Below are 144179 nucleotides of genomic sequence, written 5' to 3'. Positions count from 1 at the left end.
TCCTTTGGCAAACCAGAAGTGGCAGAAAGAAAAGAGCTTGCTGGCAGTATAAATGCAATCTTCATTTATAGAAGAACAATTTGGAACATTTGCCACATGTAAAAGGCAACACTTAAAGGCAAATCAATGATGAGTTGAATCATGTTCCTCATTGGACTGATTAAAACCAGCAGAATTTCTGTTTGCTGTAATGAAGCTACTCCCTCTTCACACCAGTGTGGCTGACTGCTGCAGTGGGTACAGATGTGCAGATGTAGTGGGTGCAAAGTGTAGATAAAGTAGCAGTCAGTAGTCTCTGCATTAGCACAACTTTTCTCTTTGGGATAGGGCATATGGAAACAGAGGGGAAAAAAGAAAAAAAGAGTAATCATGCAAAAGTAAAGAGTAATTACTCACGACTTTTTAGTTTCTAGTGCAAGGCTTAGCTTCTGCAGCTTTCTCTTAAGCAGCCCTCTCTATTGTCAGAAAACCTTAATAAGCAACTGAGAGCAGCAGATTTTATCAGTTTCTACCATTTTGCTAAGGATATGTTAAAAACCCAAATATACAATTAAAATGCCTCCAGAGGATCTATTCATCCAAATGTTAATCTTAACTGGTTATAGTCAAGAAACTGCTGAAATCTAGATAAATAATGAAAGGACAGATAATTCCAGTACAGTAACTGTTCTGATTCAAGAAGAATTTTGCTTGTATTTTCTTTTGCCAGAAAAGTCTCCATTTGAAAATTTATAACCTTCTTTCTCTCTTCCTTTCACTGCATTCACTGCATGTGGCCAATCCCTTATTCATAAGAAAATCCAACAGACTGCTAGAGTGCCAACACTTGGCCAGTACTTACAGAGAGGTGAAAATATGATCAGCTAGTGTGACAACAATCGTAGACACAAAATTTTTAAAAAAGGAAGAATCTTGTAAAACACAATGAAAAGGATCTCAGGCTTTCTATTCCCCTGCCTTGAGGCAAGATGAACAATTTCGCAGCAAGGCTACTTAGTCAAGTACCAGCTTTCATGCACAAGGCTTAGTGCATCAAAAGTGTGCAAAGGTCTGGGGTTTTGCTGAAATTTTTCAAGTTTAAGGCTAGGAAACCAAGTGGGCAATTTTGAAAAGGTGTTTGGTGGCAGTACAATCCCAAGAGACCCAAAGGACAGGAACTGAATCAACACTGTGGTCAGAACTGCAAAGAGGCAGTTCGGTTAGAAATCACAGGAAAAGGTTAAAGGATAAAAGAACTGATTGTGAGAGATAAGAAACATTCAATAAATTCGTCTTGCAGAAGGAAAATTGCCAAATGCCTTGTTTGTAGCAGGTATAGAATCCTGTATGAAGAGAACATATGAAGCAGAAGAATACAGAGTAGGAGAGAAGGCAATGACAGACAAACAATGTCTGATGACTGAGGTCAGCCAAGTGCAATTGAGAAAGAAGCTGCAGCAGCTCTGGGTTTAGCAACTGGAACAAAGCACCAAGGAATTCTAAACTCTTCTTGCTTTCAGCTTCAAACTTTCTGTCTTTATCAAAGCTGCTTTCACCAAACATTAGACTCAGCTCAAGGCCAGCAGAAAGCAATACAATCAAATTGGATACACTCTGATTTTCTGCTCAAGACCTAACTGCTCGATTTCCCTTGAATGCTGTGACTCTCAAACATGATATAAGGAATGGATAGTGTTTAGATTGAGTGTCTGCAAAGGAAACTAGATGCCATAGACAATATTGCTGGTAATGCTTTCTGGTGCTAAAACAACTCCTTCTGCACAGCCTGCTCTCCTGGGATGTGCTATCCCTAAGAATGGAATTTTATAAAATAGAACTTTGATCTGTGTTGTATCTGACATTATTCCAATTACCTTGCCAAGTTCCAAGTGTGGGTAAACACAGTGTTGACCTTTACCCTCACAGCTTCTGCTGGAATAAATTTCTTTACTTCTTGACATATGAAGTATTTTATGAGGAAATGCACATGTAAAACAGTAGAAATTATAAGTTTTATATAGCATATATTTATCCAGAGCAGGAGAGATATAATTCTGACCCTAAAGTATTTTTTAAATACAAATATGCCCTCTAAATAGATAGTCAGATATTAAATTAAAAACAGTGTAAAGATTTCCACTAACTTTCCTGAGCACAGGATCAAACTTAAATACTGTCCATGTAGCAAATAACATGTTGAACATGCTATGTACTCACTACTTAAGATTTAATTGGATTTTAGTTTTCTATTCAACTATTATCTGGAGATTTCCTCCACAACTGAGTCATACTGATAAAAAGCTGCCTACTGGATTTAAGGGCAGTCATCCATTGCTGTTTATGCACAGTGCTTTAATTTTATGTGGATGTTTTATGGATTACAGAAACACAAATAACACTTGATTAAACAAATTCAAATAATATGGAGGGTCAATGGATAAAGACAGAGTTGAAATCATATGCAACCTCAGCTGAGTAACGACATGACAGTGAGAGCCAGAAACAGTTACTGTAATGTGTATAAGGTAAGGATCAACTTTGAGACCACTTGGATATAGGCTTGTTTTCCACTTCACATCAGTGAAATATTTCCTGGGAGGAGGGAGTGAGAGAGGAGTGGAGGGAGAAGCTAATATGTCAGCATTTCAATTCACTCACTTTCAAACAATACCACCACTGCCACACCTATGCTGCAGTCCAAAATCAGAGTGAATTTTGCTGCTCTGTACTGGTAAACCACTGAGAGAAATGGGAACCCAGAGGGTGCTGTGAAATTTGTCACATCTCCCAGGTCTCACACAGCAGCGTGCTAATATTGTCCTTGATTGCTACTAACCCCCTCTACAAACTTTCAGCTCCCTCATCCTATCCTACTTCCAGTATCAATATGAACACATTAAGGAAGCTGCATGGATGTAGGAAAAGGTTAAAGCTGGAGGAACAGATGAGTGAGAGTAGTCAGTGCCTTTGGGAAAAGAAGTGGAATTGGTGTAACTTCTGGTCACTTAAAAATTAAAGCACTGTAATGCTAAGTGCAGGATAGCTCTGGTGTCCCCAGCATAAGAAGGGCATGGAACTGTTGGAGCAGCTCCAGAGGAGGCCATGAAGTTGATAAGAGGGCTGAAGCACCTCCCCTACACAGACAGGCTGAGTAAGTTGGGTCTGTACAGCCTGGAGAAGGGAAGGTTGTGTGGAGACCTCACTGCAGCCCTCCTGTACCTGATGGGAGATAGAGGGAAGTTGGAGAGACTCTTCATCACAAACTAGAGGGACAAGGAGTATGGGTATAAGCTGAGTGAGGGGAAATTTAGGCACCAGAACAGAATGCCAAGGGAAGCTGAGGATGCCCCAACCCTGGCAATGCTGAAGGTGAGGCTGGGTGAGAACTTGAGCAACCTGGTCTAGTGGGAGGTGTCCCTGCCTGTCACAGGAGGGGTTGGGACTAAGTGATCTTTATGGTCCATTCCAGCCCCTCAGCATTCTCTGATTCTGTAACAAGATGTGGTGATTCCCTACTCACCTACAGTTGTAACACATGAGAAACATTTTTCTCCACACTGACACTAAGAGCTGTGCTGGCCGTGAGGCTCCAGAGGCAGGAGTAACTCTGATCACTGATGTAGTTATAGCCAGGTGCCACAGACATGCCCCCAGCAAGATACTTACTTGGGTTTGAATGTTTGGGATTCTTTCTTGCTAATATACATACAGTCTCCTACCCTGAGCCTCATCCCAGAGAGGAAATAATTGACATTCTCTTGCCAATGGTAGCCGATTTTCAAAAGCATGAGAGAGAGAGAGGGGGTGTTTTGAAGCTGTCTTCAATTGTGGTGCTTGATCCAGTTGCTTCTGTTCAAAGAACTATAAAAAGAATAACATAAGATGTTCCAGAATTTTTCCAGGCTAGACATTGCAATAAAAGGCAATTTCACAGGTAATAGAAATATCAGCCCGGGGATTTCAGAGCTGTAGTACCCATATTTCCCTTCCCTCTCTGTTTAGCTGCATAGAGTAAACCTTTCTTCTCTTGAAACTCAAGGATAAAGTACGAAAATATTCATAACCACTGGTAGCAATGGTTTACAGAGCTGCTTACATTAAAAAAAATAAATAAAGGAGCAAATTATTCATCAAACCCTTCGGGACAGCCTTGAATATTACCTTCTTCAGATTTTAGGGCTGGTTGAACTTAAGAGCTGTTCTTTCCTTCAAACAGTGCTAGTGAAAATCTTTGCCTAAGGGTGGGGAAAAAGTTTTCACTTATTTTTACAATAGGGATTTGGAGGTGTTCCTGATGTGATGAAACTGCCAATTTTAGACAGAAGTGCCCTTAATCTGTCAAGAATTGTGCAAAATGTCTCTGCATGTAGCAGAAACCTAACACCTCTCTCCTGACCTCTTCAACCCCCCTCTGACCCTGTTCCCGAGGCGTTCCTGAGGAGACAGCCAGCCATGATGTATTATGTGCCTTTGCAAAGGACCAGATTGATGTGACCACCAAAGGAATGTTTCCTCTGCTGGAAGAACTGTGTTTCACAGGAGATTTTGTGTTCTTTTTCTAGTCATTTTTCAGGCATTATTATCATCATTAGCATTTAATGAGTGTTCTACATGTTCAAATATGCACCATATTTATTACTTTCTGGCTGAGGTTATTTTGAATTCTTTGAAAATTTCCTGTAATATTTCATGTACTCATTATAAAAAGGCAGATGCAGGTTTCTTATGTATAGTACGTACAGGAAAATCCTAAAGTTATTCCCCCAGAGCAAAAGATTCTTCATTCATGGGATAAAACACAGGTAGAAAAGTAAGTAAGTGTTTGTGCAGTCTGTCAAAAACTTGTAAAATATGCTCACTGGAAACTGTATTATTCTTACATTAAGATATATGCCCCTGCCATTACTCTGGAGAAATCAACCCATGAGACTCACTCTGTTCCATTCCTCCATATAAACATCTAAAAATTTAAGTAACTAAAATGTTTCAAATTAATTTTTAAGCAAAAGTTTTCAGGGTTTCTTTGTACAAAACAAAGTACCAAAAAAAAAATAGAGCACAAACTCAATTTTCATCTGTGTGTACATTAAGGATTAGCACACGTCATACTCCACCCTTATCTGGCTCACACACGAGTGCTTAGATTCTCAGTTTACATTAGATATAGCTAGAATTGAAGGTGGGGCTGCAAATCTGGCCCCAGGAGCACAGATTTTCCTTTACTTTTACATACATGCAGTTTTGTGCTTAAAGGAACAAAAGAAACTTGTGCAATCAAGGTGTGTTTGAGGGGAACTTGATACTTTTCATCAGCACTAAAGGTCTGGCTCATAAATATAATGGCAAAGATGGCATCCTTCAGCCAATTTGTAAGTCACTGCAGCTGGTTTGATTTAGAGTCCTCCAGAGGAAGACTCTAAAGACTTACAAGGAGATTCTGGCTCCTTGTAAGAGGGCATGTGAACAAACTGAAGGAACTGGAACACACTGACCTCCACAAATATCCATTCCTATTCAAGAACAACAAAAAAAGGAATTATGACAACCATTCTCTGAAGCTAGCAACTGAGCATTAAGAAGAATTAAATCTTGACTTTATTTTTTGACAAAGAATCTGTAAATCTCAAAGAGGAAAGGAAACCCATAAGTATGAAACAAAGGTGTCACCAGAGAAACCCTCCCATAACTGCCCTGTTGCTGGAGGAAAAAAAAATGCAAACTTAGAAATTAAGTTAGGAAAAAAAAAGAGTCTTAAGTGAATACTGTGAACCTGGGTTTTTATCCACTTGTTTATAACATTTTAAAAATGTTTTCAAATGTTATTCTCTGTGTCTACAGTGTGGTCTGTCAGCTGGAATATATGCACATTAGCATTATATTTTTGTGCACTCCGTAAGATTTCTAGGTGCCATATAGAAAAAGAACAGGCACAAAGCCTTTCAATTTCCTCTCTTGCAGCTTTTTCCCCCAACTCCACCAGATAAATGACCAGCACCATAAGTAGAAATGGTCATAAATTGGAAGTGATGGCATATGAATATTTCAGGGAAAGCTGATTGGAAAAGGACGTTTTCCTTCTAAAAATGCTCATACCTTTGGGTCGTTTGGAACGACACTTTTTTTTGGCATACCACATAAGACATTTTGGTTTTCATTATATTTTTCACTGAAACTAGAACCAGCTGCTGTCTGATGTCAGCTGGTATATGTGGTAGTAGTGTGGGTGGAGAAAGAGATTTCTTTTTCCTCACAAGAAAGACACAACTATGGAAAGTATGAGGTTATGGAAAAGTGTTAGCAGGTGATATAAAACGTTTACATAGGGAACATAGATCCAAATTGCCTCTGAATGATTGCAGTTGTCACATCTTTAAAGTACAAGGGTTAGATAACCACAACAGTGATAAGTAGAGCAAAAGAATCTATTTTCTTTGAAATTATAATCCCCAGGGAAGGATGCTTGGCAAACATTCTTTTGGGCTGTGACAACCAACACTTGCCCCTCTGATACATTCCTAAGCCACTGTGTGGAATAGGAGAATAAAAGCAGCAAGAGCCTAGCTGTCCATTACTCCCTTGTAATTACACCTTTGGCTTTTTCATTTCTCTTCTCAAACCAGGAATATTTTTAGAAGTGCCACTTAGTTATTTTGAAGTATTTCTGAGCACAGCACCCCAACACAAGACTTCTTTGAGTTAGTTAATCCTATATAATATTTCTTCCAAGGCTTCCTGAAATTCATAAGTGGAAGTTCACAGATCCAAGCAGAAGCAGGCAATGATGCCTTCCGAACTCCTCAGTTCCTATGTCCACATGTGCAAGTTCACTGCTCACTCTTGCTCCCACTACAAGAACTCTAAGTGACAGTGCAGTAAAACCAAAGAAAGGCTGGCATTTTTTCACACAATGTTTAATTATTCTGTGGAATTGCTGCAAAGGTTATATGAGTTCAAAGTTGACCTGATGTCAACTGAGTTCAAACTGATGAAAGAAGAAACTGAAATCCAAAGGCTCCATCTACAAGGAGAAAGTTTGCAAGCCATAAGCTGTTAGGTCCTGTAAGAAGGACTTAGGGAATATAAAGGAAAGGTGTGACTATATTTATTTTTATACTCTTCACTGCTCATTCCTCTTTATGGTCTTATGTTATTGAACATAGACACAGGTTCTGAAATGGTCTGTGTAGATCAGCACAGGAACAGGCAACTGGGACAGCTGCTCTAACAAGGTCTAACAACTCAATTTTTTGACCACACTTTTTAAAGAAGGGTGTATGTTTGAGATGAGAGAGCTGTTGGATACTCTTTCTTTCTTTCTTTCTTTCTTTGCCTTTGGAAGGATAGGCTGCCTTTTCACTTCTCCATGGGCCTTGGCAGGCAGACCTCGGTCCTTTTTTGCAAGGCAGCTTTGCAGGACAGACTAGTCTGTGGCTTTTTTAATGCTAATTGGAATCAAATGTTACATGGATGGAGACACAGGAAATATACAGATCTTCTATGAAAGTGTCAGCATAGTTTTCTTGACGTTGTCTGTTCTTTTGCTGAGTCTGTCCAAGGAGTGAAGCAGACTGGCTCTAACTCCCAGTCTCAGAGCACCTGGTTTCAGAGCATTAAAAGTTGGTCAAAAGAGGTTTCCTTCAGTGACTCCTGGATACTTTACAAGACACAAAAGTGCTGCTCTCTGAATTGGATATGAGGACGTGTTCCTGTCATGAGAACGTGAAGAAAACAAGTTGCTATTTCTCTGTTTTGAACAGCAGCAGAAGTCCAACTCCTGGGACCGGAGTTGTGCATTGCAGCTGTTACAATCCCTATGTGATCATTAATTCCTCTAAAGTGCTTAGCCCTTAGGTACCTGCACCATGGTCCCACACATATCCACAAGAGCCTTGACATGAAATGGCATTATACCCCATGGGGGTAGCTGAGTCCAACCAGGATCACCCCAGGCTTGTGGCCTCTCTCTGAGAGAGAGATTTGTTGTTTCAGTGCCAGGAGACAATGTAAGGAGAGCAGGGACACAGGGCTCTGTCCCAGCCTGCAGACAGGCATGCACCACAAGGTGGGCTGTGAAAAACATGTTGTAGCCCAAACTGGCCCTGGGGAAACAGCATGAAGGACTGCAGAAACCCAGCCCCTGGGCAACCTTCCCTCCTGCCTTTTGCCAAGAGCTGTGAAAATCATAAAGCAGGACATTCACTTTGTGTAGAGCTACCAACATGGCGATGAGGTCTGTGGGAAGCAAGCAAATGGCATCTCCATGTGCCCTTTAGAAAATCTGGGTGATTGTACAACCTCAGTTCAACAGCTGTATATCTCACAAATGTTTGTGTATTTATTCTAGTTCGCTTTCCATTAAGGAAAAGCAGCCTTCCTTTAATCTGTAGCCTATAATTTCTCTTGGTGAGCCCTCCTGAAGTTAACATACAACTGCATGCCAGTGACTAAAGACTAAGTAGAAACTAATTTCAGGGTTTGGCTCATGATGATTTAAAGAAGTCACACCTGGAGTGGGACTTTGGGTGCCAAAATTTTATCCTAGAGAAAATTTTTACAGCCAAGAATGAAACCCCTGAAAATGAGAAGAGAGGGGAATGTTATAATGGAAATGCTGGCATAACTTCAACTACTGTGGAGCAGCCCAAGAAGCTGATGAGGCCGAGAGTTAAAAGAAAATCTGCCAACTTTCACTCTGCTCAAATAAGGTAAGTCATGCTAAAACGTTTGACTGCTTCAAAAAAAGAAAAAAAGAAGTTGCCTTTACCTCTTCAGAAAACTGCCAGCTATAAAAAAACAATCAAAAATAATGCAAATACACTTTCAATTAAACTCTGCTTTGTTTTCTCTGCACCACATGATTTTTTCTGCTTGGTAAAACGGGATGTGGGAAACTACCTTAAAAATGAATTTGACTAATCCTGGCTTGAAATTTGGGCTCTACCTATCCAGAAAAAGGCAGCACAGTCTGGACCATTCCCCAACAATAGAGTGGCGACAGGCTAAATATAACCACACTTGGAGCCCCAGAACTGGCATCTAACACCAGGGGCTTACAATAACACTGAAGCTGCTGCTGCTCCAGCAACAGCCGAGGCAAGGGCAGGGAAAGCTCTGTTTGTTTTTCAGCCGGGACTTCATTCTTCACTCAGCTGTTTGCTATTAGGATTGGAGCAGTAGCAGTGAGAAATTCATTGCTGCTTGCTCTCTGAATCCCGACACAGTAACAGCACAGATCCAACTAGCCAAATCCACAAAGGATCAAGGGAAGGGGAAAAAGAGAGCAACAAACTGCTGCGTGCTTGTCGTCGCGCTTTTACAGCACCTTTCATCCCCAAGGAACCCATTTATTGAGGGCCAGACTCTGCCCCATTCCTGCAGAGATGGGTATTAGCAAGTGCTGGAAGCAGGACAAGGAATTTCCTCTCACTCTTCTCCTCCACCCTGCTGGTGGAATCGATGTGACAGAGAGGTATTCTCACCAGCACGAGAGCTGCTTTGTCCCTGCAGCTGTTACTTGTGCTCTGCCTCTTGCTGGATTCTCTCCCCTGCCTGTCTGGGGTTAAATGGTAGTGTGTTCCTGGCATGGTGTTGCGCCTCTCTGCTCCTTAGAAGGGCACAAAATCAAGCACTAACTTGATTAAACTTATCCTGATGCTCTGGGCTCTATCAGACAAATTTCTGCTGTACTGAGAGAGGTGTAAACTGAGGTAGATATCACTGTAGACATTTTTGATATCTTGTTTTGGAGGAATAAAAGAAGAATTGGGTTCATCTTACCAGCACATCTCTATATTTATCAGTGCAGTGATTAACACTGCTCCCCACTGCTGTGGTTGGAGGCTCTGCTGTGCTGGTATTTAGTGGAGAGCACAGACTCCAAAAGGGTTACACAGGTTGGGTGAAAAACAGAGACTCCTTTCCAACACAACTGCTCCAAAGTGTTTGCTGCTTGGGAAAGCTGCAATTGCTGTCTGGGACTCTGCTTTGGGGCAGTAGGTGAGAGCTACCAAAGTGAATTGCTGTTTTTCAGAGCTGGCTGTTTGGCAGCTGCGGAGAACAGAGCTCTCAGCTTTCCACAGAGAGTTCTGGAGGAGGAGCCTTGACTTGGGGTCCCTGGGTACAAAGGGTGATTTCTGCTAGTCCTGCTGGAAAGCACTGCAGCTGAATGACGGCTGCTGGCTGCAGACAGCGCGGGTGAGAGTTCATGCCCAGCAGCTGGTCACAGCAGTGGAGCTGATTGCTTTCATTCTTCTGCAGTCTATTTATGTTTGAAAATAAAAATGGTATGTAAGAACGCAGGCTCTTTTCTGCCAGTATAGCTGCTTCCTCTTCTGGGGACTCCATGAGGTCTGTCTCATGAGCTAAGTGATAAGATTCCAAGGACTGGGAATTTTGTTTTGCATTTCATTACCTCCTTCTCCTGTTGATAATGATCTCATGTGCAACAACAAATCACTCCCTGACCTCTGCATAAAAACCTGAATGCTGAACTTGAGACATGGGTTCTGAGACTGTCTGCCTGCTTTCTCCGGCTGCCCTGAAGTAAAAGGGTGTTTCCTGTGCAGCCTGCAAACTCCAGTATCTATTGCCAATTGTCACCTGTGAGCCCATCCCTCCCAAACATGCTTTCTGATTAGAGGGTGAGAGTCAAGCATGTCCCCATAGACTGACAAACTAGATACGAAGGAATTCTTGAGTACCTTAAAAAAAGAAGCCACAAAAACCCAAACAGGCAGTAAATGACTGCTTCTATAAAGAGAAAGTCTGTATTGCTCACTAAGAAACAAAGTCATCACTAGATCTGTGTCAGTATACACAACCAGGGCTCACTGTAAAGAGCACACATGCAGTTTAAGCAGTATTAACAGAATATTGATATTGATATTCAACACACATGGGAGAGAACTCCATGTGCTCTGCCACATTTCCTTAAGACAGGTCTTATGCTTGCACTGGAATCTGAACTCCCTACGAAATCAAACTGTGCATGCTATGTGTTGGCTTGCATCCTAGCCCAGCTCTGGATGGATCTAGACGTCTTAGCTGGTGAGGAGAATCAGGTGGGGACCAGCTTCAGCTTGAGCCTTTCCCTAAGAGGCAGGAGAGATTTTTCATTGATACAAAAGAGGCAGGGGAAAAAAAAAAAAGATTCACAGCTGTGAAAACATGAGTCAGACACCTCTCAGGAGGTGGGGTGTTCCTCTTTGTTTCTAACCTTTGGAACACCATGTTTACTTCTTCTTCTTCTTCCTCTCCTTCCTTGTATCTGCCAACCATGTAGCTGTTCAGGGCTGGCTGTTCTCAGAAGCACACCCGGTACATACAGGAAAACTACTAGACCCCACTAGACTAATTGAAACCATTTGCAAGGAGTATCTGGAAAGTAATTAAGAAATGCATGGCTGTTCACAGGCTGACACTACATTGCATTGGCAGACAGGGACTCTACTTGCACCAGAAAACTCCAGTTGCACATGTGCTGAAGAGCCAGGGCTGCACTCCTGACCTGCAGACAAACAAGCCCTGAGCAGGGTCTGAGCCCTGAAGCTCCTTGGTGGAAAGGACTCGTGTCAGCCTGGGTTGTGACACCCTTATTCCCTGCAAAGAAAAAAACAACCTGAGCAGTGAGGAAGGGGAGCAGAAGAGAGCCCACACCCGGTGTCACACTCCATATGTAGCATTACTACAATAACACAGTGAACAGGAGCCTGAAGTAATTGGTTTTTCCATCACTATCAGAAGCAGTTCCATTTTAATTTCTGCTGACAAGCCCACTGTGCATCTGCAGCTTTGTGGAGCTCAGATCATCCGACACTCTTTTAATGCTAACACCTGCCCCAAGACCTGTGTGAATTTTTGGCAAGTATGCAAACTCACAACAATGGATGATGGCCAGATGACCCAGAACTTTCTTCATGTGGAGTCACCTTTTTTTTGCCCCGAACACCTGAATTTCTCAATACTGAATTAGCCTTTCAGTAGACTTTTATTCTCCTTTATTCCAAAAGTATCCATTTCACCCCTGAGAAATAACTGGAGGTTACTGTGCTAAGAAGGCACAGCTGGTATGATCCTCATTAATCTTGAGGCAGTGTGGAATATGCCTAGCATAACTTTGGCACTGTGAAAGAAGGAAATAAAATCCTTTCTTCAGAAGCTGTGAGCACCTGGTGTTCTCCACAGGTTGCTATGGAAGCACAGCCCACCTTTGCTGTACAGTTACGGACAGAGCATCATGTAAGCCATCTTGACTTTCTGCAGGGAATAAAATGAAAATATTGATTGATTTGCTGGCTGATATGTCTTCCCTCGTCCTCAGTTGGTTCTGTATGGCACCTAAAAGTCTTCCATGAAGGATCTGCCTAGCTTAAAAATTATTTACCCCATGAAATGAGCGTAAACATTGAAGACAGAGCTGTGCTTTGGCAATCAGCTAATAGAGTTCTTGTTCAATCCCCCAAACTAGGGAGGTTTATTTGCTTACTCTTCCACTGTGCCTCTTCAAGAGCAGGAGCACACAATGCAAATAATGCTACTTATAGCAGTCAAAATGCTGCTAGACTGGTTTAGCCCTCAAGGTGAAATCCAGCAGCAACCCCCCAAAGTTTTCTACTATGTTGTACAGACATTACCTCAAACAATGTTAGAAAATGTATGGCCCATGGGGAGATAAAAAGTAAAGCAAATAAATTAGTGTATATTTTGAACTAAGGTAATGAATTTCAACAAAACAAAAAGGAAAAACTCCAGAGCAGCCTTATCTGCATCACTCTGAGACTCTTTCAATTGTTCCAGGCCTCAGGCACATGCTCCTTGGCCACACTACAAAGGGTCAGCAATGTTTTGGCTCCCAAAACAAATCAGCTGATGTATCTGTAGCATAGAATGATGTCTTAGCATCAGAAAATCTGCACAGCTTTGGGTATGCTTAGTTTGAGCTTGCTGGGCACCAGGATCCTTGCTTCTGAATGAAAATAGCCACATGTTATTCTTGCTGTGACAGCTCTACCAGATTTCAGCCTTTTATTCTGAATTAAGGAACTTTCCTTTTATGTCACAAATGTTGGTGCTTCTTTCAAGCCTTACAGACAGAGGGTGTAAATTGATTTTTTTCCACAAAGTTTCTCATCCTAATAGTTGCAGAGAAAAGCTGAAGAATTTGATGCAGTTAAAACTTAAATTTCAAAAGACAAAAGGGCAGTAAAGCAAACCCAAGGGAGTTTATTTGAAGTTTAAGGTTTTTAGGCCAGTGATGTCATTTTGGGGGAGCTTCACGTGAGCCAGGGAAAGGCAGGACATGTGAATGTCTGGGAGTGGAGGTCATGAAGCAGCAATCCTCAGCAGAGCATCCCACTCTAGATGCCCTTCCCTCCTGCCTGGGACTCCCTTGGCAGCACACCAACCATATACAGCCCAGGCAAGGCTTGTCAGGGCCAGCAAAGAGCCCAAGAGCTGGGCTCCCGTCTGCCTCCTGCTGCTGAGCAGAGACAGAGGAGCGAGAAGGAGCCACCTCCCACTGCCACCTCCCGCTGAAGGACGCAGTCACAATGCCTACACAGATGTGAGCAGGGTTTGGGGAATGAGAGTGCTCACTCCCCAAGCCAGGTACACTTCCAGGAAAAGCTGCATCTGGAAAAGTCTTGACAAGCACAGCGTGTTTGTTCACAGCGTTATTAAGACTGAAGGCCAGATGAAGTCTCTAGTTCTGGGGGCATTAGCTTGAATTCAGTTAAGGGAAAAAAATCTTTCCATTCTGAAAAGAAGCTGATGCTAGCTTTACTGTCGCATTAGGGGAAGTTAATTTGTGTTCTTCCCTGCTGGAAGAACACTGCCAGCAAGAGAGGGCATCTTAGAGGGCCCCTAAGGAAAGCTACTACATGAGGAATCCCAAGCAGCAGAAGAAAAACAGGCCACAGATAGTGCTTTATTCCAGGGCAGCACCCACCTGGTTCATGCTGCTGGTGAAGCCACCTGGTGCACCTGAAACCAGCCCAGCTCACAGGCTGTGTTGAATGCAGGTCACTTCAACTATTGCTAGGGCATGATATCAGCTCCCCCACACTGCCACTAAAAATGGGTCCCTTCATGTAGTGCTCTGTGTGTTTGGACTGAGAATGGCAGTGGATTCACAGCCATAGAGCTAAAATATGAGCCTGACGGTGGAAGAAGAATAAATGCAGTTTTTTGTAGCAGCTTTGCAGCACGCTGCTAGATGAGCAAGATGATCAGGCCAACAAGGAGGGAGCTGATGCTTATTCCTGGGTTTCCAACAAAGGATCAATAAGAAAAAAAATTACCTCTCTCCATTGTCTCCTTTGTTCCCCTACCTGGATCCTGTGGAGACTCACAGGTTTTCTCACCTGCTAAGGGCTTAAGCAGATGCTGCAAACCCAGCGCCTTGAGTTCTATGTTTGGGGTGTTTGGAGGTGGAAATACTTCACGCTCCCTTTGAGTCCTTGGGGACAGATGTGTCCTATTTGATGGTTCCATTTTAGTCTACACATATGTAGTTGCTCCAGCTCTCTCTCTTCTAAGTTGAATTCATTCTCAGTTCCACAATGAAAATCTGGGAGAAGTCCTTGGCTCACTGACCTCTCAACAGGAGAATGTGGAATTAGAAGACGTAATAAGTGCTTGTAAGAGCCCATAATGAATTATTTCCTGCAGCCAGAACGTGAAGATTATATCAGGGTTCTCAGTACCTTTCTTGGCCACAAACACCCTCAGATGCTTGTTTGTCCTCTTTTAGGGTTGTCAGATCTTAAATTTGGAAAACCTTTTGGAAATTTCTCTTTCAAATTTCAGTCTGGGATGATAGAAACCTACTCCCTTCTCCCAGACACCTCCGTCCATGCAGAGAAAACGTGTAACCTGCTCAGACTCCGGCCAGGCCCTTTTGTGGATTCAGCTGTGTGCTGCCCCACCACAGGCAAAGCCTTCCTGGAGCCTCTCTCTACCAAAGCCCCCAGGAGCCGCTGCCAGGCAATTCTGCAGTGCCATCTAGTGAGGCAGGCACAGCTCCCCGCTGAGCCCAGGCACCCCAATCATCCCTACACTTTTAATTTTTCACTGAGGATTCTCTTTAGTCCTTGATACAAGCTGAGGTTGCAAAGAGGATGGGTCTGAGGAGCAAGAGGACTGGAGGCACGGCGGAAAAGGACATGGAAACGCAGCTGAGAACGGCGTGAGGACCGTGTTATGGGTCTGTGCTCTGGGAGGGAGGAGGAAGAGAAAGGAATTAAATTAGCAGAAGAGCTGAATGAAGGAAAGTAAAACGGAAAAGGTCGGTGATAGATGATACAGTGAGGCAATAGGAGATAAAACCAGTGGAAACATATCCGCTGTGCTGCCCTGGGAAGTTATGATGGGAACATGGGAATGACCGGGCCTGAACAGCAGCACTGAGAAGCTGGGAGAAGCCAGTATCAGACTGGGACAGGTGGAGATTGGTGGAGGTTTACTGAGGATGGAGCCTGTGGCAAGTGACAAAGGTAAGTGGCAAATGATGACTATGCACATGTGTCCATGTTCTGGTTTTCAATGTGATTATTTAAAGATTTAAGAAACTGAATGTATAAGTGCAAAGTGCAATCCTGCACAAACCTTACATTACTTTATTAATCCATGATCTAAACCCTATCTTATACTGTAGATTTAGCTCCAAGCTGTCCAAAATTGGTAGCAGTTGGAGAGGGTTACCTTTGCCTCCTCACTCCCAACACGCCTTTAAATGAAGATATTCTCCTTTGAGAGAAGGGAAGAGGGTGCAGTAGGGGAATTGTCTGTAGGGGTCCGTGCCTGCCTTTTTTTGTAGTCAGGAGACAGTGAGCTCATGGCTAAGGCAGATGAATGATGCCACAGAGCCAGACTCATCTCTTCCTTTCCCCACTGTGCCTGGGGGACACATCCAGACTTTTTATCCAGACTTTTCTCAGGTGGAGCTCAATGTGTGATCTCTGCTTTGGGGTTCCAGACTGGAGGTCTATGGATGTGGTTTGCAGGAAGGCAGAGACATAAAGCTATAAATAACGTCATGAAGAATTCCCACGCCGAATCACTGCTCAAGGCTACACCATAAAACCATCCTGTCTGGAGGGCACCTGTATGCCAAGAAAACCATCAGCTTGCACAATGGCAGTTTCTGCCTTTCTTATGTGTTGCCAAACAATTTCCACATACCCAAGCACAGCTCTACTTTTTCAGAAGGTAGATGTGCCTGTGGTCTGACTGCCATGGTTTTTCGTGTAGTTTTATGGGGCTAGGAGTCAAAGTACTAATAAATGTAGCAGCATGTAAACTGATCTTTTAATAAAACTGCAGTTATTGGGAGGAAAAAAAATCTTTTTCAGATTTCGGAGTAGTCTGTGTTGCATTTTCCATTTTCCTTGGACAGAAATTTGAGGTGGTGGCTGCACTGAGAAAGAAGAAAACAGGCCCTTGCAGCCCTTAACTATATCTCCAAACACCTGAAAGAATACCACAGTCACTCTCTGTTTTCAGTTCAGTCAGGAAAGGAACTTCATGTACTTCTAAGTAGCAAAAGGAAAAACAAATATGAAAGGGAGAAAAGCCACAATAAACTCATGGGGTACTTTCCATCCTGTGGGGCTGGCTTTTCAGTATTTGCATTACATAATATACAGCTACTAGAATTACTGCGTCCTAATCCAGAGAAGCTTCCGGAAACCAAATTATTTAGTGGCTAGGCATGCATTCTGACCCTATCATTTGAAACACAAGGTAATAATATAGAAGTTTATTCTACCCAAGGGTATGTGCATCCATCCTACTTGAAATTTATTCTTCTGTGTGATAGATTTCATCTTGATGGGCATGTTTGGAGAGGCTTTCTTCCTAGGATAATTGGACAATTTTGGTTTGGGGGAATAGAGACATTTGAAAAGAATCCTAACATAGTATAAAAAAACTCCAGAGATCTGGCTACAAAAAGTTGAGGCCTGAGGAAATGAGCAAAACTCAGAAAGAAGAGATGAAATCATCAGTCTGCAGCGAGCAAGAGCCCAGCTTGTGTAGGCTGTGGCTGTCGCAGAGAGCCGCGGTCGGTGTAGCTGCCCCTCGCTGCCTAAAGCATTCAAGGCTCAAGAGCACTGGACATTTGTAATGCTCGAGCTCACCACGCTTCCCTCCCATTTTCCCAAGGAGCTCTTCCCATGGAGCAGTAAAGACCTTCCCATGAAACCTCTAGGGCTTGCCATGCCTTTGCAGCTGACACAGCATCCAGCACAGCATGGAACCCATGGCCAGTGGATTTTGCTGTTGCAGCTTAGCATTTAACTCCTCAGCCTCGGAACCTCGCTCCCCACCCACGCCTGAGGCCAGGCTGGGACAGCTAGGGCAGCGAGGTTTACACAGCAGTGGAGATTCCCTGCTGCCTGCACATTCCTCTCTCCTGACTGCCTGGAATGACGGTCCAAAGCAATATATTTACCGCTTCCCAAATATCAAGCCCATTTGTCCACAATTTATAGCAATGAAAAGATGCATTCATTTACCCTATTTGGCCATACAAATGTACATTTTTTTCCTCAGAAATATTCTGAGGGCTTCTTCTCACAAACTACTAGTAAGCTGTTACGTACTACTGGCCAAACCCCAAGGCATTATGTGGAGCAATTTTACCAGAAATTCAGGGGTCGGGTTGGACTGCATCACAAAGCTGCTACTTTGTTGTAAAAACTAATTTTTAAATGTCCATTTTAAGCCCATTTTCAGAAGAGGAGAGGAGTCCCAGATTGCAAGAGTTTCCTTTTATGCTTAGTCTGATTCAGACTGACTCTTCATGGCAGTACAGGGAATGTCAGAGTGCTTGTTCACATACATCTCTTGCTGATCCATGAAGGATCAAGTCCCCAGATGGCAGTGATCAGAGCCAAGTCACAAGGAAAAAAGCATCATTACAATGGGGGAAGACAGAGAGGTGGCCTGCATGGAGGGTCAGTTCCTCCTTGGTTTGTAGAAACAATGCAAGAAGGAAGCTGGAGAGGGATATTAGAGCTCTTTCTGTGCCAAAGTGACAAGCTTCCTCACCCTGGTATAAGGGTCTGTAATAACAGTGCTTCCCAGGTATTGATGTGTTGTGGCTTTGGGGATCTGAAACTAAAAAACAATTTTTTCTTGGTGTAAAAACTATCAGTGGCTCTCTGCTTTTTCCTGAAAAGTTCAAAGAAAAATCCCTGTTTGCAAGATTTAAAATCAATGGTCTTTACCCAGACATCTGTTTCTACTTATGACAAAATGACATCAGGGGAAAGGATACTTTCTTTGCACATTCTTTAAATCTTACCCCCATTCCTCCTACCCCAAAGCCCACTTGGGCTGGTTTCAGCCTTGCAAAGAGATTTCCTGACTGTCTCAGGAGCAGACAGCTACTACAGAGCAACTAATAAAGTGTGTAACCAGTCAGGGTCAAGTTTGGGAATTTCATGTTTGTGGTGCCAGCAGCCCAAAACACCCCTAGACTAGGAGGTCACCTAGTCTCTGTGTATCCAAGTAATGTCCTTCTTGAGGGCTTTGTCTGTTTATCAGGAAGAAATGTGACCTGGCCACTGATTTATCTTTCCAGAGCATCGAAGTACAGTTCAGAAGCCAGCAGAACTGCAAGAGGATGGTATTCAGACCTTTATTCACCACAAACTGCCCACAAACAAAGTTAGAAACCATCAAGCGTTAAAATCTACAGCTGAAGAGTAACTTAGCTCTCTTAGGTGAGTAACTTAGTTGGATTCAAAGATTCCCAGAACCAGTTAAGCACCAAGAATAAAAATAGCAGTTTAAAATTAAATAAAAAAGAAAATCTGATCACAAAGTTGATTTTATCAAGCGAATCTCATATCAGTAAAAAGCTTTTTGCTATGATCACCTGTCACACAAGGAGTCAAATCCCTCAAAGTCTGAGAACATTGTCTGACCAAAGCAGTATCAGTGCTAGAATTTTATCAACTACATTGAAAAGAAAATTTGAGACAGACAGTAGTTTTATTACAGGATGATTTTTATCTTAGCATCACATTACTATTTTCTGGATGATTTATAGTGTCCCAGGAAAACTCTGGTGTGCAAAGTGTTCAATCAAAAGACACGAGTTCAGTCATCTCTCTGAGCCTGGCATAAACAAAGGTGTTCTATGCCAAATGGACATAACCAGGCAAGATCTTTGACATTCCTACTGCAACAAGTAATTATTATTCCAGCTTTAGATATGACAATAGCTGTCTTGTCTCCTTACACAAGAAAGAGCCATCATTTTCTTTGTTGGGTAAGGAAGGGAGCACTTTGTCCTTCAGAGAAGAACAACTTATTAGCACACATGCCTCAGAGTTTGGTCAGCACAACAGTATGTTCATGTTTAAAACCCCATGATGAGAATGCATCCTCAATGCAAAAAATTTGTTTTAAAGCAAAAATTACTACCTACTGAAGCCTCACCTTGGGTTCCTACTATCAAGGAAGTAAGGGGGAATTCATCCTAACATCCTTGGAGCAGGAATGCTCTCTTTCTGTCCAAGAACCACCATATGGTGATGGAAAAAGTTACCACAGTTTTTATTTTGCCTGATCAACAATCAAACATTAATCTGAAGAATTAATTCAAGTTACTCGGACAGATAAAAGGCAAAAATTAAAATGTGGTTTAGGTCTTAGCCAGCTTTTAACTGCTGGCTATGACACTTGTCTTCCCCAAAGCTATTTATGCCCTCTCTGGAGAACTTGGTGCTGCCCATGAGCTGAAAATATGTGGAGGGTCAATGGATTTGGGATGTAGTTCAATTAGGCAACTTTCACATTTCATTAGAAATGTCATTGGTTTGTTTGGTATTTGTTAATCAAAGAAAGGAGATTGCTCTCCAAAAGAAATCCTGCAATCTCCATTTTCTTATACCCATTTTTAACATTCCCCAGTTTGGAAAGCAGAACATCACAATACAGCTGCTATTAAAAGAAAAAACATCAGCTCACCAAGTTATCTAATAATCAGAGGCACTGATAACTTCTTCACTGAGACACTGTATGTCTGACTAACTGGTGCTCTGATCCCAGCTTCCAAAGGCATCCACTGACAGCAGCAGATCCTTAACCCATCCCATCTCTATGCAATGCAGAAGTTTGACCCTCAGCAAAGTAAAAACAACTAGTCCAGCAAAAATTCCTCTTGCAATATGAAAAATAGAAAACAATTCTTGGGAATAAAATGTTTCCTTTCAACAGATATGGGCAAAACTATCCAGGCACGTTATACTGGAAAGATAGAGTTTGCATCAGCACAATGGCATGGTAATCTGCAATTCGCCAAACAAAAGACGTTTCATCAGAAACAAACCATTTTCACCCTCCACATGCCAGGTATTACACACATCTTGCAAACTCACACTTCTCTTTTTTCCTTTCAGGGGAAAAAAAAAAAAAGCAAGCACCGAAGCCCAGACCCAACAAGAAAATAGGGCTGAAAGCAGCAGCCATGTGTATGATGAAGAAGATCACCCCCTTCAAAGATGTGTGGGCAAGCGTTGCTGTGGCTGCTTTGACAGCTCACCTGCAGGGCTCATCCGTGTTCCTCTTCCCTCCCAGCTGCCAGTGCATGGCCTGGACCCAGGACCTGCCCTGGGAAGGAGAGATGAGGAGCAGTGCAGAAGGGGAGGAGGCTGTTCCTTTGCTGAGAGCAGAGGGGTCTGGCAGCGCTGCTGCCCAGCAGGCTCAGTGGTCCTGCAGGAAGCTCCCACAAGTAGCCCGTGGTCTTGCATGCCCAGGGAGGGGCAGGACAGCCTGTGTCCTCCTGCCATGCAGAGAAGCAACAACCTCATTTTATGAATGCCACCACTGCTATGAAGACAGGGTCTGCTTCTGAAGCGCAGATTTACTCCTGCCTGTAAAGTTGCGTGGCATAATTACAATTTCTAGACTAGTTGTGAATTTAAATATTTTCCTATTGCCATAGTAAAACTATCCCTCTGGAGAATCTTCTTCACTTTTTCTCACAGGTGTGATCACTTGTCACAAATGTGAATGTCAATGTGTCAGAGGGACTTGAGCATGGAGAGGAAATTCAAAGCCAGAATAGTTTGAGTTCACACACATCTTCCTCCAGGAAAATACAAATCCTGGTGAATGCGCAGCTCCAAGTCCCTTATGCTTAGTCCTGCACTGTTACACCCAAAAAAACCCCACAGCTCAGTGGGTGCTCTGCAAATGTCACCTGGGAAGGGAACACCACAAGTCAGACTGCAGAAGGAAGGCTTTTTGCAGGCTTTTTGCTACTTACCTCTTACAACTCACTTTTCTGCCAGTCTGCCCGAGATTTAGACCCAGGCATCTGCTGTGTGTTTCCCTGGTAAGGACTGAGTTTGATCTCCCTGGTGCAGAGATGTGGTGCACAAAGGAGCCACTGCCTCGTTGCTTGGTGATAATTATAACACAGCATTGTGTGTGTGATGTGTCTGTGTGAGTGTGTGAGTGTGAGTGTGTGTGTGAGTGTGTGTGTGTGTGTGTCTCTCTTTCTATTTGAATCCTTTCAACTGGTGTATCTTACATCACCCCCTTGGGATGACAGGGAACATTCTTCTCACATGACTGGTGCCTTGCACTTTCTGCAGCTCTCTGGTGCCCTATTTTTTTTAGGACTTTAGCCCTTCCCCATTCTTTTCCATCCCATTACAAAGGAGAGTAAAGGTTCACTGGCTGGATTTCCAAAAGGGCGGACAAATTTATTACCACTAATAATATTTTCAGCTACAAAATTAAATCAGCTGAGCAGCCAAAGCTTCTGACTGAGGTAGGAGGATCCCACATTTGGGACTGTGCTTTTGCTCTGTGTAACACATCAGCAGTCCCCAGTCAGAACTCAGCCTCCTCTGGCCCAGAACTCGGGAGGAGGAGCATGCAGGCTGGCTCCTCGCAGGCATTTAGGGCTCCCCTGACACCTGAGAGCCTAGAAGGACAAAGAGGGCAAGGCAAGAGGGAAAGAACAGTGTGGGAGAAACAAATCTCAGTTCCCTGGACGCAATGAGCAACGAGGATGGGGGAAAGTTGGACCATCTGAAGGAACGACCAGCTGTGTTGGCTCAGGGTGCGAACAGGCTGACACTTGTGGCAGGAATGGTTTCCAGAGTGACACGTGGCTGTGGTGTCACAGCATGCTGCTGCCCTGGTTTGTTCATCACGTCTTTCTTTGCTTCCCCTGCAGCACTGAGTACTGGCAGCTGCTGACAGATGAGGAAGGTTTCCTGCAATGGCAAAAATGTCTCATGTTCCTCTCCCACTCTCCCTCATCCATCACACCCACTTTTCCTGCACCTGAGGGTGCAGCTCACCAACACTCAGGTTTCCCTGGTCTCCATCTGCTCCCAAAAAAGTTTCTTTTTTTGGGAGCAGGTCAGTGGTCACTACCAGATGGACATCCCGCAGACAGCTCCAGCTGTGAAGTTGAGGCACAGGAGCGATGGGGTAGGGCCAAGGGATCATCTTATGTTGTCTCTATATCAGAGGAAAATTTAACACATGACAACACCTGAGGTGCGGATTTGTGGCAAAGCATGCCTTGTCTTGCCACACCACTGACTCTGGCAGGATTTTAACCTTATGGAAAATGTTCTAATAAATGTCATTCATTGCATTTTTTAAAAAATATATTCCTTTTTTTTAATTATGGTTATTCTTTGGGCATATAAAAGTTTTAATTAAAATGTTTGCAATGTTAGGCAGCACCTCACTGGTCCCTTACAGAATGTAGGGTATTGTTGCTATCTAATGAAATGTACCCGGCCACGGTTCATCTCTTAGGTGAAAAAGAAGATTTAAGCCAAAGCACATTCACTGTGAGATTCAGGATTATTTTAACTTCTTTCTTGCCAGATTTTGAAAGTATTTCAAACCAGCAGTAGATCAAATTTTTTAATGGCAGCACTATAGTTTCATAAATGCTCTTGGAAGAAAACAGGAGTTATGCTAAATCCAGAGTATCTGTACCAATTTTGAATTAATTACAACTTCTGCACATCTTGAGAGTCTATCTATTTAGAAATGAGTAACATTCATAGTTTAATTGTAGACATTTGCTATTAATATTAGTCTGTTTCTGCTTATGACTCAGGGTACTTTGCTGCCAGAACACGGTGAAGAACCCCAAAAGGCAGCGACAATGAGTGCATTTATTACATTGAGAAGGTAAGGGAGAGGAGGGAAATGGTAAACTCATTTTGTGAAGTTATGGCTATTTATTATGAGTCATTTTATTGTTTGCCTCACTGCTGGAATCTCTGCTGAGCTCCATGTGAGAGATAGCCCATGACCCTGGAGCCTTCCCACCCCGGTCAGGCACAGAGTGTCTCTGGGGGAGACAGGCAAGCCCTGGGAAGGACTGCTCCTGTGGGGCTCAGCCAGGACTGCAGGGTCTAGGCAGGAGCCCCAGCTCGCTCCGAGAGCACACAGACACTGCTCACAGTGGTGAGTCTGTGTGATCTCCCACAGGCTGCTGCCAAGGGGAAAGTGGCCCGGGAGGAAGAGGAGCTCCTCCCACCCAGGCTGATACGTCTCAGAAGCAAAAGAAGGGAAAAATAATGCAGCCTCCTACTCCTGCTATAAGCCTAATCACCCTTCCTAAAAGACTATTTTCTCATTTACTCGTTAGGGACAATTCCAGATCTGTGTCTGCTGTTAAGCATGAATGAAAAATGAAAATAAAACTGTTGGACATCAACAAGTAATGTCTTCTTTTCTGGCCACACTCATTTTGAGGAGTAGGATCTCTCTAGCAGGCTGCAAAACATTACAGACATCAGGAGGAGCAAAGGAAACTCATTTCTACCTTTTAGCATCAGTGTGGATTGCCTGACACTGTTCCCTATTCTTCTGAGGCAGGATTTGTTTTATTCACCCCAAGGGCAAGGGCACAGCACGGCCACATGCAGCAAGAGAGCTTTGGATGTGGAGCTCTAGCAGGATTTCTGCAGTGTCTACAGTCTGCTTTCCCCAGCACAGACAGTGATTTCCTCCTTCATGTCCTGAAATAAAAAATCTGTCCCCAAACCTACACAACAAAAGCTGCCTTCTGTGCCTTCTTCCTCATTTGCTTTCCACACTGTCCTTTACAGACTTGGAACCTTGATCTCCTTCAAGTCTTATGGAATGCCAGGTAGGGACTCAGAGGAATTTCTTCAGCTCAAGTAATTCTAATCTTAGTATGCACATATATATGTAAGAAAGAGAAACAAATAGGTTCAAAGAAATGCCAAAATATAGCACAGAATCATTCCAATATTACTGAAATATAAGTAAATAAAGCAAGTAAATGTGTCCAGTTGACTGGAATGACTTGTGGGTTACACAACCTCCAAAGGACTGGGCTGAGGATTTCCATGTGTTTGTTTCACTGAGTCATGAGTGTGTCAGGCTCCCTGGGAAAGGCCAGCCAAAGGAGATCGCTTCTGTCTTCCCTTCTTCTTCATTCCATCCATCATAAACAATTCCCAAACATGTTCTTAAATGGTACAAAACAACAGGAATTGGGTCAGGTTCACAGGGAGAGCACCAAGATCCCATAATTCTCGCTGCTGTCTTTCCTGTCAAGTTCATTATCTCAGCATTGCTATTCTGTTGTCTTCTGATTCTATTTATATGACTTTTTTTTTGCCTAAATCACTCCTTGCATTGATCCAGAGATTTGGTAAGTGTAAATTAGAGGCCTCAGAGACAGAAAGAAGCACAAAATATATTTTTTTATTTTATTTTTTTTCTGCAGAATATTAAAAAACAACAACAAAAAACCCCAAACAAACACAAAACGAAACATAATTTAAAAATCCTCCTCTTCAAAAGAGTTCTAAATTTACAAATACATCCTGTCCACATCTTTTACATGACTGATCTGGGTTCTCAGAGTGTACCAGGAAAGGCAAGGCTGGGTGCTGTAACACTGTCATCCTTGAATTTAGGCTTTGCACATGTCAGACCCTCATGGTTGCTGGGACAGAGGGCACCTTGCACCCAAACTGCAGCTCATGGATCAATATGCCTTCACCAAAATCTTGCTGAAAATTATTTGATCTCAGAGATCATGTGAACATCTCTTTCCTTCCAACTTCTAGATCTCACTGAGAGAAACAGAATTATTTATTAAACGCCTACGTTATATTGATTATCTATAACACCTGTTTGTTGAAGTTTTAATTTAAAAAAAAAAAATCCAAAACCAAAACCTTCACGTTGCAATCTGCCTGCAGTTCAAAATTTAGGCCTGCAAGTGTGTGCTCGAAACTTGTGAGCATGAGAACACAATGTTTGGGCACATTTATAGGTAAAGAACTAAAGGCTGACAGATGAACAGAAATAAGCAGTTAAGAACATCCTCTGCACACGTTTTTAAATAGATAAGACAACAGTTCCTAGGCTGTAAATTACTTTATATTACAAAATGCACATGCACTGGATTTATTTGCTTTATGATCAGCGTTGTTTTTAATTGGAAATTTACAGTACAAAGTTAGAGTGACTAAAAAGATATCAGAGCAATTTTTGTGAAAGACTGTCTTTCCTGATCAAAAACCTTTTCTACTGAAACTTCATTAACTGGTCTCAGCCTTTGACCCAACTTAGTCTTAACTCTCTGTCTGGCGTGTCTTAAACTTTGGAAGAGGCTGCAAAGAAGCCAGTATAGCTGCTTTCTCATTTCTATTCTGGAAGAAAATAAAATAGCATGTAAGGTGTTTACCCTGTGTGATGCCAACAAAGGCTGCACTCGTCAGCTCCTCTCAGAAGAGCACAGCCAGCCTCATTTGGTGCCAGGGCTGTCAGCAGCAGCAGCAGCACGGGGTGTCTGGCTGTGCCTGTGCTCCCACAAGGCTCACGGCAAGGCTCGCCTGCTGTCTCCACCCTCTCGCAGGCTGGAACTCCCATCTGGACAGTGGTTCTCCTGCAGAAAATGAAATATGGGCTTCCCAAACCTCCTGTTACAACGTCAGCCAGGGCAAGATTGAGCACTCAGTCCAGCCTTGGGAATGCAAGACCTTTTGTTTTCAGTCCCAGTGGCAAGGTAAGGTAGAGGTGACGTGCCTGTCTATATCCCCCATTCTAAAACAGATGACACCTGCCACTTTTGGAGGTGAGGCTGGAATTTTGAGGACAATTGAATCTGTTGCACACCATCATTGCAGGCATTGCATGGCTGAGGTGTTTGTGCCTCTTGTGATTCAGTGGGAGAGTTTCTTCAGACCCTGCTGAGAGTGGAGATTGTTCACTGTGTCTCTGCACAGCAAACAATGTAGGTTATCCAAAGTAACAGCACTACAGCGTCCTACAGCGTCCTACAGATTTCTCTACACTACTTTGTTTCAACTCTCCTTGAGCTGCAGCAGCTGCATTTGCCTCATTACAACATACTTTTTCACTTCATGAGATGAATCCTAAAACCTGCAGGGTCAAGGTACACACCATAAGACATACACATCCATCTGCCCTGCATAAGTAATTCCCAGTTCAGATGCAACTCCTAACTCGAGGAGTTCGGCTCTATTTCCACTTCCACAGAGCATTTCCTGGTGGAAAAAAAGCACTCACCCCAGACCCACTGGATTTATTTTTATCACAGCTTATACAGAGCCACAGATCTGTCAGGTTTCCCTTTTCTGGAGAGAATAGAGATGGCACAAGCCCATGGTTTTTCAGCAACAAACCCTAAGCCCACAAAATCAGGACTAGAAAGAAATCTTGCTTTCTAGCAAGAGTTCCAGAGACAGGCATGCAAGCTGAATGATCAGTTTTCACTTATTATCTCTACAGCAAAAAGAAAAGTAGAAATCTTCCTTGCACACATGCATGCAATGCAAGCAGAGGTCAGCTCTGGCACTGGATATTTTTCAGAACTGCAGAAGCAGTCCCTCAGGACCTCTTCTACTTGGCAGGCAATATCTTTTTCCTGCATGAAATAAAACCAGATACAAACGTGGGACTTGTGGTTATTGCAAAGGAGAAACCATGTACCACATAGTTCATTATTTGGGGTTGATCAAGACCCACTCACCTGGGGTTCTGACCAACCTTCAAATGGGTTTTCCCCATCTTGACTGGGAAAATGAAATGTTATAAATCATTCCTGAAATAGCCTTCTCACAAGCTTTCCGACCCATTCCTGCAAACTCCAGAAATTTGGATGGCTCAACTAAAGCTGTGCACCCAATTTTGTACTTTCCAGTCATGGAATTTTGCCCCTCCAGCACTGACCACTGTATGTTCACATTGAATTAACACCACTACAGTGGTGGTATTTGCAAGCTGAGCAGTAAAAATGAGGTTTTAAGTGGGAAACAATGGGAAATATCCCTCCAACAATATGCACATAAAACCTGATTATTTTGTACAAACTCTCTTGAAGGTTTTACAAGTGCTTTTCCACTTCTGAATTCTTCTACTCCTAATAAAGAAATTATTTTAATAATTTTTATTTTATTTTAATAATTATTTTATTTTAATAATTGTTCAGTAAACTCTGGATTCAAAGACATTAGAATGGAATTAGGCCATATGAAAGAAATCTGTACTGTGCTCATTTCAGAAATGTAAAATGATAAAGAGTAAAAAATGGGAATATTTTTAATGTGGAGCATTTGGACAATTAGCAAAAGGAAGCACTACACTACTGCATTTGACAGAAGGCACTAAACTTCTGTGCAACTTCTAGGTCTTCAAATGCTTTCTTTAGTTGCAGAACAGCCTCCAAATATAGATTTAAAATGTTCATCCCAAATTAACTAAGAAGGCAAATATGAGCAACATATATTCCTCCTGAGACTGCCCTAACCTACTCAGCAATTTGCAGCACAGAAAGAACCTCATGCTGGTCTCTGAGCAGCCTTTGGCACACTCCCTACAGAGAGCCTCTGCACCAGCTACACTCACATTGCCCAAGGCAGGAGAGTTTCAAGGGGCAGGAACTTCCAGCTTTGCTATTTTCCTGGAAAACACAAACTGCTATTTGTACTTTTACCAAAGATGAACAAACAAAAGTTGCATCCCACATTGAACTAAAACCAACCCATGGTTTCTTCCTGAATTTCTTCAGCTGAGTCTGATTTGTGTCCTGATAATATTAAGAAGTCTTTTTGGTTTTAGATGTCCAGGATTCCTTTCATCCCAGAACCTGTGGCTGTGTGCTGAGAAGGATCAGCCAACAGCAATAGCCATAATGCCTCACTCTTCAGGGAACAGCACAAACATACCCAACCCCCCTCCCCCCAAATTCTCCTTGCAGAAGATGCAGCTGGACATTCCTGGTGCATATGATTCATCAGAAAGATAGAGGTATCTAGAAAAATAAGCCAAAGCTTGGATATTTCACAAATATTTCAGAAAAATATCTCTTTTGACATTATTTTGACAGATTTCACTATGTTTTGCAAATGGGAGATTTAAGGATGCAGGAAACGTAAAATTTGCCTTTTGTTCTTCCAGCTCTTACAAAACCAAAGCAAACAAATATAGGAAGGGCTCTGTGACCCAGGAAGGGTTAGGATGTAAACATCCCCAGGTTCTGTACTGTGAAGTGTATTCTAGCTTGTTCATGGCCTGGAAAATAAACACACTTGACCACAGTAGTGCTCAGCAGCTGGTTGTTGGATTAAAGCTGCACAGCTGAAAGCCTACAGTTTAAAAAGTGTTATCTATAACACAGTGGTAAACAGAAGGACTTGCTATAAATTTCTGAGCAGCTGAAAGGTCAAGGAGGAAATACAGGAACAATGGGAGACAATAAAAATGTTAACTTGGTTATTTACTTTGTTAAGTCAGCTAGGAAAGTCTGAACTAGACATGTTGGTAATTTCTCGCGATGAGGCACATCTGAATGTGTTAAGGAGTTCTCAGCTTTAAAAGCACAATATGTATGAGAAAAAATGCTTTCTTAGATTTTCTAGAGAGAATTCCTCCTGAGGAACCCTCTAGGACTGGTGACCACGTCCAGTGCATTTGTGTCTGCTTAGGGTTGGGCTCACCTCAAAACCATGGACATCCAAGCTAGGTCATTTAGTTATCAACACAACTCCCACAGGCAATGGAGACTGCTAGACATCTTCCCACAATAATTAATTTCACTGGTTTTAGCCATCTATCTCTGCCAAAAAAAGCTCACAAGATGATTTTGAGAGCCATCAATATAATCAGGTGCTCAACATCTGCTTCAGGGAACAGAACTGTTAAATATTCTCTAGTCCCAGCCTGGATGCCTTGCACACTCCCTTTGAGCAGGGTGGAGGGAAATAGCAGAAGGCTTGGTGCAGAGTGAACATGAAGTCTAAGAAAACTAATATGACAGACTAATATAGCTTAAATAGCATTTCTTATAAAAAGCAATCTCGTTGCAATCTACACAAACTGATCATGTTGTTTGTGTTGTCCCCACAAGAGAGCCAAAAACACTAACCACCTCTCTCTAACAGAAAAAAACCCCAAACAAACAGAAAAAGCATTGGATTTTATTATTATTATTATTATTATTATTATTATTATTATTATTATTATTATTATTTATTATTATCTGATTTGCTGATTTGTTTGGCTATTTCAAATTAAAAGATCATGAAAATACACTACAAGAAAACTGTACAAGAAATAACACATCAACATCATGGAAACATGTTAAAGTGAATGCACACTGTGTACCTGCAGACTTTTACAGATTCTCTGTATTTGTAAAGCTCACTAAGAGGTATTTCAGTAGGTGAAATGTAGAGGTATCCAGTACACTATATTCTTAATTCACTTATGGAAAAATCCTTTGGAATGTAATGAGTGAAGCCCAAAAAGTGCAATAGAAATATTATCCAACATCCCTCCTATACAATTATACAAATTGACTTTTGAATTCTGTAGGAGGACTATCACTCTATTAAAATCTATCATATTTTTTTCCATAAGGACCATGTGCCAAAGTCCTTATAGCTATTCCTGCCTTCTCATCCAGAAAAAAATAAACCCTCTCCAGCAAAACCTGCGACCCTCTATATATCCACTTTCTAATAATTGATTGATACTAGAAAAGAGAGAGCTTTCCTTTTCTTTGGACTTAGGGGTGTTTGGAAAGAGACCCCCTGCAATCCATCCAGCAGGGCTCAGTGGTGTGAGGAAGGAGACCACTAACACACCAGTGCTCTGTAACCTTGGAAGGGAGACCCCCTTTTGCACTGAATTAACGCCTGGAAAATCTGCTCCCCTTATGCTTTTTCCATGTGGTTTGCTGGAGCTCATTCTTGCTCCATTGCTGTGAAGGCCAGGACATATCCCCTGGCAGTTTTTAAAACTTTTATAAACTGGAAAGTATTTTGCTGGCTTGAACTTAGCTTGACTAGAATCTGTGAAAGATGCTGCTGTTATTGTTGGGGTTTAAGTTGAGTTTGGTCATGTTATTCATTCCTGTGAAATGGGCTGATTGGGTTTCTCTTAAAGCTTTGTTGTTTACCTCAGGATGTCAATTAATTAATTTCCCAATTGCTTTCTTTTACTTCACGCCTTTGCTTCATTCCTGTGTGTGCAGAAACTTTCTGTGGGGAAAAGGGGAAAAATTTATTGTTCCAGCTTGGTTTCCAATTTGTTATTTTAGTCGAGGTGAGAAGGCAAATCTATAGTGTTTCAAATGCCTGCAAGGTGAGAGGGAGATGGGTGTTCTGGTGCCAAGAGAGCAAGACTTTTTTGCTGAGGAGAGTCTAGTGTGTCTTAACTACAGCTGCATTTTCAGCATCCTTGAAATCTGAGGAAGCCAGCTGGGGATCCTCAATGTTTCAGGTGGAAAAAAAAAAACCTGTCAGTTTGTGATTAGAATTTGCATGTTTTAAATATTAGCCCAGTAGCACATGAAATTGTTTTTTCCTAACATGAAAAGCTGTGCTTCCCTGAAGTTTCATTGAAACCTTGACTTGAAATCCTGGAAATGACTTTGTGTGTATGTGTCTGTACAGAGAGCACAGGTGAAGATGAGACATTCTAAACAATCCTTCCATTTTGCATAAAAATCATGTAAAGTTCTAAAAATGGGAAAAAAATTGAGATCATTTACCATTCAGTGCAGTCAAAAGTTTGCTAGCAATTCATTCACTTACTTACTTGGCTCCTTGCCTACAAAATTCACTGTGGAATGACTTAACAAAGAATTTCAAGGAAATAGGAGACCAAGTCAAGACTATATTCCCGTGCTGCTGAGGAAATATATCTTGAGTGAAGTGAACATAATATTTAGTGTGCCTGGAATGGAGTTTTAAGCTATAGTTTTAAACTGGTGATTTGTGCACTTTGAACTATACACTGGAAATAATACCAACTGCTGGCTTGGGTGAGATCAAATCTTGGGATGGCTTTTGTCTCAACCATTTGTTCTCATAATAAAGGGAAAATTATCAAGTCTAAAGGCAATAATAGTGGAAAACCATTTGGGGATCATAAGTAAGTCTCCTTAAACCAAATCCAAAGTTTACTGAAAGCCATAAAAGATTGGAAAACCTCTGCTTGGGTATTTGTATTTATCTGCCTGCTTATATTGTTACCATAAATGCACCAATTCACTGTAGATACTCAGAATGTGTTGTGAAATATCATGGCTAGACCCTATCATCATCATTAATAAAGATTTGATTGCATGAATAAGGTGAACAAACATGTAACACACAATATGTAAATATTATCAGTGCTGAATTATTTTTAGATCAGCTAAGGAAGGGTCACTGGGACCTCAGGAGGTCATCACACAGCAGAGCAAACAGAGGGGTGCAGTCCTCATCCCAGGGCACCCTTGGTCCCTGTCGGAGTGGAAATACCAATCTGCTCACGAGCAGCCCCAATCTGACTGTCAGCCACCCCTGGTCTGCTGCTGGCCCTTCAGAGCATCCAGGCAGGGTTCCAAGGCTCCATGCTCATGATCAAGTGCTCTCCCACTGTCTCCCATCACCTGCTGTCCAGCACAAGGGTGCAATATGCACATGGTATCAGCAAAGGACCTCGGGAATGATGCATTTAGGGAGAAGTTTTGGGAAGGTCATTTTAGTCTGTGCCAAAAAGTAGAAGGTTTGAAAGAGCCACGGCTCGGACAAAAAGAGATTGCAGCCATTCTCTTCCAATGTGACATTTCAAACAATCCTGGACCCGAGTTCCATGATTCTGATCTCTGGTCTCATAAAAACATAGAAAAGGTAATGTGAATCATGGTGAATTATTTTCAGGCCTGGCCTGAAATAGCCCATATGACTCCAGTGTAGCTGGAATGCATCTCAACAGGGTTTTTTTCCTCCTCAAATAAGCATATGTGCTCAGCTCTGTCTACAGCACACAGATGGCAAACCCACAGGGCATGGTCAGATAGGCAGGAATACTGGGGTGTCTGTGAGGAGAGAAGGGGCTCATTGTATCAGCTGAATTTCTGTATGTGTAAACAGACCTTGCCAAGCAACATAAAGTAACTAATGAGCCATAGTTCAGCGAGAATCTATGGCAAAATGGCATTACCTCTGGCTGCAGTTTTTGTTATGAAATTATAAAAAGTAAATGAATTTGTGTACTTCAGTTTCAGTACCTTTGCTCTGGGCAGAAATTAACTCCTCCTCTGCTGCATGGACTTTGCTCCCCTTTGATAGTGCAATTCTCACTCACTTTTCATCTTGCCTATAACTGATATTAACTAACACAGTGCTCCTGACAACTGTCTCACCACACTGAAAAGAGAGCAGAAATTCAGGTGGAGATGGAGAGCAGAGCTCAGTATTGACACCAAAATAGTTGCAGAGTTGGTGCAGTAGTTGTTTACGGTTGGGTTTTGGCACAGAGTGCAGGAGAGAGGGTCAGTCTTCACCTGTTCTTTCATCAGGAATCACCCTGTGAATTGTAGGTACAGCACACTGCCTTAAAATGGTCTGTGCATCTTATTGGCAATAAAATAATCTGTGCTTCACAGTAAGTGTATTTATTTATTGCGTGGAAAAGTGCAGCCATGTGCAGCATTCCCTGATGCTGGCGCACGGGCTCTGGCTGACTACTCACGTTCTCTCTGTGCTATGTCATCCACAGGACCAAAGAGAAGCCCTGCTGAGATCTGAGGTTATTGATAGACATCTCAGAGATCATTTTGTGGAGAGTGACCAGATTCTCAGCCAGAAAAAGGGTGAATCATGTCTTCACTAACACAAGTCTGAGTAACAGAACAAATTCCTCAAGGACGAGCTTCATTTTTCACAGAAACAGCTAAAACCAGCAGCATGTACCTGGTATTTAACAGTTTCTTAAAATAACCCTGCCATCAGGAGGTGGCAAATACAGTCTGGTTCTCAGTGTTTATCCCCAGTTCAGACCGAAAATGCCTCTATAGGCAAGCTGCACAGAGACCAACAGCCATGAAGAGCCTGTAAATTGTTATAACTGGGGGGAAAGCAGCAGCTAACACTAAGATTCTATTTTTAATAACAGCACTTCAAGAAAATATGTTTAAAGTGGCTTTTAAAACTCTGATCCTTTTCCATTGTCAAGAAAGATGTAAAAGTAAAATTTACTTTTCAGGCACCCCAAATAAAAGAATAAAGCAGATGGCATTAGTGAGTCACGGGTGCTAGAAAAGAAAAAGGAGCAGACTCCATGAACAGAGTAACCCAGCTAAATCCCAGCATGAGAACTATTCAAAAACTTACCATCCTCCTATGGTGGCTCTGCTCTAAAGAGGACCACAAAGCACATATGCATCTCACCATAAAATGTTCCCATGACATCATAGATTGCAACACCAAATTTAAGTTTGCATTTCCTCAACACCAGAGGGATATGTTGCACAGCAACTCCAAAACACACACTTGAATATTAAAAGATGCTTTGCACCAAGACAAAACTACCCCAGACCCAGGGCTGCACAGCCAGTCTCCAGGCTCCCAGGCTCTCAGCATGCTCACCTTCAAATCTGTGCACAACCTCCTCTAAAGGGCTTGAAACATTCCAAACACACATCTTTTCTAGCTTCCTCTGGGTTCTGAATCCCTCTCTTATGAAATCACCCCTCCATGTGACCATGACCTTAGTGATGAGAATGGACTTCTGTTACCATTCATCTCCCAAATCCAATTAACTTTGCCTGTCCAGGTGAAAACCCCAGACCTACAATTTCCCCGTAAGTCTAAATTGGCTGTCAGACACAACTTTGACAACTGCTTCTCTGTTTAAAAGAAAATAATGGCATTTATTCATCAGTTACACAACACTCAATAAATACTCTATTGCTTGATTTCTTTTTAAGAATAAAATGAGGGGAGTTATGAGGCAATTGACTGCCAGCTGCAAAATACCCATCCCAAGGGCACCTCCTGAGTTTGAAACACCAGCTAGCACTCAATTCAAGCAAAATTTTGCTATGTTTCTGAGCTCCTAACTCATTCCCACAACTCAGTCACTTTAAGAAATAATCACCTCTGCACCTAAATCAACATTTTTAGACACACCAGTCAAGATGGCAATGTTGAAGGGGAGGAAGGAAAGGACCATCTAGAGCTTTTTCTGGTCTCATGCAGAGTTGCAGAAGATGCTGTTGGCCCTGTAACTCCTTCCAGATGACAAAAAGATTAGAGGCAGATAGCTCACAGTTCCATTAGCTGTCTTATCCACTGTGCTGGATTACTCTGCAGACATGGAGTTAAGTGTTGGTGATGGAGGCCACCAGCACCTAGATCCTTGTCTTCTCAAATATAAGCATTTTCCTAATGAAAACCAACAGCTAGAGAGCCAAGGATGGGGGAACAGATTAAAGGTTTCTTGCTTGAAACTTTGTTACTAATCTACCACTTTTACTATAATTTACAGAAAAATTAAGGACAACTTTGAGATCATTGTTTAAGGTTTTTCCAGGGTTCACTAACTGCCTCCTAGAAAGGATCTGAGTGAAGCAATATGGCCAAGCACCTTTCCTGTCAACACAGGGTTAGGTTGGATTTAAAGGCATTCAGGCCCCATGGCTGTGTTCTGGAGAAGCTCCTTTTTCTCCATTCTTGCCATTTCATTCATTCTCAAAGGCACCCTGTGACTGCATGAGATGAAGAACTCACCACTTCCCTTGGTAGTTTTCCTTGAGCACTGATAAAAACATATGACTACAGAGTCTTGTTACCTTTTCTTGTATGGATTAAATACAAAGGCAATATTTGCTTTGCCCCAGACATGAAGGTATTCCAATTATGCAACCAAGACCCATCTTTTTGATAATCTAAACAGCTGAAGTAGTTTAAATGATGCTATATAAATAATTTCTCTATCTCTTCAATTGTTTCTGGTATTCTTTCTTACCTGCGATCTCTCATTTTTTCATCTTTTTCTGGTTGACAGCAGCGTTGAACTTCAGTATCCGACAAGTTCAAAGTAAAATCGCTGTGCTACACTTCTAGGTCTCCCCAGCTGTGTTCCAGTTTCATGTTGCAAGTTAATCATTAGCTGTAAGCCTGCTGTGTGTTCTCCAAATGCCATGTTCTCATTTTTGCACAAGACCACCAGTTTTGATCCACTGGCAGATTTTATCCATTTTATATTTTCTCCTGCATGTTATGGATACACTGAAGATTGCCAGCCAGTGGCAATGGCAGTGGCAAACAATGGCTCAGTGCAGAGTGCCTTCTTAAATTATTAATTCGATAATAATTCTCCAGGGGTGATTACTTTTTCAATGAGTCTTATGAGATTCATCTCACACACAGTCTTGAATCTATTTAAAATACATTCATTCTTGCACTGCTAACTTCAAATACCTTGCCAGACTCAGCAAATTACTTTACAAAATCTAAATACACTCCATCATGAAAATCTTTTTCTTTGGTCATTAGAAACTGTATCAAAGATGTATGTAACTTCTGTTTAACAATAACATTCCATGCATTCAGAATCATGCTATCAGAATTTATAGCTTTGTATTTTTAACCATCATTTGATACCTGTATCAATTTCACTATTATTTTATCCAAGACCTAATTTAGATCAAGTATTTTGTTTGTCTGAACACAGTGTAGCACTTTTCTGAAATATTGGCAGAACATCAGCACACTTCAGTTTTCTGAAATGTTCTCAGTTTTCAAAGATTTATTTAAAATTAGTATCAGAAGGACAAAGATATTCTCAGCTTTAGAATTTCAGGACAGAAGTCAGCTGTGTCTGGTGGTATAGGAATGCAATGAAAATATCTTGAATTCTTTCTATTTTCTCCTCTTACAATTCCCCTTGATCATATTTTTCATCTTTAATTGATTCTGTAAGTTTGCTACCATGGGTTTAAACCAGAGACATCCTTTCTTTTCTGACTGGGTGAGTAAGCCATGTAGTCAACACAAATCTCTTCAGGGACAACATTTCATTTCTAAAAGTACCCTCCTGCTCAGCAACATTGAGTTCATCCCCCAGGGGGACTGTGTACGGGAGAATGTTCCATTGTTTTCATGGTGCTAAGGGTTCAAAGTTAAGGGCTTCAGGATGGAAAAGTTGCATTTTTACTTCTTGCTCTGTTAACATTGAAGCTCTCTGTACATAACTGTTCATACAAGTCTTCATCATGGTCCAGATGAGATACATGTTTAACATGAGTTGTTCACCCACTGCAGCCCTTGTATTTCCCTGGCTGACCTGTTTCTGTTGGGGGCTTTGTAGAAAGGAGGATTTCTTTCAAGCTCTGAAGTTCTTAGTCTAATATTGATAGGAAAGAACGGCTCTGTGAATCAGAATCCCACTCTACTTATTTTATTTATGTTTTCCTTTATTCTTTTTGAATGCAACATAAGATTTTAAGTGACATCAGTCTGGCTTCCAAACCTTATTTTAAGCCTAAATTGTTGGTTTATATAGTATGGCTCATCCAAGAGCATCCATTAAATAGACCTTGGTTCATAACTCAGACCCCTAAAAATCATCATTTTTATCAGTATTGTTTTGTTAAGTTAAAGGTGCTGCTCCACACAGGGCTTGCCTTGTGAGATCTGCATATGCCTTCAGTCACTAAGGCAAAACAACAAAACCCAACCTCCTCCTGAAAACAAACATGCATTTTCAACTGTCTGCATAGGGAGAAAGAGGAAAGATGTTTCAGAATGGAAAGAAAATTTCCAAAGAGGAGGGAATCCTCTCAGATGTCTGTTATGGAGAAATCCACTAACCAGCACCAACTGTGTGCCTGTAAGGAAACAGCCAGCTGCTCCAAGGGAAAACAACAATATGTGAGCCGAGGGTGCTGGGCAGCCAGCTTCTCTGGAAGCACTTGAAAAAATGCAGGGAGGAAACCAACAGAGACAAAATAATAATCATGATGAAAAAGTGATAAAAGATGGGGGTAAATTATTCACACTGTAAACTGCTGTAATTCAAAACAGCATTTGCAAAGCCAAATGGTGAGGGTGGTGATTACCACAGCAAAGGACCTGTCTTGTACTAACTGGAACCCTGCTGCCCTTTCCCTTGAGTGTCTCCATTTGGCCCTGGAATGGTCCCACTCAGCTATGAAGAAAACTGATGCCATCTCCTTTTAGCCCCAAAACAAGTTGTCCCTAATGCAAATGCATATCCCTACAGGAAACTTGGGTGTTACCAATGACCTGCAAAATTCAGCCTTTGGATTAAGTAGCCAGTCAGTGCAGGTCGGCCTAATTTAATACAGTGGCCAAACAAGCCCAAAGCATGCCTTCACAGATCTCATTTAGCTCTCCTGGAAGTCATATGGCCTCACAAACCCTCTTCCACCTACAGCTGCCTGTCCTATGCTCTGAAAAAGACCAACATTTCTCTGCCTCCCTTGGCCCTTTTTCTCCTCTTTGGGTCCCCCTGGATTTCTGTTCTCAATTCCCACTCCTGTTCTTGCACGTCCCAAGCAGAATTGGCCTTTCTTCTAAGAAAGCAGCACCTGGAGACTAGTAGGGATGACACCTTCACCCCCTCCATCACCTCTGGTACCACTGTTTGCCAGTGACTCCTTCCCTTCTCTTAGCCCTGGCTCTGAGCCTGTGCCAGGAGTGTGGCTCTGGGAAGGATCTGGTGGGCACAGAGAGCAGCTTGACAGGGCAAAGTCAGTCACCTCTAGCTTTTGGCTGTAGATGCTCTGCATGAGCAAAAGACAGAGTTTCTTTGTTTCAGGAGCTAAGGACTTGGCAGACAAGATAAAACGTCTCAGATAAAGAACTTATGTCAGTCCCCATTTGGCTGTTTATGATACTTCTGAAGGTTTTGGCAAACACAGCCCTCTCCTCAGGACCTGGAAAGCAGCTCCTTTACTTTGTAGTACAACCTGCTTTGTTTCCACAGGTTGCCAGTGACCTAATCAGGGTGCAGGCTAGTATAAATCTCTGACCTGGCCAGCACATCACTGCAGCCTGCCAGTTAGATGTCTTCACTTCATATGCAGTTTTCTGTCTCAGCAGCAGAACATTTTACCCTGAAATGAGATTTTACCCAGTGAGCTGGAAAGTTCTGGGCAAATTGATCTGCTGCTTCACCTGCAGCCTTGCTTTTAGTGTCAGAGCCAAAACTCTGAGCTGGATTTCTGTCTATGTGATAGCTCTTAATTCAGATGATAGCCCAGAAGACATATTGCAATGCACTGGTGGGTCAGCATGATTGATTTCAACTGAGAACAAAGCATACCTTTCCGTACTTTCTAGACGTTCAAATGTTTACATTTACTCAGTTTGATTAACAGCTGCAGCCATGCTCAGCCAAGCTCAGCTTAGAAAAATTACACAACGTGTCCTGTTTACAGCTCTAGCTGAACGGAGGCAGGAAAGATAAAAGATTTCATTTATGAACTACTGATACGTTCCCTAAATCTGGCTCAGGAAGCAAAATATCAGCAGCTGTGGAGCATGGGATTTTTAATTCCTGGACAAACCATCATAGTTGTTTTCCCAGTGACACGGCCAGCTCACAGCCCTGCAGCTGAGAGAGCTCTGAAGTGAGGCAGCCCTGACTCGTGAGTCGGCTGGAGGGAGAATAATGAACCCAAGTTTCTCCCCCAGTCTCTCCTTCAGGTGTGTTATGTAAATGAAACAGCTCTGCACCTCCACTTGCACCTCTGTGGAGGAAATTGACTGCTTCAGTGAGGAAAAGTAAGCACTTCATTAATTCTCCAGAGCATTCTGAAGGCAGGTAACTTAAAGCATCAGATTAACAGGAACATACTTAGAGCATAAGAGCAAGATTTGAACAAAATAAGGCCTTAATCAGAAACTGTTGAGCATGAAAATATTGTTTTTGTAAACTCTGACATTTTTAACACTGATGTTTCTTCCTGTACAGTTAGCAACAGACTAACATGGAAGCAGGTCTTCATCTGGTACTTATTGATTCCTGCTAAAATCCATATGTAAATCAGACAGGAAGACCTCTATGACAGAACAATTATCTGCTAAAAGAGTTAAATTTACTGAAATTTAATTTTTCAACCAGTCTAAGGACTAGGTTGTATGAAATAGCTGCAGGTGGCTAAATTTATAAGCATCTGTACCATTCACATATTCAAACATACTGTTTATTTACACACTCAAGTAGAGCAAGAAATAAAAACCCCTATTACAATTCTTATATTTAGATAGAAACAGAATGAGCAATTAACAAAACAGAGACAAGTCTTGTGTACAAATTATTGTGCAAATCCTGCTAATCCAACTTTGATTTGAAAAAATGCAGCGCTGTTTTCACACTGTGCTTCAGGTGTTAAATATGCCTGGAGAGATGACAGTCTGCAGTGGGAAGGAGAAAGGTGACTCCAGGTATTGGGTACAGTGTCCTGCAGCCAGGACTCTGGTACAGCCATCCAGGCAGTGATTTCTGCCCAAAGGAGGAGCTTGGCACACTTCTCTTGGTAGGAGATTTCAGTACCTCTGTGCTCTAATGGCATGTTTTTCAGACCCTGGCTGCCATCACTCCCATCCAGGAGGGATATTGCTCCTTCTCTGCCCCCAAGGACCTCAGAGGACCTGCCTGGACTCCTGTACCAACCATATCACTCCTCCCTCTGTGCACCTCCACTCTGGTGGAAAACAGCAGAGCCCACACATCTGCACCAGGGGCCAGACCCCTAAAGAGCTGCCAAAGGAAGAGGAAGCACGGAAGGAGAACTGTGGGGACCATCAGCAGCCTTCGTAGCTGAGCAAACCAAAGGTTTCCAGGTTGCCAAGCAGGTCTAACAGGAATTATAAAAAAGATGTCATGACATACAACAAAGGTAGTGAGAAGAGAGGAGAATCCAAAAAGAGTAAAATAAAAAAGTCCTTGAGAAGAAGCCAAAACAGTAAGAGGATGGAGGTTCAAAAAGTCTGTGTCTAACACCAATAGTATTTCTGAGGATTTGTACAAATCAAGGCAAGCTATCATTGCCCCATCTTTTATTTATTATCTTATGAAGGAATTAAATATCAGAAGAAAAGCATCATGCAAAACAGGATGAAAAAAATTTCATTTTCAATATTGCTGCAATATGTCATTATTTCATCCTTCTATCTGGCTTCTTAGATCATCAATGCAACCCGGAGTTCAAAGTTACCAATATGTGTAATTTTGCTAATAAAAATCCTAAACACAGCTGGCAGTAATGCCTTAAGATGAAGGGGAAAAAAATCCCATTAGAGTCCTCATATTTATGTATGTGTCTCTGTTCTTGAAGAGATGTTGCCAGAGAACGCAACCGGGGCATCGTGAGTCAATAATCTTTTATATTCACATGATGTCCTTTGGGACTGTGTACGTTCTAGCACAAAGCCATATGTTATGTGATCCTGGAGAATGAGCATTTAATCATTAGTATTATATATGGCCATGATTTTGTTTTGATAGATCAACTGAGCATTGTTTGCATAGCAAGCACCATGGAGTCTACATTTCAAGCCAAGTGGCTAAACAGAGCAGGACTGTTTCCCATATGTTACGTGAACTTCATTATCACCCTCCACATTTGGAACTGGAAGTTACATTCTTTTTTTTTTTTTTTTTTTGCATGCATTGCTTTTCTGGCATTTCATATTTAAATCTTCACAACGAACGTCATGGTTAAAAAATTTAGGAGGGTGTCTTCTCTTCAGCCTTTGAGGACAGAGTCTTGAGAAACAAGATATTCTCCCAAGCAGAGCCCCACTGTTCCAACAAGGAACGAGACAAGAATTTCCAGACTGCAACACCGATCCATTGTGCTTTGCCTGTACTTTAGGGCAAATCTCACATGACTTATCAGGACTTGGGACATCCAACAGACATCCCACAAACCTGTCACAGCCTTATCCCAACTAACATTGCAGGCAGAGACCCTGCAGGCCACTGGGCCAAAGTGTCTGTGCTGCGGCTGGCTTGTCCCTAAGATTTTGGCTCTCTGTTGCATGGAGCACAGCAATGGGCTGAGCAAGCCCTGTGAATCCCCTGTGGTCTGTGATCTCTGGGGAGAAAACAGGGAGAGGACTCTGGAATAACATAAAAAACAGGTTTTGAATTGCAAGCAATTGACTTTAAAACTGCAGTTGGGTTCAGGGAAAGCCTCTCCTGCTTCCTACTTTGTTCAGCGAAACCAAGTCAATTTGAAGCTGTGGTTCTGCTATTGAATTTAAGCCACTGGAATACAAAGTGATCTGCCAGGTCTAGCAGCTGTGCAGGGGGTTTCACTGAGAAATTATATTTCTCATGGCCTGGAGATCCTATGCAGTTGCTGTGCATTAGGATGCATCCTGAATTTACTACTTTCACTGGGATTTTGCCAGTCAGTCTAGTCATAACCTCATCTTCTAACTGAAACCTTCATCAAAATGATAAATGGTTTAACAGAAAATGATTTATGGGACAAAAATATAAAAACCAAAATCTCTTGTTCTACTGCAAATACACATTGGAAGTGAGAATGAGCTGATGAGTGTAGTCTATTCCCAGCCTAGAAACACAGGATTTCAGACCATCAAAGAGAACACTAGGAGATAGAAAAGCATCAACTTTTTTTTTTTTTAACTTCATAAGGGCCAGCAGATTTTTATTCTTTGAAAGAGTGGAGTAGCAAGACATTTTTCTAGGCAGGATTTGTAAATGCATCCAGTCAGTGCAAATGAGCACTCTAATTCTTAGCACCTTCAAATCCTGCACATTTCTGGAGTTTGCTGATACAGGATGGTTAAGTAGCTCTGGTGGAAATTTTTCATGGAGACAATTTCTCATGAGAAAAGGAAGAGGGCTGGCTGCTGTTTTGTCATTTCAGCCCAGCTACACTTTGGACTCCTGGTTTCTCTGTACACATCTGGCAAAGGATGTATTTGAGGTCTTCACCTTTCTCTTTTTGCTCAGGCTCTCCAAGTAGATGCCAGGGATCTGGAGGCCTTTGGATTTTGCAGAGGTGGCAGAGGCTACTCCAAGGTGAATGAGCAGCTTCACCAGGTCTCCGAGCTTTTCTCCCTGACCAAAGGGCCAGCCCCAGGGCCAAGCACTGGACTCCATGGTGAGCTCCTTCCCCATGCAGTAATTTTGATTTCCAGACTTCCAGGCTCTGCTGTTCCTTGCACTGCTGAGGAATAAGAGTAGCTATTCACTATTTCCTAGGGCTCACCTGGGACTGTGGGGATCCCCTTCCCATCTGTCTTGTCATCTAACCATCTTCCTATGATCCCTCCTATTATGAACAGCAAGGATATGGAGGCAGGCAACCAGTTTTTCTACAAACCAGACAGGAAGAGCAAGGAGAGCAGAACTTCATTTTTTCTTTCATGAAGCAGAATTTCCTGGAAATCCCCCCATGTTTGGAAATAAACCCCAAAGTCTGCCCTTTGACACTTTGTCCCCATTTAGAACAAAGCCCTTTTAACAATACAACTTTTCCTGGGAAGAGATTCTCATTTTGTCAGCATCATGGATGGAGCTATTTGTTAATTCAGTTTCTGATGGGTGCCAGAGACATATTCACTCTCCCTCTGAAACATGCACACAAAGGAAGGGCAAGGGAAACAGGAGCTAAAAGTGACTGGAGCTTTGAATTTCTGCTCTTTTCCTTAAGGAAAAATTTCCAAGGATAAGTTTTGAAGCTGCAGGAAGTTCATTTGAGTCTTTTTTTACTCAAAGTTAAGGACTCTAGAAGAGTCCTTTTTGCAGTGAATGGCAAATTGCAAAAGCAGAGGCAGACAAGCATCTAGCTTATTAAGGGTCAAGAGAACCAGGAAAGCTCAGAATGTCTTTTTCTGACATTGCATTTGAATCCAAAATTTTATATTAGGAAGTTTTTCCAACTGAATATCAGCGAAGGAGTTAGGATAGGGAGGAAATGTCTGTAACAACTAATTTCATTTTGTTTATCATTTTTATAGAAATATCTGTTTCCTATTACACCGAAGGTCTGTTTTATGGGGAGAACTCTTCAGTGTGTTACCTGATGCCAGGGTCCTATGAGCCTGGATTCAGTATCATCAGCAAAAAATCCCTTCTGTTTTGGCAATAGCTTTTGCTATCACATTTGGCCTTTATAACATTTGGTCTTGATAAAATTAGTCACTTAACCAGGTTTATTTTCTAAATATCATTTCTTCTGCTCCATTTACAGAAAATACAGGCAGTTTATGTACGTAGGGAATCTTTTAGAAAGTTGGGAATTGAAGCTCTTGTATCTTTCACATAATTTGTAACCTACTGGAAAAAAGAATTTGGAAAAAGCACTACAGGAGGAAACCTCACCCTTCTTACAGGTTTCCCTTTGGGAAAAAGTTATTTCCCTTCCTAATTATATTTTATATGTGTCTTCTTAAGTAATGTATTACCTACACAATACATATGAAATTCATAGGGATATTGCTAGGTGTTAGCTACCGTTGTCATTTATTAACTTTAAAACGTTTTTCCAGTCTGTCTGCCAAAAGACTGTGAAGGATGATGACGGTGTGTGTATATTATGACATATTTAATGGGTGTGCAACTTCATTATCCTTAGTGGATGTCCACACTTGGAAGAAAAATGTCTTAAATCTCCAGTCTCCTCCACCCAAACTATGTTTCTTTCACATCATCCTTACATTTTTTCTTTTAATCACTGGATGTTAGATTATTCTGCCTTTTCTTAGCATGCAAACCATTTTAATAGGTGCTTAAAAGTGAGATGATAAAGATTATTTGTATTAAGTTATCAACTGGCAATCTGGAAAGTACAAATACATAAATATTTCTATAGAAGAATAATAAAAGCACTTGTCTCTTGAATGAAACATGAAATTACTTTTTTACCAGTGTCTTATTACAGAATTTTGTTTCCTTTCAGTGCAGCTTACTATCCTGAGATTAAAAAGCAAACAATCAAACAAAAAATGCAGTGAATGAAAAAGCCTTGGGATGAGTGAACTAAAAAGGTAATTTTCATTTACTGAATCCCATAGCTACACATCATGCTTCACTTGAATATATTCACTGTTACGACTTCATGGGTGGGAGCAAAAAAAGAATAAGGGGTAAAATGAAATGTTCCACTATGTCAGACCACTGATCACAATGGTTTCAACTGGAGAAGGGGGAAAAAAGCTCCTTGCAACTGTGTTTTTCACAGCCCAGGATCACACAGGGTGGAAGGCATTTCATTCATTTTTTTCAGCTATTATTTCCTTTCCTCAAGATGTCTTTTTCTCTGTGATTGTGGAGAGTGTGTTTTATATTCATCAGGTCAAGTTCGCCCCTGGTGCAGCCCTAGCCGAGTGCGTGGCACTGGGCCAGGAACAATTTCAGCCTCTGGAATCCTTTTTTGGGGATTGTTACTACCTGAAACCAGCGTCCTCCCCCAGGGCCTGGCTTGGGGATGGGTTAGTCAGCGTGCACAGACGTGAGGCAATGCTTCCTACCAGGGACTGGCAGCTGCCTCCGAGCCCGTCTAAAGGGGTAAAACGAGACACTGCTGGGCCTCGTGGGAGAGTGAACTACACACAGACATCTCGCTCTGCCTAAATGAGAGCTCAAATGGTAAATTTAGGGGCAGGTGTTGCCCTGGGAAAGTAAAAAGCAGTTCATCCAGAATCACAACTACACTACCCTGTGGTCATTTTTCACAGCTCACATTACAAGACGTCTCTAGGATAAGTTTGACCTTACAGACCCCACAGACAAATGGGAAGTACTCAAAAAATATTCCAGTGAACACTTAATTTGAGCCTGTGTTTATGATATTGCTGCCTTTTCTTATTACTGTGTCCCTGAGGCTTAAAACAATGGAATGTATCAGGAAGATTGTCCCAAGCAAAGATGCTGGGTGATGCTGGTAGATGACTAGAAGTCTTCTTCCATGTAGAGACTTAAAAAATGTTGGATTAGGACTTTAAGCCTAATGAGACTCCGACCTTTGAACTCCTGAAGATGCAGAAAAATCAGGTTAACTTTTATCCTTTGCTTTTATTCCTATTAACTGCCACATGAAGCGCCCAAAACAATGGAGAAATTGCTTACCTAACATAACTTTCATTTCTCCTCTGGCTCCAAGAAAATTGCATAATTCTTCTCCTAATTCAACTGCTCAGAGACATATTATGCAATGATATCTAAGCTCCCTATCCTTGACACAGCTAATGAGAGAAACAGGAGCCAGGAGCCTGCAGTAGGTCCAGTAGGCTCCTGCAGTGGCACAACATAGCCTTTACATGGAAGCTGCTTAAAACATCAGAAAATGTTGTCTTGAAGATGAGAATAGTAATAGTTTGGGGTTTTTTTGCTATCCTTTCTAAAAGATCATAATTTGCTGAGGCTGAATCAACACAGCCAAGCAGAAGCATTGTTGTGCTACCTCACAACAATGACTTTGGAGAGAAGCAAAGTCAGAGATTTAATTCACCTAAATTCTATCAGTGCTAATGAGGAACCACTCATTGAAAAGAACTGGAGAAATTAAGAGTAAAACAATCATGAAGGCATTTTGTCCAACGTTGCTGGTCCTTTTCCAGCTATGTTGCCTTTCTCGCAGTTGGAATGCTGTAACTGGTTGTCCTGAGAGGTGAAAAATGCCCCAACCCTGGAAACACCCAAGATGAGGCTGTGTGGGGCTCTGAGAAACCGGATACAATTGAAGATGTTCTTGTTCATGGTTGGAGGGCTGGTCAAAGTACCTTCAACACAAACTATTCTATGATTTGTGTGAAACTCCTTGAACCTAAAAGGAGAGTGAAACCAACAGTGCTTCAAAGCCCATGCCTTCAGATAAAACCAAAGTGTCAGCACAAAAATGTGTGCAGGATTCTTTTTTACAGCAGAGAGCTAATGCCTCTACACAAAGTCCAGATGAGTGAAGGAAGAGGAAATTTGCACCATAAAATAATAATAAAGGAACAATGACACATGTTGTCCTCAGCAACATCAATAAAACCTGAAGTGCCCTGCCTTCACTTTGGGGACAGTAATTTCAATTAATATTCACTAAATATCTTCTCTCATGAGCATGAGCCATGTAGAGCAAGTGAAATAAAAAGAATACCTTCTCTGGCAGTGAATATATAACCTAGGAGCCAAATCAGCAGGCACTCAACTTTCTCTACCCTCTGGAATCATTACTGATCTGATTAACAGAAAATAATAATAATAGAAATGGAAGGGCTGGAAGCAGTTTGGAGCGCAGGATCAGGATGCAATGTGATGGTGGCCAGTTGGAAAAATTAGCTGAAATGAAGGATCCAGCAAACCTAGGGGATGGACGTGAGTCAGTAATGCCACATATCTGTGCACAAACTCAATAGCACAGTGGAATGCCAAATTATGAGTGCCATATTTAAGAGGCACCAAGCCATGCCCTCGCTCTACACTGCACTGGCTCAGCACATACTGGTATAAACTTTTGAGAGCACTGCACTGCCAGAAAGAGGAACATGGGACTATAGGATGTTCAGAAAACAGCAAAAATTAACAGAGGTCTAGAAAACACCACCCTTGAAGACAGATTGAATGAGCGGTCTTTGTCTGAAGTAGAAAAGAGAAGTCTGAGGGCACACGCGATAACAACTGTCAAGTATGTAGAGAATTTCTAAAACAAGAAGGTAATGAATTTTCTTCTCTACTTAATAGATTAAGACAGAGAATAATGGGTTTAAATTGCAGCAGGGGGATTTCCCCCCTGGGGAGGCTGCGCAATCTCTGTCACCAGAGGTTTTGAGGAGCAGTTTAGACAAACATCTTTTGTGAATGATTTAGAAGTAAATGCTTTGGGCCATTGGGCTGGTCTTTGGAGATGACTTCCCAGGGTGCCTTCTGTGACTGGATGAATGAGGCAAGCTAATTGTCACATTATTTTACAACACATTATTTATTTGGAACATATTTTCATCCAGCAAAACTAAACCAAAGTCAAAAACTCTCTCTTGTTTGGACAGAAGGGAAGGCATGAGTTCATTTGTATACATTACCTAAGACAGTGGAAATGTTTCATTGTGGCTCATTTCATTTCAGACACAACATAAAACTAATCTGGAAGGTCTTAATCTGGGAATGGAATGTATATTGGTTTGCTAAATCAAATTCATCATAGCTATAAACCTAATTTATGCCACATCATTTACTCTGTTTGGTTCAAAATCTTCCTTTAACAACATTAAGTTTTCATGAAAATTTATACATGAAAGATATTCAGTTTAACACTAATTTTTGAATGAAGGTGGGTTTTTAATTAAAGACGCTATATTCACATCAAACATAAACATTTAACATAAACCCGCTAACATAGGACATCAGTGACTTCTGCAGGTCTTCAAAGGTGTATTCAGCTTTTAGACTCAATACCATTTTGTCACCAAAAATTTGTTGTATACTAAGTATACTGTTTCCCCTTCAAGGTTAATAAAATGCTTGAGACAGACTCCACTGCTAGCCACACCTTTTTCACAAAAATAAGAAGAATTACTCTCGCTTTAACAAAGAGCAGAATTCTGAAGCGCAGAATTTGGCTTAAGTGATCATAGGAATGCTGGTGGGTAAAAGTTCAATGTAGACAATAAGATAAAAAGCAGTATCTTCCAGAAAAACAACTTACATAGTCCTTAAAAGAAATTTCACTTTCAAACCTGCAAGGGTTTGAGGGGAAATCTTATTTTAGTCTTTCATTTCTGTTGCTCTGTGTTTTTGGACTGCCACTCATGCATTAAAGCAAGGCATCCTAAATTAGATTTTAACAGAAATTTCCTACCACTTCATTTTTATTTATTCGGCAAGTGCCAATTTTTTTAAAACAGTTTTATGGATTTTTATTGATATTTTCTCTTTCTGCAATAAAATAATATGAGACAAATAGATCTATTAATTTTTTTAAAAGGGAGAATAAAAGCCACAACACAGTTCTGAAAAGATAATTTGGTATGATCAAATGAAAAATAATGGAAGAAAGAATAGAATAACTGCTGCTGACTACCTCCAGATATTCCAGGGTTTTATAACTTTGTATCTAAATGCAAACATCATGTATAATGGAAAGCAATATAGTCTTGGAGAATACATCCAGAAAAGCACTTCTTTCATGGTGAATTAGTGAAATAGAAAAGTCCAAGAGAAAACAGAGTTCATGGACTTGCTCTTCCCCTCTTCCTGACGGTGCAACCCAAGCTTGTCTGTATAATTGAGTTACACAGAATACTGGGTAGTACCTGATATTTTGCAGACTTCTTAATCCCAAACAGTTTTTAACAGCATCTGCTTCAGAACAGTGCTGGCCACCCTGCTGTGCTTTCTGACCTTTACAGCACCAGGGAAAAAAACTTCTGTGCATTTTAAGAATTCTGTGGCTTTTGGTAGATGTTCAGCTGGGAAAGTCCCCCACACAACAGCACACAGAAAGTCACAAAAACCCCACTCCTTCCCCCAGCATATAGGACATTCAAGGACAGATGACACAGCAGACATTTAATGAAACTAGACTATTCTTCTGCCAGCTGTTTTCCTCACATATTGCTACATATTCCTTCAAAGCAAGACTTTCAATTTTCTTGAGCTGTTTGGGAGTTATATTATAATCACTTTTTTCCCCTAAAAGCAGTCTGAAAGCATACTCAAGATTCCTTAAAATTACATATTAATTATTTACACTTGCAGCTGTTTGTGTTAGTGTTTTTAGCTGGAACATGCTATGCACCTTAGCTAACCAGGAATGTTCCTATCTGCTTTTGGGACTTTCTAATTTCAAACATCTTTGTCTTTAGAACAGATACTGAACATGTAAACTGTCAGGTTCGCCTGTTAAAAACACAAAGATAGAGATGGTTCTTCTCTGGATACACCCTCATGACTTTACCTCTTTAGTCATTTGTTCTTGTACCAAAGACATCTCTGGAGGATTATGATCATGAAAATACTAGTGATTATGAAAATTCTAACTATAATGTTATAAGATGGTAACACCATCCATAACAGTTTTTTCCTCCTATTTGCCCTTAGAAAATTTTTCAAGCACTTAACTTTGCCAAACTTGAAGTGTGTCAGCTAAATTTTTCCATTCTCAAAACCACAAACATTCAAGCATTTATGAGGAGTCCAGGGGGGATTTTTTTCTTTCTTAAGATGGAAAAAAATGACAGTGAATTTCCATTTGAAAAGTTCTAGTGCCTGTGTGGTAGGACAGATTCTCTGTCTCCCCTGAGGGAAAAAGGGGTTAACAAATTCCTGGGCTGTGGAAGAGCTGCACATCTGCAAGGCCTGAACAGATGAATGTCTCTATTCAGCATGGATTGATGATGCTGTGGTCACAGCCAAAATGCCCCAAAGAGTTTTCTATCCAGAAAAAGTCCTTGATAAAAAAAAGAAACCAGCATACAGCTGAGTCTCACTTTAAGGAAAGAGAGGTAATACCATATGTTTGGAAGTAGAGTTCCTCCTTCAGAGATCAAACTAGCTCAAGATTAAGAGAGGTTTTGAAGATAGACACTGTCTGACTGGGTAATAACAGCAGTTAGTTCTGGAAGGTAAGAGATCTAGAAAATGGAAGTATTTCCCTTTTATTTCAGTCCTGTGGGGATTGTGACTGCCTCCATGTTTGCAGCAAGAATTCACAGTTTTTCCGTGTGCCCTCTACCTTAAGCCTGAGAATCATTCTTCTGTCAAAAAAATGTGATGCTTTAAAAAAATAATCATAATTACAGGTCACACCTCTTTAGCAGATATTTCAACCTTGATGAAGAGTCAGTCACTACTAAGTAGCAACCCATGGCTCAGAAACACTTAACTTGCAAATACAGCTATGGGCTATCTTCTGTATTTTAGAGTGACTCTTGGTGTGGAATCCACAGCCTGCAGATGAGAAAATTAGCTAAATTACATTTGAAAAAGACCATCCTGAGGATCCCTTTGGTGGAAATTGAAATTTAAATCTTGCTGATAATTTGTGAGTGCAGCATACCAGCATTTAGCTGCAACATAGAGGATGATTTCTTGGTTAATCTGATTTTGACCTGAAAAAGTATTTAAAAGTATTGAAGTGGGTTATTTCACATTTTCTTTAATCATACAAAACCTGATTCTGGTATTCAGAGTTCTGAGCATGATCTGGCTGCACTACACTCTTATAGTCATTAATGAAATCACTGTGTTCCAGAGAATAGGAGAGTACCTGGATATGATACAGTGTATCCTACCACTGTATGATTTTGCTCAGCAAAAAGCTACTAAATACAAAAAAATGCTTAATGGAAACTAAACAGTTTATAGAAATAACTTGATCTACTTAGACTTAATATTATTTGCATAAATTAAGAACAGCTATTAAATAAAACATTCTTTACAGTACTGAAATGATCTGGCTTTACTGATTGGTGTTAAAGTGGGGGTAGGGTAATAACTCCAAATTTTCTTTTTGGTTTTTTTTAAGTAATCTGATTAATAAATTCTGTTCTGGGAAATTTAACTTTGAAAAGGCAGCACAATTTTGCAAGGAAAATAAAAACTCCATCTCCTTTCACCAGTCACATACATGCTCTCTACTCTTAGCTAAAGTCAATGAAGAGTGAGACTGGCCAACCCAAAAAAAAAGAAGTTGTCTAAAAACTGTTTTCTAAGAGCAAGGCAAGTAACCTAGGAAGAATACAAGAAATGAACATTTTTTTTCTGATAATTTTATTTTCATATTAACATTTTTGAAAATATTTAACAGTTATTTAAAAGACAGAACTGGTTTCTTTTACAGAGAAGACATTTGTCACATATTCCCTAAGAAATTTACAAAATGTGGCATAAATAGTAAACTGGCAAAATTCTAATGTCAAACAACAACCATGCTGATTCCTGCAACCCCAAAGAAGAATAAGAGAAGGACTCTCATGGCATTTCAGAAAGACATGCAATCCTTTTTTCTGTCAGGTTATTTTAAACATTTATCACAAACAGATCTAGCTTTAAAAATTGAACACTTGTTATTTTACTTGAATTTTCAGTCTAGACTAAAGTGGTCCTTGTCTAGCAAAGCACTACAGAATGCACCTAACTATAAGAACCCAAGAAGACCTTTGAAAGCCCCGTTTGTGGTGATTTGCTGGAATGAAGCCAGAATGAGTAGTCTCCCCCTTTTCGTGATCTTTCACCCTTATTTTTGCAAAAAAGGTAACAGACTGCACAGCAGAAAAACTTTGAGAACAGCTTGAGGAACTTCCTGAAAATAATATCAGAAGAAAACTGTCATTTAAAAGGGAATATCATGCCACTTGCTTCTGGCCAGTTAGCAGTCTCCTTTCTCTCAGCAAGTCATTATTCTCAGAGTACCATGGCCAAAGCTCCAAAGGCTGGCGAGTATCAGGGTAGGAACAATCGGAGTTTGCCATCCAAGGTGGCTGTGGTTAGCTGCAGTTCAAAAGAAAAGAACATGTGGCTTTAATGAAGATCTTTCCAGTAAGCAGTTTGCTTTAGAGCAACAAACCAAATGAAGATCATTAAGATGATATTTAAATTACTTCTATGTTAAGAGGCCCAGGATTCATTAAACAAAATAAAAACACCATAGACTCTTCTCAACCAAGCTAATCTGAAAATTCCATTTCACTTAGATTTTTCTTTTCCAACCATTTTCAAATTTGTGTCAACATCCGCTAACACATCAACAGTCTGTAAAACTGAAGCATATGTTAAAACCACATAGAAAGTCAAACAGACTTCACTGTGTATGACTCAAGAAGAGAATATGGAAGAAATAAGAAAACGAGCTGGAATAAATGAAGATGGAAAATACTGTGAATTAAATCAGGCATACCAGCAAGTACAGTTTTCTGATTTTTATTGGTGTTAAGTGTAGAGTAAGAATTTCCTTTGTAAGAAAGTATGTTGAAAAATTTTATGAAGAGGCAAGTCTTGAAGACATGCATAAAGAGCCTTCAGCTGCATTAGCTTTCTTTCACCAGGCTGAGATCTTACACCCACGAACAAGCACCTGAAAACCTGCTGTATCTCAGAAAGAAAGGGACAACTTACAAATGACACCATTTATTAGTCATTAAAAACTCAAGGTGTTTAGGCCTTGCATATTAGGATTTACAGTTATTTCTCATTAGTGATAAAAAATCTGAAGGGCTGGAACCAAACAGGCCACTCATGCTCGGACCAGTTCATTTGGTTAACTTTTCACATCCTCATTTTTCTTGATCTGTTCTTTCATTGATACATTGACTCAGTTGTTTTATTCCTCTGGATAAAGGCACTCTGTGGTGAATAAATTATCTTATTGGATTTATATTCCCCCCTTCAATATCTCCAATGATCAATTTTTCTAATCTCTCGTAAGCGTTATATCCCAAGACAGTGACTTACATTCCCTTATTTTTCTTTTTCTAACTCCCACTTAAGTAACTTTAAAGTATAGAATATCCAGAACCATCCAATCTAATTTCTCCAACTCTACTTTTCACAGCTATCTAAGATAATAACATACAGACTTCTAATATGTCTGTATCTATGTCTGCAACTTTCTATTGTGTTTTTTTTTAACCCCAGACAGCAACTAAGCACCACACAGTCGTTTGCTTATTCACTCACTCCACCCCAAGGGGGCTGGGGCAGAGAATCAGAATAAAAGTGAGAAAGTCTATGGGTTGAAATAAAGACAGTTTAATGGAACACAAAAGGAAGAAAATAACAATGATGTTAATGATAAAAATAATGATGAAAGAATTATAATGTACAAAACCAGTGATCACAACACTCACCACTCACTGACCAATGGCTAGGTACTTTGCAAGCAGACACACTAAGCCAGCCTTCCCCTCAGTTTATATGCACTGAGCATGACATCATATGTTATAGAATATCCCTTTGGCCAGTTTGAGTCATCTGTCCTGGCTGTGTCCCTCACAACTTCTTCTGCCCTTCCAGCCTTCTTGCTGGCAGAGTAGGAGAGGCTGAAAAATCCTTGACTTGGTGTAAACACTACTTGGCAACAACTAAAACATCAGTGTGCTATCAACTTTATTCTCATACTAAATCCAAGACACATCACCTACTAGGAAGAAAATTAACTGTCTCTGCCAAAACCAGGACACACTGGAAAGATGATATAAATGTAAAATATCTAAGTAATGTGTCCTTTCTAAATTTTTGTAGTCATTTGTTTTGTGCATGAAAAAAAAGAAAATGTTTTTGTTATTATTTAATGTTATCAAAAGAAAACTAATGTAACCTGAAAAAATCAGAGATTAATTCTACTCTATAAGAGGAGATCATATAGATCTCCTAAAATGTTTAGTGTTCAATTTAAAGTAGAATAATTTTAAATGAAATGAAATTTTACAAGACCTAAGGAGGTCATCTTGTCTATCTTCCTGCTCTAGGTGCAACTACTGAAAACATTAGATGAGCTTAGCTATGACTTTGTCTGGCTAAATCTTGAAAAATTTCAATGAAATTTCACAGCTCGTTCCAGTGTTTCAGCGCCTTCTTAGCTGTCTTTCAATTTTTTTCCCTAATGTCCAACCTGAACCTCAAAAACTGCAATGTGTGGTCAATTCTTCTGTGATATCCTCTGACAGTACTGAAATACAGCTTGGCTTCCACCTCCTAAATGTATTCTCTACACTGCTATTACATTCTGCATCCAGGCACCTTCTGTTTTCATTGACCATAAAAAATTATCTTTTTACTCCATTAGACCAAAACCATCACTGAATTTCTGGCTGAACTAAAAATGCCCACCTCCTGGCTTTAAGATCCCTCCTTGTTTGTCATATGCTCTAAACTGCTGTCTCTCAAGTCCTTCTCCTTCCTTTCCCTTTTCTCTTACTTTTTCCACCTGTTTTCCTTGGCTGTTAATAAAATGAGGTTGGTCTTTGACTGCAGCATTCTCCTGAGAAGGGTTACACTCAATATCTTGCCACAAACAAAAGGAATATACCTATATACAGAGCCAGTAGTCTTTATTTAGCTCAACCAATGTTTCAAAAGCCTATCAAAAATAAACCAATTATTAGACAGTTAACACTCATAATACAAAAAAAAGCCTAATCATTAAAGAAAGATTTCATAAAGACTAGAGGGTTTGATGGGATCAATTAGTCATTAGCATCCTGAATTCTTTCAGTGTTATTGATGATTTTTGTCCTTAGAATGATTTTTTTATTGGGTTATATATTTAGACATTATATGAGTTCATGTAAACTAGCTCTGCTCTGGTTCAATAGAATGAAAGTCTGTTAGCACACTGAGTTCATTTTCTAGTTTGATGTTGTCAGAGACAAGCCCAAAATGCACCCTCAATAAGGATACAGCAATGAGAAGTGAAGTGGGATAAGTAGGGACAACTGGCAGATTCAAAAGCCCATCTCTGATCCAAACTAAATTGCTAATACACACTCACAGGGCATCCAGTTTAGCCTTCAGATATTAGAATAAATCCCTATGCCTGACTGCTGAAAAAGCATATTCACTTATGTAAGTGGCATGCTTCATAGAATCACAGAATATGCTGAGTTGGAAGGGTCTCACATGGGTAACTGAGTTCAGCTCCTGGTCCTGCACTATCCCCAAGAGTCACACTATGTGTCCAAGAGCATTGTCCAAATGCTTCTTGAACTCTGCCAGATTTGTGTTCAAGCAATATAGAAATTTTAATTAATAGTGTAATAGCAATATAATACCAGGAGAAAGCTAATTGCAATTTGTACTAACACAAATAATAGGTTACTAAAAATCTAGCCTGTAGAAGTTTTGAAATTCCTCACTCATCACACTTAAGAGCCATTAAAATTGATTAATAGTGTACTCAACCATATTTAGAATTCATAAAAATCTCAATAAGATTTCTTTTGGAAGTCTAACTCATGCCAATATTACATTTCCAAATAATGCAAGCATGTTACTTCATCCAAACCCCTCAGCTCCCAAACATGCTGCTCCAAAACTGTGTTTTACATTATACTTGAAATCTCTATAGTAGTTAAGTCAATATACTACCCATCATTAAAAAGGAAAAAAAAAAAAAAAACCAAAGCAAACTCCCAAACTAATTATGTCTTACTATTACATATTCAAATCTTGGCATCAGTCCTGTGAATAATTTGACACCTATGTAAAGGCTTCCTATGGGACAAACACTAGAACATGATGGAATATTATGAAAGTGTAGACTATTTTCTATATCAATAGACATATATGAGGGAAGAAAAGACCTTCAAGAAGGACAGAGGACAAGATTAAAGTTCTGTGCATTTTGAGCTTTTAACAAAAAAATTCAAGCTTTTAAAAGTACCTATGACATTTGGCACCAGAATGGGGAGGAAAACAAGTTCTTGAACACAGCTCTCTTCTACTTCATGGTCTGCACAACACATAAAAGTTTATTGGATATTTAAGCTCAACCAGTGACATGGGGTGTTGGAAAGCTGTGAGTTAACAGTATGATTTTCAAGACATTGTCTACTGCATTATCTTTCGTATTAGCACAATTACCTTCGGTTGGAGGGAAATTTGTTTCTGTAGTGATACCACACCAAAAAAACCCCAAAGACCATGCTGCAAATTAGATACCTGGATTTTCTTAAGCCACAAACACAAACAGTTGAATTTGTATAGAAATGCATGAAATTAATATTTTGTTTTAATATTTCACACAACACACTTATGTATATATGTGTATGTATACAGGGAAGGCTTCAAGACATTCCATGTTTCAGGAAATACCAAGAATCAAAGCAATTTCACTGGTTTCACATCACAGGTACATAACATCCTTTTAGTTTCCTTCAGTTAGTATAAGTATGCATAATATGCAAGTAGAAACAAAAATTTTTAAGAAATCCACAAGCTGCACATCAAAAAGTATCATCTGGCCAAAAGTCCAGTATTAAGCAGAAGAGATGGGAATATAGTTTTTAGGAGGTCAGTATTTTCAGCTTTCATTATTCAAACTATTCTATGAAAATAAGAGGCCACAAGTAGAACCAATGCTCTTGAATTTTGCATTTGTTTCACAACTAGTAACAAGCAAGAGCAACAGGAAAAGGAGACATTATGGAATTGGATTTTACTATATTTTTCCTGTTCAGAAAGTGGAGTCTAAAGCAATGCAGAATTCATCACCTTTACTCCTGAAGATCTAGTTCATGAAGGCTTTACCAACTCTGATTTTGTAGTTTAAGCTAAGAACAGAAGACATATAACTAGCACTATGGAAAGATTTGTTTTCTTGAAAGATGAGTGTTTGACTTGACAGCTGCACTCTTAAGCATTCAATCAGTTAGATCAAAGCCATATTTTTGCAGACAGAAGACAGAAACTTTTATTCTTAAGATAGCTCTCCTATTGTAGAAATGAGAATTGAGGAGAAAATACAAAAACCAGGTTGAGAGCTTTTAACCATAATTCCTTGAGGTGTACCATACACACATAACAATGCAGGGGTAAGTACAGGTAGTGTCACTCAAGCTGAGAACTTCAGTTTTTATAATACCTGTAGACGACATGCTCACATTTTCCCTCCCAATATGCTCATGCATGGATAGGGTTGATCAATTTTAGTGTCTCTAGTTCCTGTATTTGGTGTGCTTTGCACATCAGAGGTGGCTTGCCTGTCCAGAGGGATTCAGTACCTGAGGCTACCATGAATAAGACATTAAACAGCTCTTAAAGGACCCATTGATGATGTTCATATAGAGATGCTCTAGGTAGGCTTCGTTGCCTTAAAGAGGAGAAAGATTTTTCTAGAATTGATAGGAAGGATAATTGTATGGAAAGACAAATTATTAAACAGATTGCAGCTGTAAGAGGAAAACAATGTCTCAAAGTTAGTAAGCTGGGGCTGTAGAGAGGGCGAGGAATAAAAACATTTTTCCAGACAACCTATATGTGCAGAATCCCATCAAAAGAGCTATGAAAATGTAACTGATCCACCATATCCAATATTGCCACTAGTCACACAAACAAATGAACAGATACATTTAAAGATAACTAGGTACAAAAATATTCTATTCTTCTCACACAGGACTGGAATTTCAGCCTCTTCAGGACTCATTATTGTTGAGGTTTATTAATTTGCCTCTCTTCCATGCTGTCTTTATGGTAAAGCATAACTCCACTGCCAGCAAGGTGCAGTCTGTGTTGCCTGTACACTTTGTAGGCAAATACTGCAGTGCCTCCCCTGATTACCCTTCTGCCACCAAGTTTGTGATAAGCCTGACCGGTCACCTAGGGCCACCTTCACTCTGTGCTGTCCACCCTGTCTTCCCATCTTATTACTTTTGTTTTAAAACCTTTTGTCTCCCCTTAAGACTCAGATTATGTTCATCTCTTCTTGACAGATGTTCCTGGAACCTCCTGGGAAGTTTCTCTAATGCATATTACTTTTAAAAGTATTACCTACTTCAGCACCTGCATTTCTTTACTGTCAGACTTTAATAAATATTATTTATGTGCTTATTAAAAGCAGAATTCTCATCTATTTCATTTAACATGACATTTTTATAGGCAAGTAAAACTAGTAACTCCCAATAATTCTTTTGATGTGCTAAAATTACTTGATCAACTTGTTCTTGGACTCTTCACTACAGTTATGTAAGATCCATTTCAAATAATGTTCACAAATCTGGAAATACTGAGTTTGGTTGTGGAGGGTGTTTTTTGGGTTTCCTGGGTTTTGGTTTGGTTTTGGGGGTTTTCTGTTTTGGTTTTTTTTGTTGCTGTTGTTTGTTTGCTTGCTTTTTTCTTCTATCAATCCCTAAGCACTCTAGATTTCCTCTATGTTATCATATTGGGGCTTTTTCTCGAGCGAAATAACTAGGAAAAAAATTACTGGTAAATTATTTTTTCTTTCTAGTAGATAAACTGAGTTGCCTGCTGAACATTTGTTTAAAAGGCAGTAAATGTCTTACTGCATATCTCAGGTCTAAAACTAAGAAACTACAGACACAAAAAGTTCATGAGGAAGAACTGTAACTGGGAAGATCAAAACCCAGTAAGATGGAATAATTTGTTTAATCTTTTCCTAGGCTAAGGAACAGAGAAGAGGAATAAAACACATCAATATTGATAAAAGTATTCAAGTCAAAAAAGGAGAAGAAACTTCAAAACAAGACTGAGCCATTTATGTCTAATTCCTGCTCCCATCTGAGGTTCAGACAACCTCTGTCTTTTTCATTCATAAATGCATTCAGCTTTATTTAAATTAATAAACAGGCCCCCATATCTAAGGTAGGGATTTTTTCCCTTGGCAAAACTCCAATTGATTTCTTGGGGGCTAGGAGTGTAATTAAGATCTTTAATTTACGGTATGGATATGTAAGCCACTTCATCAGTTCTGACTTCCCTTACCAGATTACAGATGCACAGAAAGCTGACCCTTGCTTCAGATTACTTAATTATACTTCTACAAAATTAATTCACAAAATTACTATCAAATTAGGAATTTTGAGGTATTTTGACTTGTTTGCAAAACAGAGCTGATGTGGGTCCAGAACACAAAGGAAACATATCTCAATCACCAAAATCTTACAGCAAGGACATTCCTAGTTTCTGCAGTCTCCAGTATTTTATTCCAGAATTCTACACAGTTCCCACACCCTGAGGACGCACACCATGGGAGATCCCATCTTGTGTCCAGTCCCAAATTACACAATAATCCACACTGGTTCTTACATCAGAAGTAAAATGTCAATGTGTCAATGTGTCTGACTGTAGCACAGCAATACTTCCTGCTCTGGGAATCCACAGAGAATGCAGCTAATTCATGGACAAGGGAAAAACTCAGTCTAGAGCAAAGGCTTCTGAAGGCCAGAGAGAAAGTAGCACATTACTAACAATGCTTGAGAAACAGTTGCTGCAGACAACATAAGAATAATCAAAATTGTTTCACTCATCATGTAAGAACTGATGAGTGATTTTGAGGGCTTTGCTCATCCATTATGCATTTTGTGACATACTATTCTTCATGTATTATTCCTCAAATTGACAAATATGGTACTTGGCTGCCTTGTACATAGAAGTTTGGCTTTCCTTGGCAAAGGCTAAATTGTGCTTGCATCAAGCCTACTGGAGTCAATAATAGATACCATTTCTTGAGGCCAGTAGAGCATCTCTTGAAATGCAATGTCCAAAACTTTTTACAGTGTCCCATGCAGTGAGTCAGCACCACTGATGTAGATTGAATAGACTATAAAAATTTATTGATGTCTGACATTCATATGTTGCCATCCCTCATTCAATGCACTTAGTGCAAAACTTGGCAACAAATAGTATGACTTCATGTGCCAATTATGCCTGTATTCCAAGAAAGGGGTTTCTAATTTACCTTAATTAGAGGTACCATGCTAATCACCTGAAGCTATTTCAATCTTATTTTTGTCACAGATAAAATAATTTCTATTCCTATGTCTCATTACCACTGCTAATTCTTCTTTGGCTTCTAATTTTCTTTACATCAATATCAATAAGAAATTAAAAACATACCATGAACTTTTCCTTTGCTTTTAGATAAAATCATGCCATAAATTACCAATGCATGTTTATATGGGCATTTACACATGAGTTCATATCCATACACATACATAGAGCTGATTGTTGCTTTCTTCAAGCTTTAAAAGTTGGTTATGTATTGGTTGTGCTTCAGATAAGAAGTACCTCAGAGCCTTTCTTACTGAACCCAAAAAGGTTCAGAAATATGCATTTAAACAAGAGTGCTATGTGACTATTACTATGTCTTTATAAATACACATCAATTTACATATAAAAACACACAACACCATTTAAAATACAGCTGGCTTGCCTCAGGATATTATACTGAGGAAGCTTCAAATGTCTTACTTCACTGATTCATATACATAAAAACTGTAGAAGAAATAAACCTATTCATTGTTAGACTAACCCAACCTAAAATTTTACAAATTGTTATAAATTTACAGTATCTAAACAGCCTGTAAGCATTCATGTCTGGAATGTATTTCCTTTGAGAGTTCATACTCAGAGGCAGCACTTCTTTGTTTTCTGATAAAAAAGCTGAACTGTTTCAATGTTCCTGGATGAAGCCATGCTCCCATTGGAATTAAAAGGAAAGTCACCAGCAACTACAAAGAGCTGGAAATGATTTCTAGGGTTTTGTGGTTTATACCACCAACAAAGATTATGACTTCTGCTTTAGGTATTCATCTTGACTGCTTCATCTGTTTTGTAGCCATAAAAAGAGACTCACGGAGCTTTAAAATCCTGCAGAGATAGAGATGCAAAATAGGAATGCCACAAAAATATTTTCAATTCTAAGAATAAAGAAAGACTAAGGAGCAGATTCTCGTTCCTAACCAGATTTAAACTGGATAATTCTATTGGTTTCCATGTTGTAACTGCCCTTTTTCATTGCTTTGACATGTATCATAGTCAGTTACATCTCAGCTGCAAATGGTCCTTCTACCAAAAAATTCCACCATGGAATTCATTCTTTAGATGGTCACCTCAGCTGTCCACAAAATAGCATAAGAAAAGTAAGCACCTCAAAAAGGAATCCAGACCACCACACAGAGTAGGAAGATGTTTGCCAACAGAGACAACAGAGGAACAATGAAATCAAAGAAATGTCCTAACTTCCATCTTTTCCCAGGGTTTGACTCTACCCAGGATGAGGCAGTGGGAGGTCCACTTCGCTCAGGATTCATGGTCTAGAACATGTTTATCATGGTTTATCTAGAAAATAGTTTTTATGGTCTGTATTGCTGTATCTATTGGCTGATTACTTCAATTCATACAGGATTTTTTTTCCTTTTAGCTTCTGAATGTTTTATTTAATATTCACTTCATATATATACATATTTATGAGTGTGTCTGGGTATGTCTATACACTTCAAACAGCTAACACTTTTAGACCAGGACATGCATGGTTTTGGGTACTACCAAAGAACTGACGCTGCACAAGAGGAGCTGGCACCCAGGAAGGGAACCTCCAGGATAGGTTATAGCATGTGGCCACAGTTATGTGCAGGAGTTGACAGCATCATTCATTTCCAGATGAACTAAATAATAACCTGCACTGACATTTCACCATGAAGTAAGCATAGGACATGAAATGAAAAGAGTATTCTAGATCAAGAAATGTTTTTCTGTTTCATATATAATCAAGATCCATTCTGCAATTAAAAGTCTTTCTATCCCAAAACTTCCAAGTCTATTCCAGGTCCTCACTCATTGATGACTAGGCAGGAAATTAGAAAAGAGATTTTAAGTTTTTCCATCGTTGTTGTTTCTCTAGGAATACTTTTTGGAAGTTTCATGCATGGACTAGGGAATTCTACTGAGATTTCCACATTATTTCAGGATTTCAGGCAATTCGCTTTTCTCCATAGTTCTCTATCTCAAGTTCTGTGCAGCAGACAAAACTTTGCACAATCAAAAAGTTGCTAATCTGGCTGCTGATATTTTCAGTCACGCATCCACTTTTAATGTGGGTCATTGTAATAAAAAGGTTCTTATAATTACAGCTTATTGAAGGCCATCTTGCAGTCAGATTGCTGTCCATTTTCCCAGAGAGATTGTGGAGCCTCCATTCTGAAAGATATCCAAAAGCTGACTGGACATGGGTCTGAACAACCTGCTGCAGGTGGCCCAGCTTGAGCAGAAGGGTTGGACTGGATGACCTCCAGCAGTCTCTTCCAATCTCAACCTGTCTGTGATTTTGTGATATTAGATTGGTGAGGTAGGGATCTGAAGGTACTGCATGACGAAAAACAACAAAGAGCACTGTACAGTTATTTGGTTCAATCATTATAGTAGAAAGAAACTGGCAGGACTAGCCAAACTTGCCTAGATTAAAGCAAAATCCAATTAAATTAAAATATGCATAATTAGTGGTACTTTAAATACATTTTTAATGTAGAAAACCTTGTACTCTATCCTTACAATAGCAACTTTTCAAAGTCTGCAAAATACACTTGGAACTCACATGGCTGGACAAATGATCAGGAATGTTTTCCAGATCATTTGTTTTACTGATGGGTTTGAAAAAACTTAAATGCAATCTCAGACATTCTTCAAAAGCCTCCTGTAATCTCTGAGGCTACTAATGTTTGCATGACATCATTGACGTTACAATCCTGTCTCTTCACTGAGTAACTAAATAAACTGAGGAAAACATTAAAAAGAGTTTTTACTAGCATCCCACTCAGGTGTATAATTTCAAATTCCTCTTCAAAATCTGGACATTAGCTCACAGGAAAATACACTAAAATCCAAAATTCTTTCACGCAAACCTAGCCACACAAGCATAATCAGGAATTCCTCTTCAAAGAAGTAGTTTTACATCCCTAATTAGCCTTGAAACACCAGAGGAATGGATTTTTCTTTCTAAAACTGAAGTTTGTATCAGAATTTAACAGCCTCACATTTCTTATTTTATTATTCCACACTCAAATGACTGAACATGTTTACTCAGAGTATACTGTGGGTTTTTTTACCCAAACCCAGATATTCTCATGGAATTTCCATATTTAAAATAGTAACTTCATTATGAAATGATGTATCACAAAAGAAAGACAATTATAAAAAGAGTAAGCCCTTTGTATGAAATTATTTCTATTACTTCTTGCATTCAACACAGACATTTTGAAACAAAATGCAAGAGTAAAAGGAAATTCTCAATATGATTTATCCTGAAAAGTGTTGTTTCTATCCCCATATGATATTGACAAAATTTCTCCAAGTGGCATACAGTCTGTGTTACAAAAGCTTCGAGAAAGAACAACTTTTTTTTTTTTTTTTTTAATTAGGTGTTAAGTAGTGATCACAGAGGCCCAAAGCAGCATAATGAAGTCATTTGTGCCTGGCAGATCTAGACCCAGTTTAAAGTAACTGCAGGTGGATGTATTTCTTCAGTGTACCTACATTCACAGTTTAAATTAGCACCATAGTTTGAAATATTTTGAAATAAAATGTATCAGATTGGTTGCTAAAAGAAAGGGGTAGAAAATCAGACATATCATTAAAACATTTAGCAATTACCACAGTGGTAAAGGCATCCAAAATTTTGCTCAGTGTTAGTTTACTTCTGGGTTAACAAATTTAAATAAAGAAAATAAATAATTATTAGTTACAAATCTTCTTATATACTTACACTGAAAAATTTACTACTGAGATGCAGTGAGTTTATATAAACACATATTTTTTTAAATACCACCAATGTAAATTTTTAAAGAACATTAAATTAATGGAAATTATAAAAACCTTCAGTTCTGCCCTATCCTAAAAAATATAGTATGATCTTTTTATGCAAGTTAAATTGTCTAAAGCCTCTCAATATTTACTAATGACATGTATTCTGAAACTTACTAAAGCAAAAATACAGTGATTAAATGAAAATCATTCCAGATGTCTATTAATATTGCCTAAAATGGTAGAAAACAATGAAATTTGTATTTGCATCTTCCATAAACATATGTGTGAAACAAAGTTTAACCTGAGATTAAAATTTGACCTCATACATTAACTGCAGAATTCTACCTTCATAATCACAGCAATAGAAATGTAATTTCACAAAAAATCATTGCACTAGTACTATATTATCACTTTCCCAAAGAATGAAACAGATTCCACTTTGTCAAAAATACTTCTGGAAACAACTACTGAAAGTAATTCTAAAGATGAAATTTGAAGAAGAGGAAAAGCCAAATGTGTTTTCCATATATAATGAACTACAGCTGCTGGCAGCCAAAACCCATAAAACATAATGAGATGTCACCACCAGAAGAAAGTACCTTCCCATTGCTTAGTGACACATTACAACTGTCTGTACATGAAGGAGACCAGGTGACTCATTAGCAGCAGTGTCAATGTGCCCTTATAGCCCCCACAGGCTCTATTCTGAGAGTCACGGGCTATTGTCACTTGGAATCTAACACACTGAAAAGCATGGCCAAGTCCTAAATCTGAGTGCTTTCCTGCCTCAAAATGGGAAAGCTCTCTTGTCAAAAAGTGGAAGATGATTTGTTACAGTGCAGGCAGCTAAAAAGCATCTACAAGTCTCTACAGCAGGATCAGCTGCATGACATGAATTTTCCATTCATGATCACCACAGTACGCAAAATCATCTTGAGGAGAAGGCCATCATTCATTTCACTTTTGCCATTCAGCAGATGGTTATTTTAAAATTTTTCAAATAGTCTTAATATTTTGAGATTATAATTGTTGACATTAGTAATTACAAGTGGGCCAAGATGCAAAGTCTTAATGGCAAAATAGCGCTCAGCTGTGGACATATAAATGTAGATGACTCTTGCTAAATGGAACTTCTCAAAGAGAATGAGAGACCTGGTAAACCACTCAGGATATCACAAGAGAGAAAGAGGGAGAATTTACATGTGTTATGCAGGTAAGATATTTCTAAAAGTATTTTTTCCTGAACTCATAAATATATTCCAAGTTTCATAATATAATACAGAATATGAAAAAAATATCTCTAGTCCTGTTGTGATCATATTTAATTTTATAAAGAAACTTTTAAGATTATTGAAATCTTGCACAGATTCACCTTTAAGTCTTTTGAATCTGTATTTGTCTTGTTAAATCATTATTTGTCTCATTATAACATTATTGAAACCTGTATTTAAGTCTCAGCTGTATTTAAATCTCATTAAGTCTTAATGACTAAGACTTAAATATGTCTCTTCAATAGTTTCCTATTCCTGTGAAAAATATGAGGGTGTACATTTTTTTTTTACCTTGCACTTTTACAAAGAGTATGTCATCACATCTGGAATACTCTTCACTTCTCCACCAACAGATGCAAGGAACAATGAAGGGAAAATGTGCACTGATTTCACTTTTCACTTTCCATATTAACTTTATTAAATTAGGAAGTTTAATCTTTAAGGTAGCTGAAATAAACTTGGCAAAGGTGCAATTTTAAGATTCTTCACCATTGCAATTTTATCATGCAACAGTAGGCTCTACATGTGCAATTATTTATTTCATAATACAAAGATTATTTACAAACAATTATTTAGTGTTGCTTGATGCCATTTGGGAAATGAGGATTATATCTGAAATTCCTATAAATTATAAAATTTGCTTTTTATCAGTTCCTCATTAAGCTGGTATCTTTTGGACAGCATATATAATATATCACAATGAAAAGTTGAAATGAAATTTTTTTGTAACTATGCAAAACAGTCCTTTTAAAAATCATGTTTTAATTTCTTTTCTAGTATGTCATTTCTAGTATGCAGATTCCTATTTATGTTTTTGACTATAATCCTATAAAATATGGAAGACACTAAATATGCACATTATAAATATTCCCTCTAGCTAGCAAGTCACACAGAGAACACACATTTTCAATAATCTAATTTCCAGAGCATTGAATATTTACCAATTTCTGTTAACTTTTCAAAATTGCAAATATGGAGAAATGTTCTGCAGGAAAAAATGCAATACCACATAGCAATTTGGAACAAAACCAATTACTAAAATAATATAAACTCACAAAACACTCAGAACACTAACAGAAGACTGACCAGAATTAGTTTCCTGGAACTTCTTAGCTCACAAAGGAAAAACAGTAGAGAAACTAGAGTAATAGCTTTCTTAAAATGTGCTTTTCCTAAGTGTATGATTTGTACAGCCAAATGAGAACTTTAAATGTAGAAGGTCAAGTAACAAGCTCATTAATGTTCTCTACCTCAAATATACATATGAAAACATTTGCATTAGTAACCCAGGGGGTGATTAGACTGCATACATTAAATTTAACCAAATTTTTAAAACAACTGTAAGTCTTCTAAGGAGAAGTCTGCTATTTATATCATCATAGAAACAAAAATGAAGAACTTGAAGGCATGAAATTTGGGGTTATTCTACAGTCAACAGAGAAACAAGGCAGGTTTATAGAGTTTAGCATAGAGCAACAGTCTTACTTACATGAGCTCAGAAGCAATGTAGCCATGTTAGTTTGGTGTGACCTTCCAGGGAGTTAGTACGGTTGACAAGAGGCATTAGCTCATTTACAGCGCTGGAATAGAAGTTTAACTGTCCCAGACCACAAGCTGGCTTGTTAGAATTCTGCTGATGAGTTTAAGACTAGTGTGATTAAAGCAAGGCTGGATCCTTTGTGCACACCTACATAAATATTACAGAGCCACACAATCACAGAATGGGTGGGGCAGGAAGGGACCACAGTGGGACATCTGGTCCAACTTCCCTGCTCAAGCAGGGTCATCCTAGAGCACATGGCACAGGATTGTGTCCAGATGGTTCTTGAAATCTCCAGTGAGGGAGGCTCCATAACTTCGCTGGACAACCTGTTCCAGTGCTTGGTCATCTGCACAGTAATGAAGTTCTTTGTCATGTCCAGGTGGAATTTCCTGTGCATTCAGTTTCTGACCATTGCCTCTTTATCTGTTGGTTGGCACCAGCGAGCAGAGAGCCTGGTTCCATCCTCTTGCCACCCTCCCTTCAGATCCTTATAGATGCTAATGAGGTCCCCTCTGAGTCCTCTCTTCTTCAGGCTGACCAGGCCCAGGTCCCTCAGCCTTTCCTCATAAGTGGATGCTCCAATTCCTTCATCATCTCTGTAGTCCATCTGCTCCAGGAGCTCCACGTCTCTCCTGTCCTGAGGAGCCCAGAACAGGACACAGCACTCCAGATGTGCCCCACCAGGGCTGAGTAGAGGGGTAGGATTGACCTGGTGGCGATGCTCTTCCAATGCATCCCAGGATAGCACTGGCCTTCTTGGCCACAAGGGTACTGCTGGCTCACGGACAGCCTGTTTGCACCAGGAGCCCTTCTCCAAAGAGCTACCCCCCAGCAGGCTGGCCCCAGCCTGTGCTGGTGCAAATTGTTATGCCTCTTAAGGTGCAGGACCCTGCACTTGCCCTTGTTTAATTTCTGAAGGTTCCTCTCTGCCCATCTCTCCAAACTGCTGAGGTCCTTCTGAAGGGCTGCACAGCTCTCTGGGGTACTGGCAACTCCTCCCAGCTTTGTGTCATCAGTGAACTTACTGAGGAGGCATCTGCTCCTCCATTCAAGTCATTAATCCAAGAGTGGAAGCAGTATTGAATCTTGGGGGACACCAACAGTGACAGGCCTTCAGCTTCAGCCTGTGCTGGAGATTATGACACTCTGGGATCTACCATTCAGCCAGTTCTCAATCCACCTCACCATCCACTCATCCAGGCCACAATTTCTGAGTTTGCTTACAAGGATGTTGTTAGACACAGCGTCAAAAGCCTTGCTGAAGTCAAGGTAGACAATATCTACCACTTGTCTCCACTCATACATCCAGGTAGGTGTTTAATCACAGAATCACATGTAGGTCAAGCATGATCTGCCTTTAACAAATCCATGATCTACCTTTAACAAATCCACGCTGACTGTTCCTGATCACCTTCTTGTCATCCATGTGGGCAGAGATGGCCTCCAGAATGAGATGTTTCATCACCTTTTCAGGGATTGAGCTGAGGTTGGCTGGCTGGTACTTCCCTGGGTTCTCCTTCTCCCCGTTTTTGAAGACTTGGGTGATGCTTTCTTCCACTCCTCAGATTCCTCTCCTGATCTCCATGACCTCTCAAAAATATTTGTGAGTAGCCTTGCTACGGTGTTCACCAGGTCTCTCAGCACTTGTGGATGAATCCTGCCAGGGCCCGTGGACTTGAGGGTGTTAAATTTGCCTAGGTGTTTTCTAATCCAATCTTTCTTGATCAAGGAAAAGTCTTCCAACATTCCTTTACCCCAAACTCCTGAGTCCGGAGGGATGGGGTTGGGGCAGCTCTCCCTACTCTAGTATTGAGGCTAAAGGGAAGTAATATATCAGTAATTTTAAAGTGGAGTAGTCTGCACAGACATTCAGCCTGCGCACACGTGTGCCATCAAGCATCAAAGACTACAGATATCCATGAGGTTTCCCTGTCCAACTATTTCAATCTAAAAGAAAAGATGAAGAGAGGGCCCCACCTTCTTGGTTAAAAACCCAACTTTTCTCTTTCAACAAGGGCCAAAGAGTAGGAATGCAGCTGTGAATACAGATAAAAATTTCCTAAGAATTTCCCTCCCACCATCCCTCTGGTTTTTGAAGAAATAATATTTTCAACCAGGAGATTATCACTGCATACTCATCCTCTGGATGGCCTCAGGCTTTATCATTCCTAGCCTATACAATTAGACAAATTCAGAGATATTATAAGAACATATTCACTTAAGCAGTTGCATAATCTTTTATAAAAGCACCTATCTTCAGACTGTATATACACACATCACTAGCTTAGACACCCTTCCAGGTGTGCGTGAATTTATTTGGGAGTCCCTTTGGATTGAGCTGACATCTTGCTGCTGAGAATTCTCTCCAGCACCTTCACAGCAGATATGCACAAAGCTGGCACTACTTTGGAGAGGAATATAATGAAAGACTCAAAAGTAATCATATCAGGAAAAGCAAATAATATGCAGCAGATTTTTTTAAAAAACCTGAGTCTATGTATTTTTCCAGGAAAGATGGTGATTACCAAAAGGTCATTTTTATTTAAAGAAGAAGATGCTACAGACATAAAAGGTTCACAGCAAGTTGATACCTCTTTCTGTGATACAGTCTCTAGAGGGAGAAAGCAGCAATTGCTCAAAGTTACAGATGTCACTTTATGAAAAAAATCGATAATCTTCCACAAGAGCACTGAGCAGACACTGATGCCAAGTGCATCTTCACACAGTTTACAGAATTCCTCATGTCAAATGGGGAACAAATGGGTCTTCTGGGATTGAAATGCATCTGATTACATTCAGCATTGGAATGGCAGTCTTCTTCACTATGTATTTTCAGTTTCCTTCACATTATTAATTATGTGCCAAGTAAACTTGCTTTAACCCTCAGAGTCATACAATATTCCTTGGAGCAGATTTACGAAGTTTGTGTCAAAGATTCATTCCAATCCATTAAACAGGTCTGCACTGGTAAGCAGCCCTGAAATCATGACATCTCTACCATGCCGGTGAGGTAATTTTCTTGAAAAAATGATGCCTTGCTTTCCTCTATATTTACTGAAGGAAAAAATCTTGACAAAGCAGAAACAAAAGGACTATATTAGAGCTTCAGATAAAGACAAAATATAGAACCAAAAAGGAATCCTAAACTGGTCCTGGAAAAGAAAAATTGGTATCTTCCTATAAGTGGTCCTGTTGGCAGAAGAGATGACAATAGAGGGAAAATGCAAAAAGGTTGATTATGGTTGAAACCATGGCTAGCAGCAGAAGCTCCTGGCATCAGATGTTTCAGGGGAAGCAGAGTTCTGTACTTTTTCTTTCCTTTATACTCCCCTGAATGGTTGACACATAATATACAGAAGCACTGGGGCTTGATCCAAGTTATTAAGAACTTCCTGAGCAGCCATGCAGAAGGTGAGAATGCCTGGACCAACTAATCCTTGAAATCTAAAACCAAACTTTCTACTAAAACCACCCACATTTTTCTCAGTAACTAAATAAGAATCCAAAAAATGAACATATATGAGCTCCTAAAGAGACAAACAGTAGAGAGAATGTCAGTTTTTCCTAATAATTCTGCCTAATTCAGAGTATGAATACCCAAATGCTGGGCTGTGTGTGTTCCTTCTTTAAAGAGTGGAAGTAGGCTCCCAAACCAGAAGTACAGATGAAGATCAGTCCATTCATTTAGGAGACAATAAGAGATCAACAGTGAAATGTCAAGACAGGCAACATAATCAAGACCCAGAAACTAATGTGGAAGATGAACATGCAGAATATAAATAAAATACTACATCAAAAGCAATGTGCCTCTGCTGGAGATTTAAGAAGAGATGTGGTACATTCTCTAAGAGTTTCAAAAAGTAAACAATGGAAAAATAGGAACATACCCCGTGGTATTGCAGAGATTATAAGAGTCTGGGGTCTTATTTGCTGCCAAAGTTTGCAGGTCAGTTTTAAATTTTATCCTTACACATCTAAACCTGTCAAGTTAATTGGCAGATACAGAAATGTGCATGAAAACTTATGAAAATCAGTTCCACTCACCTATGTGAAATATTTATACAGAAAATAACTACAAAAATCTTTCTTCAGACTTTCAAGATGTTAACATTTTCTTGAATAGGTTCTGAGAAAAACCCTATTATATATGCACCTTTCCACAAGAAGCTGTTAGTGCATTTGTGTCACCCATTTATTATGTTATATAACATCTTGACTGTGGCTTTAGGTATTACTCCAGTAGGCTTTGCTACTATTTGTTATCATTTCATGACAGCCTCCAGACGCAACACTGCTCCAAATAAAACAGATGGCTGTATCCACTAATGTCAGTCAGAGCAAGGTCCATTGTTTCTATCCTGCACTTTGAGCACACAAAATACAAAACCACACTTGCTCGTTTTTAAAATCACTGTCAAATTAAGGACAACTACAATGACTAACCTTTAAACAAAGTTCTGTATTTAGAAGTAGATTCTGTCTCCAAATATCAAGATTTTTCACCATACTATATAATATCCTAGTTAGGCCAATCAAACCCCAAGTTCTTGGCCTGAAAAGCAGACTCCATAGCCAAATAAAATAGCACTCAGGATCTGTTACAAACATTTCATGAAAAATTGTCAAACCCAGCATTTTCAGTCCTGTGACTTTATTTTATATCAGAAAGGACTAAAATTCTTTTTATAATTAATTAAGCTATTTTCCAGTTTTTCTCTAAATTTTAATAAGTATTTTTAAATGGTTCTGGTATAAATTAATAATATGCTATATCTTTTAAAAATAAAATACTTACTAAAACAATTTCCTTCCCATAACACTGGGATTTAAAAATGTATTTTTATAAGCCTGGAAAACTGCATCCACTCACAAAAGTATGTGTGACCCTACAATCACTATTAGTCCATCCTTATGTGCAGTGATCAAGAAAATCCTTTGTATCTTACATGCAAACAACAATGGGAGAATCTACTGATGCATAAGAGAAATTTTCTCCCACACAACTATCTGGGTAAATTTTTTTCTGATTAATTAATTTTTCTATGTCTTATTTTTATATCATTATTTTTATCATGTTAATATTCCATTTTTAATCAAATAATATTTATTATTCTTTTGAAATGTATTACATTTCTACTGTCATTGTCTTGCAAATACAAGGCATATCTCTTTTTATTCACCTCATATTGATGTTTTTTAATATTTTTTCATTACCCTTTCTTGTGTTAAGAATTTTTCATCTTATAAAAGCAAATGTTCATTCTACCCTTTGCTGCAACTTTAAAGCTTTGCACTAGAATTGTGTGTGAATACACACAATTTTTTCTTGTTTTTTCTTTCCTTCTGGATTCTGTTCTACTTCAACGTCTTTTTTGTTATGTTTTGTGAGTTTAATTGTATATAACTATTTTACATAATGGTTTAGTTGGCTGGTGGGATAAATTTCTATTACTTCTTTTGAAGATTAATTTTTACTCAAGTCCCTGTCCAATATAAAAGCTTTTGATCTTGGTATTTTTTTTCTCTTTAGTTTTGCCTGAGTAAGATTTCTCCTTCATGTCATAGATCCATCAAAACCAGAGAGAAATCTTATTATATTTTTACCTAGTAGATGTATTTCCTTCAGAAAAAAAAGAATTTTCAAATGGAAAAAAATAATCTCCTCTTTGTTTTTTTCAAGTGCCAGTACAAAGTCAAGACCATGAAACTGTCAAGGTTTGGCAGGCATGCCAGTGCTGATGTGTCACCTTCCAAAGGCACCTTTTGAATAAACATAAGCAACCAGATTAATAATATGTTCCATATATAAACATAGGGTAGGATGGTGCAATTAGCCTTCTGAAAATCTACTATTCCATATGGGCGAACATAAAGTATAACTATTTTGGCATATAAAAATCTAAACACTAATGGCATAAGCTCATACTAGTAAGAATTGTATACATAAAGCAAATCCTTTGCCTTGGTTCTTATTTCATTTGAAAAAGTCAGAACTTTAAGTAGTTGTAAGACTGATGGATCACTTTGAAACAGCATATCCTTGGGCTGCCATCATGCCTATAAAATTTAGTCCATAAGGAATATCCTATTGCCCTACACAACCAATAAAGAAATTTTTTGAGACTCAGACTGATGTATGTTAAAATTGAGAGGAAAGCATTCTAAAGACTCTTAAAGAAGACAACTCCCCTCCATTAGCATCCCCAAAAGCATGTTTTACAGCACTTTGCAAGAAGAGATGTAATACCCAAAAAGATTAAATTTAAAAAAATTGTAAAGATCTATCCTCATTTTTCTTGAAAGGTTATCTTTTACACATTTATGAGTACAGATCTCACAGACAAGTTCTACAAAAGATAAAATATAGGCTAACAAGAATTGCAATTGAAGTACCCTTGCCCTAATGACAGTTAGGTTTATTATGTATGTAGATGAAGGAGTGACCTGGCTAACGGTGTTCCTTCAGCTGAGCAGATGAATTGAAAAGGTTTACCTATAGGAATGGTCAGCAAGCACTTCAATAAAGAACCTGAGAATTTTCTTTCTTTGCTTTTGGTGAGGTTACTGCCTTATTGGTTAAATAATGCTTCTTTTCTAGCATGAAATTTCATGGGTTTAATCACTACAGTTTTTTTTCCTAATCATCCCTATTATTTCACAGTATTTTCTACTTTCCTCTTAGTTCTCTTTTCCTCTGCTGCAGTGCTTCCTTGTCCGTTGAGATATTCCTCTTCTACGCTCCTTCCCTTGCCTCAGAGGCCTAGTCTCACACATTAATTTACTTCCTTTATTCTCTCCATTACTTATTAACATATCAATGCCATCTGACTCTTCCTCCTTCCAATGTAAACACTCCTTAGTTTCTGTGTCCCTGAGAGTCCTCCTGTAGTCCACATTTGTTTCTCCAGTTACAGATCATCTCTCATTTACTTAATAACAAAGCATGAACTGTTTAGAATCAGGTTTGGTGAGGGTTTTTTTGCAGTCCTCTTGGCTAACATACCTTTTGCCCTTGAATTTCACTGAAATAATTCCTGATATTCTTTCCAATGATCTGTTGCTAGACATAACTGACAGTAAACATGTCATCTGTACTTGCTTCCATCTATCAAGCTGCCTTCAATACAGCTAGATCTCTCTTGGATTCCACGTTTCTTCTCTGACCTGATTATCTTTTATCAGTCCCTCAGAAGAGCATTCTTCTGTAAGCTCCCCAGTAAGCTCCCCAACAACATTTCACAGGAGTCTTCTTATGTTTCTCTTTCCCCCACTTACATATTGACTTTCAATAATGTCAAGCCGCTATTTCTCTAAGCACAACTCAGAGTTAAACCTCTCTTCCAGACCAATCTCCAAGATTAGAACAAGGATCCTTATTTCTCTTTCACTGCAATTTTTGGTCAAACCTTCTCCATCATTGTAGACAGTAACTTGTCACTGGGACAGGTAACTTGGAGATTATCTGCAATTTAAATGCCCTTCTACATGGTCACCTCTAGGTTATGTGCTAGCCCTACAATTTTGTTCTGCTTAGGATCTTAAGGATATGGTCTTCCACATTATTTTAAACAGCTAAAACATTTATCTAGGTCTAGGACTCATTGCAACCATGTCCTTTTTCTCATCTGGTTAATTGCTTGTATCCCTCCTTTTTTTCACCATTTTCACCCCTTGATTCAAAATGAAACTGACTGTGCACCACCTTCCCTTCCTTTTTTTCACTGCAAGCTAAGAATTTGCACTACCCAATTTTCGAAGTTGGTTCCTGCATCAAGCTTTGAGCATCTTGCTTACAGGAGCACAACTCCTGTCAGACATAAATGCAACAAATAATTCCTTAGCCTGCCATTACATTCAAAATAATCAAACAGCTGTGAAATGTTGCAAAGTGTTAATTAGTACTACATTATGTATTTTGACTTGCATGGATAGATATCTGAAATTCAAAACTAAATTAATAAGTATCATGGGAAAGCAAAAGAGATGATGCTTGAGTGCAAAAGAAAATTCCTTCCAAAGAGTTTATAAATGTAATAGTCTTTGGGATTACCTGTCAGGATAGTATAAAGTAGGAGAATGTACTGTTAGTCTTTGGAAGCATTAAATCTCAAAGGTTATTAGGAGAAAATGTCCATGTTTGATAAAGTTTTTTTCACAGAATGACCAAAGCCTCCATACAGACTTACAGAGAGAGAAATTCTCACGTTTACTCTGAGCAACATAAAGAAGAATCAATTGGAGGCAAGTGGAGGAAAATAACTGTGATTTTAAAATGTAAAGAGACAAATATTATTATTTCATAATCATACAATTCTTAAAATTGAAAATATTTACTATTTTCAAAACATTTCATATACAGTCATATATAATCCATAGTCTTTATATAACCTCTCAGCTTAAAAAAAGGACCATATTGCATCAGCAATAATAATATTATTTGCATACCTTCAAAAAATAGCCCAAAATGGGCATTCAATAACAATTGCTAATGCCAAACACAGATTAAGGTTCTTTGGAATGTGAAGATTTAGCTTTGGGCATGCCGAGTGTGGGACAGATGTGAAATTCCAATACTCTCAATTGCCCACACATTGACCATACGATTACTCCACAGCAGGAGACCGTCTATAACAAGTGAGGGTGAGCAATCTCTGAGTGCTGTGACAAGCAGACACACAAAGAATGTTCATGAAGCAATTTTTTTTTTAAATGTATATATTCTTACCTTGTTGCAAACTCTCTGGCTCATCTGCTGGAGGTTTAGAAAATTTCCTAGTGCTTTTCCAAAAGAAATACATCCTTCAAAAATGTCTAGAATTCTGCGAAAATAGATATTTCTGTCCGCTTTATTTTCCCTGTGGGTTCATGTGGTTTGTTTTTTTCCCTTGCCACATCTTTCTTACCTACATTTAATTCACTGTCATCCTTCCTTCCCACACCCATCCTGTTGCACTTCTGACTCTGCACCATGCAGTTTCCAACAGTTTCCATGCACAGTTTCCTTAGAGATCCAAAGCTATGCAGAAGCCTAGATGGTGGCTGTATTTCTGGCAACATCAGTGCCCTGTCAATAACTTTGACAGGCATGCAACACTTGACAAAGAAAAATTTCTTAAGAAAGCTGGCAACTCAAAAGTTTTCCATTATCATAATTTCTGCAAAGAAAATCATTAAAAAACAAACCAGCAAAGATGGAAGTAGCAGTTTGGTTTTGCTGCAAATACTTTTATGATTGATCTTGTTCTGTTACTTGATATAAGGCAAGGAACAAAATTAGAGAGTGCCGAAAACATTGGGTTACTACTCATTATTCATCCTCAGCATCCACAGTCCATTAATATAAGACAGGGACACATGAGTTACTCTGCAAATATTTTGCTTTCTGAAATTTTCATTTGCATGAGATATTTTGAAAACCTACTACTGAGCTGGCAGATGTCATCAATAGTCCCTGAAAGAGTTACAATATTGCAGCTTTGTATCACTGGCAAGTGATTTTCAATATGGACAGTTATAATCAGGAGCTGTATTGTTAACTAAGTCAATATATACTTTCTTTTCAAACTGTATTTGGGAGCATTTGTATTGACTTACAAAGGTAAGCCAAAAATGACATTTCATCGTTGCTGAATTTCCAAAGCAAAGTAGTATTACATACTGTCCAGCTGAGACACTTACTAATAAGAAACTCCTTGAAATTACAGTGGAGCAGCTTGGATAAGGACACATGGAAATCAAAAAGGGTTGTCAACAGTTCCACAAGATTTAATTATCCACACATGGTATCAGATCTAGCTGTGCAAAAAATATTTTTTCAGCTGTACTGAGAGGAAAAGACTGCTGCCTAATTTGACTCTCATTTAGAAATATTCAAACATGAGAAAGCATAAAAAAATCATTAATTTGCTTTCATTTACTTCAATTCCACAAAATATTTCTTTGCCATTATCCATCAGAAAAAAAGGGGTTTATTTTGCTTGAAAATTTAATTAACGAATTTAAAATATCTGCATTTCTCTAATAGTATGAGGAAATAAATGTCTTCAATGACAAGTGACAATGTTTATAGCATCACAATTATAAGCAGACTATAATAGCAGACACACATGGTTCAAGGTACTGAATACTAGCTAGACCTGAAGATTTCTTCACAATAAGATGGCAAATTATAGATTTTCTGATGATCTCTACAAGTGTGTGTGCATATAGAAAGTCATACTTGCTCACGTACCACACAACAGGGATGTGGATTCAAAATCAAAAAGGGATCATTTACTCTTTCATCAACACTAAGAAATCAATTGTGAAATTCAAGAAATCCATCCAAGAAATCAATTGTGAAATAAACTGCCTGAGAGGTAATAGTTGGTTTCAGATTCACATTATGAATTTTGGAGATTAATGAAACCAAGAGCTGATTTTTCTGAATTCTTTATCAAGCAAACTTGCAATAAAATCAAATATGCTTTCAAATTTTAGCTTGCAAATTCAATGATCAATGTTGACCTAGAAACAGCCTTTCAGATTTGTAGCCTCATCAACTACAGTTTTCTGAACAGCAAATGACAGCAAAAAAAAAAAAAGAACCCAAATTACAGCTAAAAGAAAGACTTCACTAGTCTGTCTCTATTCTCATATCGCTAGGGAAGTAGGGGTATATGAAAAAATGGAAGCATATTACAGATTTCAATAACTAAATAGGCTAGTTTATATTCTTGCATAACTAACTATAAAAATTACCAATAGCTCACTCCTTACTGCCCTTAAGGCCACTTTGTGTGTCAGAATTAATCAATAATAATGCAGTGTACTTTCTTGTTTCTTTCTTTGCAATCCCTTTTTTCCCCCACAAAAAATTGAGCAGACTCTTGTCAGATTTACTGAAAATATACAGCATAATGCAGTAGAGAACTGCAACAGTGTTTTCTCATAAACTAATAAAAGATACTTCATGAAAACACTAGATCTTTGCTATGATTGTAGCAGATATTTCATGTTACTGAAACATTTTTCAAAACAGACAAGAGCAAGCACACAAAAAGTGCGAAGAATGTCTTTTTGCTCACTTATAACTTTAAAAATATGAAAACACTTTTTTTTTGAGAGCTGAGAAAACATGTGTTAATAATTTGCCCAAAAAAGAAAAAAGTCAGAAATTAGTAAACAAATGACACTCTAAAATGAAAACATCCACAAAACTCTAGTATGATTCAGCCCTAATAGCTGTTTATAGATTCAGCCCTAATAGCTGTTTATAGCAACATGTTTTTCTGTTTTTTCTTCATTTGTTTCCACTTAAAACTTTTTTTTTTTGCTGTTTCTGGATTGGCATTTTATAAAAAGAAAGACATAAACTGCATTTAATGAAGAATAAACATATAGGACCCAGACTAATGAAAAGAAAAAAAAATGGCTACTTTGCTTGTTTATCATGGCTACATTTCAATTTGCCATCTCTGACATAAATTTATTAACATAAACCACTAAGAACTGATCAGTGCATTGGCATATGAGGCATGGAAGGCATTGAAATCATGAGCAATAGAATAGATTTTTAAAAAAAGAAGCTGCACTACTGGAAGTGTCCTTCTTAAGAAAAAGTCAACAAAAAGAAACTCTCCTCTAATAAGAAGATAACCAAGGTGATGCCCTTCCATACTAGAAAAATATAATTCAAATCAACAGTTCCATACTGTTGAGGTTTGAGCCTTTTGGCACACAAATTTCTTTCAACTTCAAAGTTGGGAAAAATTCTGTGGTTTGGCAATAGAGAAGCACAAGGGTGGAACTGTATACCGTACTGTGAAGTAAAACTGCATTCTTTCAGTAGAATGCAACTATACCAATTAATGTAAAGAGTTTATCTATTTCTAAAGATATTGCAAGATGTGTAATCAAATATTCTGATCTTTCACTGCTTTATCACAATCCAGGAGCCATACCTGCCTCCATAAACTCTGATTTTCTTTACTAAACTCTGATTTTCTTTACTAAAATATAAAAACCCAGTTTATCAAAGTATGCCTAAAAGGGAGACTGCAACTCATGAGTCTGTTTCATGTGGAGTTATTATGTATCTTCTTTTTTTATAATGTCTCCCTCCCAAATGAGTGGCTGTCACAAGGCTAGTCATGCTTAGCAGACTTAAGAACATATCTGAGCAAGAGCTCACACACGAGCATTACACTCATTCAAGCCATGGTGTCTTCCAGAAACTGTTTCTTGCAGAAAACTCTTGGTCCACCCATGATATAGCTTATTTAGGAGCTACTTGTTATTGATGGACTCTCCCAGACTGCCAATGTATTATGACCACGCATTGGTGGTTTGCTTGAGGAATGCGACTCAAGCCATTCAACAACAACAGTAAAAGTCCCCATGAGTAGACTTAAAGGACTAAAAGCTCAAACACTGAATAAAAGTTCATTCTAACAAATGAATAAGTGATAACTGAATAACTGACTTAAGAGCAGCTTCCAATTCCATCTTCAGAAAGGATCTGTAAGCTAGAAGCCTAAATCACTTGAGTGTTTTTATATCCTGGTATTCAGTCCATAAGCCAACATCCATTGCAGATACCTTACACTCTATGTATGAAAGCCTAGAAAGCTACAAAAACTTCTGATTCATTAATATGGGCTGCATGTATTGGCAATCTACTTACATTTCCAGACTCCAATATCACTATTAATAAAGAGCCACCATTGTCTCTGAAGCATCTGTCATGAGCATTGCTGTATGGTCCAACTACACTACAACAGAGTATTGTTCCCACCAAGTACTGTATAACTCTCAGTCACTTTGCTGTTCTCTTAGTTTTAACTGTAGCAGAATTTATTTTTACTTTAAGATCTTTCCAATTCTTAAATCTAGAAGCTTAGAAGCATGTAACTTAGAAGCATGGTGGAAAAGAAAATGAAAGGATGCACATTGGACATGGTTTGAATATCATCCATTAATGACCTGTAACTTAAATTTAGCTCTTAGGAAGCCATTCAACATCTTGTCTAAAACTGATGGACCCTCTCATTTGTTCTCCTTCTGAACCATGAAGGCCCTACATTGTGTCCATCAGGCACGAAATAGAAAGCATTTAACAAATCAAATTATGTCAGAAATAAAGGCATACATGGCTAAGTTGAAAGGCACTTTGCCATCTAATATATAATTCCCTAATAAATTAAATTAAGTTATTTTCAATACTGTTTTTTAAACTCTACTTATTGGCACAACTTCTTTGAAACCATTGCATGTTAAAACTCCCAAAATAACTCAATGGAAAAGGAAGGGTTTACAGAAGTGGGACCTTTAAAACTATGACAGTTTTTCACTTCAGCTGTAAGCAGGCTTGCCAGTTGTACTGATGTCAATCAAATGGACTTAAGATCTGATATAATATAGGTTGTTTACAAAACTTTTCATTGAAATAAATAAAAATCTCTGTCTTCTTTAAAGTTTCCCACATAGCATTATAAGTTAACAAAAAACCTCTTCCTCTTCTAGCATAAGTCTTAACTATGTAATTTAACAAATATATTAACATTTGTTTTCTTTAACTTGCTCCTGGAGATCAGTCTTTTCTCCTTCAGACTCCATCACATTCTTTTTTTTTTTGCAATTCCTTCTTAAAGAGAGGCCAAAAATGCTAGCTCTAGCTAATTATATTACCTCTCTTGACATGCAAACAGAAGATAATATGACTCATTTCACTGTACAAAACTCCATCACATCAGTCAATTTTAATATAGTGGTTACATATTAAGGATATTTTCCTTGAAGTTTAATAATTATTTTTCCTTTTAAAATAACATATGTGTAAGATTTTAGCCATTCTAGTACACATCACAGTTCCATAATACACAACCTGATTTAGACAACAAGGGGTTTTATTAATCCAGCATTGCTTCCTTTTCATAAAGGTTTTATTTTCCTCTGGATTGTACTTATACTCTGTGGCTGAGAGATTTATAATGTCTATATGTGCCTGGATAATACAGCTTTGGACTCAAAATGTATTTTGTTCTTTAATTATTCCACCCTATATCTATATGTCTACAGAAAGCACATTCATTTTATTCCTGGGTAATCCGCCTTTTTCTGGAAATTATTTGTCAGGTAGCAAATTCAAAACACAAACCATGATCTTACATGACATATTGCATATTTAAATATTTTCAAGAGAAAATTATATGTTGTTTAAAAATAATAAAGGTATATAACTCACACTTGAAGAAAAAGTTAAATCATATTTATATTTGAATCTTGAAATATTGCACTTAACTTTCATGAAGGACTTTATTATTTATAAGATGCTTTCAAACTCTGTGTCCATATTTAAAGTAAAAGTAACGGGAGCTGTTCAAGTCATGGGATAGCAATGCTTGCATAACACTTGGTAAGTCAGCAGGAAAACTAGCTAAACATGCCAGGCTAGCAGCTTCCCAATGGAGAGTGTATCATATTCTGCAGTGCAAACAAAACATTTTGAAGTTGAGTCATTCACGGACAGAATTTGTTCCAACCTTCAAATATAGCGTAAGTCTGAAGTTTGAAAAGAGAAGGCACTTGAAGTGAAAAACACTTCTTTCAGTAAGTATCATAGCTGCTTACATAAATTATTGATGGAAAAACCTACATTTCAGAGGAGATGCCTCTAGCTCAAACTTTTCGATCAATCAAAACTTTTAGATCATATCTAGCAAAAATTTAGATCATACAATCAAAATAATAGATAGCCCACGTTCTTATTTCATGCTAAAAAACCAGTATCCTGCAAGAAATAAGGGATTTCAGAAATCCTTATGAATTCTGTAATGAACTACAGCTTGGGTGTCCCTCATTAGGTACGTTTTTATCCTTATGATGAGTACTAAAGGTATTTCTCTAAAACTGCCCTATCAAAAAATGATTTTTCAACACTTTGTTTGTAACTATTATTTTTTGGCATGGCAGGCATTTATAGGAATCTATTGTTATAACTGATGCATTCCTATAGACTTTTGGACTGCTTCTCAAACAAAACAAAAAATTTCTCAATTTTGTATCAAATTTCATATTAAAACAGTCGTGAAGATAGAATGGAAAGAATTCAACTTCTAGTTAGAATCACAGGAGAAAATGTAATATGCTCCAGATACAATAAAATGCTGCCATGTATAGTGTGAATTTTAGTTTACAGTACATCTTCTTGGAAATTCTCAAGATTTGCCTGATGGTTCTGTGTATTACTGCTAAGGAATTCTAACTCTAATTCTAATTCTAACTCCAAAGGAATTTCTAATTCTAAGAAATATGTACCCTTGAAAGGGTAGCATTTATGACATACTCTTTGTATGAATTGTAATCTTGCTCTATGCCTTTTCTTAGAATAATAGCTCTACAATTTCTGTTTCATTTTTTTATTATCATGCTATTTATTATATTTGGCATCATACACTTATTTGAAAAATTCTTTAATATAGAAAGGTTAGCTAAAATCTGATAACTGGAATCAGATGTTGTTTTTAACTACTAGAGACTTCTCATCCTCAGTGTTCTGTCCAAAGTCAAAGTGGGTAATTACAGTTCAATTACTCTGCTCTACAAATGCTCCTATCCTACACTCATCATGCTATCTCAAAACTAGAATTTTAATTGTAAAAAGCAACATCTCATCTTGCAATGGCATGTGCCACATTTCAGCCTGACCTATTTTAAACCAGTGAAGACCATATGGTTCCTTTGCAGGCCGACTGCTGAGACAGAGCTAATGAAGGACTCAAACTGCCTACACAGGATCAACATCTGTACAATGAATCTCTTGCCTAAAACAAAAGGTTTAATATGAGACATAATTTTTCACTGCCTTCAGTAGGCCAGACTGTATAGGACTATGGGAAAAAATGCTATGGAAAGGCTGGCCTTCAAAACTTTTGAACTGCCATAGATATTCAGGATTAATTGTCCCCGTGGAGTCCATTGCTCTTCCTGGGAAATATGGTATCAGCATATCAATAATTTTTCTTTCAACATTTTTATCGGGGAGGAACATTTTCATATTGATAGTAGATCTACTAGTTTTCACCTTATCTATGAAGTTTCTGAACACTAAAATATCCCCAGCAAATTTCAACATTCTGAAAGGCCTCCCTTTCTTTTTTTTTCAAATGCCTAAAATGAAAAAAAAAAACCCAAAACACAAACAGACAAAACACTTAAAGATGAGTGAAAACAGAACTATATAATGGAAGATAAAGAAGAAGGAAGTTCCTTAAATCCTTAGATGATCCATAGAGCTTATGTCTTAGAAAGCCATACTTGACAAACTTGTGTTACAACTCAGGAAACTTCCTATCCCCTAATTAAAATGCAAGGTCTAGTCCTAACAAATACTGTCGAATTTATGGCCACGAGTTTTGAATATATACTGTGAGACCATAGTTGATTCTATCTTGACTGTAAACAAGGGGAAAAAAAATCTATTTCTGCTGAATATACACATTTATTATTTGAGATCTAAAACTATGAGCACTCCATCAGCTTTTGGATACACTAATAAAAAGCCTTTGCCAGAAATTTATCTTGGCATAACAGTGAGAAATAAGATTCATATTTCACTAGCCAGTTTTTAAGACCTGTGTTAGTAAAACTTGCACAACAAAGTAATTTTCTTTTCCACTTGTTTCAAAATTTCATATTTAATTAGATTGCTAAATTTGAAAGTAAAGAAAACCACGTATTATAAATGTATTAATAAAACTGTTTTCTCTAATCAGGGTCAAATGTCTGTAGAAGTAAAAGAGCAAGCTTTTTTAAAACAATTTTCCGGGCACTATTAATTCAATGTAGAATTTCAAAGATTTCACATTTTATCAGAAAAGGGCTTCTTTCATTAATTTTAAGTGCATTTTTCATGTCTCTAGGTATAATGGATATGGTACACATGGATGATGAATATATACACCTATTCAGTCAAATCTGGGTAGAGCACAATTCCAGATATTTCTTTAGAATTTAGCTATCCTTATCATTTCCCAAAGTCTCTGAATCAGAGCAATTGTATTTCCCCTGAGCAAGTTAAGTAATTTTCTAAATGGACGCTTGAGTTTCAACTTGTTAATAAACAAAAGGCTTCACTTTGTCCCAAAAATTCTAGATAAAAAGATAGTCCTATCTTTAACCATTTTTGATACAAAAACAATTCCTTCACTAGAAAGACACAAGATAGAGACCTCATGAGAGCAAAATCGATAGATGCCAAGATAGAGCAAGAGCTATCTCATGCCAAGAGAAAAACTGGCTTGTAAAATAATTTTTATCTTATATAAAGTTGTACTCAGTAATCCATAGTAATGAATAAATAGATTTTAACACAATATTGGGATTCAGAAAAGAGTACTAAATGATGGGATTTGACATGTTTGCCTTAGCTGTAAGAAAACTAGAATAATCTGAATATTGTGAGACAGTTTTAATTCTTGTGAGCATTGGCTCTGAAACAGATTCAGAAAGACAAAAGAAAATAAATAAAAATCTTGTTTCTACTCGTAATCTTTGTGATGTGTCCTTGAAAGTGGTTTTGGAGCTGAAAACCCCAGGCATTTCAGGCAAATGATAGTCTCATCTTTATTCAGCTCATGGTGAGCACAGGAAATAGAATAAAATTGAATAATTACGTTATGTTATGCCTGGAGTTATGCCTAGGAAGCTCTGACCCAGTTCGAGGCGTCCACAGAGCAGCTATCTGCAGCGTGGGTCCCAGGAAACGAGGCCACAAGTGGGCACACCCACAGCACTGCTCAGACAGGACTGCAGGGCCCAGGATGAGCTGAGACACATCCCCTGGGTCCTTGGCAGGGCGCTGTGTGGTTAGAGGCTCCAGAGAATGCCAGTCCCAGCCAAAGGAGGCCTACAGTCTCTGGATCCTGGCAGGAGCAGCCCTGCACCGCTCACTCATAAGCTTTCCTTCAGACAACGACGGCTGACTGCTTTGAAGAAGAGCATTGAGCCAATGGACCTCTGCTCTGATGAGCACTGCTGTTCTCAAGCTCTCTTCTTTTAGCTTTTTTCCCACAGAAAACAGGTCAGGCGTTTCTAAAACTGATTACAAGGAAAAAAATCCACAGGGAAATGAACAGGGGTTGGTATTGCTCACCTCAAAAACATTTGCAACCATTTCGTTCAGGACTACACCCTGCTTCAGACTGAGCACTTTGAGCCTTGCATATGTCAGAGATGCAGGGGTTTGACATCCCATGGAAACCCAGCTGAACTTGAAGAACACAAACTTTAAAAAACCACACTTCCCACATGCTTTTTGCAAATTTGTTCAGTCCTTCAAATCATCATACAATGATCCACAGCTCTCATGCCATCAGAAGGTTCATGCCTTCTTCCCACAAAGGGACACAGCCAACACCTAGGCTGAAACATGATTAGCTATCCAGTCCCTTCTACTACTGCAGGGCTGGCAAGAAATATGAGAGATTTCCTCAGCATGTACTGCTAGGGAAAGGAGGAGATAGAAACAATAAAATTCAAATTTAAATTTGAATTAGAAATTTAATTAGAATGAATTAGAATTAGAATTAGAATTAGAATTAGAATTAGAATTAGAATTAATTAGAATTAGAATTAGAATTAGAATTAGAATTAGAATTAGAATTAGAATTAGAATTAAATAGAACACGACAGAATTAAAATGGAAGATACTCACAAGGATCATCCAATCCAATTCCCTGATCACTTCAGGGCTGACCAAAAATTAAAGCATGATATTCAAGCATGGTGTGTTGACCTGTGTGCATTGACCTGTTGACAGTTGTTCCTGTATTTTACCACTCTCTGTGTAAAGAAATGTTTCATCACATCAACTCTAAACCTCCTCTAATTGAAGTATCCTTGAGCCGTACCCACACGTCCTGTCACTGGACACTAGGGAAAAGAGATCAGCACCTTCATGTTCCCTCCTCATGAAGCTGTAGAGAGCAATGAGGCCACGGCTCAGCCTATTTTCTCCAAACTACACAAGCTCAAAGTCCTTACTCCTCAGGGTGCTCCTCAGGGGATTTGAAGACCTGGTATGATGGAGTGACTGCAATGGTCCATGAGGGAAAACTGACTATTGTCATCTAACTGGGCTTGTGTCAAGGCCTTTGACACCCTTTGACCCCAATGACATCCTTATCTCTCAACTACAGAGACATGGATTTGAAGGGTGGATTTGAAGATTGGATAAGGAATTGGCTGGATGCCAGCAGGTAGAGGAATGTGATTCTCCACCTTCACTCTGCTCACAAGGAAATCTAACCCGAGATAATGCATCGAGCTCTTGGGTCCTCGGCACAAGAAAGATGCAGACCTGTTGGAGTATGTCCACAAAATGATCAGAGGACTGAAGCACCTCTAAGACAAACTGAGAGAGCTGGGGTTGTTCATCCTGGGGGAAAGGTGGCTCCAGGAAGATCTGTTTTCAGCACTTAAAGTGTTTTATAGAAAAGGAGAGTGGCCCTTTATACATTTAGATAGTGATAGGACATGGGGAGATGATTTTAAATTAAAAGAGAGATTTAGGTTAGATGTTTGGAAAAAATATTTTACGCAGAGAGTAGTGAAGCAATGGTACAGGTTGGCCAGGAAAGTTGTGGATGCCCCATCCCTGGAAGGGTTAAAGACCAAATTGGATGGGGCACTGAGCAACCTGGTCTTATTGCTGGCAACCCTGTCCATGGCAGAGTGATTGGGAATAAGTTGTATTTAAAGTACCTTCTACCCCAGGACATTCTATGATTCAGGTTAAACAATCACACACATATAACATCGGCATTTTAAAAGAGTCTTCATAATTGTTGCTTTTCTTTCTCCAGATCTAGCTTCTTTCTGCAATGAACAGTGCTGGTCATTCCTTACCTGGTCACATAAGAAAAAGGCAGTGGCAGAGTCAATGTGATTTGCCCCGGATGTTAGCAGAGGAGCAGAAATGAAGGCATTAACTGCTGGAATAAATCCCAGATTTGTTTGTTTCTGGTGTGGTATGATATGGCATGGCATGGCATGGCATGGCATGGCATGGCATGGCATGGCATGGCATGGCATGGCATGGCATGGCATGGCATGGCAGGATATATCAGCAGGAAAGTTATCTATTTCTTTCAAGAAATCTTCTTACATGAGCAAATAACTAGCTGGATAGAATACGACTACAATTCTGCAAAAAAACCATGTCACAGTGTCTCAGCAACTACAATATTCCAGACAGAAACATTTTGAATGATTTATGAAAAACCATCAATTAACCAGTCCCTTGAGGTGACAAAATTAGCATTTTAATGCATGTATTACCATAATTTTTAAATCTTTCAAACACTACTCTTCAGAAGCACAGCAACTAGTGGTGATTGAAGATGTTGAATATTTCTATGAGATAAGAGAAAGGGGCACAGGATCCCCTTATCAATATGTACTTTTCCCTGCCTACCCCTTCACACAGCACAGCCCTGAAAGCAAGAAAGCAAAGCAAAAGTCCCCCCAGTTGCCAGATCAGCTCACAGGGAAAACTTGTTAAGGAATGCAGAATCAAGCACTTCTGAGACTGCTGTACTTTATGAAGTGGACTGGAAGAATAGAGGCACAAAAGGCAGCTTTAAAGAATTTCTGCTTCGCGCCTTTCTGCCTTTATACTGAACACAGTTCAGATACAGCCAGGAGCTGGGCCAAGATATTTGGTGTGGCTATATCATCAGTCAGCTGGAATCATTTTATGTTGCTATTTTAATTTAAGACAGAAGTTGAGTCTGTTTTTCTTTTCATATTTAATCTGTTAGCTAAGACTTAGCTTTCCCTTTTCCAAAAGCTCATTTAGAATGCAGCTTATTCCACACTTCATTTTGGTTGTACTTCATCTAAATATATTTTAATGGCTGAACTCTGAACATCCTCTATTCATTTGTATCATGACTGCCAATTAATTTGGCTTTCAATTTCTCAAAGACCATGTAAGAAGGGAGAACCTTCCTGGAATGCAAACGCCTGAATTTTAATTGAAATGGAGGAAGAAGCTTTGTACCTGTTCTACATGAAAAACCCAGAAACTTTAGACATGGAATTTCCCACAGAATGGTTTCTAGTATCAGCAAATGTTCAACTGCATTCTATGAATACTATCTGTTGAGAGAGTTAAATACATTACTTTTCAAGAAAGAGAAATAAGATGCCTTGACAGCTTCCTAAAGTGACAGCTTCCATAAGATAATTAAATTGAAAATTATATTTTTAAGAAAAATGTAGCTGAACAAACTCCTAACCATTAGTCCTTTAGTTCTTCCTGTTTGGCAAATCTTATCCACTTCAGCTCCTCCAGACAGAGGAGGAGACTGTATTCAAAGAATACTTCACAGAATACTTTTCTACATGCCCCTTCATGGAGTTTGAAAAGCAGATGCTAACTTGCTCATTCCCTTTCAATATTGTATTATTGGCTCTTACAAGATAGTTGTGTAGTGTTTAAAGGGAGCAAGTGAGGTTTATCTCATCTGGAAATTTCCCTTTATTTCCTTTGAAAAGATGGGGTTTTTTCTGAGACACTGAACACAGTGTCAGAGCTGTTATAAGTAACCTGCAGTTCTCAGCAGCTCTGAAAACCAGGTCACAGGCACCTCACTTATCCTATCTCTTTCTGAAACAAGGCTTAACTAGAAGTTCAGAAACTATAATTCTTAACCTTGCAGCTTTCATCTCTTACTTAGAGTTTTCATTCCCTCCCTCTAGGCACTCTCTTCATCTCCCCAACATCATCACTTCACTCCATACATATGTTCTTCTCCTCCAATTCTTAGTCTCCGCCATTCTCTCTTCACTCTCTATCTGACAGTTTCCAAGAAGCAGTCTGCTCTCCAGATTATCCTCGTGACTACAATTAGTGCCTTTCCTTCCTGCTCCCAGCCAATGCCCTCTCTTTCCAGTCCTCAGGGGAGCCTAGATACTTAGTAAACAAAACTCACACTGAACAGCAGAGCAACCAATTGTTCCAAATCAGCCTTTTCAGCCTAGCAGTGCCATTCAATAAAGTATCTACCCTTGTAAGAAGCACCATAAAGATTTTATGACAAATATGCTATGAATTGAGATGCTTGCCTCTGCAAGCATATTTATCTAAAATCATGTGGTGTACAGCTGTTTTTTGCTGGCAACACACTTAAAATGCATGAAGTATTCAATGATTGAACTGAATTATATTGTCCTTTTTAGATTATAGAAGGCTCTTTCTTTCTCTTTAAAAATCTGCCATGCTTCTTCATTTGTTTTTCATATTTATTTGCAAGAATTTTTGGTATAAACAATTTTTTGCACTAAACAACATAAATTCATATTTTAATATATTGATACGCAACATAATTGGATTTTGTTAGAAACTGCAAAAGAAATTATCTTTCTGCTATAAGCAGCGACATACATGTTCAGTGATGAACTCAATTTTGAATTCTCAGGGATTGGAATAAATTCAGGAGGACTATCTGCTGCATCACACTAGTAGCCTAGTTATCCTCAGGCTCAACAACCCTTGTAGCAGGAGAGTGGAACAGCCCAAAGCTCTGCATTTTTTTCTGTCAAAGCAATTTTTAAGATGGCAAGGACCAAGATCTGCAAACATAACCACTGGCTTAAAGGCAGCAGCCAAACAAGATGCTGTAGGAAAACAAGCCCACTTTGAGAATCTCCCAAAGGTGGGTAGAGCTGAAGATCTTCTTTTCCCCCAGATACTTAGACTGGCACTTATCTGCTTTGACTCAACTTCTAAATCCATTTAACTGTTGAAAATTTTAAAGTTGAATGGTTATGCATTTCTCCAAACCTGAAGACTATCTCAAGATTTTTAACATGTGGTAGGCTTGTATACAACACAGTTGTATCAGTCAATGACTGCTAATAATTTTTTTTAAAGCATCATCTTACATAAAAGACCCCCAAAGTTTAATTCATGTCACAATGATTTGTTTGCTCAACAATACTCCAGGTTATTTTTATATGTATATATTTTGCTATATATACTGTTACCTTTTGAAGAGACCTTTTTACCCCAATTTCTACATCCCAAAAACCTTAGAGTCTTACAGAATAAGAAAGGGCACATGCAGCTGCCTTGAACTGCTTTACATGAGTATCTTGGTACCATTTACAAGTTGATCTGTAACAACCCATGAAAGATTAGGACAAATTGCCTTAACTGCTGTCCTTCTTTTTTTTAATAATACCATCACAATAAATCTCTACATTTGAGGATGAAAAAGAGAAGGATACTGAAAATGATGGTGAATTAAAATAAAATACTGATAAAATTTAATCAGACAATTACTTCAGTAATTTGAATAGAAAATTAAACTGGTATGCTTGTTAAATTTAGGGAATTTACACTCCCTATCTTCATTCACTTCACTGAGATTAACCAAATGTGAGTACACAGATTTGGCTAACAGTTCAAGAAGACAGGGGCAGAAACACATTCATCCTCAGAAAAGGTCAACAGGAGGTTCTATTATCATTTTTAATGCAACTGTCTCCTTTGGCTGAATGTTGGTAAAGGAAATATCTTTTCACTAGACATAAACTGCAGTACTCTTTGGCAAAGATAATCTTCCTACAAAGACTGAATTACTCCTAAACTGTATAAGGAATATTTAACAAAAGAGAACAGGTTTGTGAAATGAGCAGAAAGAAGTTTAAGAATTGGCATCAAGACACATGAGAACATGCTGGCTTCTCTTTAAATAGGAAGAACATTTAATAGACTCTCTCTTTCTTGGTCATCTCTGATTTGTCACTCAATTTTAATTATCTCTGTTTCAGAAGGTTCTCAGCCAGGCCAGCTGACCAACTGTGTGGGGTCAGCTCACCAAAAGCATAAAACTACCTCCCAGTGTATCAACAGGGTGCTAGCAATGCACACTGATCTCCAAGTCCTGATTCTGTCATGAAAAAATAACTTTCATCACAGCATATACCAATATTCAAGTTCACAAAACCAGCAGATGAGAATAGTGCCCCCATTTGCTTTTACCCTGCTTCAAAATCACAGACATTACATATTGTTTCCATATTTGGGAGATAAGACTCACCCCTTTTTTAATTTAGACTGACTAAATGTGTTATAGTTAATAACTACAGTAACTATAGTTAAACACTACAATAACTCTTAATGTATACTCTCTAAAATAGATTGAAATGCTACTAATGGTTTTGGTAAGATAAATATTCTTCCCTACTTAAGTTTTGAATAATGAGTGAAATAAGTGACAGGAAGTGAATAAGTGAAGGAAGTGACAATAAGGAGCCAAAACTGAGAAATCAAGTTGAAAATTAGGATAAATGCAAATTTTCTAGCTTATTCCCCTTCTCCAGCTTTCATAGCAATCATTTTATAATAATTTCAGAGTACCATATGATGAAAGCAACAATGCTCCCTATAATAATATCATATCCATCCAGGGTTTTTCCCTCTTTTCTGGAAGAAAACATACAAGCGAGAGTTATAAGAATGGTTGGAATAAGCTACCTCATGGACAGGTGCTGGGCAAGCAACAACTGAACTGGAGCACTGACAGAACATCACACTTTTGGCTGGATGTTTCCACAGCAAAAGACTTAGTTATAATGTCTGAATTTCACTCATCAGCCACTTTCTTTTTGCACCAATTTTGCTTTCTCCTGCCAGTGTTTCCCTTTGAATGCAATGGGGCTTTATGCAGTGGCTGTTCAGAATCCAATATAAATCTTAATTGCATAAATTCAAACATTGGATGAAACAACAATAGAGTCAGTTTTAAACCCTAACCAGTAGTAGAAATGTGTACAAAAATCTTCCAGTATTGGAAACTCTGACTTCCTAAAACAAAGTCTTTCTTTCAAGGTATGGGATTATTCTTTTCTGATTAATTTATGGTTTTCTTCTTTTCTACTCTACAGGCTTATCATTGCATTGCTTATCACTGCATTCCTAGAGCCTTGGAATGTAATTTCATGATAAATTCTATGTTGGAAAGCTTAGGTAGATTTTTGGGTTTTTTGGTTTGTTTTTTGTTTCTGTAATTCCCTCAAAAATAATTACTTGAAAGCATTTTGGAGTGCATATCGTGCAGAATTATTTGGTTAATCAAATTTACATTTTATCTGTAAATTTGCAGCAGTTTAACACATTCTTTGCTATTTAGTAAAGTGTTTCTGATAAAACCATCTTCGAAATCTTTCCCCACAATAATATCTATAGGGAAAGCCATCAGCTGGTTCAAGACCACAGGCCTGGTTTCTCAGGAAAGAGCTCTTCAAGAAACGGGTTTCTGGCTCTTCAACTTCAGATTTGGCTCAAACTATAATACTTAATTGACTGTGTAATTCAGTATTAAAGGGTTTGTGCCCTAAGGCCCACTCTCATACCAGTCTGGCTTGGAGCCGCAGCCAAAGTTTATTTGACACCATTTGTAGATTCTTCCCCCTTGATTAACTGATTTTCCTGTAGTTAATTATTTCCAAGTCTTGATTCACACTACTACTGCAATTGAGCTTCTGGAGTTTTAAGAATTGAACTCTAATCAGACATTTTCTACCAAAATGCATTCCAGCACCTGGACCATAGATCAGAATTCTGCAAGACTACAGTCAGCTCTATTCTTATAATATACCTTTTCTGCAGAAATATGTTCAGTGCTAAACCTTGCATCACTCTTCATTTGGATGTAAAGTTTAATAAACCATTCCATTTGGTTGAATATAACATTGCTGAATCCAAAGACCATAAAGAACATAATGTTCACCCTAAGACAGTGATCAAAAATTTCCCAGTTCAAACTATATATATATAAGGAATAAAACTTCCAGAAATTCTAAAATCACAGAAGTGCTAGCATCTATATTTACAAATGGAAGGGGATATAAAAATGTTACACTACTCCTACAAGTAAAGGAATTTTATTTACTCCATAAGTATCTTTAATAGCAACAAGTACAGTCAGAGGTGAAGAGGCAGTGAAGTAAACAGAAGCTACTGTCCAGTCTTACATAAATATATATAGTGACCATTGTTGTGTCTTTAAAGTAAGGAAAAAAAAGTAAAAAGTAAAAGGCTTCAATGCAAATTCAATATATGAAAACAAAGAGGGTAAATCCATAGGATTTACCTTCTTTAAAAACAGCATACAATGAATTCCCATGTTAAACTAGCTGCAGGGAAGCTTGGGTGTCAAAATAAAACTTAGAAAACAAACCTCTTTATATATACTGCTGCACTGCAATTAAACCACTACACTGAAATGTAATGCAACATAGTACAAGGATCACAAAACAAATAAAAATTGTTAATGCATAATGCCTAACTTCTTTGAAGTACTTTTCACCTATAGATACCTAAAAGGCTCAAAGCACAAGAGTAATAGTTTTTCAAAATATTGTGATAAAGCGATTTCAATAGCTATTCTGACACAGCAGACTTGAAATAATGTTGCTTTTTTAAAACTTTCAGGCCTTTATTTTACATGCTTTCATTACAAAGAGAAAAAAAAAAGCAATGGCTTACCTGTGGAGATGAGGGATTAAAACTGACGTTGGTTACAGATTCTGTGTGTCTCCCCAGTTTTTGTAAAAAAGTGCTTGAACGCATTTCATATATGTAAGCCTAAAAAACAATGAGTTGGTATTTTCAGTATTAAAAAAATAACCACATTCTTGAAGCATTAAGTTATAGTATAGGAACACTAAATATATGGCCTACAAAGGAGCTAGAAAATTTTAATCATTGGAGTTATCTAATTTAGAAAGGTATTAGATTCCACTTAAAAAAAGGATTTAAACTCCAAAGCACATAATTTAAAATGTGTTTTTAAAGGGTAATTTTTTTTACTTTCTTCTTGAAGTACACCTAATGTTTTGTAATTTATTGGGGAAAGAGTGCATTATTCTTTCTAAATACTTATTTTTTTACTTAATTTAAGCATTTGCTAAATTTTCCCAAATGATACAAATAAATTCTAAGATATTGATGATTTTCATATCTGTTTGGTCTTGTATTGCCCAGGATGTATCCTTGGAAGGCCTTTTAATAAATACCTACTTTATTCCTTTAACTCTGTCTAGCCTCTGTTCCAGGTCAGCCTCTTTAGGCTTCAGTTCCCTTTTTATGGAAGGAGGAACAAAGAGGCAAAGTCAATGACAGCAAGAATCAAGAGCACAAAATGCTCTGATTCAGAAAGAAACATGCTCCATCTTTTAACCAAGAGAACATATCACAGAGAGGCATAGTTAGTGAAGTTGAAATTTTTCCATCATAATCTAGTGGCTTAAAGAACTTTGCCAGAATTATCCAGTAAAAATTAGTTTTCCATCCCAGGTCCTCAGTTTAATTTGGGAAGGACCATGTTCATTTTTGGCTTAATCTTTATGTCCCTGTTCCACTCTGTAAAATAGATGTGATAATATTTCATTATTTTTTTAACAAAACTCCAAAGTTTGTTAAACCTAGGTATTCTGGTAATATATTCTCTTCCACACAGTTTCTAAATCAACCATTTGGCTCATACCTTTTTTTCAAAAATACAGTGAAGCAGTCGTGCAGCTTAATTATAATCTAGAGAGAGTGCATTTGGTGCTGTAGGCACACTTCTCAGCCTAAAAAGGATTCAAACCCTTACCTCCTACCTTTCAAGAGATGATTCTTAGCCCTGAGCTAGAGATTAGGCTGGCATGCAGCACTTTTCCAAATTGCCACATTGTATAGCCAGATTCATTGGATCAGAGAAAAGTCATGAGAAGCAACTACTGGTAGAAACCCACCTGGAGCTAACCACTGAAGCATTGGGAAAGACCAGATATGGAAAAGCCCTTTCCTCTGACCTTTACCACAAAGACTCTACGCTCATATTGAACAGCTGCTAGGCAAAACACACAGAACATGGCAGGGAACACGACCTGCCCATTGCATGTCACTCTTACAAACCCATCCTAATGGAGCGACTGCTGAATGTCTTTCCAATACCATATTCCTAGCCCCATAAATCTTAAATATTTAGGTGTTATGGTTCAACAAAAAAAGGGACAGAGTCTCTAGCTACATGCAAAAATAGTTTATTACATTGTGGCAGGTATCATCTCTTCCAATAACTGAAAGGAAACGTAATGGTAATTTTCTGAGTAATTTTGACATGCAAGACAATAATATCTGATTTAAAGAAAAACATCATCATATAGTAGCTCTAGCCATAGATATTTAAACTAGCCAGTGACAGTCTAAATTCTGAGAATAAAAGTTAACTTGGTTAAAGATTTATTTTTAACTTCAAAAGTTTAAAAACACAATAAAACATAAACCCCAAAGAGAATTGTATTTTAGCAGAACTAACACTCATAATAAGAGGAATAACTCCAGTATAAACATTCTTCTGCTACAGTCTGCCATCATTATAGTTTTGCTGTATTTTCTGATGTCATCCATGGTTTTTCTATTCTATACCTACTAGATTATTTTAGCATAGTCTTCTCTACAGAAAAAAAAAGAAATAACAGTAACTGAATAATAATTATACCATTAACACTAGCCACGGAAGAATTAAAAAAGCTTGAAAATATGAAATCAATGACAGAGGAAGAACAGATTTTCAGCAAACTAAATGGAATGAAAAAGAAAACAAAACAGTCTAGGAAGCACTCAGCAATACCCAAAATGCACATGTGCATATAATGTTTTAGACTTTAGCCAAAGTCAATCCCCTTTTTTTATATTAAGACGAATTTTGTCTAATAAAAATACTGATTCAGTAGATATTGGTATTTCCTTTCCAATTCTTGCTGAGGGTCAGCCAAAAGTAAAAATAATTTACCTGTACCAACAGCTTCCAAAGAAGTTTCCTGGACCCATAACCACATACTTACTTGTATTTCCTTTCACTAGACATTTGAAGAACATTTGGAATAGTCAGTTTTCAGTTACCCAGAGTGTGACAGTGTATTTAGCGCCTTACAAGTATACATAAGCTTCTGCTTTCTTCCCTAGACTTTTACCAAGAGACAGAGAAGGGCAGAGGCCCTTTCTTGAGTGGGGGAATTTGTATCCAAATGGAAAATTACTTAATTCTACTGCATTGGTAGACAGAGTGTGCTAGATTAATTGATGTTTTATCTGCAGAATTTCACTGTAAATTCTTTCCGCTGTTTTCTCACACTCTAACTTCAAAGGAAACTTGTTCCCATCTGTTCCCATTGCTCCCTAGTCCAACCCATGACCATAAACATTTGTGTCAAACTACTTACACTCCTACAGCGTCCTGGGATAGGAAAGAGGAGGAAGCAAATCATAAGCACTTGACTAATAACAGAAGAATTCTCCTTGTTATCAGCTTTTGCACAGGGATCAGAAAAGCAACACCAGTTTCAAGGAAAATCCTTTGTTGCTGCTGTGGCTTTAAGCTGAAGCATGTATTTTACAAACAGATCACAGGACAAGAACACAACTAACAAACAAACAAACCAACAGAAAGACATTGATATCTAAGGTACCTAAGTTGGCCTTACACAAATAGAGATGTTTCCCTCATGTTTTGCATGGATCGGCCAATGTCATCACTTTTCTGTGACTATTTTTCCTAATATTTCAAATGAGCTACAGAAGACAGAAATGTTAAAATCCCTTGATAGAGAGATAGAGTCCCTTGATCATCTAACATGTTTTTATACAAGATATCCGCCTTATTAATAGTGCATTATTGGCCATTTGCTCCCATCAGTGCCATCAAACTTGATGCATAATCCCACAGTACATGATAAAAGTGTTTGACTTGCACTCAATCACTCCCTATTTATACTGGGGCACATATTCCACTGAACCATGTATTTTTCCTCAATTTCAAGCTAAAAAAGCTCCTGGACTACTTACACTAAAGAAAAATAACAATTAACCTGAAGCAGACACCAAGAATGGAAAGTTTCAGCCCAAAATGTTCTTACTTATAAGCAACTGAAAACAGAATTATAGTGGAAAGTGTTAGACTACCTTAACTATAGGGATTGGCCCCAAATCCACACATAATAAAATAGATTTCACAAGTATCCTAAGCAATGATTAATGGTCTTCAGTTCCAAGATATCTTATACACTTAGCACATGGTAGCATGGAAAGTCTAATCAAGCCTGGCACCAAAGTGCTGAGTACAGTACACCCTCTCAGAGTCCCTTTCCCTTTTAATGACTCTTATGGAGGCTGTCTTTCTGATAGTCAAAGGAAACTTCCCACTACTGCAAGATCCCAGTTTCCATATGATTTCCTTTGACATAACTAAAAAAATGAGTGACAGTGAACATTATTAATGCTCTTTATTATTAAAATAGTCAATATTACACATATCAGTCATCTTTCAAAATGCAGGGGATATTTTCCAAATGTATCAATCTTCTGCCAGTTATAGCTAACACATTTGAATTTTCCTCACTAAAAAAAATTACAAAAACCATATCTGACTTCCCTTTCTAAGCCACCCTTCTATGAAGCTTCCAAATTGTAATTTTTGCCAATTCAGTTCCTATTTAATTTGCTACTTTTAAGGCCTCTTATAAATGATTGTCTTCATTTGTTTTAACATGAAATTTATGTAGCACCATGCAGCACAGAGTTTAGTTTTCCTTTACTTTTATAACACACATAATGGTGTCAGAGTACAGAATTACAAGATTTTGAAGATTTTATTCTAAGAATTCATATCTTGCTATGAAGCAGCATAGCTGTATCACACCCACTTTGGCTCTTTTCTGACTTTTCTGTTGCTAGGATTCTCCTCTGTATCAACAGTACAGAGAAGTTGCAGAAATTGCATTTCCTATTTGTGTGTTGGTGTTGACTGTTTGATAGATGCTGCACAGGATCTTCAACCAGATTCTCATACTAGATGTACCAATGATACCAAAAATTCAACTACCATCAAGAATTGAGATCAAGAGGTACACATAAAGAAAACACAAACCCTGTGGATATAAAACTATATATACCCACTTTTAGCACCTCACTGCTGTATGCATTCCAAAATGAGCATTGGGTATTATATTTACTTCAGCTTCCTGTTTTGTCTACAGTTGAACATGGGGTACTATCTTTTCTAAAATTAGTTTTCTTTAGCAAAAAAGGCTAATTTCTCACACTTCCTCCTATCTCTCAAAAGCATTAGCAAAATTCAGTGTTAACACAGTAACAAATTACAGACTCATAAAATTCAGTTTGAAAAAAAAAAAAAGTTGTTCGGTAGCAGTTAAATAACAATATATCTATAGCCATCAGAAATTCATCCTCCACCTCTCTCAGCTGCTAATCTGCTTTTGTGGTGGTAAGGTCTGAGGTGTTCTGGCCTAGATAAGCAATAGCCTGAACTGACCATAAAGCACACAAGATCAATTAATGTGCTCATAGTCATATAACTCCATGGTTCATAAAATCACCTACAAAGGCCAAGATGTTCAGTCATCTTCAAAGATACCCCCAAAGAGACAGTGAAGTAACAGCATACCCAAAGTCATGACTGTAATGTCAAGAAAGCAATATTTATCTGTTCACTTCTAGGATAATGGGTCTAACAGCCAACCATGTTACCAAGGAACCCAAAACACCACACGTCCAAGACTAAAACAAAACTGTGCGCCTCTTTGGAAAGGGGCAGATTTTCTCCATCAACAGCTGTCAAAGAGGCTGTTTCAGCCTGTCATTCATTCTCTGCTATGGATTTTGTTCTGCCAAGCAATGTCAGTCCTGCCTTCTCCACAGTAAACACTACTAATGCTGTTTTCTCCAGATGTTTCCTGTTAAAGCCTATCTTAGTTAAACAGTATGGACACATAAGATAAAACTTGAGTAATATATGATTGGAATAGCAGTCACACTGAAAACCAAAATACTTCAGATAGTTTCTACCGCTGCTTCATACAATACATTCTGTCCTGCAAGCCCTCTGGTATGAAGTGTAGACAAAGATAACAAATACAATACCAATAGCATACATAATTTTCCGGTAAAGAAAATATCCTCTTTTCTCCAAATAAAGTAATAAAGAATACTTTATCATATATTAAATATACCTAATTTAAACCTTAGTGATGCCTCCAAGATACACTCCCAAGAGATATGGAACAAAGCATTCTAGACTATTAACTAGTCCTATCTCATCCATTTACAAACAACTACATCAGAATATCTTTGCCAACTCCCTCATTTGTAGTCTTTTACCTAACATTATTAGCACCTAAAAAGTTTAATGAAATGAGCTAATAAAGGGAGAAAATCGACCACACAATTTTATCATTCACATTTGGAGTTTCTTGAGGTTTTTCTTCTTTGGTATCTAGATAATTTTCTGTCATTTTCAACCTAATAAGATGCAATTTTAAAGCTTATCACACCACAGACACATAAGGATGGAAATACTTCATATAAATAAGATCAAAGCAGCTGATCACAACAGTAACAAACTGAGACAGGCCTCATCTAAACTCTTAAAGACAAGAGAAGAAAGATACCATTGCTAATCTCGATTTTATAAGTCAGAACTGAGTCACAGAAAGACTAAGGTGGCTAATAACATATTTATGGGGGTTGAGAAATACAATCTTCTTGGCAGTGATTACATTAGGAAGTAGTGCAGTGCAAGAGGAGTAGATGTACAGAACAAAAGAGTGCTGGCAGCCCAACTCCCAAATGTATTTTTCCGGTAGTAAAGCATTATAGTATATTGCTCAGCAGCACTGCTATTTTATTTGGAATCTCTGTTGCTACTTAAATTAAGGTGTGAACTATAAACAAATTCTACAGTTTGTGTTATGCCTGATGCAGACTCTTGTATCTGACAATAACTCAGTCTGCAAAGAATATCAGGTCTGGGTTTGCATCCAGCCACCACTCACAGGTTTGCAAAACTCTTTGGATGTGCCCCCAGACCAGCATCACTTTCCAGCATCACTTGCATAATGAGAACTTACTCTAAAACCAATTTTGCATGAAGGTTAATATTCAGGGACTCACAAGTGGTTATTAAATTGATGTTATGTATAAGAACCAAATTCCTTTAGCCTGTCTCCTGCTACTCCATTCAATGATGATGCCCTATGGGCTACTGCTTCAAGCCTTGGTGCCTTCACAGTTGGAAGGCATAAATTTATTCTTGCATTTAGAATGTGTTTCAACGACAGTGTTGCAAGCAAAATCCTAGGCTTTGTTGAAAAGTTTAAAAAAAAAAAAGGGAAGAGAATGTCATACGTTCCCATGTATTTTTTGTTATTCATGCAGCAACCTGCTCTGCTGAAAAACTTCTGGGTTTGTGATATGGGTCAGTCTGTGTGAGCTATGAACACAGGCTTTGAGATTTGGCATGGACAGAGAGTTTTATGTTAGAAAATCCAATTGCAGCACTAGGGTCAAAATGTGCCTCATAGAGTCTACAGTTCAAAGAGAGCTAGCAAGAATGAGTCTGAAAGCAATTAAAGAGACAAATATTTATTTCTTCATTCCCTACTTCATTTCTGGAAACTTGGAATTTATTCAGAGAGCCCTAAGGTCTTCAAAGACAAAAATGAAGTGGCTAATTAGACATAAAGTAAAAGAGCTAACTAGAACTACATAGCACAGAAAGAAAATGAGTTCTTTTTCTTACAAAAAGTAGCATTTCACACTGTCCAGATATTTCTTGTCTTTTTACACTAAGATTGTTTTAGTCAAAAAATTTTTAGGTAAACAGTTTTGTATACAGTCATGCAAAATGGAAATCTAAATCCAATTAAGGTATATTAAGGTCCAACTTCCTTGATAATATTGATAGTCAGAAACCTGAGACTCGTAAAAATGGTTAGAAATTATTACAATATTATGCATATTCAGTTAAGCAGAAGTCAACTAAATTCACTTGTAACCTAAGGCTATTTAGGATGCAGAGATTTGACATTAAAAGTGTTAACCTTTTATATTTTCTAGTCACAACGAATTACAGACAGCACAATCACAGTCCAAAACAAGGATTCTGGTTACTTGCTTATCAGACTGTCAGGTCGTACACAGGTCTTGGTAAAGGTTCTCTTAAGGAAGTTGGAGTAATCAGTTAGAGAAACACTCTCAACCCCAATTTACAATGTCTACAAATCTCACACTAACAGGCACAAGAGCAATTCAAATAAAACCATGTGGCTACTTCAGCCACACAGGAGCTACACCAAGCTCTTATATAAAACAGGTCATACACCCTCAAAGTAGAAAAAAAGGCAGACAGAATTTTCATCTCTTTTTTTACAATAATGTATTTTGGGTCGCTTTTTCTATGTCCTGTAGGAATGTTATTTTGCTATTAATCATTGTAGACAAAATATTCCTCTTTGGCAAATACTTCAGATGTTGTGAAATACAAAAAGCAGTTTAGGGTCATTGTCTCTCAATTGTATTCCAATTATGCCTCTTTGGCTTTAAAATCAATCACATTTGTTAACCACAGGGTGCAAGAATTGTATTTGATAAAGTAAACTCCAAGATGACTGAAGATGCAGTTGCTTCTCAATGGAAAGCTACATAACCTATTTCCAAAATGCTCTTTTTGAAGATAACACGTTGTATCCACACTACTGATTTTTCGTGCAGCTTATTCCAATAGACATTCATTCATATAATTTTCAGAAATATGTGACTCCTTGATACTATTAAAACTGTCCCAGTCACACATTAAGCCATCTGTCAGGATGCTATTAGTTGAAAAATATGAATGGACTATTCAGTGCAGCATTCAATTTTCTGTTTCAAAAGAAAGCACAAAAGTATATCCAGCCTCAACACTTCAAAGGGAAGCTTCCTAAAAAATGCCCCAAAACTGCATTTTGTCCTAACAGTAAAGTATAAGCAAGAGTCCAAAACTTGACTCAGTTTTCCTGAGGGGACAAGAAGAACAATGAAAGTTCTCTACAAACATAGGATGCAAATCATGCAAGATTCCAACCCAGGAGCCACACTAAAAAGTATTGACTGGCTCTGTGCCCACTAGGGACCACAGGGCCAACTAGAGCAGGATGCATGCCAACTATTCAGCTTCCTTTGATGACCCATCACATGCCAAGGATTTGGAGTTAGGACAAAATCAAGCTGTTTTTCTTTTCTTGAATCAGCACTAATTCCAAACAAATACCTTAGTGCAAAAGAGAAGACAAAAAGGTTTTGTGACTGCACCTATTTTTATACAATTCAAAAGCCACTTTAATTAGTAGCCTCAAATACATATATTAGTATATCATATATATCATGATCTGAGATGAATATTAGATGCATTTCTTCACAGGCACAGCAAAAAGCCCTTCTTTTGTATTGCAAGCTACATTTTGAAATGCTATTTACCAGAAACTTGAAAAATATGTTTTATCATGAAAATGTCAAGAACATAACACCTATTGCCAAACATCCAGCAATCTGCCAATAAAATCTCTAATCTTCACACATTATTTGAGCCAATATTTCAAAACTAGCCAGAAGAGTAAATTCCTCTTCTGAATTTGAAGTTGACCAGAAACTCTGTGTCATGATGATTAACCTAGAAATAGCTCAAACAAATTTCAACAGCATTTCTACCCAGCTGTTTTGAAAGGATGTGTTTGCAATGAACCCAAACTCAGTCCAGTTTCAAAGGCCTATAGTACAAGTTAGCAATTTTCCACCTCTTCACAAACAGCAAGACAAGCATTCTGCTAACATTGCAGGCATTAATGACTTAAAATTAGTTAAAATTCAAAAAGGTGTCGATACATGTTTACTCAGGATTCATCTCTAAATAATTAAATTTTATTGACATTGATTCAGAAGAGAACCTGTCTGGGGGAAAAAACACACACACAAAGGGTCCAGAAAGTACTAATTCCAGTTGAATGACTTCTCATTTTTTATTCAGCTGATTGGTTCATTGGTTCATGGCTTTCTAGCCATACTAAAAGATTCATCACCCTGTATTTGGGAGCTTCAGAAAATTAATTTCTATCTGCTACAGAATCCCTACTGGTTAGATATATACACAACACATAAAGCTGTGCTACAGGGAACATAATTCTCCTCTTCTTTGATGGCACATGACAATTCAGAGACAAATATTATGGAAACTTATAGAAACAATCTTTTAACAATTACTTTGAGTGCTAAGGTTTAGCTGCTCTGGAGTTTTTTGGACAAAATAATCATGAATCATGTGTAACTGCTACATGTAAATGAACTATATAGAAGTATCATAGATTCCAGTAATGCACATTAAGATGAATCCTAGAATCCTCTGAAAAGACGAGGTGTTCCTGTAGTTTAAGAGGAGAAATAAGCAAAAACTACTTACATATTTGTCATCTGATCCACTGGCTATAAAGCGTCCACAGGGAGACACTGCAATTCCACATGGATAGCAGCGGCTACTGTGCCCTTCAAAACGACGTTCACACCTACAGAGAAGTTTCAGTGTTATTAACACCAACTAAAAATTCCCTCTTTTACTGCCATTTTCATGAAATCCTCCTGGTATCATGTTTTTCTTAATCTACAAATTAACTACGGCAAATCCACAAATAAAGTTTTAAACATATCGGCAGCAGGATTTTGTCAAAACTGGAAGACACTGAAGAAAGAACATTAATCACTAAAAATCAAATGAACAGACAAAACTGCCCCAGGACAATGACCAAACCTGTGCTTGGCCTTTTTTAGTTTACAGGGATAGAAACAACATGACTAATTGGAAAGGAGGAGCTTGTGATGTCTATCGGTTAGCTAAGGGGAAGGTGTTGTGACAGTCTGCTCCATGAAGATTTATAAATCTCCCTCAAGTTATTTATATCAAATAAAGTTGCATCATGTGGAATCATGACATAAACAATTATTGCTTGCTTTTCTCACACTCAAATCTGAATATTTCGCCTTTGTTGTCTATATACATTTCTATTCCATACATTATTTTCCTGTATATGGTAAGTCAAGAAAGACAATATCCAATCATTCCAAAGTGAAAAACCTCTATCTAGCTCTCTCTCTCTCTCTGTTCTATAACTGTAGATAACATCTTACCTAACTGTAGGAATGGATTTAAAATTAATGCAAGGAATTAATTTCTTACTTTTCATGTTAATATTGCAAGAAGCATTGTAGAGTAAGTTTTAAGTAGCTGAGCACACTTGGGCAATTTACAAATAATAATGTTTTTAATGAGTTGAAGAACAATATCCATCTAAAAAGCGCCACATGGTTGTAAAGAACTATGATAGCTTTGCAGTCAGCACAAAACTAATGGTAAAAAATATTATTTAGTGTTTTCCTTAATATTAAAAGAAATTTAAAACAAGTTTCAACACCATTCAGACCTGTGATTTACATATACATACCTCATTTCAGAAGTTTATTTTTATACCTTTGAGGAATTGTTTTAAAACAGACTTATAATAACCTATATTCTTCTTTTGTCTGTATTATGAATACTGTCAACCTACCCTTCTTACAAAACAAACTCACATACTTCACCATAATGCAGATGTCATACATTCTTTTTTTTAAATGTATGCTAGGTCCAGGAACAAATTTGAAATAGCAAAATCTCCTGCCAGCTCCTGTGATATACATGTTTTCCTGGCCAGTGAAACCACAGAAGCTAAGTAAATTTAGTCGATGGAGTCTATGTGCATAAAGCTCTAAATTTTTATACCATGTTGTTCTGTTGTAGACACACATGTATGTGTAAGAATGTACTAAATGGCAAGCTGGTTTCATTTACCCAGGTGAAACAGACATACTTAAACAAAAACACTACTTTGTGATTGATCTAAATATAACAAAACTACTGATATTAACACACCTTTTGAGCATACAGTAACCAGACACAGCATCTCAGACAAGTTCTATCCTGAAACTGCTAAAATAACCCAACTGAAGAGAACACTATGGTTCAAGAGAAGCAACTTATGAAGATAGCCAATTACTGTGACTAAGATGTAAAAAATTTTTCAACTTCCTTTTTTCACAAGAATATTCAGAGACTTTCAGTAACCAGTAGTGACATGTGGTCTATTGAATAACCTGCCTCTGTTCAAGCTTTCTATTTACAGCAAAGGAGAATACAAGCTACCTCAGTCTCCTCAGCATTTCCCTCCTCAGTTAGGCATTCACACCACATTATTCATTGTGTAGCGTAAACTTCTCCTACAACTTAGCCTCAAGTCCCAGTTGCACTGTTTGCAAATTTCACGGAGATGGTTTTTTTTCTGAGTGCCTTTTCATAGGGAATTTGAGGAAAAAAATTCTCTTTAACCTTATACTTGTGAGATAAAACAGCATCGTGCGAAAGAAATTTCTTCATGAGAAAAATAAACAAAATTTGTATCCATTGTCCCTTCCAAAGGTGTCTTCAGGTTCACCATTCTTCCTTAAGTAGAGCACTGGTCATCAGGACTACTTCTAAATGTTTAAGACCTCATTGTCAGGGCCTATAAAAGATCATTTCCTCAATGGGGTCTTCTTCACAGAAGAGGCTCCTAATAAAACACTGCAAAAAACATCCTTTCAAAAGAAACATCTCTGTGATCAATAACTCGAATATTTCACCTCTAAATAGATAAGAAGTAACAGGATTCCAAGGTTTTCACTGATCTTTTCTCTGCTATACCACAGCAGTATAAAGCAATGTCTCAGTCATAGGATAGTGCCCTTTTCCCTGTGCTAGTGCAGCCACAGTAATAACCATTACCCTGGATTCTATTTTCTTAATTGTTGTCTTGTTCAACTTTTCCATTATATAATGGATATATGTTCCATTACAAGTTCCTCTACTTCCCCAACCTCTTAAAATCCTACACACATTAAAAAAAACCCAAAAAAACCTGATTGCAATTAAACTTTCCACAGAATTAAGTAGAAATCTTATTACTCGATCCATTAACTCCAGATATCTACAGGTATCACAGCAATGGGACAAAAGTGGACAAAAAACCCATAGTATTATTAGATAGATACTATCCGCATGATTTTAGCATTTCAGGGATTGTCTTCTCTCAGGCATTTTTTTTTATTCTATTTTTTTAAAGTAGCAACAGGTGGTGATCCAAATTATTTTGGATATTGCAGGCTTTACGTGGCCAGCTGGCATGCTCTCCAGCCTCCTAAGAGTGCTTTTCTGGTCAGAGCTTTTCAGGGGTTACCATGACAAACATCTGGTAATTGCATGGGACAGCAAACAGCCAAGTTTTCCCTATGTTCTTCATTGTACATCTTTTAGTCTACATTCCAAAATATGCATCTTTTTATGTTGCAAAAAAAAAAAAAAATTGAATAGCATTAGAAAAAAAAGTACGATTTTTTTTTCTGTCTTTGGAAGAGAAAGATACTGGAACGTCTGTCTATTTATAAATAAGAGAATACTCTCACAAAGAAGTCTATTTCATTCTACTTGATGCATTAAAAAAAAAAAACCAAAACTGCAAAGAAAAGTTTGTGTTTTGGCTTTTTTTTAAACCACTTTAATTTGTATCGTCACTTTGTGCCAGTGCTCCGGTATTTGTTCACAGACTCTTCAGTACCAGCAAATCTACTGAGGCTCTGCAAAATGTGAGTATAACTTGACAGTAGGAGTAGCAGCTACCTTAGATGTACTGAACACATGGGTTTCATTTCATTGAAACACCAAACCCTTCACATAAGAGCTCCCAATGTTTTCAACATAGCATCCAGCAGGGACCACATCCCTGTGTTCCCCAACCTCTAAACTTTCATGTATCTCCAGTCCCAAACTTGGAAGAACTCCAGACACTTTTTTATCCCTCAAAATCTGGATAACTAGACTCAAAAGCTACAAGGGGGGAAAAAAATATATGGCAAATCATGGGATCCTCATGTTCAGATGAAACCAAGAAGTAACCAAATTCTGAGTATGTATATATTTGTATCTTGCTTAGGATTATGTCAAGTAGCTAGTTCACAGTGGAGATGAAAACTGAAAAGTATGTCAAAATTCAAATTGCATGTCTGACTCTAAGGTCTCCAAGTGCAAATGTGAGAAAAAGTATGATTTGAATTCCCTGTGGCTGTGGGAATTCTGCTAAAATGTGTTGCCAGAAGAGCTTTTGATCTAGTGACACAGCATCATAACACTATTTGGAGATTTTGCCTTGATGTCTAACACTATCTTCATACAACTGGTAGATTCTTTCAGAGGCTGAAGGAAGGTGAAACTGACTTTCTCTGGGTTCATACATCAAAGCATTATCATGCAGCTGAGTATTCTGCTGAAGCAATTCAGTATGTGCAAGTAGTTCAATATTTCTTAAGTCTTCACTGTGGTCCAATAAGCATCCACTGCCTTTTTTGTTTTTTTTTTTTTTCAGGAGATGAAAAATGGCTGTTTCAGCAGCAAACAGCATAGTTCAAGAGCTGAACTTCCATTTCTCAGCCAATCAGAGTGTGAGTCGGAGGCAGGCAGCTCCGGCCACCATAGGTGTTAGTGGATTGGGTGTTGGGAGCTCTTCCTAATACCTTGTCCCTGTTATTCTTATTACCTACAACAGTAATCTAGCACCTACAACACCTACCTCCTCACACTACCATAGCAGCATCTCAGACTTCCAAATTGGGCTGTATTAATTTTTCCCTGCTCTCTCCATTTCTGGGTAGGTAATAAGCATAGCACATCTGACAGCATAGCACAACTGTCCCTGTCCTGCTCTCTTAGTCAATATCACATCAGCTCCCCCAGCAAATTCCCCATACCCTACCTTTTCTGTGGAAAGTAAAGAAAATATGCTATTTTCATAGAATCACAAAGTGACATCATGGTTGAGATTGTTAAGCAACTTTGGAGGTCACCTTATCCAACCTCGTTGCTCACACAGAACCAGTGAGGCTTCACCAATGGTTCTGGCTAAACAGAGGGGAGGTATCACCTCCCACAACCTGCTGGCAGCACTCTTCCTGATACAGCCCAGGATAAGCCTTCTTTGCCTCAAGGGCACATTTCTGGCTCATTCATGTTCATCTTGGTCTCCTTTTCTGCAAAGCTGTTTTCCACCTTGTTGCCCCCTTCAGCATATATTGGTGCCTGGGGGTTGTATTTGGTGCCAAGAGGACTTTGCACTTCCCCTTGCTGAACTTCATATGGCTTCTGCCAGATCATTTCTACAGACTTCTACAGCCTGAAGCAAGGAGCAGGTTCATGGGTGGGATTCCAAGGCTGGTCAGGGCAATTAAGGCCTATGGTGCAGTGAGAGTCCTCACAGTACAGCTGGTAACTTGATTAAATATGCATTTGAAAATCTGATGTCAAGCCAGGTCACACAATTATTGACACAAAGAAGGATGAAGCTTCATTGCATGATGTCTTTAGCCATAATTTACTGATGAGCAGGGAAGGTTCACATCAGTGCCTAAAAGCTTTACAGGGTATCTGAAATCTGCCTTGGGGAAGAAAATTTTACACTACTTCACATTCTAAAACCTCTCTTGAGGAAGAGGACTCCTTGGAATGACCCATGCAAGAGAAGTGCAGAAAACTGGACGCACCATTTTTCTCATTATCATCTAGTCATGAAGATATTTGTATTCACGTAACTTTGCTAGTAAATGTGAGCTAGTGCTATGAAGTGTTTAGTCAATATTCTAAATGCATTTAATGAAGTGAAGGGTGCAACTCTATGAATTTATAGTTTTCTCCTAACAGAATGAATGAAAGAAATTTCCTTTCTTCTGGACATTTCAAGCACAGAATTATCTAATCTACAAGTGGGAGGAAGTGAGAAATTGAAAGGATTCAGACTGGTAAAGCAGAATTAAAAACTGTCATATGGAATTTAAGTGATATATGAACACATTAAAGCAGCTGGTATTTAGTCTAGTCTGATACTTCCTGTTGTTATGAGTTTACTGTGTAAGGGAATTGAATGTTCATTAATTCCTAAGTTTCTACATTCTTTCTATGCATTGGTTTTACAGCACTAGGATGCCTAAGTACATCTCACTGCCCTATATGTCCATGAGCATAACCACTAAACACAGGAGGGACTGGCAGACAAGGAGGTTTAGTGTATTGGAATTTTCTGATATATCTAGCCTCTGTGGCTTAAAGGACTCAGCAATGTGTGTCATTCCAATCCAGACTTTTCTGAAATATTAATTTTAATTGGTGGAGACAACATGTATGGCTGAGTATAAATCAATGCTAGATTCCTGACTTCAGTAAGAGTAGCAATGTCTCCAAAATACATTCAGTACACACAGCAGTATGAGAAAGGATGGTAACGTTTCGTGTCTTACAGATGAATGAGTCTACAAGGTTTCATCACAAAGAACTCATCAACTCCTTCAAAAATGTAAGAATGTATTAACTTTTTGTACCTCCTGATGATTAAATGCTTTTCTGAGCCTTTTTTTGGGAATCCTGAACCTGGTGACCATAATGTCCACCTCATTCAGATTTCCACAGCATCTCAGCCTAACTCTTGTGTTTACTGCTTTCACCTTGGCTAGACACAAGAGAAAGTAGTTTTACTTGGTTTCCAATAAGTCATTCTTTTAGACAATATAGACTTAAATTGCTCTTCAAAATATCTTGGAAGTTGGTCAAAGGTCATTATCTTACTCTAAACCATGTATTCATATGGTCTCATAGTTCATTATCCTAACCTGCAAGAAGAGTAGCCATAGTTTTCTTCTTCCAAGAAAAACTATTTTCCTTGCTTCTTTATTCCTAAATCTGTTTTTTAGATCATCTGGAGCTTTTCTTAGCTTTAGTTATAAATGAGGAGAATGCAGGAGAATTATAAAAACTATTCAAAATCTTCAGATGAAACTTTACAAATCCACGCATTTCAAAGAAAATGGAGCAGGAGTCTGAGTAAATCCAAAAGCCACTAGCAGTGTCCAAGATTCCCTCATTTATTGGCAAGATGACCTGGCTGTGTGAGGTTGGCTGACAACATCAGAAAGTTAAAATGTCTTTTCTTGTACCACCTTCAGAGGAACCCATGAGACGTTCTGGCACTCTCTGATGGAATCTTGGAATGCCTCCAGATCATCCATAGTGAAAGAGACAGACAAATTCACAGCTTTATCCAGAAAAGATTATGAAAATTGAAGTTGCAAAATAATTTCACCAAATTCAAGAACAGAAGAAAAGTTAAGCGAATTTTCACTGGAAAAAATTGTAGTTTGATAACAAAGGCTGGATAGCAAAACTCTTGTTGAACTCAAAGCAAAAATACCAATATATTCAAAACTTATAAAGCTGTAGGCCAGGTTAACCTGTTTGAAGGTTTAATCTCTGCAGATCAAAAAAGAACTGAAGCATCCTGCTATGATTCCTCAGTCATTGTGAGAAAAGGAATGCAAGTCATATAAAAAGGAACTATCATCAAAGAAACTGAATAAAAAACCCCTGAGTCCAAGGTAATCGCACAGTTATTCTGCAAATTATTTCCCATGCTTTCAACAGCAGCTTTGAAGAGCACTGTGCTGAAGGGGTTTCCCCCCCTTATTTAATAAAAATGTTGTACTTTACGGAATTTTTAAATAAAGTAACAATGGATAGATTCTCAAGGGCAACAAACAGATTAAAGAAAAGCAAAACAATTTCCACTGTGGACATCTAGGGAAAATATTTAGAACAAAATCAACAAACAATAAAGTGGAGATCTTGGACTTAGTGTTACTATCCACAACACTGCAAACAATATAAATGAGAAGGTGGACTTACCTTTGCTATATTGCAAGAACACTGGACAAAGATTTCACTAAACAAACCCTATTCTGACAAACCCAAAGGAAAAACAAAGGCAGGTCATTCCAGAGAGACTGGAAACAGTTGTTGATGCACCAACATTACAAATCAACAACTTTAAGAGATTAAAGGTACTGGCCCACCATAACGTTGTTTAGGAACTAATCTCTCCTGTAAGTACTCAACAGTGCAAGGGATGGACTGGATTTGATTGGACAAAACCTATGAACAAAAAAAAAAAAAAGCAAAAGTGTTCAGTCTGTGTAACTATAGTAGACCTAACACTTCAGCAGAGACTTGTTCCAAGTTCAAACAGACCTTTCCAAACCTAGACATTTAAAATTTATTTATGTGAAGAACACCTGGTGGACACATAGGAAAAATTGAACAGCTTTACTCCTTTTGAGAGCTCAGGAACAGATTTTAAAATATAGAAGACTCAGTCTCTGGTCTGAGCCATGGCAGAAAATTTCATTTTAAAAAATATGGTTTGTTTGGGTTTTTTTCCTTGAAAATTGCTAACAAGTGAAAAACAATTATTTATTTTTTTCTATTTCTTCTCCACAAGTGTTAACACTACTGATCACTGTGTAATGTGCAACAAACACACATATATACATAGTACCTCACAAGCACTCTTAAAATATCTGTCATTAAGGACTTGAACTACTTTTTTGAAGCTTGGCTAATAGAACACAGTGGACACTGGAACACACTGACCTAGCCAAATTAAATATACAGCAAGAACATACATAAATTTGCTCCTTCTACTCAAGACATACTCATTTAATTGATTGCCCAGATTTTACACTTTAACTATTTTACCATTCACTGACTTTACTTATATTAGTATTTAGAAACAAAGAGACAGATAAGTGATCTGTGAAAAGCTTTCTACTTTTTCATTACTCTTCAGCAACACTGAGCAGCTTATTAGAAAACCATAAGAAGGTAACATATTCCAACCCCAGCAGTCTCTAGTTTCATTACTTTCTGGCATTGAGTGAAAGTAAAACAGCAATGATTTTGAAAAGAACACATATGCCCCCTATAGATTTAATGTATTCTTACCACAGAAAGATGGAAATAAATGAAAGGCTCATTAAGCATTGCCCAAAGAGAAAATTCAGTACTAGAAAAATTATATGACATCTTTCCATAGATATGTTTACATACACAGAAAGCAAATAGAAAATTATTCTCTAAGCTTAAACATCCTCCTGCCCAATCCCCTTTTCTTTTAAACGTAATTTTTTTGGCCTCCACAACAGAGCTTGCCCCAGGTATTACTTTTCCTTAGCAATGTTCCCTCCTTGATGTTCTAATCATTTGTCCCAAGGCTTTCCCAAAATTGAAAGGTGTTTAGAAACAGTGTAGCATTTAATTCTGAGTTTATGGTAATGTATCATGCAAAATTATGGCACTACATACATGGTTTTTAAAAATATTGTTGCAATTGGCTTATATTTTAAAAGATAGATGATAGATTTTACTTCTTTTAGCAGTAATGGCATGCTGTTTTGGAAATACCATTAGCATTCAGTTCGTGGCGCCATTATATACACATATATGATTAGATCTACAAATGTGGGTAAACATAGGTGATAAATCCTAAATATTTAATAGCTTCCACATAACTAACTATAATTGAGGAATGAGCACTTTCCTCTAAAAACTAGTAAACTTCAATTAACCTGTAGTTCAGATTCCATATCGAAATTCCATATCTCATATACTGGTATATGAGAGCAAGTATGACTTCTGAATAAAAATAAAGTGTAGCTTTTTATTCCAAGGTACCTAATTCATTCTTACCTCAGTGTTCTTAAATCCCACAGTTTGATGCCATCACCTGCTGCTGTGGTCAGGAAAAGGTTGTAAGCTTCAGGTTGCTGAGTGCTGAAGGATGATCCCTGTAAAACAATAAATCAGTTTCAGGTGACTATTCTCATGGCATTAATTATTTATAGAATCATAGAATATCTTGAGATGGAATCATTGAGTCCAACTCCCTGCTCCTTGCAGAATTATGCCACACGATTAAGAGCATTGTGCAGATGTTCCTTGAACTCTGACAAGCTTGGTGTTGGGACTACTTCTCTGGGGAATCCAGTCCAGTGACCAACCACCTTCTAGGTGGATAATTTAGTCCATCTAAGAAATAAACAGTAAATATTTGTTAGATTATGTGAAAAAAGCTTGTCTGCACACATGCAAAGGAGCAAAGAGGAAGAGCATGCAAAGAACATGTACAGGAAGTCCAATAACCCAGTCAGAGAAATGGAGCACGGCCTTGGCTCCTCCTAGTGCTTTGCCAGGACAGCCATGAGCCCTTTGGTCCAGGGGTGACACCTACCAGGACAGTCAGTGAAACAGATTATCTGGGGCATCTCACAGACTGATGGGGATTACTAAAATCAGGGTATGAGATCCATCATGTGAAGCAGGGGAAGATCTTTTTGTGATTACACAAGACATTACAGGATATTTAGGGAAGAAAACAAGGGCAGTGAAAGGGAGGGAGCAAAGGTTACTTCAACAATTAATTACAAGACATTGTTAGCCCTAGGCTAAGTGTCCAATTTCCATTGACTTCAGTAGCAATTGCATTCATTCATCACAAGACTAATTTTGGCTACATACTTTCAAATAATTAAATCCAGTTTTAAACCTCTGATATTTTAACATCCACATTGGCAAATCCCAGCCTTTTTGCTGGCTAAAAACTTCTTTCTCCAGGGAACCAAATTGAAACAGTTAAAACACTTTCTTTTCTTTCCTTACCATTCACTTTGTTGATTTGGCTGAATACATCACAGAAACCTCAAGGTAATTTCCTGCAATCAGTATTTGACTGCCAGGAGTCTCCTATTCATTATGAAAGCTGGTGCATAGCTTGCTCTAAAAGATGAATTAAAATGTACTGTGCAATACATTTCCCAACAAAGTCTACACATTCTCACATTAGCTCTGTCTAACTATAAAAAAAGAGTAATGCAAAAGACAAAAACAGTAGTATCCAAAGGACAGTGTTCATTAAAAGTTACTGAGCACCCTTTTGTGTGCTTTTGAAATATTTGCTCACCAACCCTTGACTCAGCCAGCACTGGTTACAAGAGTCCAAAACAAGAAGTTCTACATACACATACACATTTATTTGTGCATACTCCTTTTCTATAGAATACAGGAAAAACTAAAGGTAAGAAGTGCAATCCATTTGTTCCTTCTCTGCTCTGAAATTTTGTCAGCAATATACTTTATTAATACATATACTTGTATTTCAAACTACATTTGCTACTGAATATTGATATAAAAGACAAGAAAATATATACTAGTTGGGATAATATGCATGCTGAATTTTATTTATCACTTTGTGTGTTTGTAGTCCATGAGTTTATGATTATCTATTATTTATGAGAATCTGATGCAAAAAGTAGCAAAATCCCATGCACTCTTAAAACTATGCTTTCATTCCAGACAAATCCCTTTCTTCTGCCCCATCAGCCTCCTCATCCACCACTGTAATCCCTTCTCAGCCTCTCTCTAGATTAACTACATGGCAACCTTCACATAAGATTTGGCCTCAAGGAGGATATAGTTCTGTAGAATCTCGCTTTCCTTCACTAATTCCTTATAAACACCATTTAGGTCATCCAAGGAGCGCAGCTGGCTTATGCTAAAGGCATGTATCAATAGATATATAAGAAAGCACTCTGTTCCTTCCAGTGATCTTATACTTTTGCCAACATTGTAACTATGGTTAGGAAAAAGTTAACTGACTGAAACTTCAGAGATGCCCATTACATTTCTCAGTCTTCATATCAAGTAGACTTCCTAACTAACGGATAATGAATTTTGAAACCAAAGGATCTGAACAGAAAATTTAAAATTTTGCTGTTTCTGTGAAAATGAGTGTACTCTATAATTGTGCTAGCAGAACATAATACCATTCAAATATTTGTGGGTCACAATGACAGTTTTCTGTTCAAAGAATATGTTTTGCACCATTACAAACACATTATTAACACTAAAGCTCTGAATGTTTGTGATCTGACCTCAAATTGCCATCTATTTCAATATCTAAGACGTTCCTAAACTCTAAGACAGGAAGATGATTTTGATATGTCAATCAATTTATTTTGTCAAACAACCTTTAGAACAGATCAAAAGAAAAATTTAAAATCAAAGTCCTTACACAGCAAATTACATAAACTTGCTTCAACTGTTTTTGTCTAAAATCAAAAAAAAGAGAACATCATGCTGATCATCTAGGTTTCCAGGATATCCTATGTGTTTTATAATTTGCTAACAGGTTTCTCCAACATTTAATTGGAACATACTTTCCCTATCAACTCCCACAACCTTCAAAATAGATTTGCTTTTTTATTCATTTAAAGAGTAAATTTTATGATTATGCCCACTTAACAATTATCCAAGTGGAATCACAAAACAGTCTTGGAACATGAGGACTGATTTGCATGAATATAAAGTAGAAAATGCACTTCAAGAATATATATACTGCAATCACAAATGAGTATTTAGTCCACACAATGAGACTAGGAATAGTCCAAAGGAAAGCCTTCCTAAATTTTGGGGTGTAGGCACTGGATCTTCAGCATGAACTGTTTCTCTCCACAGGTTTGTTTCCATTGAATCATGTCTCATCACTAGAGAACCTTAGATTCCAGTGTGTTCCATACTTAAAGGATGTAGTTTGCACACAGCATTCTGCACATTTTTATATAAGTCTAATTTGCTCTAATAACTTTAAACTATCCAATGCAATAACATAGTTGATGTGTATTTTTCCTATTGACTTATCTAAAGTACAAGCTTATATAACTGAAAAAAATAGAGAACCTTGATGTACAATTTTACTCCAAAATGGTCAGGTTTTTTTGCTACATACCACATACATCTAGGGTTTTTTCCCAAGTGAGTACTTGCCCACAGCTTTAGAGTTTTTCTTGATTAAATAACCTGAAGGCACTAAGCTGACCCAGCAAAAAGAAAAGCCAGAACTTTAAGCCTATATGTATTACAAACAGTACTGAAATAGTAAGCACAATTTTAAATGTTTTACCAGATCACATCTATAAGGAAAACCCACAAAGAGTTCTACAACAGTAATAACAAGGACTGTTTTAAACCCACAGAAGCAAGGACTTTCCAACTGGGAATGAAGCACCACATTCAACCAGATCTAACACAGCAGGCATTCCAGAACATATGCTACCATAAAAACTACAAACACTCAAATCAGTCTTCAAAGAAAAAAATGAAGAGCAAGGATGAGGGGTTTTAAGTCATCTATTCTACTGCAGTACTGAGAAACTTTTTTTGGTTGCTGTTTCCAAATTTTCAGAATAAATCACACAGTGTCAGATTGAGCTTCAGAAGCGAACACGTACATAAGGAAAAATTCCTGTTGAACTACAGTATTACAGTCTAGCACAAGTAAGGCAAAAGATAATAAACACTTCTCTAATAGCAAGAGCATTCAATCAGTCTCACTGCTCCCTCCTTTCCACTAGAGAAAAAATGAAATCTGTATGGACCTATCACACAGACTCATGTTCTTGCCCATCCTCCTCATGATATAAAAACTTACTGATTACTATAAAGTCTACCTTTAGCCTCTGATTTCTTTGCTGATGATGCTGTTGTGGTACTGCAAATAAAATTAAATAAAGTATATACCTTATTTTGGCAGATCTGATGGACTGATCTAACATGAGCTTCCTGTATCACTGCTGTGCTGCAGCCTGCATTGAGGTCAAAAACTTCCAATGCTCGGTTGCTGCCAGCTGTAAGAACAATATCTGTACAGTTCTTTGTGTTAAAGTTAAACTTCTCTAAATGATAAGAATCCAGATAGATAAAAATACAGATAAATAAACATACCTATAAACTCTGTTGTATTTATTGCTCTATGAGCAACACCAAAAATCCTACAGCACTAAAAACTTATGTCTAAGGATGAAGTTCAACATCACAAAAAATTACAAGTTTGTTACTCCAATAGAAAAGGAGTAGAAAATCATCAAATGCTCCTTACTTTAGCTGATATCCATGTCATTAAGTCCAAAGAACTACAAAGAAAATAAGAAATACAAAGGATACAAGAATAGAATTCATTTACTGCTGAAAGGCTGGTAATCTCCATTGCTGAAGTCATGGGAAATTTCTGTACCAATTTGCAAACACTCCTCTGTTTGTATCTGCAACGAATATCAAATCAATGTTTGTGCTAATGAAATTAGTTATGGTTTGTAAACTCCCACTGGAACCACAAATCAAAATGCTTTCTTTAATTATTAAAAATTAAAGTGACAGATCTTTTGCCTTATTGTTGAACTGTTAAAAACTTTGTAACCAAACTCACTTGGATGAAAAAAACCCCATGATATTCATATACAGAAGATTGATTTTCCATCAACATGAAACACTAAAATGATCCTGTATGTATACTGAAAATGTTGAGAATAAAGTCTGACAGAGAATAAAATCTGTCAAGTACCTATGTTCGGAAAGCAGATATGCCACTGGTTTCAGTGTAGTATTTAATGTGCGGATGATAAGGCAATCGGGAAGAAAATGAGGAGAAAACAGTGAGGAAAGAATAATTTCCATTTAGACGGGAGGAGAATAAGGGACTGAGCACACAGTACCAAAGAAATTTTGCTTTCCAACAAACTCAAAACTTTTTGAGTTTTGAGGTAACCTCTGGGTTACCTGCCAGCTCCGTGCAGAGGTGGCAAACATGCCAAAACCTCTATAATGGCTTCAGACTTTTTTATTAGACAACACAAAACTGTGTTGCTATTCAATATAATTAGAACTTTCTGTTTACTGAAATATATCCACATAGGCAACATGGATCTATTCTTATAGTAAACAGAAACAAAACTCCATGGATATGAATATGTGGGGCAAGAAGAGAGTGATTTTCATAGAAGTCATCTAAGGAATACAGAGTCAATGACAACTGTACTGGGTCTGGTTGGGGTAGAGTTAATTTTCTTCATATGGCTTGTATGGTGCTGTGTTTTAGACTTGAGATCAAAACAGTATTGATAACACACTAGGGTTGGACACTGTCTGCACAGTGTTAAAGTGATTCCTGTGTAACAGTTAATATTGTACTTGCATTTTAGCACGTCTGTCTAATGGAAATGCAAAAGTCCATGCATGACGTGCTGTAAGAATCATTACTGTTTCTTTCCAACAATGCTAAAAGTTTGCAAAACTGAGATCATTTGACAAAAGCAATATGGTTTTCAGCCAGATCTGTTCAAAAGAAAAATGCTTAGTGACTTAGTTTTTGCCTTTCATTGTAATTCTCTAACAATGATCTGCTGATCTTTTCAGATGGACATCAGAACCACTTTAGTAGTGATGGTGAAGCAGAAGATAATGTAGTGTTTTGCAATTTAATCCAAGAATCTTTTGTAGTTTCCACAAGTACTTTATTCAAATAAACTAAAAAATAAACTGCCCTAGACTTCAAGAGCAAATGATTTATCTCTATTTTTGGGTAAATCTACCCAAGCTAATTTTAAATAAGCTGACTGATAAAATAGGTGCAATCTAATGAAGGCAGTATGAAATTTCCTCTCATCCAATTTACCCTGCTGAAAGAAGCTGATTAAAACAGTTAACTTTTTCCCAAATGCAAGAACAATAGTTTGAATTGGCTGAAGTACCTTGCTTCTGAAGACTGGTACACAGATAAGTACCTCACAGGGCATGACACGGGTAGAATTTCACATAGAAAGCAAATCAACCAACAGTAAACTGAGATTCATCAAATACAAGTTATGAGAAAACAGAACCAAAGTAACAGAGGGAGGGGAATATAGAAAAGTACCCATTATTAAAAAAAAAAAGGAATTTTATAATGTTTAAGAATTTTTTTTTTACACAATGCATTTGGTACATGTCCTGTATATCTTCAATTCAAAGTGCAACTCATTTAAAATTCAGGCAGGTATTGTGGACACACTGAGCTGAACACTGTACATTCATTCTTGTCTCTTAGAAATCGAAGTTTATGTTTTAGCAATTTCAGTAACCTTTTTATTGGTTTATTAATATCCCCATAAACTAAGAATTAAGCAGCAAAACAAACTAGGCAAGCAGATTATGGAAGGAAACTAATACAGAATTCTGTCTGACCATTTAGCATTTCAGTGAAATTCCACATACAAGGTTCATGCCTCAATCCAGGAAAGCACTCCTATTCCTAAACATATTTAAGCTTGTGCTTAGTATGTTTTTCTGTGCAGCAGCAAAACTACAAAGGAAATAGAGGAAGAAAATAGACCAGCTTTTCCCATCTAAAGATGCAGTCCAATACTGCCTAATATCACCAACAGACAGAACCTACCATTCACAATATCAACTAAGATTTCAGCGTTGTAGCCCTAATTAATTTTGTTCTTCCATTCAAAACAAAGATATTTTGGAAGCAGCTTTTACTATTTGTTCAGTTTTTTATCTTCTGTAATATTTTTCCCCCTCAGCTCACCTCACCACACACAAAATCACAGATCAAACTTTACAAGAACTTTCATTGGTCTGTTAATGAACTCACCGTTTTAGGTCATCCTTGGTTGTGTCTAGATGGAAACTAAAGAGATAAAATTCAGCTCCACAACACAGCAATATGAATGTATCTATAAAATAAAACTGTGCAAAGCGTACAGTCTTATGGAACTTCTCTTTACCCTGAAACATAAAGGAATTTGTTAAGAATGGATTCAAACATAAATATTTTTTGTCTGAGATTCCTCGTGGTAAGGCAGAACCTCCCTGTCATCCTGATTATAGGCCAGGAGGTTAAACTCTACATAGTGGCCCTTCTCATTTTTGACATCTATTACTCTGAAAAAAAAAAAGATTTCATTCTGCTTAAATTAGCTGGCAGTATAACTGTAGTCAATTGAATCTAATACAATCTAGCTTCATACTCTGAAGCTAGAATTTGCATTTTTTGAATTTGGGAGTGGACTTAAGTCAAGAAAAGCTGAGCCAATGAAAATACTACATAGAGACCAGACAATAAAACTAAAATTTCTAGACATGTCCACTAGGGTTTTTTTTTAACAAGGTTCCTTTTTTCTTTTCCTAAATTATCATGAGAAAAACCTAATTTGGAGTCAATGAGGATCACCCAGATCATCATATCAGTGGGAGTCACCACTCAGTAGCTCTAGAAATTGGTCCTTTCTAAAAAGCTTTTAAAACAGAAGTAGATGAAAATGCAAAACTGTGTTCTCTGTGTCCAAATGAATGGAAGTTTCCAGTTACCAGAATTAGGGCAGGTTCCTTATTGCAGACTGACCAGACCCTTAAAGTTCTGTCATCTGATGCAGAAACCAACCACTTTCTGTCATGACTCCAGCCAACAGAGTTAACTGCACCATCATGACCTAATAAAAATAATTATGTCTTGCATTAATAAATTTCTCTAGAGTTACTTGTATTGTTTTAATATAATTATGCACAACATTAAAATACATTTGAAGTAGAAGTTTCAAATGGTTGAATTAAAACTGGTAACAGTAAACCAGCTATTGAAATTTTCTTCCACCAAAAAACACAGGAAAATATCTCTCATTAGTGAACAGACAAAGATAATTCCAACTCTATTTTTTCAAAGTTATTGGGAGAACACTTTCAAGAAATATCCTTGAAATTAAATTTAAGCAAAGATTCAGTATTGGAAAAAAAAATCTGAGTATTATATTATAATGAAATTTCATATTAAACATGGTCTGGAAACCCCTTAAGACATCAAAAACAGTTGAAATACTCTGGGGTTTTTTATATAACCTTTTATTACCAAGCTAGCTATTTTTGGCATATAAATAAAATGAACATGCCACTTCAATGGCTTGTTAAAAACAAGATTTTAAACTTACAAAGAAAGAACTTTAAAAGCCAGAAATGATAGTCAAAAGCTAAAATTATCAATTTGATCCAACATTATGTAGAAGCTGATAAAAAAGATCAAAAAAGAACATGCCAATCAAGTTTTACAGACTTTGATGCATCTTATTGCAATTTATTAGATGAAGTCTGATGAATTTCATCTAGCCTTAAAACATTCAAAGTTCTTATGCTGCCCTCTTGTGCACATTTTATCTTTACTCAACGTGAGTTTTATATTAAAAAATATTTTGCTTTAAATTACAGGAAGGCTATTAAAAATATCACAGCAATTGAGATATTTCATTTTATAGACATATGTATACAAAAAGTCCTATAAATGTGATATTTTAATTCCCAGTGACCAAACAGCTCAAGAGTTTTCACGAGAAAACTGCACAGGTACTGCACAAATACACATGTAAGTATTATTCTTATTTTGTTCAGGACAGAAAGATTTATTTAAAGGCTTTAATTTTCTAAAAATATTTGGAAGCCTTGAATAATCTGCATTAAAGAAAAAAAAAACACACAAAACTAATCAAACCATAAAAAAAAAAAAAAAAAGAAAACCCCAACAGAATATACAAAACAGTTTTCCAAAGTAGTAAGGAACCTGAGAAACTTTAGGAAAATCTGAGGTTTGGAAAATTGGAAGACCCACGCAAAAAGCTTAAGAATCTCTGCTCTCCAGGCCCCACAGTCCCAAAGCACTGAGAAGAAGATGCCAGCTGGCGTTAAAGAGTCCAGTAAAATTCAAAACAGGCATTACTCAGGGTTCCCCAGCCCTGGAGCGCATTGAGAAAAATAGCAGCTGGTTTTGTAAAAAGACTTTTTCAGAAAGACCTTGCTGGTTGTAACTCTTTATAGCTGTTCAACATTACCTGCACTTCACTACAGGACACAGACACCTGAAGAGTCACTACTGAAGAAGAATGCAGAACTACTTAAAACCATAACTGAACCCTCCAGGGAACAAGGCTGAATAAATTAGGCTAACAGCAAACTGCTGTTATACCATTCCTCTGATGCTGCCTTATACAGCCATGACTTTTAATAGGCAGCAATATTCAGATGTTAATGCTGCCTTGAAACTGAAATTTTTTAGTAGAATAGATACAATTTTCATTTCTTGATAAAAATAAAATTTTACATTGCCATTGATTGCAGTTCTAAGTAAGAATAATGCATCATGGTTATCACATATATTATGACAGTACTAAAACAAGAACATCAAAAGTAGAAAGTAAACAGGTGACTGCATGGTAATCTGAACAACACAGAAAAACAATGTGAATGAAACAAGCAGGCAACTAATGGTTTGTGGTTCCTAATCCCATGCATTACTTTACCTGGCAGTTCAACATTTATGTTGCTTTCGGGAAGAACTACATACATGTTAGAATGTGGTTTACAGTGCTTTTCAGACTTGTGCATTATTAAAAAAAAAAAAGACATAAATTATTAAAGGCATCAATGAAGTAAGTCAGTAAAAAACTTAAGAACTTGTTATTGTAGAAAAAAAAGACTGTCCACAAGGCATATTTTCATCCATTTCCTCACACAAGAAGGATAATGTCAGTAATGTTGCCTCCTTAATGTCACTTCTTACATTAAATATAATGAAAATTACTAAAAAAGAAAAACTGTTTCCACAAATCAGTTTTCAGAGTTATTTACTGAGAAATAATTCTCTGAATTATCTTTAAGTAGTCCGGTTTTAATACTTGTTAGGATCAAATAGTAAAAAACATTTATTTTCCATTATGAGCTTTCAGAGAAAATTCACGCAGCAGGATCAATTTAAAGTCATTAAAAACATTTACAGTTATTAAAAATTGAACAGATTGTTCCTGTAGAAATTTAGACATAATCTGGTGCTGAAGAATCATTTAAAAGCATACATGTTTACACATGCATACACTTTTGTAGTTTTGAATTTCTTAGGAATAGTCCCTCTTTGTTTAAATGGTTATTCTCTAGAAGTCTGGAGTTGCAAAGCAAACACATCTTTTGCCAAGTCATCACAGTCAATTTTTAGCTAATAAGCTATCAGAACATACTGCTACAATATACACAGACATTATTATTGCAATACATTGCCTTTATTTTTTCACTTTAATTATTGTAATACACATTATACATCATTATGAAGATTTCAGTATATATCATCATAGATTGCTTCTTACCCCACAAAAAATTGAGAAATGGGAACACCTGGTAGTCACTTTAATTCTAGGAAAAAATTAAGCAATCCGAGAAATAAATTTTACATCTTGAATCATCAATATTTCCTCTCTCTTGCTATCTGCGTGATGTAAGTGGAATCTGTGCCATTTTAGATCAAACTCAACCATCAACTCAACTCATATCTTTTATAATATAATTCAAAAACTTACCTGAAAAAGCATGATGCATATCAGTGAGATTGGAATTGAATATCAGCACAGTTTTGTCAGCCTGGCCACAAGCCAGCATCTCTCCATCCCCTGCAAAGAAAAGCATTTAATGATTTACATCTGAAAGCAAAGAGGAGTGAATATGCTGCCTCTTTTGATCATAAAAATCATGTACGTCACTACAACAAAACAAAACCCAGATATTCATATTAATTTCATATGTTTAACGCTAATTTTTTATGAACATCACAAATTAGGGTTGCAGAATTTGATAGGATTTTGTAGGCAAATTCATCTCTTGTCCTGACATATTCTCTAAATAACAAAATTTTTTAACTCAAAAGAAAAATCTGAAATTTTTGCTAAACTGGGGTTATTTAAGCCTGTGTTTGCATGCATGGGTGTGGGAGAGACAAAGAGAAAAAGAGAAAAAGATGTTTCTTCCTCAAACTAAAAGAAGATTTATACTTACAACGTACTAGCAAAACTCTCTAGGGAACAGAGATGGTTGGAATATATTTTAGCAAAGTTACTGATTGCATCTAATTGCTTTTATTTCCTGAGGATGAAAGTTGTTCTTGTACTCAAAACACTTACATATATTTAAGTTTTGAAATATTTTGAAAATATTTTGCCTTGAAGGGTGTACATTGACATAATTATATACATGGTAGCATGCTTGATTGCTAATCTAGAAAGTGCTTTCTGCTTCATCATATTTACATTGGAACTGACTAAACCTATTGCAAAAGTCATTTATCCAAAGCTGTTAGGAAAAATTCCTCTCTTTGGATCACACAGGAGAATTCCTTTTTAAATATTTCAATTTACAGTAATTGAATAATATTCATATAAGAAATATGAGTATTTTGAAACAGAACTTCAGTATCTAATACACCCTAATGAAACTAAGTAAACGTGATAGAAAATAAATTCCTTAGTGAAAGAACACTTAATTTTCAAGTAGTAGTAGGAAAGTCAGAATAAAGTCAAAAGAAAACAAGACATAAAATCAGAAATAGGATCCTGTTGCATATGTAATAATGGTTTGCATGGTTTTGCAAGATAAAAAATTATGATCAAACAGTATGTGGTATTGCCAGAAAGTTTTCTGTGAATTTATCCACACTAAATCCCCTCTCTTTAGAAACTATGCCACACAAATTTTGGGTATCTTTCTGCACACTGACAAGACTGCACTTTTTATAAAGCCTGTACTTACCAGAATATTGAACACAAAATATTGGGGTTGGTTTACAAGTAACAGATATCTCTTTCTCATATTTGATTGGAGGATAATTTTCCAATGGATATTCTTTATTTTTACTTCAAAAAAGGAAAAAAGAAAGAAACAATTACATCTTTATTTCAGTTATGAAATAAATGTGCTTTTGGAATTATTATAAATATTTTTATATAAATATTTGCTGGAAAAATATATCAAATCCAATGTAAGAGCCAAAATAATTTTAAATTGTTATATTTAAGCTACTCCTACCAGTAAGAGTTGTGAATTCACAAGATCAAGAATTAGCATTGTCTGGCAAAAAAATAATTTCTTAAGTCACAAAAATGTTTAAAGAATGTAAACTCTACCTTGTTTACAAAGACCTTGGGGCAAAATGCAATATTAACTTAAAAAAAAAAAAGCCATTTAAATAAAAAACCACGCAAAACTTAAAATACTAAGTAGCTTCACCTATGTAAAGCAGTGCTAAACCAAAGTTGAAATTATCTGAAGCACTCATGTAAATACTTCCTATGTGTGCAAGGTTTACAAAAACTGAGTCTTGAGCTATTAAGTGGGTTTCTTAACGCTTTAACAGCTCTTTTTAAATGAGAAAAATTATGGCATCAATCATTCTTAACTTTCAAGTTTGTATTACATAAAGCAAAGACTATATAATAGTAAAGAAAAAAATGTGTGCAATATCCCCATTTAATATTCCATTCCCCAATTAACAAGAAAATGCCAGCTTTAGAAAAACATTTGTTCTTTGTGACCAGTAATAAAAATTCTACTGGTCAGAATATTTGTATTGGTCAGAATATTTTTACTATTACACATACTCTGTTTAAATCTATTGGAGTAAGTTTTCCTTGACTTTAGGTAACAAGATTTTAGGGGTGAATGAGGGACATGATCTGAAATCACTTCTCCCAGTGTCACACTCGGGTATTGTTTGGACTAGAACTGCAGCTTAAGAACATGTTGGAACTTAGCTTCCAACCATATTTAGCACCTCTTCTTCCTACCAACAAAAATCTAAGAAAACAGATATGCATATTTTCTTTTATATGAAGCACTCAAGTTTAATTCACAGTCTGATAAACCAAATCACTTGCTGAAGTGATAAATTTTATATCAAAATTACCAAGCCTTAGTTCTAGTGGCAACCCTCACTAAAAATGACCGAGGCATTCTGTCATTCCAATGACAGAAGCATTTTTAATTTGTTTAATTTGTTTTAATTTGTTCTTCCTTTAACAGAGTCATTAGATGACCTACCATTTACAACTGGTCTTCCACTTTGATGCCTCTTTTTTTTTCAGGTTAGTATTTGGAGCAAACATGGCCATTCTACAAGAGAGAAAACATACACTCTTCTATGAAATATTAAACTTTGCATGGGAGAAACAGCTTTTTTCAAACGAAAGCAATCCTATTTCCTTCTTACTATTTATGTCTGTGGGTAATGTCAATAGATAAGAGAATGTAGACTTTGATGACAATTTAAATGTCAATTATTCTAATGCCTGAGTTTGAGCATTGATTTCTGTGACTTATTTGTTAAACAGCACATTCTGAAGGTCAAAATTCATACAAATAAAGTTCTCAGACAATACTTTCTGCGAGCTGAAAAAACAAGAGACTAGTCAAATGAAAGAATCCAGATGTCAAATATGGATTATAAAAGGAAGTTGGACAATGACCAGAAGCTGTGAACATTTTGGTTTACAATATGTTTTTTAAATTTTTTTTTTGTTTGATAGCATCATAACTATTTTCCACAGGTGATTAATTCCACAATCATGAGACTACACAGCTATGTGAAAAAATATCACACACCAATAAGACAGGGAAAGTAGTAATATTTCTACTGACCGTGGTGCCGCTGTATATCCTGATGACTTAATTTTATTATGGAAAACCAATGGTTTATCCTTCACTGTGTTCTTCACTCCTGTAGGAAAATAATTTAATTTACATTCAAATATTTTTTTAACATTATATTTTTACAGTGAAAGTAGATTGTTTTGCATAATACTTGATGTTTCTTTATGTTACAAAACACATAATTGACCAATCACGCTAATATAATGATTACTGAGAAAAGGAAAGATATATGAACTGTTACATTGTATAACATCCCTCCTCCAATTACATTAATAAGTAGGAACTTCTTTAAACTTTGAAGCTGCAAGAATACTGTTCTGAATCACTTTTTTCACCATTCATTTCAGTTAGAAAATGTGTTTTCTAACTGCCTCTGCTTAGACTTTCTATGCATTAGTTATAATGCATTCACAGCCTATATTTGGAGCAAGAAATGGATCTAAAGATCATTAACTAGCTGACTGGTGGGTACCTATAAGTATTTGTGTCCCTACACAGCTCAGGTCATGCGTAACGTCTGCATGTCCAGTGCTGTACTAGGAAGCCCAGTAGGCGCCCCTCAGCTCCAAACTGAGGAGCTGAAACAAACATATCAGCAGAAACAAACATATCAGCAGAAACAAACTAAAAAAATAAATGTTCTAAAAGGGGATATTTTGTTGATATTCCAAGGGAAAAAACCCAGATGCATTGGGACACATTTACCTATGCTGAGGGTAAAAGTCCCACCAAATGCCACTAACTATCCTTTCTCTTAATGTAGCAATGAGGCACAAAAAAGGCCCTTCCTCAGAGGTTCTCAGTACCACACACCTTAAGAGACCAAAAGATTTCATTACAGAACTTATCTATCTGATCATGAGATGTCAACAAAGCCAGCACAGTTGTCAATGCTGGGTGTCCAAGGCAACCTGGAATTCTAGATAAAACTCTGTAGATGCATTCTGAAAATACCATAAAACCTTAGAGGTACAAACTTTGACATTCTAATGGGCACAATACATGCCAATGGTAAGAATGAAAACTTTTTTGTAATTTTATTTTTTGAACTTTATTGCTGCTCACCAAAAAAAGCTACAGGTGCTTCAATGGCAACCAGACATCAGATCTCTTTTTTTAAGCAGTAGAATATTGAGACAAAAATTAACTTCCTAAACATCCAGTATTGGCAGAAGATCATTCAGAACAACAAAATATACCAAAACATCTGTTTGGTATATTTCAATATACCAAAACAACTGTTTGGTATATTTCATAACCAAAGTTAAGAAAGAAATGACAAATTATACAGAAAATTTACTGCATGGTACAGAAAAAGAAGGACTTACAAAAATGTAAACCTTCGACACTCTAACACTTAAAATTTACAGAAAATTCTCAGACAATGATTTCTGAAAAAATAAAAATACTTATAACCATAATTTTAAACTACAATTACATGTTTATGATATGAAATATTAATAGAAGTCTAAAATTCTTCCTACTGAAGTAAAAATATAATGCAATATATGTTTAAAACAAAAGTCAACTTACTGATTGTATTAGGCACAAACCAGCTGGAAGTCAGCTTCTGTTTTTAAAAATATAACTTTATTAATTAATTTCAGAAATGGTTTATACTTACCAAGTGTTTTACTAGAAGGTTCTTTTGTGCTCTTCTTTAAACCTTTACACAATGGAGAACTTGCCAATAAAGTACACCTAAGTTATAAAATGAAGCGCAAAATAATTGATCAATGCAATGAACAAAAATGTCAGATTAAAAAAAAGGTGCCAAAACTCCTTTTTAGCTATTTTTCTGCATGTGTGTGTGTTTACATGTGCAATAGCAAGGACATTTAAACAAAAACAAGTTTGGCATAGTGGATCAGTTATCATCTCAGATACCCAGCAGCACAGAGAAGACTTGGCCCTGACCCAATTCACAGACCATTGCTTTTACATTCTGGATTCCAGTTTTGTGAATATTAACTGATTATTTTATTTTAAGCACTGAAATCTGCATTTCAGTGTATATTGTGGAGGTTTTTTTATCTTCAAAATGTCAGTATTTTCTCATAAATCATTTCTAGGGACATAAAGGACAAGGAAGAAATAACCAGCAGGGATTCACCAAGGGGAAGTCATGCTTGATCAGTTTGATAAACTTCTGTGATAAAATGAGTGGCTTGGAAGATGAGGGGAGAGCAGATGAGGATATTGTCTACTTTGACTTCAGTAAGACTTTCCACATTGTCTCCCATAAGAAACTCACAGAGAAGCTGATGAACTGTGGTCTGGATGAGCACACACTGAGCTGGATTGAAAACCAGATGAACAACCAAGCCCAGACTGTGATGATCAAAGTCTAGTTGGAAAGCAGGAACTACTGGAGTAACCCAGAGGCTATAACTCCATATGATTCCATGGGTATAATAATTCCATTCAACATCTGCATTAATAATCTGGATAAGGGAGCAGAGTGATTCTCACCATGTTTGCTGAGAGGAGTGTCTTAAAGAGAAGGTTGTGTTATCATCCAGGGAGACATTTATTGTCTGCATAAATGGGCTGACAGCAACCTTGTGGAGCTCAACAATGTGAAAGGCAAAGTCCTGCAGCAGAGGAGGAACAAGCCCATGCAGCAGTACAGGCTGTAAAGCAGACTCTAGAGCCAGGCTCTGCACCCGAAACCCAGCAGCAGGACAAGAGGCAATACACAAAAAATGAAACGGGAGGTTCTCTCTGAACAGTAGGAAACACTTATTTACTGTGAAGGTGACTGAGCACTGGCAAGAAAGGTTGTGGCAACTCCCTCCATTGACATATTCTAAAGTTGTTTGGACATTGTGATGGCCAAATGACTCCAACTGGCTCTGCTTGAGTGGGGTGGTTGGACAAGATGACCTGAAGAGGTGCCTTCCAAACTCAACTATTCTGTGATTTTCCCTCTCAATACAACTAAAGTATGATAAGAAAAGAAGGAAAATCAAGCCATGTCAACAAGCAGCACTGCAGAAAACCATATGATACACTGCAGTGCCAGATAAACAAATCCATCATCCAACATGGAGAGAAAACATTTAATAATTCTGTACCTGGCAATAACTGATAGATTTTTCTCATTTCCACATGGGAGAGAATCACTGTGCTGAGTTCTCACCAATGCAGCAAGGTTAACTTCCAACACAGCAATCATATCTTCAAACATCGAGGCAATCAAGCATAAAACCTGCAGCAATCACCGTAAATTAACACTCCATGTACTTAATAATTTAAGTTCAAAACATAATGTATTTATTATGAAAAATAAAATCAATTTCTCAAATTTATAAAAATTAATCAAAAATATCCATGGGTTTCGTCATGAAGAGCATTAGGTGGTAGAGTGTTTAAATCTATCCCTCAAAAATATGTCTATGTTGCTTAAATGTGTTTTTACAAACTTACATACGTAACAGTGATAGAAATTCCAACACTGGAGACAATTTGCCGTATGAGTTGTGAGAAAAAAAGTACACATGGAAGAAAGATTGGCTTCAACATGATGAGAACATGCTAAGAGCTGAATTTAAACAAATTCCTTCTCTAAAGCAGAGATTTCTATGTTAAATATGTAGCCTAGATTGAGCTTACATCTGTAGGAAAACTGCAATATCAAAAATGGAGTATACAGATAAGAATGCCTTCCATTTTCTTAAAATCACTTTTAGTGACTTTCAACAGAAATTTTCTCTCAACCCAAATAATTTTGACAGATCCTTTAGAAGGATTCAGAAGTAGCACATCCTAACTTTTTTTTTTTTGAGAAACAAGGTATAACAATGTTTATATGGTTTTTTCCCTTAAAAGATTTCCTCTGCTTCTTCAGTGGCCATTCTTGACATTCAAGGTACACCCTGAACACTGTAACAATTCGCTTTGTCCTTATTAATCACTTTAGACTGTATATAACCCATGATAGCTTCAAAATACCGGATTCCATAATGAAGAATCAACCCTCTTCAAAGAAATTACTGTGTAAATCATATTAAATAACACAAATCTGTGCACTAATCTGTTAGCAAAATGTGTAAATATTTATTGAAAATAATTGTAACTGTTAACACTTATTAAAGCAACATTTACTGTATACTCACCTTTCCATTAGCTGCCTTCCTTGTTAATGCACATGATCTGGCAATCTGAATGCTCAGGTCACTGTAATCTTTACCAAGAAGAACAAAGTGCTATAAAATCATACCTGCATTTCACAAGAAAAAACCTATCTCTAAGACACACACAAAAAAATCACTTTTACTAATTTGACATGACACTAATCTTCAGAGTATATACTTCTATTTTACCCTCAAATTATAATGGAGTAGAATTACTTGTATTTAACATTTATGAACTGTAAAATTGAATAAAAATTCATGGCTAGTGACTACACAGATCTAGCACCAACGTGTCTTCTGACAAAAGTCACCAGGGCCAGGAAAACATACAAAAGCTATTAGGAAAAAAACATTTTTAAAAAACATTTGGTTTCTATTGTATTCTGCTATTTCACAACCTAATTCTTACATTATTTATATCAGATAACAAAAGCAATCACATGATCATGTAATCACGTATCTTTTAAACATACCTCTGTAAGATAAAAGAGCTTCTAATTCGAAGTTTGCCAAATTAATTATTAACAAGCCAGTAGAGGTTCCAATCCAAAAATAGCTAGGATTCTGGGAAGAATATCTATTAAAACAAGGAGAAAAATGTCTCTGAGTAGGATAAAGAAGCTTTTCTTACTAACATGCAACAAACAAAATTGGGTTTTTTAATTCTCATTGCCCAGTCCCGGTGCAACAATAATGAAGCACACACAGAAAAAATACAATAAATTTAAAGCTTTTTTTTTTTCTAAATCTGTATCCTGTATCTCAAAGTTTCAAGTGAAATTGGTGAAGTTTTGAAAACTGGAGAGCAGTTTTCACAATCCTTGAGCAGAACACAATCCTTGATTCATGTAAGTGCTTCATGGCGCATCCAAAACTGCACAGGAAATACTTTTCTTCAAACTGTGGTTTGTAAGAGTTGGGAGATGCTGTAAAAGCATTGTATACACAAAAAGAAAATTCAAACCAAGAAACAAATCCACTTATAGTTTACTTTTACCACTCTTAAATGAACACCCAAAACGCAGGGAAATTCAACGTATGTTTTTACATAATTAAAGTACAAGGGAAAAGGCAGCACAAACTGAAGGGGAAAAAACCCAGGCAAGTTTGGAATGTCTGTCTCAGCCTGTGTTTAGTGGCAGCACTATTGCAGCTGGGTAATGAAATCCAGCTTCTGCAACCACCACAGAGTAAACCAACAGATTTGCTAATTTCAGTTAACAGCCTCACAGAAGAAATATATTATCAAGCATAAGATAATTGTAACAAAATAACATTTGTCATTCTCAAAAAAAACCCCAAAAAATTTTTGATGCCACAATAAACAAAAATTGGCATCAACATTTTAATAATTTTTTCAAACAGGAGTCAGTAGAGTTATTAGTTTGATTTAAAATCAGACCACAAGAGTTGAAGTAAGGATATGGAAAAATATGAAGCTGTAACTTAATTAAAAAAAAAATTAAATAAAAAAAACCCCCATATGTATACAGCCAAATCTGTTAAGAAGCAGACTGGAATAGACAGTTTCATTTCTGGTTTGTGATACTTTTACATGATATGAATAATTTTATTTGTGGTTTGCACTACTTTCATTACAGCAGTAACAGACATTTAATTTGCAAATTCTTTGAATTATGTACAAAGTGTCATTATCAAGTTATTTTGAACACCATAAAGTCATATATCCAGGAAGCTTAACTCACTCCAACTTTAAAATAATAAAATCCATTGTGATGAGATTGCTCAGTGTCAAAAAGCTTAGGAAAGTGTGAGATGCCTAATTTTGGACATCAGTGTTCCAACAATGTTTCCTTGTTGCTTTTCATGGCAGGCAGCAAAAGCAGTATATCAGGGATTGCTCAATTGTTCAGACAAATCTGAAGCACCTTCTAAAGCCAACACACTCTTTTTAAAAAACAAATAGAAAAGAATTTTTATAAACACAAACCTCTCAACCCAAAATATAATGGAACTTAATTAATAGTAAGAATTTAATGGCCATGGTTGTTTATAAGCAGAACAAAACCTTCAACTGTGATGTGATAGTTGAAAGAACAAATAGACCTTAGATATACATTGTGTAGCAGTAACAGTTGGGAATAGGAAAGCGATGTTATCTCAATTCAGAAAATTATTTCAAATAATCTATTAATGTGGATCCATTTCAGGCAACCATGTCCCAAAAGGGGATTGAAAAATAAATGAGATTGAGTCTCAGAAATTTCCAAAGGCAAATGTTGAAAATATTACACAAAACATGCCTTCTACAAGGTACAAGCTATTTTATCCAGAAGGGCAGAGGTAACTTGTTCATGAGTTGTAATTTGCTGTCCAAAGAGAGAACATGAGAGTGGCTGACACTGGACTATCAGAGTGAAAAACATACTAAAAATCCTGTATATGAAAAGAGAGCAATTCAGACTAGAAGCAAATTTGAACAAGTCAGTTCCTGGAACAATTTCACTAGGGACATGGTGGATTCTTTATTGCCAGAAGACTTGTCATTTTTAAAGACGTGCTGCTGTTCAAGTCAAACTTACAATTGTGATGAAGGCAAAGCTTTGATGCTTTGAGAGTGGTATTACACAAGCAATAAGACAGACTGTAATAATTCATCATCTGATCTTCAAGTGCTGTCACTGCATTAAAATATGGCTGAGATGTGCATCTTAAAAATCACTACTGCCCTTCTCTCAGTGGTGATACTTTTAAATACATAAGCAACATGAAAATAACTGTGAATTACTTAACATAAAGACAACCAAAATTGTCCCGTACTGCTGGATAGTTTTCTTCTTTGCTCATCAAAAGTTATTTATATATCTAACCAGAGATTAATCAGTTACATCTGAATAACCCACCATAGAGCAAAGGTTAGGACTAGAGTTCTCTAAAACATGGTGTGGCTGAGAAATTTATACAGGTGATAATCATAAATTACAACACAAACAGGTTGTTATTTGAGACAGATCTTGTGGAAGTGTCCTGAACAGATCTCCAGGTGCCTGATAATATGGTTAAACTTCTCTTCAGGAAAGAAATGCAATGTAAGAATTAATTCTACCTGGCTAACCATTCCATGGGAATGGGTAAAAGCATCATGCTCTGAAACATTTGTCCCTCTGACAGAAGTTTGACTGGAGCAGGTTAGGTAGTTCAAAAATTATTTAAACTTGGCAGACAAACTGACACAGTCACACAGTGGCTGCCTCACATATTTCTTTAGGAAAGCAAATTAAAAATAATTTTGATTTATTAATTACTTTTTAACTCATCTTCCCTGATCAGCCAGTATCAATAGATGTTACATGGATATTTTCAATGACATTTTTATAGAATTATTTTTCAGAATAAAACCCAGTTTTAACTTTGTACAGCCTGTGTACATTATCATCCTAAGAGCAGGCAACTAAAACTTGCAGATCACTAAAAATATTATTTGATTTTCCTATGTGCATTTTTCAAAAAATACAAATCTGCAGTGAAAATAATCCAAGAACCAATAGCAACTCCGAGAAATAAATTTGACTCAAATACTAGGTGATATTTTAAAGGACTTACATGTTTTCTTCATTATGGAAACATACAAAAAAGTCGCAATGCTCAATTAAGAGGATAGGCAATGATGTTTCCACTGATCCTTCTGGTCTCATGTTGTCTGTTTTGCAAGGCTTGGAATTATTTTGCCCTTCACCTAAGAAAGTCAACAATGCCAGCTATCAAAATACTATGAAATAAGGAAAACAGACAGGATTCAAGAGAGAATTTGTAGTAGTTGTGAAAAACTAAGATCACACTCAAGAAACTTCTATTTCAAAAGATGGATTTCCTAAGAGCCAGTTTTCATCATTATTATGTGAGGTTTTTTTGCATACCTAGAGACAAAATCCAAAGATCCTACTTATAAACTGAAAATGAGTTTGCAGATTTTAGGTGTTTTCATCTTAAGAAGTGACACTGAAAGTCATATTCCAACAATCCTTAAATATGCTGAGTACCTTTCCACTTAGCCTGAAAATTGTCTTGAGACTAAAGTTACAACATAATCGAAAAGCAAGATGAAAATCCACCTCAGTTCCCTGTTCCCAAGGAGTCTCCAATCCATTCTGCATGTGTAATACACACTCAGGAACTACCAGCATGAAATTCATCACTAGATACAGATATTACATCACTCTCTTTCAATCATGAAAGTTAGATCCACAGATTTTAAATAATAACAAGAAATGTAGCAGTCTTTCTCCTTAGGTTAGGACTTCAGGATTATGGAAGCTGGACCACTAGGCAGATAAGAATACAACAGTCATTGATCCAGAAAAAGACCAAGCAAGGAAACCAGATTTCCCTTTCCCTAGGAAAGCCACAGCAGTGCTGAGGGGACAGGGGTCTGTACCCCACCAGGGAGAGGGTGACCTCCCATTGTACCAAGGCTGTCACCTGCTCATGGCCATCCCTAGGCACTGCAAGGGAACAATCAAACTAATCTGATACCAGGGAATCACCCTGCTGAGGTTACCAGGGCAGTCTTCAAAGACTTCTATGTACTCCATGTTACATCACTAGAAATATAACAGCCAGAGAAATATCATATTATGAAGGCACAGATATAGATAAAAAAAAAAAAAAGAAAAAGAAAAAAGAGAATCAGGAACTTCAAAGGTTACTGAGAAACAGTACTCCGTTTTGACAAGGGATTAATTTTTAGGCACTGATTCTGTTCTCACTGAGGTCTTGGACAATGAATTCAATCAAAACAAATACTTAATAGTGCACAGGTTGCAACGTTTCATGAACAAATGCACTGGCCAGGAATTTATTACATACATACGTACATACATACATACATAATTCCTTCTAGGTACACCAATACCCAACTACATATCAGCTTCAGTAAGAATTCCATGCCACAGTCTAAGACTCATAAGTCTACCACTTACAATAAATTATCATGGTAAAAAAAGCACACGCTCAGAAGCCAGTAGCAACTAGACTATACCATAAAGAGCATTCTAGGAGCATTGTGCTACCTATCTCTTTGCCAGATTTCCACAATTTATTACAGAATTTCTCTTGCTCTTTCTTTAAGTCGATATGTGCTACACAACGGTAATTATGGTCACTGATTAAACTGAAGATCCAAAGCTGCAAGAAAAAGAAAAAGCAATTGCAATAACCTTTTGACACTAAAGAGAAAGCTTACATGAATACAAACTAAAGATCCAATATTTAAAATCATAGATGTAATTAGTGAACTTCTGTATATGGCATCTCACCTTGGACAAAAACTCCAATTACATATATCCCTAAGATTGTTGAAGATAATCAAAGCAACAATGATCAGTTTTAACTGTACATCTAATTCCCACATGTTTATGTGTCTTGAAAAAAGCTCCTTATAGACTATTTTTCACAATTAAAAATCACAGGTGACATGCATGTAGTTGTTCACTGGCTCATGTGCATAAATTTGATTTATACCTTTCTTGGTTTGACACCACTACAGTTAAAGCTTCAATTTTCTTCAGAATTACTGAACAGTAACACTGAAGAAAAATATCTGGAAATTATCATGTAAATATATTCTTACCATTAAAGAAGTGGTAAAATGGATATTCACATTTACCACATTTTTATTAGAATTCTCACATGCTGAAATCATAGCCTCTTCCATTTAATCGTTGCGCATTTCCTTTTTTGGCCAAAATAGGAGAATCCTATTTTTCACCTTTTTTCTTTTAAAACAGATATATTCATAGCCTCTCAGAGTGCTCTTCTTACATAATCACTGATTGTGCTCTTAAGTTTTCCTGGTTTTCAGGAAAAAGTTTCTGTGTTGTAATAGAGGCCTTATTTACCATTTATGGTTTACACTAAAAGCACTGAATTATGCTTACTAAAAAAATTTTTTTAACAATTCAAAAATCTTAGGCAGCTTGTGAACCTTTTTTATCGACAGAAGCATCAAATAATAGTTGATTCTTGACATAGAGACTAAGTTTCATGAACAATTCTTACCTGTCCCTCAGCACATCCAGTGATAATCTGTTTGTTTTCTTCATCAATTAGGAGACTTAGCAAAGGAAATACTGCTCAAAAAAGAATGATAAAAGCATTTCTAGAGTAGACACAAATCAGATACTTAATTAAAATACATTATTCAAAATTGAATCTTCTTCTTTATAAAATCAGGTGAAAAAAGCCCTTACTGCAGTTCTCATGGTTGCACAGAGCTTTGTGTGCCTCAGCCTTTGTGCTGCTGAGGGCTTTCTGTTTGCAGGTCTCTGGACTGCCCATCATCTAAGCTGCTATTGCACTGGTTTCCTGCACCCTGTCACCCAAGCTGCTGCAGCATCATTTGGAGACTTGTTTATGAAATTACACTGAAACTATCCACTGGGAAGCAGAGTTTAGAGGAAAAAATATTTACTATTGGCTTTAAAGAATAGTATGTTTACTGCTACCTTGTCTACAATAATTATTGTCACTAAATCAACCCAAAACTACTATAAAAATCATAGATTATTTTTTAGATATAGGAGGTTTTTGCTATGCAAAAATACATTTAAAAATAGAAAAATTACCTGTTATTATTCCAGACTGATATATTAACTGGCTGGTAGAATAGTCCCACACCTTTAGATTAAAAAAATTAAAAAGATATAAAGATATGTATCTACTTAGATATCTACTGAAAACACAACTTTTAACAGCCATTACATGGTAAAAACAGAGGAATGCAGGCACTGAAAGTGATGTTCTTAGGAAAGAATTTTTTTCATCACCTGTTTCCATTTATGAAGGATTTTGTCCAACTGATAATCATCCCTGGTTAAAAAGGGCAAACTCACATGATATGGATATGCAAAGTATCAATTTTTCTTAGGTTGATCTCTCAGAGATTTTAGCTAAATTTATGAAAAGGCATACACAAAAAAAAAAAAAGAAAAGAGGAGAGGGGTGCATTGCATACAGTAACCCAGTTCAATAATCCCAAAAAGGAAAATTCAAATTTATATCAGCAGAATCAAAGGGAAATGTTTTCCTTCAGCTCAACATACCTGAAACACTTCAGTTACAGCCAAGCTGATCACAGTATTTTATTTCTATTTGCCAGATGATAATAATCATTTAAGTTAATACTTCAGTGTGGAAAGTTTTGAATTTACAAAACCTGCACTGCTCTTTTAAAAAATTAATTTTTGTTATCATTTCCCAAGCAATTTGAAGAACATTGTCCTTATCTCCATAAAGTAAAAGATATTTTTTATTTAATCTTCAGAGCATATTAAAAGGGGAATAAATAAGAATACTTCCCATATTCACTAAATTATTCTTTTTAAAGTTCATTTCTACAATTTCCTTGCCTTAAAGGTTCTGTCTTCTGACACTGATATGAGCATACTTTTCTCCCATGTGCAAAACTCAGCAGCAGTCACCGGAGCCAGGTGTCCATCCAATTCAGCTAGTATAGCTTCATTCTGTGATTAATCAAGTCAAAAATAAAAAACAGAATGGACTTCAACATAAAATTGACAATTAAGTGTTTTAATAATTAATAAACCTTGCTAAAAATTGTCAGATTTGTTTTCAAAATATAACTCAGTAAGATTTCTCTTATTGAAACTGAAGCCCTGTATACCATCCTGCTGGCAAAGCCACTACACATTACTTTTGCTTCTTCAGACTGAATGATACAGGAAAAGTTTTTCAGATGATCTAAGAATATTTTCTCCTTTTAAGTTATTGAGATACTGTTTCACTTCAACTCTTTAGACATAGTCTTCTATCTGATATATGATGCATTACCAAGTGCCAGTTCCTACTTATTTTATGACACAAAATGAATGTTTTTGCTTAATTTTACTAACATTTCTGCATCATGATTTTATTTGAAAGTGAATAAGTAAAAGAAATACCAGTACCATGACTACAAAGAATGCTATCTCACCTTTGCACTTAACATGTAGATCTGATTTCCAGCACATACTGCCACTTGTTGATCATCTGGACTAAATCTTACATGAAGCACCATTCCCAAAAGAGTTCCTATAACAATTCCTCGAGGTGTAAACCCTGCAGCAATTGTATTATTAATGAGACTCAATGAAATATAAAAATCTGGTGCAGTGAGAGTCTTAGAAACTTTGCACAGCAGTTACTAACCACAGAACTGTCCCAGTTTCTGTCAGGAATATGTACAGAAAAACACACTGTTTAAATACACCAGGGTATTGGGGAAAAAAGCAGAGAACTATGGACCATCAGGATTCCCCCATCAGCCCCGTTGCCTAGACCTTATCTGTCACTCCTTATATTAATAATTCCCATCAAATCATGCTTTCTTGCTTCCATTAAAGATTGCAAGGAAAAGGATTTTTGGAGTAGGGTGATGTGCCTATGGAACCCACTAGTGCCACGTCCATTTCGGAGGTAAGAAATCCTAACTGAAGCCCAGCAAAACACTGTTTTGAAAAATACTTCTTCTAGGAGAATATGCCAGTCATTCAGCCAAAAAGTAAAGAAGATTTTCGCTCTCTGCTTTCAATTTTCTGTGGGAAAAGGCTGAAAGAGAAAGTACACCACTAAATATCATTACAGAGTCAGATAAGACTAGATCTGAGAACAGGTCATATTTCTATCCTGTCTTCATGATTTCATTCTGGTCATCTCACTGGTTAAAGCAGATTGGTTTCTGCTGATCCCTACTTTATAATGCTGCCTTTTATGATGTGAGGATAGTTTGGATATGTCATTAAATTATAGGATTTCATAGGGAACAAATTATCTAGAATACGAGCACAACTATAGGTGTCCTTTCAGGCTTTCATATTAGATGCTGTGGAGTTTTTTTCAATTGATGAACAGGTCAAGGTCACATGAAGAATTCCTTAACTACTTTGACACAGTTTATAAGAAATAATATGAGAAAATGTGCCAAGAATGTGCAGAGGACAGTCTGTGGAGACAAAGTCCCTATAGCATCTGCTGATGAGCCTGTAGATGGAGAGAAAATGAAAAAATAAGCAGCAGATAATCTGGATGCCGAATGCCTTCATATCAAAACCACACACACTCTTTATCTCTCTGCTACTTTCTATTCCTATCTTCCAGTTTTATTTCCTCCAAATTCATAATCCCATTTTACTCTCAGTTCCTGAAGTACCCTTTGATTGTCTATGTTACTCTTACATGGATTAAAATTTAATACTGACCTTTATTTATAAAAAGAACTGATATTGTTAAACTTTTCTTTATAACATTAGTTTTCATATTATATAGATTAGCAAATTCAAAATGGAGCAGAGTACAAGAAAACTCCCTCACATTAAGTCATCGGCAAATCTCTAAATATAGATAATAAGGAGGAAACTTTAATAGTGTGGGACAATGCCATGCAACTTTAAATATTGTCACCAAAAGGGGACAGACTGCCACTGAGAATCCAGTGAATCATGACTCTGGGGGTCTTGCTCTTCTTTTTTTTTTTTTTTCCCCTTTCCTTATTCTTCTACTTTACAATGAATTTAAGCTTGCAGAGAGGTTAGCACACTGCTCCCTAGAATCTAATGCCATTGGTTGAGGCTCCAAACCAAGATAGTTGTCAGGACACTAAAATTCCTATTTTCTGTGTGCTATGTCACCACAATACTCTTTCACTCATGCACTCTTCTTCCAAATCAGATACTTGCATTGGTCTCTCTCACTCACACACACAAAAACAATGTTCCAGAGACAGAAGGAGAGGCAAAGCAGGATACAAAACACTAGTTCCACAAGTATTCCAGAAAAGGAAGAACTTTGGCATAGCACGTTTAATTATGCAGTACTGCTATGATTAATTTTTCTTCTGTCCATTTCATTCCACAGCGTCAGAGCGTCACTGCCTCTGCCGTGCTTCTCTGTTCGCCCCGAGGCAAACAGCCCAGCACCTCGGCCAGCTCCCGACCTAGCTCAGCATCGCCGCGGGGCCGGCGCCGCCCGGGGCCGACGGCTGTGACAATGACAGGACGGGCTGTGCTGCCGGCCTGGTTCAACTCGGCATTGCCGAAGAAGAGCAAGAGAGGAGCACAGCATTAATATGGCTGTTCCTGCTGCTGAATCTGAGTGTCTGAGGCGTGCTTCTCAGACATAAAACAATCTTGTTATAGAAGGAGCAGTGGGAGAAAAAGAGGCGTAGGGGTGGCCTTCCAAGGTTGTCACTGCTCAGAAAGTGGCTGGACACTGGTCTGAGTGATTGGTGGTGAATGGCTGCCTTTGCATCACTTCTTTGTTCATACAGATGACACATATACATTATATAAACAATACTCTACCTTCTTGCACTTTCTGCGTACATTCATCAAGATTCCACACTATCACACGTTCACGAGAGGCAGAGCAGACAAGAAGTGGATTGATTTTGCTTCCAAATGACAATGCAGAAATTGAGTAATGATGGCCTGACAAATATAATGGCTGACAAATGTAGACAAAGAAGAGTTAAAATAATAACTTCAAAGAAAGATTATGAATCATATAAAATTACAAATGGGACAATTATTAATTTTTATTTACAGCTTCAAAATCACCTAAACTACAATGCAGTCGTATTGGTTTGGCTGGGATGGAGTTAACTTTTTTCATAGCAGTTTGCATGGCACAATGCTTTGAATTTTGTCACAAAAACAGTGATGATAACACAGCAATGTTTTGGCTGTTGCCAAATGCTGTTTGCACAGCATTGAGGCCTTCTCCTTTTTCCCACTTTTTTCTCAGTTTCCCCATCCCAATAATAAGCTGAAGATGCTTAACAGGTTGGGCGGGGATATAGCTGGAACAAATATTTCCGTTTGCTGAAGTGGCAAGGGGATATTCCCTACTATATGATGTTATGCTCAGCAATAGAACTGGGCTTTTGCATGCAAGAAGGTGTTGAGGGCCTGGGACATTTACTCTAAGGCGGCTGTTGCTCAAAGCCTCTACTGCGATTGGTCTGGTTGTAGGGGGTGCCTTGGTATAGCTTTTTTCTCTCTCTCCCCTTCACTCATTAAACTACCTTTGAATCTACCTGTGATTTCTCACTTTTTCCCATCCTATGCTCTCCCCTACCCTGCTGGGAAGGGGTGAGCAGGAGACTGAGTGATCGTTTAGCTGCCAGCCAGGGCCAACCCACCACAACAGCTTATTTTATTCTTATCACGATAAAAAAGTTCATAAAAAATGCTAGTACCCTTCCAGCATTGAAGTGAAACCTGACACTTCTACATTACCCTCAAATATTTTATTTATATATTAGTTTAAAGTAGCAGCGTACCAAGGGCTCTATTCTAGCTTTACCTGAGCAGTGGCTGTGTTCCAGACGCACAACCCATTGCGACTCACAGGGAAAGCGCAGTGATGGTGTCTGCACGCCAGCTGAAAGAGCGGCTCCGGCAGGTTGCCTTTAAACAAATGCTTTTCACAGACAACGTCGGGATGGCGGCTTCCTCCAGAGGCGCAGCCGGCCCCGGCGCTCTCCATCCTGCGGTTGCGAACGGCCCGGCGGCGGAGCCGGACCACCGGGGCCGCCTTCCCCCGCCGGCTGCGTCCTGCCCACGGGGGCCCACGGCTCTCGGCCCCGCCCGGGGCTCACTCCCGCTGGCAGGCAGAGAGCCCCGGCCCCGGCCCCGGCTCCGGCCCCGGCTCCGGCTCCGGCGCGCCCGGCCGGGCCCGTAACCAGGGCAGCGCCGCCGCTGACGGGAGGCCGGGAGGGACAGCCCTCGGTGGCCCGCAGGGCGCGGCGGGCCCGCGGCGGCAGCCCCTGTCCCCTCACCTGGGCAACGGGGCCGGAGACAGCCGCCCGGGGGTCTCTCCACAGCGATGTCGGGGGCTGCACAGAAAGCAGCGTGGCCGGAAGGTCCAGGAGTGTCCCAGTCGTGGGATGCCAGCTGGAGCACTGCGCCAGCGCTGGGGATCCCAGGACGACACAGACATTGGAGTGGGACCTTAAGGAAGAGGTGAACATCTCTCCTGTAAAGACAGGAAGAGAGATTTGCGTTCTTCACAGAATCACAGAGTCAGAATGGTTCAGATTGGAAGAGACCATGGGTCAATTTCCCTGCTCAAGCAGAGTTATTCTAAAGCAAATGGCACAGGATTGCATCCAGACAATTCTTTAATATCTCCACATTCATATCTTGAGAGAGATTCCACAACCTCTCTAGGCAAACTGTTCCAGAGGATGGTCACCTGCACGGTTCTTCCTCATATTCAGGTGGAACTTTTTCAGCCAGGAAAAGAGAAGACTCTAGGGGCACCTTACAGTACCCTGTGAATATATAGTGAGCATATAAGAAAGAGAGAAAGAAACTTTTTACCAAGATCTGTAGTGTCAGGATAAGGGCAAAAACATTAAACTAAGAGGGAGTTTATTTGGATTGGACTGAGGGGGCATATTTTTTACAATGCAGGTGGTGAGGCACCAAGCAAAACAAACCTATTTTCCCCAAGTTTGTAGATGATTCAGATTGGAGGGAGCAGTCAGAAACAGGCTGACAAGAATTTTGTGGCGTCCAACAAGAGTAAGTGGAATCCCATGTCTGGCACAGAGTAATTCTATGCAAGATGAAATGCTGAAGGATGAAGGGGCTCCCCAGAAAAGGACCCAGACATCCTGCTGAACAAGCTGAATATGAGCCACCACGGTGCCTCTGCCCTGGCAGAGGCAACCAACTGTATTCTGGGCTGCGTTAGTAATGGAGAGTAGCAGCAACTTGTGGGAGTGATCCTTTACCTCTATTTGGCACCTGTAAGGCCACAGCTGCAGTACTGTGTCCAGTTTTGGGGGTTTTGGTACAAGAAAGATCCTGACATACTGGAGCAATTCTAGTATAGAGCAAGAAAGATGGTCAGGGAGCTGGAGAAAATGATGAGAGGCTGAGAGAGTTGGGTCTCTTCAGTCTGGAGAAGAGATAGCTGAGACTTTATTGTTGCCTACAACTACAGAATTGGAGGATACAGGAAAGACAGACTTTTCTCAGAGGCACTCAGTGATAAACTGGACCCTGGGGAAACCCGATTAGGGTCCTACCAAATCGGTATTTAATTTTTTAAAATATTATTACAGTGGCTGAATATCAGAACAAGTTTCTGAAGAGAGGTTGTGAAACTCTATATCTGGTGTTGCCCAGGAGTCAAATGGACATGACCCTGAGCAACCCAATTTAATTAGAACTGTTTTGAACAGGAAGGTGGACAAGAGGGGTCCAGAAGTCCCTTTCAACCCAAGTTATGATTTAATGACCAAGTTTTTGATCTGCATCAATCTAAATTATTTTGATGCAGATCAGTCAATATTAACCTCAGCTTCTTTTCAAACAGATACTTTCTATAGGGATGTCTTAATTGTGTCTGTCTGTAATTAGCACTACAAGCATTTTTGCCCTATATAAGCATCTGATATATATTATCACTGACAATGTAGTCCCCCTGTGCTTGTTAGTTTTGCCTGGAGAAAGTACCAGCCCTAATTCCCTTCAGTGTGTGCATGTGAATTTGGATAAAGCCACTATATTGAGAACCAGCTGCAGAATGGCAACACAGTGCACTGCACGTGATACTGCTTTTCTGAGCTGTGATTCGTGGCTGGGAATATTAGAGAAAATTTTATTCTTAATACGCTGGTGACAATTTTCATGAGTGATACAGTGATGAATGTGTTATGACATTTTAGTCATTGGTAAAGAAAAAAAATGCTGACACAGCAAAAAGGGTGTTGTTCTGACACGCAAACAACCCCTGGGAATCTTAAAGAACTTGTTCTGAAACATGTCGTGTCTCTGTGACTGCTTCTAGGCAGTTAAGTACTCTTTTTTACAATTTTCTCCTGACTTTATTTTCACCTTTCAATGTTTGTACCTATGATACTGTCAACAATCTATTATCCGTAACAACTAGTAGCAATCCAAAGAAGAGATCTTGGACTGATTTCTTGACTGATCACTACTGACATGTAAATGTGCAGAAAGAATTTTATACCTCACCACACCCCCATGAAACACCTCTGACTATTATTTTTTATTTTTATTAATATACTGCATAGAAACTCCTGTTTCTATGCAACACAATGCTAAAAGACCTTGGCTCCACATATTCCCACACCTTGGGTACCCACCTATCTTAAATCACAGAACCAATTAGCTTGGAAAAAGACTTCTAAAATTACTGAGCCCAACCTATGACTGCACACACCACCATGTCAACTAGACCATGGCACTAAGTGTTATATCCAGCCTTTCATTATACTATCTATCTATCTATCTATCTATCTATCTATCTATCTATCTATCTATCTATCTATCTATCCACACACAAGGGTCAGTGACTCCACCACCTCCCTGGGCAGCCCATTCCAGTGTCTAATCACCCTTTCTGTGAAGAATTTTTCCTGGTGTCCAACCTACACCTCCCACGGCAAAGCCTGAGGCCACTACCTCTGGTCTGGCCATTTGTTGGCTTGGAGAAAAGACCCCAAGTTGGCTACAGCCTCTTTCCACATGGTTGTAGAGAGTGATACCCAGCT

At 37.9% G+C, this 144179-nt stretch overlaps 1 protein-coding gene across 1 annotated transcript; it reads right to left on the bottom strand.

The window, feature by feature from the left end:
- Positions 1-51690: 51690 nt before the first annotated feature.
- On the bottom strand, positions 51691-141139 carry WDR27 (WD repeat domain 27; the record flags this gene model as incomplete). Its single annotated transcript, XM_084202641.1, has 24 exons — positions 51691-51738; positions 92855-92953; positions 102645-102747; positions 111867-111964; positions 115752-115873; positions 116175-116272; positions 118648-118781; positions 119364-119485; positions 122384-122473; positions 123606-123709; positions 124893-124964; positions 125490-125568; positions 127126-127202; positions 128579-128712; positions 129620-129687; positions 130111-130214; positions 133202-133334; positions 134668-134782; positions 135656-135726; positions 136222-136273; positions 137005-137118; positions 137589-137713; positions 139954-140095; positions 140957-141139. 24 exons carry the CDS (start codon positions 141137-141139, stop codon positions 51691-51693), a joined length of 2487 nt encoding a protein of 828 aa, XP_084058767.1.
- Between the last annotated feature and the right edge of the window lie 3040 nt (positions 141140-144179).

This window comes from Fringilla coelebs (genome assembly GCF_963513975.1).
Source record: "Fringilla coelebs genome assembly, chromosome: 3".
In the NCBI taxonomy this organism is placed as follows: Eukaryota; Metazoa; Chordata; class Aves; order Passeriformes; family Fringillidae; genus Fringilla; species Fringilla coelebs.
Note: the sequence above shows the minus strand (reverse complement) of the source record. Positions and strands in the feature narration are given on the sequence as shown.